This window comes from Rhopalosiphum padi, chromosome 4, assembly GCF_020882245.1.
Source record: "Rhopalosiphum padi isolate XX-2018 chromosome 4, ASM2088224v1, whole genome shotgun sequence".
Lineage (NCBI taxonomy): Eukaryota > Metazoa > Arthropoda > Insecta > Hemiptera > Aphididae > Rhopalosiphum > Rhopalosiphum padi.
This window is the reverse complement of record NC_083600.1, coordinates 46,207,359-46,351,537: the sequence shown is the minus strand read 5'-3', so window position 1 is coordinate 46,351,537 and position 144,179 is coordinate 46,207,359. Positions and strand designations below refer to the sequence as shown.

Here is a 144,179-nt window from a genome sequence, read left to right as displayed (position 1 = left end):
CCGTTAACGAAATTTCTAATAATTACCCTCTACCCCCACAACAACGACACTTAACCACTCGTAGATCCGAAGCGATTCAAGATAGTTGGTCCAATAAACCACAATTCGGCATGATATTAGTTAGACCAAACTTGTATAACACGAAAAAAAGAGGGACATAATTCAGAAATTGGGACACAACTCGTTTGCAGTCATATACAGCTCGATACAACACACTCTATACTTGTAAAATCAGACCATCCAAAGCTTTTTACACCAGGAGTTTAATTAAATTGATTTAAATTAATTGTGTATAAAATACCTATATTCATAGTCAATGAAATTCGTTTACTAATTCAAAAAAATTTAAAAATTATATGCATTTGAATAATTTTAATATATTTCAAACTATTGTAAAGTATAAAATAAAAACTAATGAATAGCAGAATATTTTGATTTGTATAAATAAATCATCATACAAACACTTAAATTTCAATTTCAATTGTTTAATTATATAATAAATATACTCTATGTCGAGTGATTCACAGTAACGGTATAGTGTTAAATATGAATTCAATGATTTGAATGATTTATCAATGTACACGAAAAACTATTTTGAGCTGAGACTATCTGTCGACTGCCAGTCTAGAATCTAATCACTAGGTGTATTGTTTAATATTGCTATTCCAAAATGAATTATACTACAAGTATATTAAATATCAAATAAATACATAAGTTAATTATTAAACGCAAAATAATATTATTATATCATATTAAATAATATGCTGTATTATTATTTTTAAATTGGAAGGAAATTATCAATAATATAAAAACGAACACGTGAAAATAAAATTAACACGAATAATTTGATACAAAATCCAATTTTTGACAAATTAACAAATACCTACAAGATATTGCCGTTAATGTAACGATTATCAACCGCAAAATTGTTTACAAATTGTCGTAATTTTGACTAAATTTCAACTTTGAATAGTTATAAAAATAGATTGTGCCTATTTATTTTAAATATATTTTGATACTTTTATAAAAACAACTTTTGTAGGATTTTGAATTAAATTTTTAAACTATTTTACCATGGGAATTATTTTTATCAATATTTATAGGAATAAATTGAAAAATTCTAATCTCAATAAGAATTAAAATAATTGGAAAAATACCTATGCTATGTACAGGAATTGTTTGTAAAATTATTTTTTGAAAATTTCAAGTCGTCTTTTAAATACTTAAGGTGAAGTAATTAGATCATCATTAATAATAATTGGCATATCATCAATTATTAAAAGTACATTCATGGGTAACTGGGTAAGATTTATGTAGAAGGTTAGGTTTTCTTTCTATGAAATGGGATAATTAATATTTATTAAAATGTATGAATTGTTATATGCGCGTATAATACAGGAATGTAATGGTGTAATTGTGTAAATTTATATTAATACGGACTGAAAATTCAATTTTATAGTAGTATTGGTATAATTGTGAAATGTAGATAAGCTACATTTATATTACCTTATTTTTATCTATATAATAATTTGTTACTGTTATCCCATCTATACATTTACTAGATATTTGTTTAGTGATATAGGTACTCTCATACTAATTATATAAAATAATCATAAAATTAAAGTATAGATAACTATCGCAATGTAGCTTATTCTTAACATACATGGCAGATCATTACAAAGCAAATTACAGATTATTAGTGTAGAAAAACATAATATTTTACATTTTTTTTCTATTTCAGTAAAAAAAGAAATGATAGCTTATCGTAAACTGTGTGTGATTACTATATTATTATTTTGTAGTTATATTATTTATTATTATTATTATTTTTATCATTTATTATTTAGTGATGGGTTTAATATTTGTAATAAATTGAATTGTTTATCATCTATCGTTTATTGCTATTTGATCCTGACAATATTGAAAGTAGTGGTCTAGTGAGACTTCACCACATTTTGTAAATATTGTGTGGGAGGTTTTACATTGCCCTCCAAACCTATCTCTTCATACAAATATACATTTTGTTCATACAGTCTTTCGGGGGGAGGTATTGGTGGGGGAAGTAGTTACGGCAAAATGGCAGACAGAGAAATGTCTTTGAATTACCTAATTTCAAATTTCCAAATTTTCTTTTCAAAAAAAAAGTTTAATTTAAGTGGATTTAACATTTTTATGTTAGATAATTTTTAAAAGGTAGTCTATTATTCATATTATATTACATTGAAAAAAACGGCACTAGAAAATCTGCGTTATTTTCTATGTGTGTGTGTGTGTGTGTGTGTGTGTGTGTGTGTGTGTGTGTGTGTGTGTGTGTGTGTGTGTGTGTGTGTGTGTGTGTGTGTGTGTGTGTGTGTGTGTGGTGTGTGTGTGTGTGTATGTGTGTTTGGTACATTTTAATTCAATTCTATTTCATTTTTTACGAAAAAGGATTATGTCGGGAGACTTTCTAATGGTCTTTATAAACTTAAATCGATATGTATAATTTTAAATGTTATGTTTTTTGTTATTGCTCTTAGGTAAAGTAATTTAATTTATAATTATTAATTCATAGTAGGTTAAATACACTTTATAAAAACACTGCATTAGAATATATCATTGTACAATGTTAAGTTTATGTAAATAATTGATTACATTTAAATATGACGTTATTGAGTGTAAAAATAAAAATGCGTCAGTAAGCAGTCAACGTGAAAACCTAGTTTACAATATTGCTTAGCTAAATATAATCATGTAATAATTGTATACACATTTGTTAAAAAAATATAAGATACATCTGTTTACGTACTATATTTTGGTAACCGATCGAATTACGGGTTTCGCGCTGAGAGCTCAAAATTATACACCGGAATCCGTTAACGAAATTTCTAATAATAACCCTCTACCCCCACAACAACGACACTTAACCACTCGTAGATCCGAAGCGATTCAAGATAGTTGGTCCAATAAACCACAATTCGGCATGATATTAGTTAGACCAAACTTGTATAACACGAAAAAAAGAGGGACATAATTCAGAAATTGGGACACAACTCGTTTGCAGTCATATACAGCTCGATACAACACACTCTATACTTGTAAAATCAGACCATCCAAAGCTTTTTACACCAGGAGTTTAATTAAATTGATTTAAATTAATTGTGTATAAAATACCTATATTCATAGTCAATGAAATTCGTTTACTAATTCAAAAAAATTTAAAAATTATATGCATTTGAATAATTTTAATATATTTCAAACTATTGTAAAGTATAAAATAAAAACTAATGAATAGCAGAATATTTTGATTTGTATAAATAAATCATCATACAAACACTTAAATTTCAATTTCAATTGTTTAATTATATAATAAATATACTCTATGTCGAGTGATTCACAGTAACGGTATAGTGTTAAATATGAATTCAATGATTTGAATGATTTATCAATGTACACGAAAAACTATTTTGAGCTGAGACTATCTGTCGACTGCCAGTCTAGAATCTAATCACTAGGTGTATTGTTTAATATTGCTATTCCAAAATGAATTATACTACAAGTATATTAAATATCAAATAAATACATAAGTTAATTATTAAACGCAAAATAATATTATTATATCATATTAAATAATATGCTGTATTATTATTTTTAAATTGGAAGGAAATTATCAATAATATAAAAACGAACACGTGAAAATAAAATTAACACGAATAATTTGATACAAAATCCAATTTATTTATTAAAATGTATGAATTGTTGTATGTGCGTATAATACAGGCATGTAATGGTGTAATTGTGTAAAATTCAATTTTATAGTAGTATTGGTATAATTGTGAAATGTAGATTAGCTACATTTATGTTACCTTATTTTTATCTATATAATAATTTGTTACTGTTATCCCATCTATACATTTACTAGATATTTGTTTAGTGATATAGGTACTCTCATACTAATTATATAAAATAATCATAAAATTAAAGTATAGATAACTATCACAATGTGGCTTATTCTTAACATATATGGCAGATCATTACAAAGCAAATTACAGATTATTAGTGTAGAAAAACATAATATTTTACATTTTTTTCTATTTCAGTAAAAAAAGAAATGATAGCTTATCGTAAACTGTGTGTGATTACTATATTATTATTTTGTAGTTATATTATTTATTATTAATAATGGGTTGAATATTTGTAATAAATTGAATTGTTTATCATCTATCGTTTATTGCTGTTTGATCCTGACAATATTGAAAGTAGTGGTCTAGTTAGACTTCACCACATTTTGTAAATATTGTGTGGGAGGTTTTACTTCTTCATACAAATATAAATTTTGTTCATATGTATGTTCTTACGGGGCAAGATATTGGTCGGGGAAGTGGTTACAGCAAAATGTCAGACAAAGAGGTGCCTATGAATTGCCTAATTTCAAATTTTCGAATTATTTTTGAAAAAAAAAATCAAAAAAAAAAAATTTCAAGTGAGTTTAACATTTTTATTTTAGTTAAATTTTAAAAGGTAAGCTATTATTCATATATTGAAATATATATTTATTTTTAACATATAATATTTACATTGAAAAAACTGCACTAGAATATCTGCATTATTTATCAAATTACAGCTATTGACTTCACAATTAATTTACATGCTGTGTAATAAAAAATAATCTATAGTCTACACAGTCAAGTTGAAAAGTATTATACAATATACATTTATATATATATAATATATATATATATATGTAAGTGTGTGTGTGTTTGTTACATTTTAATTCAATTCTATTCAAGGGCGGACTGGGAAGGGTCCAGCCCACTATTCCAAGTTTATTAGTGGCCTAATTACTACGGTCTAGGACGTTTTGGCGCCGCCGTTTGGGCGCTGCCATTTTGGCCCTGCCGTTTTGGCACCAACTAACCTAATAGAATTTATATCAAAATTGTACTTAAAAAATTATTACAAGATATAGTCAAAGTATAAACATAAATATATAGTAAAAATAAATAGTTTTCAAAAATTATTACAAGATATAGTCAAATTTAAAGTTAATTAAAAAATTATTACATTAAAATTAGTTTCCCTAATGAAACATTGTTTGCAATGCCTCTTAAAAATAATAAAATTCTATTTTTATCATAATTAGACACTAATATTAAAATTCTTTTGTCATTATCAATGTATTTCTTCTTTTTTTTTGATAACTAATTATTACGGGTATCGCGAAGATATGAACTATTGGACTCTAAAAGTTAAAACCGTATCCGTAATCTGATTAGAAGTTGGGTAATGTGTATCCCTATTTGTTATGATATTATAAAAACGGAAACAAATTATTTATTAAGTTTATTATTATTATACTACTATTTATTATATATCTTAGTAAAATGAATAAGTGCTACTGTAGTATTGTTATTTGACACTGGTTTATTGTTAAATAAATAAATAAAAAAATTATAACAAAATATATTTCTCTGTGATAATATTTATTAAGTGATAAACTGATAACGTATGTCACCCCCACGATTATAAAGAACTTATAAAGTTCTTTATAATCGTGGTAACCCCCGCTGGAGACACCCGATTTGGCCAATATCAGACAGTGTCTTTAGCCTGCTTCTAGTAATACAACAACTTTATTATCATCATTTCCCGCGCAACTGTCGTAACTTGTTTTGTCTATCTATAATGATAACTTGGCATAATATTACGAAAGTAAAAGTATTAAAATTAATATGATTCAGAAGTATCTCTTTTATTTGTGTAAATTGATTATTGTTGTAGTTACTGCATTTTCAACTAGCAGTGTTTTATGATATTGATAATACTGCGTTTTATACATTGTACCAATACATTATGTAATGTGGGTAATGCTAAAGAGAAACGCAGTAACTGTAATATTATACGAAAATTGTCAAAAATAATTTATTAATCACACAAATAATAGCATTTTTGAATTTCTAGCATAAAATTTTTCTTCTATTTCAGTCAAAAAGTGTACGTAAAGTTTTCAATTGATTAAAAAAAATTACAAAAACACCAAAGTTCAATTTTCCGAAAATTTGATTTTTAAAGTTACTGCTTTTCGCAGTAGTAGGGCAGCATATGCGTTTTTGTTTACCGACCTTTTTGGAGTAGAAATCATAAATGTGCGGTTTTTGGATAGGTACTACAAATTGAAAACAAAATCAAAAAAAATTAATACAAGTTATCGAAATCGATAAAAAAAATTATTAAAAAAAAAACAAAATTGGTTTATTTGATATTTCAAATCAAAATCGATATGTACCCATAATTTTAATGATATGTTTTTTAATGTAGCTCTTAGGTAAAGTAATTTAATTCATAATTATTAATAATAATTTTTTTTTTAAACGGTTGCATTTAAACATACCTATCGATGTATAATGTTGGGTTTATGTAAATCATTTTTTATATTTAAATATGACGTTTTACATTGAGTATAAAAATAAATTGCCGTCAGTAAGCAGTCACAAGAAAAGAAAACCTAGTTTGCAATATTGCTTTGCTAAATATAACCATGTAATAATTGTTGACACATTTGTTAAAAAAATATAATATACATCTGTATACCTACGTACCATCACTTTCTGGTAACCGATCGGCTTACAGGTTTCGAGCTGAGAGCTTAAAATTATGCACCGGAATCCGTCAACGAAATTGACTCATATTGAAATATAAGAATAATGAGAATAAATAATTAATTACAATATATAATACATAATAATATATAATACATATACATATGCGTTTTATGTATATCGACCTTTTTGAGGTAGAAATCACAACCGTTCGTTTTTGGATACGACAATTTTTAAAATTTTACGGTTTTAACCTATTAAATGCGTGCGGTTTTAACCTACCAAAAGTTTGGGGTTTTGTCCTGTATTTTATCAAAAGTGTGTGGTTTTTGGAGTCAACGGGATTTTACGGGGACATAATATTGACCAGGGTCTAAGCCCCATCCCCCAGATTGTACATTTATGCCTATGATACCAAGGCACCCATTAAGTTTTTTAAAACTTGGCACCTATGGATTTTTCCCATTAAAAAAAAAAAAAAAACAATATAAAAATGTATGTTTTTTAATAATATTTTTTTCCAACGGTGTTTGCACTTGCCCTCACTTGCCCCCCCACCCCGGATCCGCTCTTGGTTGGGCGGTGTTACAGTTAATGTTTTAATCGTTTCCAATATAAAAGTTTTGTGAATTTAGCATCACAATACTAAACATTACTTAAAATAGAAAACAATCATAACTGGGTTAAATACTATATATTTACTTAAATAGTTTACTCAGTTGCTTATAAAAATATAATGCACATTGATTTGTCAGCGTATTTTATAATAACTTTTATAACCCTTTAAATATCGTTGTTCTACACCATTTTTCATAATTCTTAGTTTATTTTATTGCTCTTTATTAATTTAAAGTTGGTACCTATCTACTAAAATGGTCAAAAATATTAGTATGTTAACTATTATTTTTATGATTTATGTTTTTGGATGTATCAATGCTGTGTGTAAGTAAAATCGTTCATTACACAAAACTAATCACAAATTAATAATAATTTTACGTAGCTAACACTCAATTGTAATTTTAATTCGTAGATTGTTATTATAACAATATACTAATCAAAATGTATTATTTTTTTAAATAAGACTTTTACAATATTAAGTTTTTAAGTTTTAATAGAATAAACCTTCTTTATATACTCACTACACTCTCTGCCGAACCTTTTATAAAGAATAGAAAACATTCTTTAATTCATTTCAAATGTGACTATCTAAAGGCTATATTAATTTTAAATAGCATTTCTAATTTTTTTTATAAAATTATCTAAAAAATAATTTTCAAATCTAATATTTGCAATAGTAACTTTTAGGTAACTTTTATAATATTTTGTTTTTTTTTTTAAATAAAATTAATTCTTTTAACAAATTGTTATTGTTTTTGTTATGCAGTTGTTCGTAAGGATTTTTTAATAAGTTTTATTTTTTTAAGTTTTAACGTTATTATGAACCAAATCTGTTTAATGTTATTTATTATATTAGTGCTGTATTAAAATATTGTATGTTTTTCAAATAAATACATGATTTATGGTATTGTTGAATAACATATGTATAATAATTATAATATTTCATAAAATTTCCCAATACAGTTATAATTATATAATATATTATAACCAGTAGGTAATGTTTTATCAATAAAAGTTGTCAATAAATAAGTTCTTAATTTTCAAACATTTTAATGTATTGATTGTTTATGTTGATGTTGATGGAATTAAATCGAACAAAACTATTTTTATATCAGAAATTAATCAAATTTGAATACAAACAAAGTTGGGACATACCCTAAAATATATAGAGCGTAATTGGTACACTACTCCTAAAATTGTGTGTATTCAGCTATGTTTTACCAGTATTCATACTTTTATACTTTTACTGTAACATATATATATATAATTTATATTCTATATAGGGTGTCTCACGGAGATCTGTCAAATAAAATAATGAAATAACTTTTGTTCTAATCAAAATTTTTATAAAATTTCTTTTAAACATAAGTCATAGGCATTTGCGCTATATTTTTAGTATACATTTTCTATTTTTATTTTTTAATACCGAAAATAAAAAACTTGAAAATTGATTAAAAAAATTTCTAAAATATTCGAAAATAGCCAATTTGTGAATCTAATTTAAAAAAAATTTAGATGGTAAAACGTTTATCTAAGTCCAGTGGCTGATTTTTACAATTTTTTAAATATCAATATTCTCGTTAGGTAAATTACGATCTAGTTTATGTTAGAAACATTATAATTTCAAAAATTATTTTATATAAACATTTTTAAATAGGTGCATGTTAAAATCTAACTATTTTTTTATTGTCTTACATAAACTAGATCGTAATTTACCTAACGAGAATATTTATATTTAAAAAATTGTGAAAAATCAGCCACTAGACTTAAATAAATGTTTTTACCATCTAAATTTTTTTTTTTAAATTAGATTCAAAAATTAGCTATTTTCGAATATTTTCAGTATTAAAAAATAAAAAAATTATACTAAAAATGTAGCGCAAGTGTTTAACGCAAAAGTTATCTCATTTGTCAGATCTTCGTGGTATATATGTATATATTTTACATTTTCAATAAGAAAAGAATGCCATACCAATTTGTTATATTTTAGTGTTATGAGCTTTCAATATAAAGTTTGTGTTCAGTATAATAATTTTAGTGTAATAGTGTGGAAACTTGTATTGATATTATAATTTTATACCAAGATATAAGTTAAAAGTAATAACTTATAACTATGTAAATAAAAAATACTATACAAAATTAATTTTGCTGAAATGCGTATGTTATTTGGTAAATTCAACAATTGATGTGATCTCCTTTAAAATATCATCAAAATTAATAAAATAATATATATTAATTATAAACAATTAACTAATTTAGAAGACAAATATAATGAATGCATATGTGAGTGATTTTACATTTCATATTTACAAAGCATTAATATATTGTGTTAACCCATCGAAATACGTTAATTTTAAAGGCATTTACACGTGTATAATTATAATTTTTATAAAAGTTATATATTCAGTTAGAATTAAATTTTATAGAACCTATCCATATCTTTATTTATTATTTAGTTAGAACATATTAGATACACATTTTTAAATATTTGTGTAACCAGTTTCAAACAAATCCATTCTGTATTTTAATTCGTTTATTATATTTGACTGTTTAATATTAAACTGATGTGAAAATCTTTGTGACAGAATTACACACAAATGAAAAAATATTATAACTTAAAAATTACAAAATTTTATTGGAAGCTAAAAGGAAACCCGGTATGATATTATATGAACAGAAATTTAAAATTTTATAAAATTTCTCACAGTTGAAATATTATTTACATCCCGCACTTTTCACACAATACACTAAAATAAAAAAAATAGTTATACTGTTATTTATGTTTTATACTATTACAGCACAAATGGCTTCAATGGACTTATTGTATTGTATGTTCATCAATTAATTACTTTAGAAAACTTATAATAATACACTAATGCTTAACTTTACTATAGTCGGGGTCAAACGTATGTATAAGGTTGGTGATTCCGCCTCCTATTGCCACCTGCAAATTAAACCCTGATATTTTAGGTAATGTTCATACACCAAAAGAGCGCACTTTTTAAATTTATATTTGTAATGATTAAAAGTAGTACACTATGTTATAATTTAATATGTAATAATTTTTTTTTAAATAAATAAGATTGATATAATATGATCGATAATGAATATAATTGAATAACCTATAGGCTTGTAGATTGATGACGCATATACGTTTGGCCACGACCATGAATTATTAAGTTTATCTTAATTTATTGCCCCAACTATAAAATTGTTATTAAACTGTAAGTTAAGCTTATGAGTAACAGCTAAAAAGTAACAACCGATAATGTATGACGACACAATCCCTCTGTTCATACGACGTAGAGCGCAAAAACTGAGTACTAACCACGAAGGCACAAATGTAGATATGATGTAGAGTATTCAGTAGCGTAGGAATAAGACTCGTTAGCGCATCTGGAAATTTTAGAAAAAGCACTGTTTTAGTTTTATCAATAAAAAATAATGATTAATGTACATATTAATAACAACAATTAATTGAACACTGATAGAACAATTTGGAATATTTCTTATGCTATTTTCATAATTTCGTCATTCAATTCACACGTAGTGAGTATAAATAAATAAAATTATGCATATTTCAAAATATAGAACGAAAAAAATGTCGATTTGAAAATAAAATGAAAATTATAGTATCAAAGCAGAATTTTACACCCCTTCGAGATTTGCACCCCAGATGTTAGCACAGTTCGCCTTACTCTTGCTACGCCACTAGTAGTGTACATTAGTCATCGGAAACAAATGTGGTGACGATTCGGTTGGACCGCTTGAGTACAATCTATATCTATATTCGTCATATAATAAACTACATAAAATGGACAAAGTATCACTCTCGATTCCAGACCGTAGTGTTTTAGTCGGTGGTACAAACTGCCTATCTAATAATTGCTGGTCATGAATACTGTCCAACGCAATGACCTAGTAATGGAAACGCATGACATTTTGATTTATCTTATCATACTGGATAACTCATATATACAAAACTAAATAATATGAAATAATAATATAATCTTCAAAATACTGGAACGCTAATAAGCAAATAGCTACAGATGTATTTCTGATTAATACAGATAATAAAAAAAAAAACTCATCGGTTTTAGGAAACCTAGTGTGATAGTTATATTGATGATAAGTTTACTATTATGTAGTTAATCTCTGCGTACCTTGATTGTCTGTGGAGTTATAGTTTCAACTCCGATGTCTGATGTTTAATTGTTAACTTCCCCCTCAGATTGATAACCATGCATTATTGACACTGATTTAAGCTGCAACACATAATTATAGTTGTGACATAGATGTGCTTGCCGTCTTTTTCATTCCGGTCATTCTATAATCTATATGTATCTCCGGGAAATATACGATCACTTTCAATGGTTCCTGATATTTGAGCTGCAATTTTGACAACAGACATGGTGATAGGTTATTTTTCATTTTTAATATTTTTAAAAACTTTTAGATAATAAATCTGCTACACCATTTTTGAACAAGTACCACACTTAATCATTTCCTAAAACAATGGTTCTAACTATTATTTGTATTAATAATTAAAAAGTTTAAATAAATAATACCAATTAGTAAATATACATACATAATTATTTGTCTATAAAATTTATAAATGTTAATTACTGAATTTTATTTTTTTTAAACTATGTTCATTTTCATATAAGATAATACTCATGACGTGTTGGTCAAACAAGGCTGGCAAAATACTATTAAGAACATGGGTTAGTAAATAAATTTGAATTGTTATTTATATTGTAGTTTATAAATAGTTAAACCGTTGTTTTTTTTTTTTTTTAATAAATTAAGAACAAATAATGGATTTACTGAGTAAGTTATTGCCATAATATTATAAAGCGTTTATAATTCTTTTATAATTATGAATGTGTAAATAAAAAATACATCTTTACTCTTTAGTATAAATTAACTATGATTTGAATAACTTTAAACTAATTTAAATAATTTCAGATCCATCTTTTTCTTATGTACTACAGTGGCTCAGTGTAAATACATTAAGTAATATAGGTAATTATTAATCTGGTTACAACTTAAATACATACATCTGAGATCTGACACGTAATATAATTAGAACCCATTTTATATACATGAACTAAAACTTTGAATCTGTATTTAAGTTCAAGTCAAGTAAAAATATATCAAACTGTTATGTTTTAGTAAAACCGGATCCTTACACAATTCTCACCCCACTACAATATTGTCTTGCCTATGCAAATACATCAAATAATATGGGATTAGGTGAGGAAACATTTTTAACATCACAAATTTAGAAATCAAATAACTGATTCGTTTCTTTTTATTATTTTACAGTGTTGAGCAAGTGATTTTAATTATTTAATTATTTACATAATAACTATAATATAATAATAAATGTAGGAGGGGTTGTAAGAATGTCGATTCTGGGTCCACGATAGGCATGGATAGGGACTTCAGAATCAATGTGGTGGATAATCAACTTTTACGCTCCGCATTCGCATTCTGACGGGTTTCTCATGCTCCATTGAAGCAAAGAATCTCCACATTATCTAATTCTATTAAGCGTGCACAACAGATTAAATTTTAGGTCAAAATAAATCCTGTGGGTATATAACCTGGTGATATGTTACGTAGGGAGCTTGTCGTACTCCACCACAGCTGCCCATGCTTGTTTCCAGTCGATCAACATGTCGAATTTTATGTTTGTTAGGCCCATAGCTGTTTAAGATGGAGAGTATCTAGATTTCATTCATGTTTTGAACGCATATTCAATAACATAATAAGCGAGAAGTTCATGGTTAATGTTTATTTTTGAGAACTCATTAATCAAAGCGTGCACTCTAAGTTGTGGAGGGGCAGGCAATTGCTGTTAATGTCGGAACCCTGTGAATGGGTGTAGATTTTATTTTACCAGCTATTAGTCTCGTGGTAATGTTAAGTTGGGCATCTATTTTTTTCATATGAGTGATATTCTATTTAACCACACAGATGCGCAGTAATGCAATATTCAGCTACCGGATAGACCAAACTTATGGCCCAACATCGCAGTGTCAATAAGCAGATGCTACACCCACACATGATATCCTTGTCTTACAAACGTAGATACGATATCAAATTTGTTTTCACCATAACAAAATTTAATTATACTAATTTGGTAGCTATAATTGACTCGTTATTAAGCTACAACTAAAGATCATAATATTATATATAAGATATCTCATAAATCAAATTAACATAATATTATAATCTAACATAACTACATAACTATGGTCTATGTTAATGATACAAAATTAATTTTGCTGAATTGCGTATTTTATCTGATATTCACTTCAATTCTTGAAGTGATATCCTTTAAAATGTCATAAAATTGGTAAAATAATATATTAATTACGAATAATTGACTAATTTAGAGGAACGATTTAACTTTTGCTGTGGTAAGTGATTTTACTTTACAAAGAACTAACTATTTAGGTTAACACAACGAATTACGTAAGACATTTTCATTGCTGTATAATTATAATTTTCATAATAGTTATATATTCAGTTAAAATTAAAATTTAAAGTACCCACAAATATCTTTATTTCTTATTTAGATGGAACATATTAAATACACCTATTTAAATATTAATATTAACAGTTTCCAACAGATCTACTCTGTATTTTAATTCGTTTATTATATTCGACTGCTGTATTAATTACGGGTGTACTAAAAGTTTAATATCAAACTGATGTGAAAATCTTTTAAGGCAGCAGTCGAATCATCAAGTATTAACTGATAGGTGGGGTGATTCCTGTACTTTTCAATAAAAAATAATTAAGTGACAGAATTACACACAAATGAAAAAATATTATAACTTAAAAATTACAAAATTTTACTGGAAGCTAAAAGGAAACTCGGTATGATATTATATGAACAGAAATTTAAAATTTTATAAAATTTCTCACAGTTAAAATATTATTTACATCCCGCACTTTTCACACAATACACTAAAAAAAAAAATAGTTATACTGTTATTTATGTTTTATACTATTACAGAACAAATGGTTAAAAAGGGATTTATGACTGGTATGTACATTAATTATAATTACTTTAGAAAACTTATAATAATACACTAATGCATAACACTATAGTCGGGGTCAAACGTATGTATACGGTTGGTGATTCCGCCTCCTATTGCCGCCTGCAAATTAAAACCTGATATTTTACGTAACGTTCACACACCAAAGGGGCGCCCTTTTTAAATGTACATTTATTATGATTATAAAAGTAATAATATATGTTATAATTTAATATGTAATAATTATTTTTTTAATGAATAAGATTGATAATTTAATCGATAATGAATAGAATTGAATAACCTATAGGCTTGTAGTTTGGTACCGCACATACGTTTGGACTCGACCATGAATTATTAATAGTTTATCTTAATTTATTGCCCAAACTATAAAATTGTATTAAACTGTAAGATAAAATAAAAATATTAGTATCTAAGCAGAATTTTACATCCTTTCAAGATTTGCACCCCAGGTCTAAGTACACTTCGCCATACCCTTGCTATGCTACTATAGTAGTATACATTAGACACCGAAAACAAATGTGGCGACGATTCGGTTGGGCGGCTTATGAGTGTATATTGTATACAGTATATTCTATGGGGATAATAGTGTGCAAGTAAACGCCGAGTACAATCTATATTCCTCGTATAATAAACTAGATAAAATGGCCCAAATATCACTGTCGGTTCCAGTCTATAGTGTTTTAGTCGATGGTACTAACTGCCTATCTAATAGGTGAAACGCTTGACATTCCGAGATTTTCTAATTAATACAGATTATAAAAAAAAGAAACTCATCGGTTTAAGGAAACCTAGTGTGATAGTTATATTGGTATTTTTTATTAATATTTTTTTAAGTTTACTACTAAGTAGTTCATCACTGCATATCTTAACTGCCTGTGGAGTGATAGTTTCCACTTCGATGTCTGATGTTTGATAACTCCTTCCTCAGAACGATATCCATGTATTATTAATACTGATTTAAGCTGCAACTCATAATTATAGTTGATCTACTCCGTTTCTGAACAAGTATCACACTTAATATTTCCTAAACTCATGTTTCTCTGTAATATTTGTATTAATAATTAAAAAGTTTAAATTAATAATATTAAGTTATTTATATAAGTTGTTTAATTTAAAATATATAAATGTTAATTAACTTTTTTATTCTTTTTTATATAAGCCAATTGTAGAGCATACGTCGATGGATGGAAACAAACTATTATGAAAACAAACAAAAGACGTTAGTAAATAAATAATTTTTTGTTAGGTATTTATATTATTGTTTTTAAATAGTTTATCCATGTTGTTTTTTTTTTATATATAAATTTAGAATTTAAAAAATTGAAAAGTAAGTTATTGCTATCATATTATAAAGCAATTATTTTATATTTATGACTGTATAAATAAAAATGATATCTTTAGTAAATAACGTAACAATGATTTGAATAACTGTAAACAGTATAAACTAATTAAAATAATTTCAGATCCAATTTTTTCTTTTATGAGGCAATGGAAAGCTCCTAATATTCCTAATGTTAATGCCTTTGGTAATTATTAATCTGGTTACAACTTTAAAACATATATCTGATATTTGACACGTAATATAATTAGAACCCATTATATATATATGAACTAAATCCTGAATCTGTACTTCAGTTCTAGTCAAGTAAATAATATAATCTAACTGTTATTTTTTAGCCAAGCTTTGGTTTTTCAACCCAAGAGATTATTGTGTTTACTATGGAAATCCGGATAATCCAATGTATTTTGGTGAGGAAAAATTTATATCATCATAAATGTAGATATCACATGACTGATCCGTTTCTTTTTATTATTTGACAGACGATGGCAAGTGATTTAAATTATTTAATTATTTACACAATAACTATCGTTAAAATAAATCAAATATTTTTAAATTAAAATTCATTAGATTATTAATATACAATAACAGTATAACATATCATATCGGTATACCAAACCTATGGCCTAACATCGTAGTGTGAATATACCCACATAATATGATATCCAAACGTAATTACGATATCAAATTTATTTTCAGCATAACAAAATTTTGTTATACTAATTTGGTAGTTTTGATTGACACATTATTAAACTATGACTAAAGATAATAATGTCATGTATGAGATACCTCATAGCTCAAATGACCATCTAATCTAACATAACTATATTATGGTCTATGTCAGTGGTTCTTAACGGAGGCATTTCGGTCACTCTAAGGGGCGATAGTTTTGAAGGGGGCATTGAGGGGGCGGTGAGCTTTTTCAAACGAAACTAAGAAATCGATTGGACATTTGCAACAAAGGTGATCTACGTTTAGCTTTGACCAATATCGAACCAGACATCGCCACATTAGCAACTACTCGTCAGGCTCAGGGCACTCATTAATAGGTATAATTTTTATATTTTATAATTTTTTTTTTCACAATCAAGTAAATCTTTTTGTATAGTAAAGTAAAATTGTTTTGTTAAGTGGTGTACAATATAACCATTATGTACTATCTAAAAATAAGAGTTTTTACTTTAATTAATAATGTTATAATATACTGATGAATAAATATATATATATAAATATAAAAAGAAAATTTGATTTTGCATGAGGGGGGGGGCGTTAGCAGTTAGTTATTACAATAAAGGGGGCACTAAACTAAAAAAGGTTAAGTACAACTGGACTCTATGTTAATAATACAAAATATGTTCTGCTTAATACAAATTTGGTATTTTGTACACTTAAACGTTAGTAAGCCAGTGTGATATTCTCTAAATAGTTAAGTATGTTGTTCTCTTCAAGTTTAAACACTAATATATTTATTTCCATTTATTAATTTACTTAGATAGTAAAGATTTATTAGGCTTTACTGCAGGTAAGTTATTTTAATTTACACTTCGGTACCTGGCAGTTGTCATAACTGCACACCAACCGTTTATAATCGCGATTTTACACCGTTGAATAACAAAAAAAATTTTAACCATAATCCAGATTGTGAATTTTTATCATTGAAATTTTTTTTTTAATATTGAATATAACTGATTTTTTTATAATCCGAAAGTTTTATTTTTATGATTTTGTGATCTTGATTAAATATGACTGGTACCCGATACTGAACGATAATGTTATTTTAGATAGATGTATACCTTCTTATTAATATATTATATATTAATGTGTGCGGTATTGAACGGTTTGATTTGGGAAAAATATGCGGAATTAGGGTATAAAATTGTGCGGTTTTGAACGACGGTGTGACGTTAAGTATGTTGATCTTTTCAAATCTGAACACTAATACATTTATTTCCATTTGTTAATTTACTTAGAAGTTGGTCAATCATCATCAAGCGCTAACAGTAAGGATTTTTTTATTGTATTAAAACTGAGTATTTTTCTTGTTTTTTACATTTTTTTATAAGTTAAATTTAATTCTTATTATTTCACATGTATAACACATCAATTCTGACACTAATACATTTATTTCCATTTGTTAATTTACTTAGATAGTGGTCAATCATCATCAAGCGCTAACAGTAAGGATTTTTTTATTGTATTAAAACTGAGTATTTTTCTTGTTTTTTACATTTTTTTATAAGTTACATTTAATTTTTATTATTTCACGTGCATATAACCTCAATTGAAATATTTTAGATTCACACACTGACTGTTATTCTAATAAAATAATAATTAAATCACATTTTTCGATAGAATAAAATTACCTACATAATAACATTATTAATATAATATACTTTAAAACTCTATACAGACATGCTAAATATCATAATACTTTTTTTCAGACTAAAATGTCCATATACAGGTAGGTATGGTTAAATCTAAACAACAATATTAAAAATATTCATAATACCTATATGAATGTAATAATTATTGAAACTGGTCACAATGCTTAAAATCAAATAAGTAATATTAAAGAACCTACACTCTGTTCCAAAAATAAAATACCTTCGCTAGGCAGCTACCGATTTCCTTCCGGCGGTGCGCATTTCAAACACAACGTCTTAGGTAATGTCCGGTGGAAGGGAAAAAAAAGTGCGAAGAACTGTTGTATTCTCTTTTAGAATAGAGTATATAAAATAAATGCGCTTAAACTATTAAGAAATAATCTGTATTATAATAGATGTATTAAAAAAATAATAATAAAATTTAATTAAATCAAACTATTATTATTTTTATTTTAGAAGAATTGTCAAGTCAGCTGCATATAGTGTACTTATGCAGTGTACATTGGAATTATATTTAAATTATACACCGATGAAGAGTTGATTTTATTTTGTAATATGCACTTTTATTATGAAGTTTCAATATAAAAAAAAATGTATTTTAATGATATATGTTTTTTATATATTAAAATTTAAAATAAATTAAAATTTGTCTATATTAAACACTATAATAATATGTATACTTATCCTAAATATTGTTAAACAATTGCAAATAATATATGTTATAAAGATTTTTCTTTCTTCAATAAATTAATATTTAAATCCGCCATTATTGTTATTGAATGTGATAAATTTTAAGTCAATGAAAAATCATTAGTAACTGATTCAGTTCTAAACGATTCAGAACACTAAACAGTCTCAGCCTATAGTAATTAGTTATTACGAACTACCTAGTAATACTAAGTATATTTTATGATATATTCATATTGTCATATTACTACATGAATTAATTTATTCATGCTGTAGGATGAATATATAACCTAATCGTTAGAAATACGAAGAAAAAGGCTAGATCTCTGTTTTATTTTTAACCTATTTAAGGGACAAATTTATTGTCCGGAATTATCGTAAAAATTAAACTATTTGGTTCCTAGTCGTGATACTAGACAATATTAAATACCTTTTAATTTGTATGTATCAATCTACAAAGTATGGCCGAAATTCTCCTATAAACAGATGTATGGAATTGGTTAATATATCTGATATTGATTTATTTTCATGTACAACTATTGATATGTTTATTGTATTCTTAAATAATTTAATAATATAATATATATATAGAATCTAGAACCTAAGAATATATGCATCATAATATTTTATTTACATCGTACGCATTATATTGTAATTAGTTAATTATTTACTTTGATATTCAATGTATATTTAAAAATGTGTTAAGTGCCTGATCTAATATGTGTGTAGTAATTAACTTAGAAAATTGTACATTACATTGACTTTTTTATTGGGCATTTTGCCCGTCCTAATAAACAAATAAATAAAAGTAAAATAAATGACTTAAATAGCTATACCACGAAATTTACTTAGTGATATAGAGCAGTAGCAGATTTACGGTAGGGGGGTCCATGGGGTCTGACCCCTCCCCAGACGCTAGTTTAATGTTATATACAATTTATAATAATATACAGTGTACTCTCGATTATCTGCGAGCGGACTATTCCGAGGGTTACCATACGTCCGGATTTCAAACATCTGTCAGGATTGGCGTTTAACATGGTTGAAAAAAACATGATACAAAAAGTTATGTCAGGTGACAGATTTTGTGTACACTCAATATAAATGTATTATATGCAATTTCTATTTTTGTTCATATTTTTTCCCGGGACGTCACGATAAGTGACTATGGTACCTAGTTCTAGTAGGTATCCATTATTATCGCAAAAAAAAAAATCGGTATATGACACATTTTATAACATATATTTAACCAAATAACTCTTATGCAGACATTTAATTCATATACCTAAATAAAATTGTATTAATGAAATAACAATATTGTTTATCATTATCTTCAATTTACCCCCCCCCCCCCTCCCCCTGAAACGGAGCTGATGTCCGGATTTGGTCTAAAAATATTATGGTAACCCTGTCTATTCGCGTTGCGGATTATCCGTTGTCTCGTCTGCGGAATCATTTACATACCTATATGTACCTATACAAAAAAATTTATATACATATATTTACATTATACATAATTATCGGTTGTGATAGCCAATTACTCGATAACGACGTAAAATACAATACACTTGTTTAATACATATTAATACTTTTTGGTAATTGTTGATACATTTAATTTTAATTTGTCGGATTATCCGTGGATGCCCTGCCACCCTCTTCTGCGGATAAACGAGAGTACACTGTATATTATAAAATATCATTTTTACATATTATTTGTCAGGACCCATCCCCCTCTCCTCAAAAAAGCTGTTAAAAATCCGCTACTGATATACGAAAGGTTCGTTTTATAAATCGGTGTTTTATTATTTTTGACCACAGTGACCCCCAGGTTGAGAAACGCTGGCCTATAGGGTTGCCATTGATTAATTCAAATACTTGAAAACACTATTGGTTTTGACAAAAATTTAAGAGTTACCGCAAAAGTTTGTTTGAACCGCGTTCGAAAATATACCAAATAAAATGCTGCATGTATTAACTCAGATACAGACAGTTTCCAATCACAATTTAATTTAGTTCAAAAAGCCGAGTACGCCAATTAAACGTTATAAGCGTACACTTATAATATCTACAGAAAACTTATTTACAGATATTATGGGTATAATAAAATTACATAATACATATTACCTATAGACATACCTTGTACCTACTTCAATACTAAAACGGGAAGATGTGACCTAGTGACATTACTACATCAATACCAGTTCTTATGAAATACTGATGGACTAGGTACCAATTATATGGTAGGTACCTATTTATTAATAATAGGTATGATTCACAATATGTTCTATACATTCGATAACGTTCATTTAATAAAATTATTAATGCTAGTATATTACCTAATAATCGGAACCGTATGAGGACAGACAGGCAGTGGTGTAATTAGGAATTGGTTCTGGGGTGGCATATAAATGTATATATTATTGTTAAAGTGGGTGGCTGTAACCTCCACACCCCCTTTGTTCATTAAGTTATCCATTTATCTAAAACCCTAACAGCATGTTGACCTAATGGCTGATTATTTACATCACCAGACTTTGATATTTATCTTCATCAGCCAAAGCATGTTTATGGGCAAATAAACCTATATCATTTTCATGACATTGAGCATTGTTACTTAAACATTCAATCTTTAAATACAGAAAAAATAAAGCATGTGATTTAGTAAAAGTTATATACCAATAGCCTATATGCAGCATATTTCAAGCATATCATGTGTGTTGATAAGCAAATGCCAATTACTAGGAATAAATAAAATTCTAGCATAATACAATATTAAAAACTATAAAAGCAATGTTCAAATCAAAATATACAAATAAACTTATAAGGAATTAATAATGTTAATTTTTAATCATTAAATTCATTTTATCCTAACTTTGTACTTACAGTTTGACATGGGTATATTATAAAGAATAAATATAAATTAGAAACACAAACATAAATGTATGAAAGTTTTAATTATTTCAGAAAAAAAGTTTAACTTTCTTATTAAAGTCCTTTGCTAAGTTGGTCTTGGTCTGAATGACATTTTTACAAACTGTTTTATGAACGGCTTGATCAGTTTCTTTAACTTCTTTTTGAAAAAAATTAAAGTAAGGCATCTGACTGCCTTTTAATTTTTAATTTAATAAAATATTGTATTAGGACTATTACTTATTAAGTATCGATTACTTAAGACAATAATTATAATAATTGTTTTAACTGTTATTGCTGTTATTAGATAACCGATAATAGTTGGTGTTGCTTAAGGTTAGTAAAAATGTTCAAAAAGGCTCGGGTGGATACATCCCCATAACCTCCCTATAATTACGCCACTGCAGACAGGGCATAAGTATATTTTAGAAAACTAAAGAATACCTTAACCCAGTGGCGTAACTGGGAAAAAATCTAGGGGGGGCAATGTATAATGAATGTAATATATTTATTATTATCAAAACCCTGACACCCCTCCCCCACCGGTTAAAATATATACCTTTAGCTTTCAAAAATTGTCAGGGGGGGCAAGTGCCCCAACTTTCCCCCCCACAATTACGCCACTGCCTTAACCAATGAAAATCAAAACCATTTATATTTATAAGACAAGTAGAAACTAAAATTAATAAACAAGTTTCAGTTCCAAACTAAAATAAACAGATTTCTGAAGTTCTAAATACTTAGCCTTAAATACTTTTTACCAAAAGATATGATTTTTTTTTAATTTATAATTTATTAATAGCCAACAATATTTTATTAGAACCAATTATATTATTATAAAATTGATTACTGTGTTTAATGATAAATAGTTTACTATAAAATATGTAGAAATGCTCTAGTGAAAAGTAATAACATAAAATTAAGAAAAAATTGTCAAAAGTAATTCATTGATCCCCAAATTAACAGTTTTTTTGAATTTCTGCCATAAATACCCAATTCAAAAAAGCAAAATACACATCTACATTTTCCAAATTAATTATTTTTGTAATAGCCTTTACCAATTACAAGGCCGATTGGCGATTACATGATGTGTAAAAACAAAAGTGCATTGTAAATTGAAAATTATTACAATTGGTGAAAAGCAAAAAGTGTTTCAATTATTGATGTAGTGAAAAGTGGAAAAAAGAAATAAGAGTATCGAAGAATTTGGCAAAAATATAATTGATATTAATAATAATAAAAAAAAAGGAAATTATCTTGAACATTTTTCAAGTGATTGCAAGAAGGAGCCTGATTTTTCAGACGAAGAAGAATGCGTGATTAAGTAGTTAAAGCAATGTAGACATGAGAGTCCTGTAGGTAGGGGTTTAGATGTGGCAGTCGCGTAGGTTTTTGATATTATGTGCTAACTTTTTAACGATTCACAAGTTAATAATATTAATAAGTAGTTTTCTTTATCCATTGTTTTTTAAATTATCTTAAAAAATTTTTTGCATACGTCCATGAATGTAGATTTTGATAGTTTTATGTTGCTATAAAAACAACTTAGTTATTGTATATCAGGAAATGTTAAATCATAATGGGTATTTATATAAATAATAATATACAAATTGCAATATTCAAAATAAAATAATTATATTTTGATAAGATTATACACAGAACAATATAGTTTATTATGTTGTTGAACAAATTAATAATAATTATAAATATTATAATAAATATAATATTATATAACAGTATATATATATATATACACTGTTATTATTAGCAAAGTAGCAATCAAACAAACTTAAACACTTAATTATGATATACACTAATTATATATATTTTAATTAAAGTTATGTATAATAATCACCCAAATTAAATTTTAAGTATAATAATTTTAATCACAAACATTTTGGGTAATTTAATTATAACATATTTTTATTTATTAAAAATATATTTTAAAAAGGGCTTTAAATTTGGATTCAAACTTCAGTTGTTATCATTTAATAATTATACATATACTTTAAGAAAAAAACAAGTGTATTTATCCTACTTTAAAAATACTTAAAAAATATTGGAAAATACAATATGCGATATAAATTAGCTATACTCTTTAAACTGCAATCAGATTAAACATATTATATTTCTAAAAATTAAAAGATGAACACAATCATTAGAAATTTGATTTGACAAATTTTAACTCAATTTCAAGAAATATGGGAAATTCAAAAGATAAAGAAAACAATAATAACATATATAATGGTTTCTAAATTAAAGTATTGTTTAAAGCAAAATATAAATATATTTTTTACATAATTATTTATTAAAAATGTTAGGTAATACAAAAAAATTATTACTTTTTTCAAATGATTACATACATATTCAGTAATTCAATTTAGACATACCAAAAATAGAATAACTAATCCAAATTGTATGACAAACAATATGAAAACTATTATTAATTTAAATATATACTATTATCTCAATCTTTTGAATTTATTGATTATAAATAAAAAGAAACCCTGTGAGCACTTTTAAGTATTAAACAATCAAAGACTTGACTTTAATTATAGTTTATATATATATATATTATTATTTTTTAATTATATGGCAATAGACATAAACTATTAGATTTTTTTTATTTAAAATCCAAGATTTGGAACAATAAAATAAAATACAAGATATCTAATCCCATTCCCATAAACTAATATTATAGTTCTTAAATAATGTTATGAAATTTAAATGCTAACATTATCACTAAAATAATAGTATTAACAAAATAATTAAATTAAGCAACACACTTTATACAATACAATTGTTAAAATATTAAAAAACTATCACACTAAATAAACTTTCCATAATATTATTAAAGAAATTATTACATAAAATAAAATTTCTGTCCTTAAATACTTATTTTTCTTTTTTTTAAGTAATTGTTATGTTAGGTATCAAAGACTCATCAAACATTTTTATTTGTTTTACTTGATATTAAACTTAGTAATTAGCAAACCATGTGACTAGTGTTTCACAATAAGCATTAGAGTAAAATAAATAAAATATGGTAGATTAATTTTTGAATGGAAAATGAAGAAATTAATATTGAAATAAAAAGACAAAACACAATGATCAGTCTTCACCAAAATTATTTAATAAGTTGTAAGTAATATATGTAAAGTAAGCATTACAATTACACATTTATAATTAATAACTATTGGTGTCAATATAAGAATTTACTTTTAAAATATAAATGCACTCAGATATGAGCATTATAAATGTATACATATATATATATATATATATATATATATTAAAATGTCTTGGTTTATATGCATACATGAAATAGCTAATCAAGTTTTTTGTTTAAAAATATATATTAAACCCAAGTCAATAATCTTGATAAATAACATAACAAACTAAATTTAAAAATATCTAAAATGTCCAAAATTATTTTTTTTTTGTGTTTTACTATACATTTATTTTATTAATGTTAAAAAAATAACATGATTTTCTTAATGATATTGTAAGGCATTACTTTAATTTTGGCGACTCAGATGAGTTTTCTTCAATTGTTGATGATCCTTTTTTATTTAATTCAAATGTTACCTTTGTGATTCTAGGACCTTTAGAGTCTCCTGATTTCTCACCTAAATGATTAATACATTCATTAATTTATTTAAGCCAACAAAATGCAAATATAATAGTTATAATTTAGTAGAAGCTTACCAACAGATAAATATCTTCTTCTAGGTAATACAGAGTTTTTACGCCAATTTTCATCATTAGTTGATGGAACATTAGAAGTAATATTTAATGGCCTTGTTATAACATCTGTTGCAATTTTCAAAGTATCAAGAGTAGAATTTTCAGAATAACTACGGTGGCGTTTCATGCGTGCCATTTTTCGCATAGATGCATCCAAATAACCTTCACTTTTAGGTAATTGCTAAAATAATGTTAAAATTTAATACAAACTTATAAATTATATATTTATATATATATTTTAAGTCATTACCTCTTCTGCTTTCCGGAAATCTTCAATTGTTTTAAATTTACTTAAAAATTGCTTTAACTTGGAATCTACTTGAAGTGTTTTACTATACTTGTAATACTCCAAAAAAGCCCAGAATTTTTCCAAACCATAAAGTTGGCCTACAGTTTAACCATAAAAAAATCAGTTAACTGTTTTAAATTGTTTTTAAATTAAATATAAAACTTAACAAATTACCATTTTCATGATCTCTTATAGTTTCTGCTTGGAAATCTTTATATAATTCTGGTCGGAATTTCCTTTCAAGGCCATAGCTATAGTAACGAAACAAACATTCCAATCCATACCTATAGAAAAAAAAAATATTTATAAAAATATAACTTACATTAACATAATTCTAACAAACCTGAAACCATTATTTGAATCCTCTACAGCTAAAGTTTGGAACTCTTTATACATGTTCTTATTAAAATTGTCCCGCAAGAAAAATGACCAGAATCTATATAACGTATTCATTTCTTGAGACATTCCTGGCCCAAGTCTAGATCTCTCTAGAGGAAAAAAAATAAGAACATTTATTATTATTTTTATCTTCTGTAAAGTTATTGGATATAATTTTATCAAAGTTAGGCAGCATCAAAGAATATTTTTAAATATAATTAAATATACACACCTTTTAAACAACGTGAATGATATTTATGGTATGCTTGTTGAGTAAAATTATTTTCCATAAGCAATGCGTGAGAAGGATGATGAAAAGTTGGCAATGATTGAGGTGTGCTAGATAGAAAACCATCACTTGGGCTAGGACTAGTGCCTAATGTTCCACTACTGCAAACAAAATAAAGTTTAGCATATAATAAAACAGTTTTTAAAAATATCATCAGGATTAATGCGATATGAAAAGATAGTTAAATAAATTTGTTATTATTTATTTACATTTAAATTTGAACAGTAGAAATGGTACTTAGCACAAAAACAAAATGAATATGCATTTCACAACATTTGTCAAAAATTTGTTAAAAGATTTTCTACTCTTTGGAACATGTGCCATAAATCAAGGGGCCCAAATTGTAGCTTTTGCCATAGTCAGATACAGCTCAATTATATGGAGAGTTAAAATTTACTAATTATTATGAATTTTAAATTTTTTAATATACATTTATAAAAATTTATCAAATTATAAAAAGTATATTTATTAACATTTTTTGGTTCTTGTTATTATTGTACTTAATCGATATTCATATTGGTTACCCCTGCCATATATTAACAAAATTATAATATCCATACAGTAAATCATTAAATTGTTTTTGTCATACATATAAGGGTCTCATTACATCAATGTTTTAATTTTTCATTATGTGTTAATAGCAAACTTAAATTTATATATTTTAAAAACAAGAGACCATTTAAAACTTTAGTTCTGCACTTTAAGGAGCACTATAATAGTTATCAATCCAATACTGATAACTATTATAATATACTATTTATAAGGACATCACAACAATAATTTTTTTTTTAATTTTAATTTTATATGTGTATTAATGTAATCAACACAATGTTTTGGTAAAAATTCTAAATTAAAAAAATGATTATTCAATGAGATAATGAGAGTTAATGAATGACATCATAAAGTCGATAACTGCCGTGTTGTGATTTACAAAATGATTTTTTAATAACTTAAAATAGTATTTCAAAATTTTTTTTTTTCATAATCTCATTTATATTTATGTGCTTAAGACGATGGTATGATTTAAAATTGAATATATCTTGTTTTTGCATACATATTATAAATTATAATTTAGTAAAATTATTAAATCCGCGACTCGCATTGTATTGCCGCACAAACAATTTCATAAAATTGACTATAATAGTTTTATCTACTATAAAAAAAATTGAAAGAATATCAAAATTATAATCATACCAGTGTCATAAATACAAAAAACACTAAAGGTAAAATAAAAAAAAAAATTTAAAAATATTATATTTAATGATTGAAATTGTTGTGTTAACCTAGACACTTGCACGTAAAACATATGCCGCTGTTCCAACTTCAGCTCTATGATGTTAGACGCATATTTTCAAATGCTTGAATCTCATTGAATAATTAGTATGAGACCAACACTATATTTCTTAGATAATGACATACTTTAAATCTAAGCAAACTTGTTTTTAGTGACGTGATCACCTTTAACGTATATATTGAACATAAAATTACTAAAATTATATTACCCAAATGATGTTGTACGAGGTCTAGAATGAGCACGAGAGTCCAACACCCAACCTACATGATGTTCACTATCCGCATTAAAACGACTTCGTTTTCTATTTCCAGATTCATCAATATCTCCATAGAAGTGACGACGATTTGGCTTTTGTAGGTCAAATTTCACTTTAGTTTTAGTCTGTGTTGCAGTATGAGTTTTTACTTGTTTATTTTCAATTTCCTAATTAATAAAAATGTTAAAATAATTCAACTCAAATTAAAAATATATAAAACAATTACTTTTCTTTCAGTAGATTCCATTATTTCAGTTAAATTATCAACATTTAGAGAAGGTGGTGGTGGTGGAGGAATTTGATTGACTTTCTTTGGAGCTTTTGGTACAAGCCTTTCAAAAACCTCTTGTGTAACAACATTTACAGTTTTGTAGGACGATGTTTGGTTCTAAAGAAAAATATATTAATGATAATTGACTGAATATTAATTTGTAATAAATACCGTAGAATTTGTATGCCACAAGTCTTCTTCATACAATCTTAAACCTAAGTCAATAGCATGTTCTAGATCTTGAGTCATTTTTACACGAGTTGTTCTATCATGCGATCGATCTTCAATCTTTTGAGGGCGACTTATCATTTTTTGTGTAATTATCATGAGTTTGTCAATATCTTTATCATCAAAATCATCTTTATCTCCATAATCAGATTCATCACTATCCGAACTTCATAAACAAACCACCAAGAAAATATTAATATAATCTTATTTATTAATTGCAGTACAAAATTGAATATTTAATACAAATTTAAAATTACCCAATTGGATCTTCATTAAATTTATTTATTTTTCCACATGGTACAACAGCAAGATCTTCATCAAACTGAAATCCAAGATCCCATGAACTTGATGTATGAGTATCACTTTGATTCTCAGGAAAATTGCGTTTAGATACATTAGATGCAACATTTTGTGTTTCTGATGTTATGGCAGCATTATGTTTAGGTTTTGAGCGTCTTTTAACCTGCAATATTAATTGATTATTAATTTACCATTGAAAACTATTAATTATAAATAATTATATATTTATTAATATAATATTGACTAAGTCCAATTTAAATATTCAATAAAATTAATTATAGCTAAAAATAAAAACATACTTCTTTCCACGATTCTTTATCATCTAAAACTTCAACAGATTCACTTTTATTATCATTGGATTCTTCTTTGATTGTATCAGACTTTAAATTAGCTGTTTAACAAATGAAATTAATTTATGAATAAATAAATACATTACTTTATCTTAACTTATATAATTATTTTTGCAAATACTGATCAAGAATATTTTTTGATAAATAATATGTCATACTATCATAAATTAATTTAGTCACTAGCCAGTTTATCAAAATAAATAGATTCTTTTTCTTTTTCTTGGATAAAATCTATATCATAACACTGTTTAAGTTAAGAAAGAATCTTGACAAGTGATAGGGGTCAAGCAACATCAGTCTGTATATTTTCTGTAGTAACGTCATTGTAACAATATTGTTAATATTATGGTAATATGATACATTAAATACATATCAAGAATAGTTGATTTTTGAAATGACTTTTCTGAATATACTGTGATATATAGACTTAATTATACTCTTAATATTTAAATTTGAAAAAAAACATAGATACAGTATAGTTCTCAATATTTTTTTGATATTAATTAAATGAATCATATTAATATTAATTATGTATTTACAAAATAATATACAATAGTGAGTAGTTTTAGTGTACTATGTGTAAGAGTATATAAGTATTATGGTATTTTGAATCAATAAAAATTTATATTAAATAATTTCATTTTAATTTTCTATTTAAATTTTATAAAATATTATAATGATAGGAGTATCTGATGTTAAAAATATTATCAAAGTTACATTAAAAATGTATTATTATTAATATTCTTACCAATTTTTGAATGTTGGCCATTAGATTTATTGGGCGTTTCAATAAGTTCACCATCATTGGTAAAAGGAGTATCTTTTAATTTTGTTTGTTCACAGTCATTTGTATCACAGTTCTCTTCAGTCTTCGATTCTATGGGGCCATTCCTTGGAACGAATTCTGGGACATCAGGATTAAGATTCATGGCAGCTTGGGGATCAGAAACTATGTGTATGCTTGGCGGAGGAGGAGGTGCAGGTAGATTTTTCACCATTAAGTCTGGAGAAATAAGTGGAACAATTGTAGGCGGTCCCATGGGATGAGCATATAATGGATGTTGTGCATTTAAATTATTTTTAAATAAAAATTGTTGAGGTATTTCTTTAAGTGGCCACTTAGTTGGATCAGTTCGGCATCTTACCTATTTAAATTAGTTTAGAAACTAAAAGGTTAATAAACTAAATTAGTTTTATGTCCAAATGTTAAATATTTCCATACCATGTGACTATTAAGTTCTAATTCTTCCATATCAATCATAGCTTTCATGACAAGGCTAATATCTTGACTAAGTTCTCTTACACGTTTAAAAGATGCAATGAATGTTACAGGAACATAACCTTGTTCATCCATGTGAAACCTGAAGAATGTATCTTTGCAAAGATTATCTGTTGAAAAATAGTAAGATCTGGAAAAACAAAAATATAAATAAATATATCATAATATCAAACAATTTATAAATATTTATCAACGCACATTTGTTGCTTAAGAAGATTAATCACAGTCTGTTCATTTATCACTGGATAAGTCATAAACGGAACTAATTCACAATAAGGTTGGGTATAATTCAAACGGGATGGACCTGAGTACAAAACATCACTTCCTTTAAAATTATAACTAGCCTGAAAAATAAAAAAGTTTTTAAAGATTAAAAGGGTCTTAAATTATTTGGGTTTTTAGAATTCATTTATGATTTTTAATCAAATTTTCATGCAATATTTTATTAATATGTTATATATAAAAAAATATTCATAAACATTGAAAACTATCATAGATGAGCACAAGGAAAATTTACATTTTTTCCATCTGATAATGGTTTTTGGGAGTTAGTCTTAGGTTCTTCATCTTGCAGTCTATTGCGAGATCGTTGGTGTCGCAGATAGCGAATTGGACCTCCATCACGTTTATCAGAATCAGAAATAGTATTATCTGACAAATCAGAAACCTTGCGACTATTTTTATTTCTAATTTGATTATTACTTTTGTCTCGACCACCTGAGAAAGAATGTAAGAATATTAGTATACTCTATATAAATTACTAATTAAATTTATTCTCACCAGATCGATCTCTACGATATTTTGAAAGTCTGCTCCTATAACTATTTTCTTTAGATATTTCAATATCAAGAGGTGTCCATTTAGAATGTTTCACTGTAATAATATAATATACCCAGATAAAGCAAAGAATGTTTAAACTAAAATATATTGTTGTGTTAATCTATTTTAAAATAAATGCCAAATGGTTGCAAACTAGTTGTGGCTTTTTTTTTTTCTTAAGAGGGTGCCTGTACATGTTCTCTTCATCTTACTAACATACAACATTTACATTTAGCAGTTCCGATTTTATGGTTTAAGCTTAAATATACAAGTGAATTTACCTATCACTCATACTTGAAGGTAAATATATTATCTGTGATTTTTTTAATTGGTATTAAACAATATTTTAATTTTTAAATAATTTTTTATATTTAAATTTATTTTTATTAATATTTTGCATTCTTATAACTAGAGCTCAAATTTTAATGCAGTATATTACGTTTTTTAAGTGCTATAGGACAATGCATTCCAAGTAAATAATTTATTTTATTGTAACTGATACTTTAAAGTGATTCCAAGTGATAAATTTATTTTCCATTTTCTACTATTTTGCATTTTAGAGCATTTTCTGGTCATTTTATTATTTTTTAGCAACATATAGAGAGATATTAAACATACAATATTATTAATATATCATGCAAATTTAAAATTTAAATTAGAGAATTCAAAATATTGTAACAAGAAATATTGTATTCATTATATTTACTTTAATAATGTTCAGGGAATTTTTCATTAGTACTAAATGCCCATTGTTTTTTTTATATATATAAATATGATTATGTCTTTTATTAAATACAGTAATTATCAGATATGATATCTTGTTGAAATTTACTCATACATATAACAACTAATTTATCAATCATTGTTATATTGCAATTGTGTTTATTTTGAGTAAACGGTTTACTTATTGTGGGTGTATATTTAAATTTAGTATTACTTTTAGTTTGGTTAGTTAAGATAAAGAAGTGTTAAAATGCTGAAATTTATATTACTGATTTATTCTTGTTTATGTGACTATCAAAAAGTTTGGATTAGTATTTTTATTAAGTGCATAATTGTATTGAAAAGGCATTTTAAGTTTTTTTTAAATAATTTTTTGAGTTTTTAAGGCACTCAAAATCCGGACCCTATTCATGATTTATATAAAATTAAAATATCCTAAAAACCAAAATGATAGAACATATTTAATGTTCTTACCTTTAAGTTTGAAAATAGGTCCATTAAGTCAAATTTTTAAAATAACAACACAAAATAGGAACTTCTTAACTTAAATGTTGGTATATTATGCATATGAATTAGTAAAATGGATACAACAAACTATGAGGGTAAAACATCCTTTTAATCTAAAAACAAATTTTGTAACTCAATTGTATTACCAAGTTGAGAAATAATATATGTAAATGAAAACCTAAAATAAAATGTAGTTAATAAAACAATTATTTATTAAGTGTTAATACTAACCTTTTTTTCGTTTATCAATATTATTTGATTCATTAGATGATGAATGACCAGAATTTGTACCGTTTTCTTGTTCATTAACATTTGGGGAGTCATTGCTTGTTTCATTTTTTTTAACACCATTTATTTTTTGACAAGACTTTTTAGCTGAAGTTACCTCATTAGTAGAAGTCTGGGCATCTTTCGCAGATGAGGAATTATTAACTTTTGGCAATTGTGACTGAATATTTGGTGAAGTGTTTTCACTTTGTGATATACATTTTTTCTACATGAAAATATAATTACATAAATTACTTTTAATTTGATAAAAATTATTAAATTTCATTTAATTGGTAAAATATATACTTACATCTGGGCCTTGAGCAGTTCCTAAAGAAGGCCAAGCCTCAATACCATTTAATTCTTTGTTCTAAAAATGACAAATATATAAATACAACATAAAATAATATTTCTAAAAATAAACATTTCAAAATATCTTAAAATTTGTTTTATTTGCATGACTCATTAATTAATTTATAAATACATAAAAGAATACTGTAATATCTTTAATTTGAAGGGTTTGGTATTAAAAACAATATTTAAGAAATATGATTATTTATTGACTATAACAAAGATGACACTTTTTCATATGCATAATGTTTCTAATTCTATAATATTAACTTGACATTAAAAATCAAATAGAAAAATAAATTTTTTTAAGTCACAAAATTGCATACATTTATTTTGTCTCTTATTATTATATTGATAGGTATGTATATAATAAAACCGAGTGATCTGTTTTACACGAGACACTAATTATTTAAAAAATTAATACATTTTTTGAATATATTACTGTTACATCATTTTTAGGTATTATAAAACAACATTTTTTTAAACTATTTTTCATCATTATCATTGTTTTAAATTTTTTTACTGTGCATTTTAATTCCTTATTCCAAAATAGGATATTTTTTGTAATACATAAAAATTTAATTTTGGGCTAGTAGTTTATAAATTAACTTTTACTTAAGTATTTAAAGTTTAAATGAGTGGAACAATCGTATACTATAAAATGTTGGTTACTATTTATTACACTGCCTTACCTTTAAATACTTATTACTAAAATCTACTTGTTCAAAATTTAATTTTGATAGATCAAAATACTCAAGAGTAATATTATGATTTGGAATATGAAATTAAAAATCTATGATAAAAAAAAAAGTAAAAAACTTATTAATAAATAAACTATTTTTGCAAAAATGTTTTTTAATGACTACAAATTAACATAAAATAATTTAAAATACACATTTTCAAAAACATAAGTATTTTATAAAAAAATGAGTGTATTGCGTTAATTGGATCACCTCGTATAGACCCTAGTCATTACTCATTAGTTTCATAAAAGGTCTTTAATAGCAAGGATTATAATGGTTTTGATACGTAATGCAGGTAAATGAGAATTTTCAAAAGATTCCTCAATGAAAATCATTCTACATCACGTGTAAAAAAAACTTAAAAAAACAACACAATATATATAATAGAACAAAAGAACAACTTATATAATTAGTTAAACCAGTGTTTCTCAACCTTTGTATTATGGTGACACACTATTAAAAATGTACATACTTTGTGACACACAATAAAAAAAAAAAATAAGAATAATGCATATTAAATTTTGTAAATATAATGTCAACAAGGTTTGTGTATTTAATATAAGTACTTCCCAAGACACGTTTGGACTTACCCGGCGACACACTGGTTGAGAAACACTGAGTTAAACAGTTTTGTTTTTGTTTGTTTAAAATAATCACCGTATATAAAGTATTAGCTAAATTTGCCTTTCACTCGTGCGTAATTTTAAACTCAAATGCAATTATATACTAATTTTTTTATAATTTAATAACTTTGTAAAAAAAGTCGTAAAATTATTCAAATGCCTCACCAAAAAACCTTAATGATTAAATAGGAACTTCTCACCCCCAAACAAAAAATAAAAAAATGAGCAATATAGGGGCACTCAGGAAAGTATTTAAAAAATTATGTAAAAAAAAATAGTAAAATAAGTTCAATAGTTTTGGCAGAAACATGATACTTAAAAAACGCCTATTTAAATATAATAAGGAGATTTTTCTAATAATGAACTATTACTTGGATTAAAATGTATAACATCAAATGATCCAAATAACAAAAATGTACTTACTTTTTTAATCTTATTGAATTTGCTACTTGACATATCACCTGTAAATAAGTATACATTTTAATGATAAATCACCAATCTTAAAAATAGAAATCTAGTTTTGAGCACACATTTACTTGCTTTATTTAAATACATAATATAATTATACTAAAATATATAAAAAAAATAATTACTTTTTAAATAAATATTTGCAGTAGAATACATGTGGCATAATGAAATAAGAAACTAAGCGTATATGTATACTGAAGAATATTTTTAAAGTTACAAATACCTATCGTTACTTTTTAATATTTGTTATAAGTAGATAAAAAAAAATTCTTATTAATATAATAAAAATGTAATTATTATATTCATTAAATACTGAACATAAAAATAAAAGTACTAAATATTATTAGAAATTCAAGCTTTAAAAAGATTAACTATTACACACAATTCATTGATGTACAATTATCCACTGGACAAATCATTGCATGGACAATCCACTCTGCAGACAATTTACCTCAATACAATTATTTTTTTTTTTTTTTTTAATATAGTAAAAATTGAAAATGAGTAGAACACAAATATATTAAAAATAAAATATTAATTGAAAACTATACATTTTAAATTATCTTCAAATAGGTATCTTAATTTCATAAATAATAATCATCATACACATTTTTTAAATTACTCATCATACTTCCTCCTTCTAATTAAACGCCTGAACAAATTTCCAAATAATAAGATGACAGATATTTAATGTAGATTAAAATCCATTATGCCCTCCATTGACATAATTTTTTGTTAGTGGAAAATTTTCTTCAAGACATGAATAATAATCCCATACATAGGAAATGTAAAATCAATTTTTCATGTATTAGAAATTTAATTAATGATTATAACTCTCATCTCCGCACAATCATTAGCTTGGATGTGACCAACTCTCTTTAATTATAATGATAACTTTGTTTTATGTAATATTGTAGAAGTTTGAATTTCATTCAATAAATAAATGTTTGCTTTCGAATGTTTCTACAGTCCAACAATGCAAATAAGTTATTTAAAAATAGTTTTTAAGAAGTGTTAAATGCATTCATTTGTTATTTAATAATTAGTATCAATTAAATCAATAAAAATATATTGAACATTATTTATAGGCACAAAAATAAGAGCAGTCATCATTCAAATTTTAAAAGCGAATTCAAAATCTTCAATGAATCGTTAGTGAAATCAAGGGTGAAATCCATTAAGTTGAATGTGTCAGATTTCTTGTTAATGATTAAATATGATTAATTAATTAAATTAGGTTTTAATTAACCAAACAAGAGTAATATAGGTAATCAATCAGATACAAAAAGTAATGTTTTTAAACTAGATTTTTAACATATCTGATAATTTATACCTACAACAGTTTAATTATAAATTAATATATAAATCAATAGGTACATATAAAAACATAATTTAGATAGGGCATTTAATTTAATAACCATAATAATTGCTATATGACGTTTATCTTGTGTACAACACTAATCAGTATTTGAACATTGAATCATCACACTATAATATCGAACCATTGTAACTAAAACATTATTGGCTTATTTATCATGGCTCGATATTTTTATTTGCACATCATAAATAAGAATTAATGAAACTTACCATGCAACTATGCATGAAATGGTTTTTGCAAGTAACACATATCATAATGTCTACCTAATAATAAACATACTACTAGATTTGATATAAGGAGAATAATAAATTATAAAATGTACAGTATGTTTAAAATAAATTTTCTTTGATATCTATTAATTTCAATAGTTTTACAATGATAATTTTTAAAATTTTAACTGGAAATCAAATTGTAGTCGGTAAATTATCATTGTTTTTATTTCTATAGTGCTTTTCTTGAAGCTAACTAACTACAGTAGAGAATTTGAGAAATTTTAAAAAGAATAGGTACATTTTTTAAATTCCACCAAGTACTAATGATATTAAAAAATCAGTTATAAACATACCTACCTTATTATTTACTTTAATAAAATAATATTATTTTTATAGATACCTAAAGTTTATTATAGAATACTAAAAATAATCCAAAAATTGAAATTAACAACAGTAAAATAATAATATAATAATATGTCATTACCTACCTAAAATCTAACAATAAATTTATCATTTAAATTTTAGACAAATTAAGACTACTATCAAATTCAACTTTTATTTGAATTAAGTTCTGGAGAAATGTTACCAAATCTTTTAATTTGATGTAACAATTATCCTAAAGTAGTTAAATTCATACATTTAATTACAGTAACAATTAAGTGTTAAGAGGACATAGAATGATCTAGTTACCTAATACAAAATATCTGCATGTGTTGTCTCTGTCTATATGTACGGCAATATAGCAAATTTTTGTTCAACAGTTTCAATAGTGTGCTGTTAGTTTGTAGTCTTTTAATGATATTATTATTTTTAAGTAAGTTATGATCTTTTTGAAACTGTACATTTTAAAATATTATAATAGGTCAATTTACTCTAATATCAAAACTAACAGCACACTATTGAAACTTGCTATATTGCATTTGTGTAAGACGGAGACAACACAATCGGTTACTATGTCCTCTTAAGGTATTGCTTTGAGTAGGTACTAGAAAACACATTATAAGATTTTATTGATAAAATAGTAATAAAAATTAGTATTTTCATAGAGCTACCAAACAACTCTAATAGTAGTTGGGTAGTATAATATTAAGGTAAGTACTTCAAATACTTTCTTACTACTACCATTAATCCAAATATATCAACAGAATTATTTCAGTATCACATAAGTATTAGGTACCTAAACAATTAATATGTTTGATCTTTTTTATTAAGTATTTCACACAGATAGAAAGATAAAACTAATACAAAAACATGGGTAGATATTAAAAATATATATCAAATTTATATATTATTACTTAGATAAACATTATTTCCAAATTTTTTAATTAATTGTATAATTGGCATAGAAATTAGGTGCCTAAAATTTTTTTAAATTATAACTAGGGTAAATCTACCTATTTAAATTATTTAATTAATAATATAATACTTACATAATCATAAATCAATGAGGTTTTGCCATAAGCATTAAAATACAATTCAACATTTAAGTAGAATTAAGTTAAAGAGTTGATAAAGATCATTTTCGGACACCTATGTAATATTATCTATTAAAAATAATTTTTTTATGCATAAGCTATAAACTATGTTATTGCTATAAATATTATTTCATAAAAACTATTATGGTTGCAATTATTTTATATTAATATAATTTATTTACAATGGATTAATTTGTTTACCTATCCAAATATTAATAGTACTTACTTACCTATAATATAAAATAGTATAATTTAATGAAATAAGCTTAAAAATGATTGATGTTTTATAATTTATAATAAATACATATTTATAATCACTGTTTTAATATAATATGATAGGTAATATACCTATGTAAATATATATTTTTTCAATATATTCTTTAGTCTATATCAATAATTAAGAAAATATGTACTACCTATAGTTACCTACTTACTTTTAATACCATTGATTTTAACAAACAAAAAATAATAAATAACTTTCCCAACATTAAAACATAATAAGCAATATGTAAGTTGTGTGAAACTACCTAATATTATGTATAAGTCGACTTACCCATTAATTTTCTAAAATTAATAAGTGGAATTATATCACTTATATAAATATCACAAAGTTGAAAGAATATTAGGTTATACTTCACCAGAAACTAATTTAAATCAGCAAATAAATTTTAAATAAATCCATAGAATTTTATATTTGTACTGAATCATAGGTATATAATACATAAGTCTAGTGAATACCAAGGTATTAAGTCAACTCCAATGGGTATAATATTTTTAATAGATAGACCAATAATACACCTGTTGATTGTCTGTTCTATTTCAGAAATTAATTTCTATCTTATTTTAATTACTTATGTATACAGTATAATAATAAGCCATCAAAAACTTAGTATAGTAAGTATTAGTTTGTATCTAGATATATGTAAATAACAATTTTAAAAATGATCACTGATTTATTCTAAGTTTTTAACATAAAATTTATACTCAAGTCCTACAAAATTTTAGATGCCTTCATAAGTTAGATATTAATTTAAAATATTGTTATTTGACTGTTGAAAGGCTACTATCAAACTCAACTCATTCAAGCTAGAAGGCTCTGGGAGTAGTGTTAGCGAAACCATTCAGTTAATTTTGCATAGATCTTAAAGCAGTTAAATATATATACTTAACTATCAAAAAATGTTGATCTTGCTATTTGGTATAAGTACATAATTTACTGTTAAATTAATATCTTTGTACTAGATTAAAATTTTAGTTTGTAATTTCCTACAATTTATATGGATATATTGATATCTACCAATTCATAATTCATGATAAAACAGATACCTACAATGTGTTATTTCAAGATTAATTGCAAAAATATTTAATTAAGTAGTAGGTGTGTATTATAGGTATTATACATTTTCATTAGAAGAACTAAATTTAAAAAAATTACCCTATCTATAAACTCAGTGGAAGTTTTGAATTAGACATAAAATTCAGTACTCAGGATTAATACCTATCAAGCTAATTTAAATATTATTCATAGATAGTAGACATTTATAGATAGTAATACTTACAACTAGTTTGTTGCTGAGGTAACAAGACTCTTTTTTCCCCAACGATTGGGTCCTTTTCTTTGGCTGACTCTTTTGAACGAACATGTGCTACGCTTATATTTGCTGTCCATGGGTTAGTTTTAGGTAATGGAGCTTCCACAAATTTTTTTTTATCATTACTACTAATTTCACTACCCTCGTCACATTTGTTAAGCTCCTGTAGTGGTTTGTCTTCACCAGGCACTGGAGATTGACATTGGATATGTTTGTTTACATCAATATCCTCAGACGTGGGCGCATATTTTTTTGAGCGTATATTTTCCTTATTGCACGCACTTTTAGTAGACATGGCAACTGAAGGCACTGACGATGGTACGATTACTTGACTCATACTGGTAGTCATTTAAAAAACTTGAATTAATCCGTAACGACGGATAAACAGCTTTACTCGGGCATTTTTCAAAATACCATTGCAACAACTTAGTTATGTTGTTGAGCAAATCGTTTAATGTAAAAACGATTGCAAAAATAACATACTTGATTTCCACGAAAACTAATCGTAAATCAAGCTACTAAGCGTTTTAACTTCAGTAGTACTTACTCAAGTTTAATAGGGTCATCAATTTATGTTTCTAACACTTTTATTTGTGGTATATCAACACGTCAAAAAATGTATTACGAGAGTAAATGACAAAATAAAACTAAAACTTGCTTATAAATTAAAAACTAAAATATTATTTTTTTTCAAAAAACCATGTGACTTTGGAAACGCAAAAACTATGAGAACTGCGTGTTCGACGTTCGGTAACCCGGCACGTTTCTGTTTTACTGCGCAACGCAATAATATGGAAGAGAAAATTGTTTATCAGTAAAGTTTTTCAAACACATGTGCTCAAGCCAAAGAAATTAAAAAGCCATAGATATGTAGATAATAATGATTATCTATATTCGTGAAAAAACCAGGGCCCTGGTGATTTTAAGACTCAGTCCCATTAAAAACCATCTTGAATTCTTGAATCAAAGTCAGAGTATGCATTGATGTAATACACAACTATAAAAACAAAATAATAAACCACGAGTCAAGAGTTCACGACGATGAAGCATTCGGTATGATAACACGTGCAACTGTATAAGAGGGCGGAGCTCGTTTCAAGGAACTGTTTTTACTTTTTTTTTTTTTTTTCGCTGTCTTTTGAGTGAGGTAGTGAGGTACTTCTCTCACTCTTATTTTAAACTCAAGCTACCTATCTCTCTTAAGCTGTTTGGCACGACCAGTGACAGACCGAGTAATAATAATAACGGCCACGCCTCCAAAGTCCCAGTCATCAGTGTAAAATAATATTGTGTCTCGTTCACCGTACGTTGTATACATGACAAACTAAATGTTGTCATGGTTGTATAGTCTATGAAAAAGTTGTCGCATAATATGTGATACGACTATGGGTCTTATGCATGACGAAATAACTAATGAATATTGGGTATGATCCATACTTTTTTAATCTACGTCCTATGGGCTATGATACTTGTATTACTCTATGTACAATCACAACTTCCCTGATATCAGCATATTATGCCGTATACGTAAAGCCGGGGAGAAGGGTAGAAGTCTTCTTACCCATGGGCCATGATAGACCTAGATCTACGCTTTTATCGCGTTTTATTGGCTGTTAATAGTTTACTTTGATACTCTTATAATAACAAATAACAATAATATTTTGAATATTTTAAATATAAGCAGGTTGAAAATTTTAAATATGAAATTTACTGAGTCACTGAGTGATATATAGTGGCTGTCACCATTTAGAATCGTGTTTTGTGTAAAATCAAAATGATAACATTATTATGAATTCAAATTCAACACATCTATTACAGTGGCACACTCGACATCCATGTACAACCGAGCAAAGCGGTTCCCACTTGTTAGTTGCTATAATTTTTTTCGGAAATCATATAAATTTATTCTTTAATGCAATAATAGGTACATGCAACCATGTTAACGTATTACAGTTTACAAGTACTGGTAAAAAAATAAATCATGCTAGAATGTTATAAAATTATATTGATAAATGGACAAATTGTTATTGATGAATATTATCATTTTGGTTTTCCCGTATACCGGCCACCGGGAACTTGCCACTTAGCAATACGCATTAAGTGTCATAGTCATACCGTCATCCTGCCACTGTCACTGCCCATTTGCCAGTTGTCAATCTGAATCATAGACATATAAAGATATAAGATCATTTATGATATAGACAATTAAATTAAGAGTCGTTTACTTATTTTATGTTTAGGATGTTACATTAGGTTTCCATGTTTTCCATTGTTCTCAGCCTGTTATTTCTAAAATTAAAGCGCCATCCATGTTTTAAATCTGATATTGTATTATTATTATTTTTTAATTGTCAAATACTTTTTTTGCCGTGTGATCCAACTTTGGATCAAATACCATTTTAATATAAAGAAAACATTTTAGTAATTTCACTATATTCTATTAAATTATATTTTAACTAAAATAAAATTATCGTTAAATCGTGTGATAAATGATAATAATAGGAATCACAAAAACTTATGTTCCCCATAAAGATATAAACTTAAAAATGTAATTCCTAGACGTTTACATTTTAAATCTCAACGCCTACAAACCACAGGTATATAATACTATAAATATAGAGACTTCGAGTTTATTATTGTGGGCTGGTGACGGTTTAAAAATGACCTGCAAGGTTGCAAACTTTTGGCAAACAATTAAAAAAACTTAAAAAACCAAACGAAATATGACGCGCTTGCTGTAGCCAATCGCCATGAAACGTAATCTGTGTCTATACCACGGTTATAGATAATACTATAATAGTGCATTCTATATTATTACTTTTCGGTGCGATATATAATTATAAGATAATGGTAAGGCGGATTATGTAATAATAATATAAAACATTTTAACACGCTTCCAAGTATTATATTATATTGTATTATATTTTAAATAATAATAATAATATAGTGTTATCAATTACTTATCAACATTAATATTACATTATTATCGTTGTTATTATTTATATTCTCGAAAGTGTGACGCTGATGTATTTTTCCTTAGAACAATCAAATAAAGAAGTATAGAGCAAGTTGATTACTTCGGTATAATTCGTTTTTGCGAGTTTGCGACCGTCTTCATTGTATACGCTATAGTCACTATCCGGGAGATCTACGACAGCAACAATGTCCAGCGATTCGATTAAAACAGTAAGTTCAGTCTATTCAGTCACTATTGCTTCGATTTTCAAATGCTAAATAATACATTGAGCGTGTGGTTTGTTTATTAATTTTGTTTCGATTATTCGGTAATCAGTTCAACAATGTGGAGTCACCTGGATTCGTTGGTTTTGCCAATTTGCCGAATCAAGTGCACCGTAAGTCCGTGAAAAAAGGCTTTGAATTCACGCTTATGGTGGTCGGGGAATCAGGTCTTGGAAAGTCTACGCTTGTCAACAGCCTTTTCTTAACAGATTTATATCCTGAACGCACCATTCCAGATGCCATTGGTATGTATCTAATATTTAATTCATATTCCATTGTATTTTGAATATTTATTTTTGGTCAAATTAGCAAAAACCAAGCAGACTGTTAAATTAGACGCATCAACTGTAGAAATTGAAGAGCGTGGTGTGAAGTTACGACTTACTGTAGTCGATACTCCTGGTTTTGGAGATGCCATAGATAATTCTGATAGGTATTTAAAAAATACAATTATTCAACTATTAGTGTCTAATTTTTATAACTTATTTTGAACAATTGTAATTTATAGTTTTCGAGCTATTATTCAATATATTGATGAGCAGTATGAACGATTTTTAAAAGATGAAAGTGGATTAAACAGGCGTCACATTATTGATAATCGTGTTCATTGTTGTTTCTATTTTGTTTCTCCATTTGGTCATGGGTAAGTTAAATAATATTGTCTTAATTAGCCTAATCAAAAAATGATAAAAATACAAGCTTGCTTATTTTTATAATAATAGCATTTTGAATATACACATATTTATTTTATTAGATTAAAGCCATTGGATATTGAACTAATGAAAAAACTGCACAACAAAGTGAATATTGTTCCTGTTATTGCCAAATCAGATGTCCTTACTAAAAAAGAAATACAGAAATTAAAAAAAAGAGTAATTAAAAAATAATATTATTTTTTTAATATCTAAATGTTATTTAAATATTAGTCAATGAAATCTCTATATGATTGAAATTTAATTTCTGTAATACAAATGTTTCTATTATTTAGAAGATTTTTCTGTTAGTATTTTAATGGTGGGTGTGGTCTATCATCTAACGAAGCTTTGGCAGCATATATAGTTACAGCTCGATTTAGATAAAATTTCAACTATTTTTTATTATAATAAGTTATTTGTATACGGAGTAATTCTTTTATCATAAAACACTCATTATTTCAAAATGTATTCATGTTTTTGAAAATATTTTTTTACATAGTTTTAAGTTGTTAAAAAAACAATGTTTTTATTAAAAAATTATAATTTTAAATATTTTTTATTCTTATAATCTTTTAAGTTTTTTACTTTTTTGAATGACAACATAGAGTTTTATTTTCATATTCCAAAGCAGAATAATTTTCTGAGTATTTTGATATATAAAATTCGAATTTAGGGCGAGTAGTTTACGAGTTATACTTATTTAAAGTTTAGACAAGCGGAGTAGTGAACAAACATTTGGCGGGATAGCCCCGTACCACTCCACTCCACGCATCTAAATTTTAAATACTTATAACTCTTAAACTACTCTCCCTAAATTTGAATTTTATGGATCAAAATACTCAGAAAATTATTCTACTTTGGAATATGAAATTAAAACTATATGTTGTCATTCAAAAAAATAAAAAACTTAAAAAAATATAAAGATAAAAAATATTTAAAAATATAATTTTTTAATAAAAACATTGTTTTTTAACGACTTGAAACTATGTAAAAAAATACTTTCAAAAACATGAATACTTTTTGAAATAATGAGTGTTTTATGATAAAAGAATCGCCCTGTATATATATAGAATACTAGAATATATTATATTTGGGATTATATTTACCTATAATTAAACTCTAGCATACAAATTTATTTAAAAGTTATTATTTCTTAATACATAATATTACAAAAGTTTACATAAATCAGCAATTCTATTAGAATATTCTAGTATGCACTCTTAGTCATTTTATGGTTTTAAAATACCAATTGATATTGGTTAAATAATAATTGTTCCATCTTTTGTATTAGTGTTGATAAAAAATATTGATCTACTAATTGTATTTTTTGTCTGCATACAAATCCGGTTTTTATTTAATATTTCGATGTCAATTTTTAACATGGATAAAGTTAGTTTAAAATGTTTAAATTAAATTTGTATATTCTAAAATAGAATACCATTTCCAAGAAATATAATTGATTTTAAACATATTTAAAATTTTAGATATTTAATTCTTTGTTGATACCTAACCAAAATAATGCTAATATTAATTTATTTGCTAAGTCAAACTTATTTTTCTACAAGTATCTGCATTCAATCAAAACATCCAATGATATAACAATTTCATAAATTAAAATATTGTAAATAGGTACCAACAGTGATAATCTTAATATTAATGTTTGATAATAATTTATATTTACTAATTTTGATAATATAGCTTGTACAGTATACTTTTTCATACATCCCAGAAATCGACGGTTATCTCAGAGTTGTTACTAAAATATTTGTTAGATGAGTATCAAAGTTGAGTAAATTCCAATTGGGATAATCAAATGTAAAAATGTTTTACTGATATTATGAGTATTATACATTTAAAAAATATTTTGTGACTTGCTTGTAGAAAATATTTGTAAATAGAGATTTCACTGTAATAACTAATAATGAATGTTCATGCATTTTCATATAAATCTTACCAAGTCTTATTAATTGCTAAGTAATATAGAAATTTGCTTTGAGGTGACTATATACATTTTTTGTCATATTTGCATTTTTTTTTCTAAAATTTTAACACAATGTTTGGAAATCTTAAAAAATATAATCAATGCACAGACACTGAAATTTTTAAAAAATAATGGTGGACTCATAAGTCTAATAAAATAATCTATTCATCTACAATTTTTAGTATGACAATAAGTTTTGTTTATATATTAGTTGAACATTTTTTTTTATACTATTAAATTTAAATTTTATAATTAAATCATTTTTATTACATATTTGAATACATTTTATTATCATGGTTGTATATTATATTTTATTTAACTGTTTTTTACTGCATGAACTTATGATTCTTGCTTATAAATTATAATGTTTGAGATATTTACGTTAATGAAAAAATTTTTGTTAGACTTAATAATATTACAAATATCGAGTATGGATCATACTCAATTAATATCATGTATTTATAGATACTAGAAGAAATTAATGCTAATGGCATAAAGATTTACCCTCTACCCGATTGTGATAGTGATGAAGATGAAGATTATAAAGAACAGGTTTTTAATAAATGTTTAATTATTAAAAAAAAAAACCCCATTAAAATTGTAAATAACTAAACAATTGTGCATATCAAAGGTTAAGCAATTGAAAGAAGCTGTACCATTTGCTGTTTGTGGTGCTAATCAATTATTAGAAGTCCGTGGTAAAAAAGTCAGAGGGCGGTTCTATCCTTGGGGTGTTGTGGAAGTAGAAAATCCTGAACATTGTGACTTCATCAAATTACGCACTATGCTTATGTAAATTAACTGATATAAATCAATAGTGCTTAAATAATAACATGTATAAGCTAATTTAAGTATAATTTCAGCACACACATGCAAGATCTTCAAGAAGTAACACAAGAAGTACATTATGAAAACTACCGATCAGAACGTTTAGCAAAAGGAGTACCTGTGCCAAAAAGAACTACGTAAGTCTATTATTATTACATTGATAACAATGAAAATAAATTAATTGTTATTTCTTAATCATATTAAATTATTCTTAATTTGTATAGATCACTTCCTGAGCATGAGAAAAATTCTGGCTCAGAAAAAGATAGAATTTTACAAGAAAAGGAGGCTGAACTTAAACGTATGCAAGATGTCATTGCCAAAATGCAAGCTCAAATACAACAACAAACGCCTTAATATAATCTCAATATTAACAATTTACAAATTTATCAAATGACTGTTTAGAGAAAAATATCTCTTAATTCCACGATGCCATTATTCAAACTATTTTATTCTTATGATCAGTAAGATTCCAGATTAAATTATAATTTTATATTAAGATATACCTAAACTATAATTATTGTTTAATAAGTATTTTTAAAAATTGATATTTACATTGTATTATTTACAAATTTCCAATATTATCAAAACTGCACAAGTAGATAACATACCAAGCCGTGCCTTTCCAAATTTTGTCCAATTTTGAGCAGTTCAGTATATAAAATTAATTTTTATCATAAAACTGATCTAAGAAACAAATTAATGGCTTATAATTTTAACATAATATTTTATTTGGATAAATTAATCATATTTTACCTAACCCTTAGTTAAGATCTGATACTTATATTTTTATACTTTTCATTTATAATTAAAAATAAATTCAGGATTTAATTTATAATTATTAAAAATATATATTTTGTTTTGGTAGTTCTCATTTATAATACAAAAAAGTACCTCAAGATTATTTAGATAACTATGATTGAATATTCTGAGGTTCAACAAAAACAATTAATTCAATTTTGGACGTACTTAATTATTATTATATATTTTTTTAAATATTCCTTAACACTTATGACGTGTACTTACAGTAATATAATACATATTGTACATATTATAATATTATACTATATTCTTTATACAATATATATTATTTATATAATATTTATATGTTGGTGTTAACACTGTTATAATATTAATGTATTTATATTTATTATGCTTTTGTTAATTTGCCAAATTGAAACCATAGTATGATCACTGGACAAAAACATGTACAAAAATGCTAAAACTCTGTAAATTTCATTATAAATTATTATGCCACCATACAACTTCCTGCAAAGGTTTAAGTCACCGTGTAAAATATTATGTGAATGGTTCATCCAAGTTACCTACTCTTCACAAAAATATTACAAACCTAACACCTAATTAGAACCTCTATCAAAACTGTAGGTACCTAAATTTTGTTCGCGGCATGGGTTTTATACTTGTATTACCTACTGTATTTAATTTTAATTATAATTCTATTTTTGTAAGTCTACATCGAAAATCAAAATTTTTAGATATAGTATTAATTTATCGTTAAAGAAATCTGTATTTATTATAATAAGTAATAAGTACGTAGGTAATAATATGTAGAGGAAATATTAATCTCCTCTACTCACCCGTTTAATGATATTGATGGCTAAAACATCACAATGTATATTGCTAATACTTAAAAATTGTGGGTTTTTAACCCACAGCTATCTTATAAAAAAAGAAGATACACCATTAGTTCATCATGTGGAGTCAAACTGAGTTCTAACATATACGGAATGCCATACCCACGAAGAATTCAAGAAAAAAGCCAATCTATTAGAACACATATATCTGCAACGTTTAGCATCTCCCGAGATTCAACAAAATCAATAGTCAAATCATCATCGTTTCAAAATTAATCATTACATAAATTTAATTATCTCTTCTTGTATACCTGTATAATATAAATACAACTTTGTAAATCCCAATAATCTATGCTATTGAGGATTATTGATTAATATTAACAATAATAAGAAATAAAATATTGTAGCCCTTTAAATTAAATTAAAAATACTGTATAGATATTAATTTATATATTTTTTTAAATTCCCACTCATAATCATTACATTTTTACAGTATCATTAGGTAATTCACTTGGTACCTACGAAATTAGGTTTATTAAATATTTAATTTGATATTTACTAGAAACAGTTGGTCTAAGCCTCTAAACTTTTTTTTTTGAGATTTTTTCGTCTACCATATTATTTATTATTACCTACTTAATTTATATTGTACATTTGTATTATGTTTTATTTAAATTTAAATTATATCTCTGAATCTGAAATATTAATAGAACTCTATAGATACTACAAGTTTTAGATACCTACCAGGCTACCTACATAGGCACGTATTATGTGCGTCCATAATCATTAGGTTGGATAATCATTTTTTTAATAGGTAGTTAATAATATCAAAACACAACCTATATACTGTGGAATTTCCCTTTTGTTTTTAACTAATCAATCCGTTCATTAACAAATTCACTAGTTGCGTAGCATTTTGATAGTTTTTTAAAAATTTCAGTTCGGCAATTAAATTTTCCTCTGAAACCTTGGAAAATGTTGACGAGATTTTTGTAGTATTTTGAGTTATAGCATCAATCAAGTCAAATTTATTCTGCTTAAATCTTAAATTATTCAATTTTTTTTCAAATTCGCTTTAAAAAAATGATCTAAAATTAAATGAATTTAATTATTTAGGTAGATTGAGCATAGGGCCCTGTCTGCACGCCAATAAGGTAATGGTATTTTAGCTTTAATGTGTTATCATCAATATTCTCAAAACAATTCAGAAGTTTTCAACTTTTTAATTTTTAATATAATAATATATAATTTAGAATTCAGATGGGTATGTGGCATGTCTTAATTTGGTCCACGCAACATTATCACTGTTCAGCGTTATCTAGTAAACAATTATCATTTAAAAGTTTAATAAAATATAGTTTTAATTTCCTTAAATTAAACACATATTATTCGTCAAAGATATTTGTTCTTGATTCTCTCGTGGGGTAATGAACATTAAACCTTTTCCCGAGGTCATAATTGAATGCAATATCCGCTACTTTGGACACAATGTCAATAATGATCGTTTCATCTGGAGATGGGAAGTCAAAATTTGGTTTCCATTCACCGTTTTCCATGCAAACTGGCTGAGATATAAATGTACCAAATGGTAGGCCAAACGTTCCTATAAAAATGATCAAACATTTAGATTGTGAGCGGTATAGTTCACCAAACCTAATATCTATATGGCAAATAAGCAAATTGGCTAATAGGTACCTATAGTTTTAAAATGATGAATTATAATACCATATACTTGGGCAGGGGCCGCAGCTCGCAGGCTACGTCACGCTGAGCTTAGGGCTCGATACTCAATATATTTAAAACTCAATAGTATACCTTTATAGTGGTTAGGAGTTTAGGACAAGGACAGTTGAAACTTAGTTATTCTAATCAATAATAGTCAGTACCATTAATGAGTTTACTGTCACCGTTGTTTATTGTATGCGCCTTCACACGCCAAAAAGCCTTTTGATTACCACCTATTGATTAACACCAATCATTAAACTGACTAAAAAAAACCATTACCCGCTTCCGGCTCCCACCTTTCGCTTATAAAAGTGTTGTTTACAAATTATTAACCATATTTAGCTAAATCAATATGGAAATCTATAATTCTAATTTTATTAATCAAAGGCGACGTGTAAAATGATTTCCTTTGTTTTGTGCGTTACTTATAAGACGGATAAAACGCCCTCTAGAGAATCGCGAGAGCATGTAGGTTATATAATTATTAATTAATGACAATAAACAACAACTGTAGACATAATTAAAGAGAAAATAATACGATATTTGATCAGCCCTATACATTATCTAAATGTTCATAATGAGTATCATACTATAACTATATTATTATATCAATTTACAATAAAATAAACATTATCATTGGTAAACATGATGCTCCGGTTAGTTAATACTGCACAACTAACGGATTTAAAAATAAAGTTTGCAACCCAACCAATAAATATATTATAATATTAAGAAAAATACCGTCTGAAAAAACTGCAGCGCTGATGGTTACACGGCTGTCGTTTTTGAACCATTCCGAAATCATTCGCACGGCCACGCGTATTTCGGGCAAGCTACACAGATGATACACTACGTTGGTATTTGATTCTGAGAGAAGAACAAAGTGAAACGCGATTGACATAAAATATTTAGCACGCGACACTTCATGTTTTTCGTTTCGTTATTATAGTATAATATATTTAATATAGTCGTATCGATACCTATTAAAATTATTATGTCGAGAGCGTTCACGGTCGATTACTGCAAGTCATTATAACTTATACAAATAAGATGTACGTTTCTAGTTTAAGATAAGGTTAACTTGATTTATGTGAAACGAACAGCTTTACTATCAAGAAACACTGAACATTTTTTGAAAATGTTTATTTTACAGGTATAGTTTTAAATCATTATAAAAATCATTTTTTTAAAAAATAATATAATTTTACCATTTTTTATCATTATATTTAAAATTGTATTAAGTTTTTAATGATGAAAACACGAATTTTCAATTCCTTATTCTAAAATACGTACAATTTTTTTGAAGTACTTACATCGATACATCATAAAAGTCTAATTTTGGACGAGTATAGTTTATGAGTTATAAGTATTGAAAGTTTGGCGGCGCCGCGGAAGCAATGCGAAAGCAGATCCCGCGGCGTCGTCGGTTAAAACAGAAAAAAAAAAAAAAAGTATTGAAAGTTTATAGATGAGTGGGGCGGGGTATGGTACCCTACAAAATGTTGCTCCACTACTCCGTTAGTCAAAACTTTAAATACTTGTAATCAATTAAGTACATGTTTCATACTTGTCCAACATTTTATTTTGAGAAATCTAAATGCTTAGAATAATATTCTGCTTTGGAATATGAAATCGTAAAAAAGTATGTTTTCATTCAAAAGAATAAAAACTTAAAAAATAGTAAAAATGTTATATATTTTTATCGAAAATGTTTTTTAACGACTTGAAGATTAATGATATAAGAGAAATATTTTCAAAAATATCAGTGTTTTGTGAAATAACGAGCGTTTTACGTTAAATTAATTACCCTGTATATTAACATAAATGTAGCTATAGATACCAATGGTTGTGTTCACAACACCGTGTTTGCCGTCGCCTCCCGTTTGCAAACTCTCTGACTGCATTAATACGTTCTGCAAGTATTTGTGCTTGTTTCGGTCTGCCGAATAATTGTGCACAACCGTGGCCGCGTCTTCGCAATCGTAGTTATCCGGTTTTCCGAGGTCCACCCCCGATCTACCGCAATGGTAGATCACGTGATTGAAATCAATATATTGCGCCGAACCGTCAAAACCCCAAACTGGCGGACAGTGGAGGTCTGGGATTGGGATGCTCGTCACCTATATAGGTAGTGTAATTTCATAATATCATTGTAAAATCAATTCTTTCCTAAAATTAAAGTAAAAAATAATATTTTAGGTGAGACTAAATCTCTCCTTATAGACTGAAGTCATTATAATATATAGTTACGAGTTACGAATATGATTATAAAAATTATTAGTTACATACTAACTATAAAAAAATTGAGGAAGTCACTATGTTGTATAATAAGTGTTGAGTTTACTGAGCTATTGTAATTAAAACACATTTAATTATTGATAATAATTAAAAATTAATTTAGGAGCTATCTATGTATATGACTTAGTTGTGTAGTGATAGACTTTTGGTATTCACCCATTCTAATAGAGCACCCATGAAAGGTAATAAATGGGCATATATTTTATTATTTTATTATACGTTATACGAGTACGACAAGCTGATTTGACTATAATATAGATCGCTGCCTGAAACAACAATTATTCATAATATATATATATATATATATATTATATAAACGAATAAAACAAATACATACGCCTAATGTCTAAATATGTTTAAGTGAAAAAAATTTAATGTGAAACTTAAATAGATATCGAATTAAAACATTTGTAGCGTTAAAATATCTATGGATAAAACATTAAATACAATTATTCAAAATTTTAAAACTGCAAACAACCTAACCTGCAGTGACCGCGAATAATAATATTATGGATACGTGCACGGCATCTTGGATAGATTAATTAGCTACATCACTGCCGTGGTTTTATTTTCCCAATATAATATATTTTTATGTATACCGTATACCATTTTATACAATAATGATATGTGTTAATTAATAACATAATATAGTAAATGAGCCAATTTATTAAACGATTCAAACAAGTTTATCACTTATCTATAGTATACTTCCAAACTATAAACTTGTAATCCAATTAGATTAATACAATCATGAATCAGATTAAGTTTAATGAAATACTTAATGAATTGGCGTAACTACTATCAGTATTACTATTATGAAGTCACTCTTGTGGGATAAAGGTTGAATGTTTGTGCAAAATCGTTTTTCACGTAAAAGATTATACATTTTAAAATTGGATTTGAAAACATGTATTCGATGTTACAATCCAATAGGGGATGATGGGGGTATTTATTTAAGGGATTTAATCTGATCGGGTTCTACGTCCGTGGTGAACTTTATTTATTCTTTTAAAAATAATCGATGACACAAGGAATATTGATGATATACCATTACAAAACATAATACCATCAATTTTTCTCATTGCAACTTGTGAAATTATTGCATAAGAGATTTAAAAACAAAATCCTAATAATTTTTAACCATCGTATATTATTTATTACCTATTTATGATGGTCAAAAAAAAAAATGGACGAATGGACCTAACGGAATTAAAGAAATAATTCTGCTAGATAAGGTATTTAGGGAGTTAGTTAAAATGTATAGTGATATTTGCGTGTGTAAGTGGCATATACTCATGTGGCCACATTAAGTGTAGGTATAGGTACTTACCCGTGAAATGGTTGGTAACGTCACCATACCGTGATGACCGGTCACACCAACAATATTGTATAAATAAACTTTTTCAGCGTTCTCAGCCAAAACGCTTAGGTTAAAACACAATAGATCCATGCTCATCAGCAGTACTTTGCAGCGTTCGGGACAGTGGCGGTTGAGAATTGACGCCAAACTCTTCATGGCGATGAAATTCCGGTTTGTCCAAATGGCTTGGTCTTCATTTTCTCCCCTACATAGATCAGAATAGAGGACAAAGAAAACCATTAGCTACATTATTATATCGTATTGTTAAAAGTTTGTATTTGTGTATTAATCTGTTCCTTATTTAAAAAAAAAATACCTAATTTATTATTTAATTATATTTACTATGATAAAAATTATTTTAATATAGTATTTTTAAGTATTGAGCTATCGGGTTTATTTAAATTCGAGTATTACGCTTATTAATATAACATGCTGATTTCATACATTTATCTTACTGATTAAAAATAGTTATTATCAATTGCGTTTATTAAATTGTATATGGACAATATTATAGTTTAAGTGCGACTTTTGAAAACGCTGTTTTAATAATAGAAATTACATATTTTTGGTTTCTTTATTTTACTATCAAGTTTCATTATTATTCTTATTAAAGGCATAATGATTTTTAGGGATACGTTCGCTTTAGATCGTCGACTCGCGTGTGCAATAAGGACTTGCCTTTTCATGCTGCCTATCACAATTAATAAATCGCAATTTAACAACCCTTCTTCGACACTATTGACCACCGTGACTATGCTACAACCACGAACATTAAATTCGGCATCACAAATTTCGTTTTTAATCCTTATCAGATCTGTAACGAAAAATACATATAATATAAGTAAATTATATATATTATACATATTTGCATATGAGTATAGTACAATCAGTACTTTGAAATTTACGTGTAGATACCTACTTATATTTATTACAATTTTAATTTATAAACACACAAAGTCTAGTGTGTGCGATTACTGCGATAGTATAGTTATGTACCTCCGTAATTGTTCGAGTTCTTATGGTGCAACGATATGCTTACACCACCACCGCCTTCAGCTTGGAGTTGTTTCAACTGCAATAGTTCAGAAACCAAGTAACAAGTAGACGGATAAGCTGCTCCGGTTATGCACACATTTCTCGCCACGGGTCGATACACGGGTTTTTGCTCGGTCAACATAAACGGCAGTCTCTGCGGGACCAACAAGACAATATCATGCAATAGATAATAATAAAAAAACGGAACGGGAAGTGAGGTGTTGATTAAACGATACAAACAATGAAGGCTAAATAATTCAAAAAATTAAAATACTCTAAAAATAAAAATAATAAGCGCATACTGGTACATAGATCTGAGGACTTATAGATGTAAAAAGAAAACACACATACAAAAACCATAGAAAGTTTAAAAACTAATGCATGAACAATTTTAAAGTGGAGGAATACCTATAAAAGTACAGAGAAATTTTAAATTATCCTTAGGAGGACATCAACATTAAAAAATAAAAGCAATCGGGTTGTGTTTTTAGAAAACCCATTTAATGTACCGTACTTATATTGATATAATAATTAATGATCAACAATTATTAAATTGTCAATAATTATTAATTTATCATATTTCAAGGTTGGAACAGTATGAAGAATTTAGAATGTAAGCGAAACTAACTGAGCAATAAATGTGTTGATCTTACTATGACGTGTGTTTTTAATTTTTTTACCTGTCACCATTGTTTGGATCAGTAAAAATATTTTGACTTTTAATTTTTAGAATAAAATCTAGTTGACATTTTGGGAATCAATAATGAAAAACTTCACAATACTTTTTAGTATAATCGGGGGAATAAATGATAAGCAAGATTGTTCTATGCAAAAATAGATTTAATAAAATCGATTGTGTTGTTGTTGTTGTTTTAATTCAAAACTAATAACCTAATAATATTCTAATATATGTATATTAACATTTTATAAATATGAAATAACAATCGTAAAATGTTAACTCTTTTTATGCTATCTATATATATATATATTGAATTTTATATATTTTTTAAATATATTTTAGATTTATGCAAGATTTTAGTTTGGTAGTAAAAAATCTTGAACATTATTACAAGATAATAATAAACTATAACTTATTATAAGTTCTAACCGTCTTCCGTCATAATATTAAATCAATAAATCATATTGAATTCAAATTGAACACATCCATTATAGGTGACCTATTCAATGATGAAGTATACTTGACATCTACTTTATTATTATCTATCGATTTTCATTAACAACATACCTCTTCGTTATCCAGCGCTATTTGTTTTTTTATTCGTTTGTCCAAACGTGTGTCGACATTATAATATTCTATGAGATGGTCAAAAAATTCGTTAATTCCACCGATCAAATGACAGGAGCCGCTTGAGTTGGGTACACGTTTCCAGACTAACGGATTTTTATTGATCTTCCATTTTTGTTCGAGGCAAAATTTATTCATCCAATCCTAATAGTTTTAAAGGTTATTGGACTTAAAATAATTATTTACCGTCAATAAAATAATTTTATTGTACATATTGTATGACGTGCTCATGTACTTGTGTCGTCAATTTGACGCGTAATAATAGTACACTGGCCATTGTAATGACTAATGTACCGTACACGCCTTGATACATATTACGCTGATAATATTATATTATGTATTTAATGAAATATTGTGAACGGTTTAACTTGAAAACGTTGTATCAGATGTAATGGAATGTACAATTAGTCGTTGTCATTATACATTTGTATTGTGACCGGAATATAGTGGGTTGGTGTAATTAATCGTCAATCATAATTCATTACATTAAATTACAGTTTACCACCCATCTGGAAATGGTGGTGAATTCATATTTTGCACGTAAGTTATGCAATGGTTAGATTTATCGTGATTTTATTTCGAATATAAATAATAATTTTATATATAACGTAGGTATACCTATATTATAATGGCTTGACGATAATATTGTACCGTCGCTGTTATTTATTCAGCCCAAAAATTACTTGATACTCGCCATATACGTGTAATTACCTACTTGATATTCTTCTTCAGTTTTTACTATGATTTTATACGAGAAGCTGGGAAGAGAGAGTCTTAATTTTTCAGCGACGAGTTTGGCGTGACCGAAGTCTTGGCATTTCGGCACGCCAGCAATGAAGTATGTAAACATTGAACGGATAAGCGGTACTATACAAAACGAAATACTACAGGGTTGTAGCGTCAAAGATGTATTCTTTTTTAATGATTTTTTTTTTTTAGTTGACGTTGTTATGGATGAATGTTAAGTAATGATTGTTTATCTTCCATAGATACGATATTTTTTATAGTCCATTACATTCTTAGATTATATATTACTAGAGAGGTATAAATAATACAAATATAATGCTAAAGGTAAATCAAAATTATCATTATTATTTATAAATATTTTATCATTTATACACGAATTATAATGAATAATGAATTAAATGCAAAAAATTATATAATATTTTGCTCGAAAAAATGTCATTGTATAAATGATATGTATTTGAGCGCAGTCGATTTCATTACTTATTCAGCCATTTAATATTATTTATATTTATTTATTTTATTTATTATTTATAAGGTCAAATTTAAATTTATTTCACAGTATTATGTGTATTTAACTTATTAGTTTATTACATGTACCAATGTACCATTATATTAAATAAAAAATATCAGTTATTATAAATATAGAAAACTACAATAATTATTGATAACAATATTTTAGAGGAGCGACCACAACAGTTTTAAATTTAAATTTTAAATGAATTGTCCTACAATAATAAGAGTATAAGATTGACAATTGAGTCGAGTCCATTTTTCTCCACTATCCATCCCCCTCAAGGATTTCATTAGACTAAAATAACGACCATTTTCTTCAAAATATTAAAATATTTAGTTGATTTTTCAGCTTACAACAGTGTTGAAGTGTTGTATACCAAATTATAAAGGAGGAGTATGACCCTTTATTATATTATGTGATTTATCGGTAACGATTTCATTTTGGTCGCGGATTTATGGTTAAACAATGAAATAGGAATTTACAAATTGTAAAATAATTATTCATCTGTCTAACATGTAGTTTCTTTAAAATTATGTTTGTTACTATTTTGCTAAAATATCCTGTGATTTTAAAACATATAATTGTTAATAATTCATAGGTAATCATTTTTTATTATAATTTATTATTGTTATTTATTTTTTTTTTTTTTTTGATACAATATGACTTAAAAATAGATTTATTATATTCTTAATTCCGTATTGGAGGAAAATGTTATTATCGGAGGAAATTGCTTAATACCTACGTAATGTATCTACGATATATACCTGAAAAGCGCGTTAATATTTCGGTATTATACTGTTATAGTGTTAGAAAGTTAAAAATGTGTAATTATTGTTGAATTTCATGTATAGAGATATAGCGATATACGTTGTATGCGCAGTGTACGTTAATACGCATAAGTATAACCATTGATTATATTATTTATGTTTCATAATCAATACTATAAAGTATAAGGTAATTATTACTAGGTATTATACCAAAATGAATCATACGACAAAGGTGTATCAAAATTGCCTATTCTTAATGCCGTGTAAAGTTAAAAAAAATATTTATATATAATCTCTAACATACATATACATTGTAATAATAAGCATTATAGTAGTTGTATTTGTTGTAGTTCTAAAAAATATTGTATATTATTATTTATAATAAATTAAGACTTGAGTACTTGAAGTGTATGGCAGATTTCAAGTGTTAATGATCTCTACATAATGCAACATTAATAAGTCAACGATTGTATTAAATAATGTAACATTTAAGCCCGAGCTTAATTCATCAAAGATAAGACTGATTGCAAAAGGATGTTACCGCATATCATTAAATAATTCAATTGTTTTATCGACAATCTCTTGCCCCGACTATTGAGGCTACATTAAATACGATTACAAATGACGTAGAAAAGCTTACCTTATTCCAATGATGATGTCCTTGTAAAGACTTCAAAAACAAGATAATGGCAGGATAATGCTTCAAAGTTCAAGTATAGTCCGATATTATATTATTTAGTCCGATCAGTAATGACTGTAGGTCATTGTGGTCTTTGATCGATGACGTACGGACAACGACTAGAAACATTTTCCACTGGCATTATCATAAAACAGTAGGTACACCGACAGTTGAGCGGATCATTTGTGTAAGCTGATACGATTGAAAATGAATGCATTGCTCTGATGGTTTATTCACGGTGAACCAACAATACAATTATTCTACGCTAATTACACGATATTATTGTTTATTCTTATTTCTATAGTACAATATTAGTTATAAAAGCGTCAGAAGCATAAAAGCATCTCCGCTCGTCAGATATTATTAAATATTAACTTTTCATAATCGACTTTAACCACGACGATTATAATTTAGCTATTGATATATAGGTCATGCGTTACTCTAATAATTAGTAAAAAAAAAAAAAAAAAATCCATTAAGTTATTATTATTATTTTCAGTAAATTTAAGTAATTAAGCTATATCTCATGTTGTTTCATGGCCAAACGATTTTTAAGCATCTCCACTCGTCGCTATAGTACACATTGAGTACGATTTATTAAACTATTTTAAGTTTAACGAAAGCGATTTTTATATCATATACATTTATCATCGTATATCATAGAATTATTGTCTCAGCGTGTACATTGTACACAATATTATATACTTTTTTGTTAGTATTTGTTTTAAAATATCAATATTTCATTTGTTTTTAAAACGGTTTATAAATTATAATTAATATTTACACTTTTTTTTTACTAAATATGATTTAATAATTGCTATTTATTGGTACACAAATAGTAAAAATGTTTGCAATGAGATACAATGATTTTAATTTTAAATTAAAGTTTGAATTCATATAATATTTTTGTTTCAATAAAAATATTTGATTATAATTTACAATTTACAGTTTTCACTGCTTTGAATCATTAACAAACCGTTAAAAATAAAACGACGTAGCTATTGACATTTCACAAACATTTTTATTTAATTTGAACCTCTGTATCTTGGCCATTTGCTGAGTTGACATACACTTTTTTTAAGCAAAACTAAAAAGCTCGTAATAACAGAATTTATTATTTTACATTTTTATGAACTTTTTAGTTGTATTAACAATTACGAAACAAAAAACGCTACATTCACAGAATGTTTCATTTTTTTTGTACAAGTAGAAGTTTAATAATGGACAAAAGGTCATACTTACAAAATACTTTATCAATAGTTTATTGTCTTATTCTCGTTTTATAAAAAAATAATCGTTAAAAGTGTTTACTTACCTATATTTCAATGGTAAATATTTTAATTTTGCAGCTTACGCGCCCACAACATTTTGTAACAATATTAAATATTACAGTTTTTAATTTATATAGACGCTATATTAATATGATTAATTATATACTTTATATTCATTGAAAACTCATAAATTAAATAAAAATTGATGATAATAGTATTTATTACTTCAACATTATAATGACTATCTACAAAAGCGATATTAAACATAAAATAAAATATATGCATTATATCGTGTTACAAGATATTATTTTTTCCCCGCATTTAATGACTCGGATCGTTATGGACTATAATTATAATACCATTTATAGAAAGTGAAAGAATAATATAATATATATGCGTGTGAGTATTTTTTTCCAGAAAAAATATGATAAAAAAATCAGTTAATATTAATTAAACATATTTTATGCTGCTAATAAAAATTACACACATACATTTTATTACAACTGCGTTTTCTATTATACGCACATCGTACCAAAGTGTTTTAAAAATTATTACTTATTTAGGTCTTTCTTTCAATACAATATGAGAACAGCGTTTTTGCATAATATTGTTGTTTAATTACATTTATCAGCTTTTTCCATTACACTCTGTATAGTATTATAATAATAACGTTGTCGAAAAATTGTTCGTCGACTTATCATAATGTAATGTCACGACATAAAACGTCAAATTTGTTCAACGGTTCTCTTAGAAGTTGACTGACGAGTTAACAAATCGCACAACGTATAACACGGTTGACAGTTTCTCAATTTCACTACACAAAACCCAAAGATTACACGTAAATCAAATTCGATCCATTAAAAGTCAGTTTAAACCATTATTTTGAATACGGCAAACATCTAAGTTTATAAACTAAATGAGCACTGTACCAAAAGTTTTGATAGGTATTTTATTCAGTTAATATTTTATAACGAGAGTTCTTTCGGATATTAGACTTTATATTATAATTTCAAGACTGAAAAGAAACGAAAGTAATTTTATTTATAAAATAAAAAAAATGTTTGTCTGTTAGTGCATAATACCTGTTTCTTTAATTTAATTTTTCGTGTCTTCTGTCCGTTATTATAGTCAGTACATTGCTTCAAACAAAGTATGTTAATGTGATTTTACAAGTAGGTAGAAAAAAAATATTAAATTCGTTTTGTTTTCTTCTCAAGTTGTGATAAGTTTTGTTATAATTGTGTTTTTTGTTTAAATATAATGTCCGTTGTTGCGGTAGGAATAGGAAATCTTATCAGTATATAATATACAAGAAAGGAGCTTTTTTCAAAAATGAATTAATTTTTAAAAATATTGTTATACAAACTTGATTTTTGTTGTTATAATATTCCACTACATTTATTCATTTAAACTAATTTTAACGTTTCAAACACTCAATGTCTATCTTCAGCTCTCTGTGAAAATAGAACTTGTGTTAATATATACACTTATTATTATACGTTGAACAATTGCATTACACTGTACATATATATACATAGTGTTATTATATACTATTTAGTTATTTATAATATAACTTTAAACAAACACGCGCACCTACAGGAAACTTGATAATGTTTGTAATATTTATTACACTAATTATCAGCTCGGTAGTTATAACTCGTAATAATTAACCCACACCTAAGTTAATTAGAAAAGTAAAAACCATTATTGTTACTACCGCCCTGTGTTTGCATGAATTCGTTTCCCATTTTATTATCAACGTCTAAAGCACGCACGAACACGAAATACTGTTGGAACTTGGAAGTACACCCAACCTGCAGTAGTATAGGCACTGCCTATAATACATATATATAACAAAGCCATTAAAATTTAATCAAGTTTAAAATCACTATTTCATAGTATACTCATTGAATTAGTACACAAGCGTTACCTAATAAAAATATAACACACATTTAGGTAAGTATATAATCCATTTAATGGTCATAAAAAATACTTGGTTGGACTTGGACATACAATTAAGTAGGGTATCACATTTTGTTTAGTATGAAATCTTAAAATAATATTAAATGAAATAAAAAATAATAATAAACAACTTAACAAATCACAATACTGCACAATCGGTACATTGTTAAAATATAATACAATTAGTTCGTAAGTGTAAAAAAAAAATCTAAAAACTAAACTCACATGGTTACAGGTTACGCATAATATATCACAATTAAGCATAATCAGTAATTCACATAAAATTAAAAAATAATAATGATAAATTAATATAATAAGTATTACACATTTCGAAGCTTAATATGCAGAAACAAATACAACATAATATTATACATCTTGAAGATTACATACGACAACATCTTACAATAAGTTTTAAGACAACACAATAATGTTAATATTATTTTTGTCGTCCAAAATCGTTTTTTTATCTTATCTACATGCTTGTTTTTAATAATAATAAGGAAAAAATAACACATAAATAACTCTCACACGCACACAAAAATGTTACCAAGTATAAATTTTGGCACTGAAGAATATATTTAGCAAAGTTAAGAAAAAAATAGCGTGGTCATTGTAGGAATAATAAAATCTTATGTATATCAATGTTAAGTTTTATTTTCAAATTATTACTAATAAAAAGGTGTTAGCGTACTTTTTTTTCTAAGGTAGTAAATAAAAAATAGTGAAATGATTTTCTTAACACGTGTTAATTAGCTATTCAAAAATTATACGACTACACTAAAATACATTTTTTTTTAAATCCAAGAATTATAATTTATTTTATTATGTACAGTTTTACAATAGTTGTCAATTGAATACGAATGACAGACATTTAAATTATTAATAGGTACGCCATATAATTTATAATTTGTATTTTTTATGTACAAATATTATTTTTAAATAAAACAAAATTTATAATTAATGTACAAACGACATTGCAGTAGGAATAAGTATGTATAACATTGAGCTATTTATTGAAATGCAAGAAACTAATACATGATTATCATTCTGATTGATATACATACATTATTTTCTATAATAGTACAGTAAAAATATCAGTACAACACAGCCATTGTTTTGTAAATTTTACGTTTTGCTGAACAAATTGAATAAAAAATACTTTTACGTGTCGGTTAGTCAAAAAATATAAACAAAATATGTAAAAAATATCTGAGGAAAGTTCGGAATCATATCGATGAAAGAGTAAAATTTGTTTATCCACAATATTCATTAAAATGTAATATTATTCTTCAATTAAGAATATCATGGTAACGTTTATATAAATTAATTAATTTAACAAATTTAAAAAAAAAAACATTAAAAAATTAATTTGGCAAATATTTTAATTGATTAAAATAACATTATTACTTTAGCAAATAATAGATATTCGGCACAGCGAATTTAATTTTAAATCAACAAATAAAATCTAATTTTGTTCAATACAATAATTTATTAATACTGTTTGTAATTTATTTTATCTTATTAGCTTAATATATATGAGTGTAGTTTTTTTTTATTTATTAAGTTAAATACTTATTAAATGGAAAACATACAATTAAGTAAGTAGCAGCAAACAATAAACAAAGTAAAGATTTGTTTATGTTAACCATATCATATCAAATATGCATGTAATATGTAATGTGAGGAAAACGATTGAAATGGAAGACTCCTTATTATGTCATAACAGAATCAGAACGAATAACCTAACTGACAGCATACAAGTTGAAAGATATTTATATTAGTAGTTCATTGTTTTTTTCCTTATAATATTGCAAAGATTTTTATTGAATACTATAAAATAAAATTTAAAAAAGGCGAGGTTTGTTCCTATTACATGAGGCAATAATTTTGTATTAAAACATGCATTGTTGCCATCATATAGTTAAAAATAAACTTAAAACATAACAAGAGATCTTCTATAAATAATAAATAATATACATCCGTACGACAAAATAATCATACACAATTTCATATTCTTAAAATATTATACGACATGAATATTACATAATACTGACGATTTGAATATTTGATCATAACGTTATTGCACCGAGGAGAATGAATTGATGTGTTGCCAAACTCGATAAATTAATCACGACAACAAGGTTTTTATTATATTGTTATTGGGGTTAGTTTATGTAGAAATAAAAAGGTCTGTAGATTTTTCAAACCCATTGTCCGAAACCAACTACTGTTAGCAAAGAAAGGAAATAAAACGGAGATAAACTCATTTATTTTATTATAAAAATGACTACAATTTCGTTTATTACCTACAACAGTGTTGTATAATATAATATTTGTGATGGATGTGTTTTCGTGTTTTTATATTTCAAAATCTCTGGGTTTTATATTATATAATAATAATATAATATGTATATAAATGGAATGGGAAAACTCATAAAAAATTAATACTCGATAAAGACCGTTTGGAATATCGTTCGAAATGTATATTTTGTGTTTTTTTCTTTTTTTCTCGTATTTAAGTCGTTTAACGATTTAGTAGATTTACGCGAAAATTGAAATTTACCGTCCAACACTGCAATGGAATAATATTATACGTCTACCACTGATTGGCGAAGGCGGATTGACCTGTTGACGATAATCACGAACGAGACGTACAAAAACGGAAGTTGATGCGTGTGGCGGGTTGAGGTGAGTGGGGAAAAAGGGCTTCGGGGCTGAGATCACAAGCGCCGCAGTAGGCACGTGCAGTTGTCCGCGGTTCCGATCGGAATTCGATTGACGAAATTAAAACGTGAATTAACGACGTAGTCGGTCATAACGATAGAGGAAAGAAAGTATCGTACATTCGTACATAGTCGATATAATAATAATAATAATAATGATGATGATGATGGTGAACAAAAAAAATTCGTAAAATTACCTCGTCGCGCGACTATCACGTTTTTTCGTCGGATTTACTCGCGTTAGTGGCGGCCGCGGGACCGCTGTTGTTGTCGTTGTTGGCCTGCTTGTTCTCGGTGGACGGGAATCGTATCAGATTGCTGTTACCCGACGTGCTCGGCTGTTGTTGTTGCTGTGGAACGCTGTTCCGCTTGGGCCGGGGCGCCTCGTCGGCTTTCACGTCCACGCCGGCGAACGACTTCCTCTGTTTGTTCGGCGGCGACGCGGCCACCGGAAATATCGGCTGGTGGCCGTCGTGCTCCGTGGACGACATGCGCAGCAAGTCGATGGCCGCGTTGTTCTCATATATGGGCTCGGGCGGTTGCAGTCTGCCCGCGGAGGCCGCAGCCGACACGTTCTTCGGCTCCTGCTTGGCGGCCCTGCCACTGTTGGCCTGCTGCTGTTGCTGCTTCTTCGCTTGTTGCTTGACAGCGCCGCCGCCGGCACCGCCACCGCCGCGCACACGGTTGGCCCGAATCAACAGAGCCGCGCGCTGCTTGGTCCGGTCCGGCCGCTTGTCTTTCGTCAGATCCGGCTTGGACTTGCTGAGCTTGACGCTAAACTTGAACGGGGGCTTATACACTACCTGCAAACTAACTTGATTGTCTTTGGTTTTTTGTTGAGCTTTGGGCACTGGTCTGGCAGGTTCGGGGGGGTTCACGAAGCCGGCCGGCGACGACTTTGACTTCCTCAGCGTGCCGCCAAGAGCCTCTATGTGATGCGAGTTCAACAGCCAATTGCGGACCTTACCCAGCGAATCGTCTTCGGGTGTTTTTTTGTTCGCCACGAGCACTTTGTTCTGGGCGACGCTGTAGTCGATGACGCCTTTCGATTTTTTTCGCCTCGTCTTCCGTTCTTTCTTCTGAGCTAGGCCAACCTTTTTGGGTGAAGACGTCTCTGTCGTCGATTCCTCCTCGGCTGCAACATTCTTGCGACTCTTTTTCGCGGGACTGTTGTTGTTGTTGTTTACGTTACGTTTTTCACGTACGCGTTTTTTCAATGGAAGTTTTGAACGCACGGCAGCTGGATGAACAGTAACGTTTTGATTGTCGCCATCAGCTGGCAACCGGACAGTTTCTGTGGTCGAACTGTGGATGATCGTCACCGATTTCAATTTTGGATCGGATCGCTTTCCAAACAACCGCGTACTTAGAACCTAGAAATATTTATAATTGCAATATTAGACGCTGTTTATAATTATTATAATTGATAATAATATAGGTATGGTTCAAACATCATAATAATAATAAAGCCTACGATGCCGAGAATCTTATAATGTATTGAATAATTAATACTATTGTGGTGTAAGCCTTAAGATGTCTGTGTCTATTGTCTATGGATTATGATATTGTACTCTACATTGCGTAATTAACTGAATAAGGAAAATACTGTATAAGTAAATACTGGATTTTAGGATCTGTAATTTCATACGCAGAATGACTTACAATGTGAATTCCGAATAACCTGAACACATTTATGCACAATAGTGTTTATGAAAAAAATCAAGTATACAGAAAAATCAATATGAAAATCAATATACATTAAACATTAAATATTATATTGTATGTATTATATTATTTAAATTATTCAGTAAGTGTAAAAAAAAATGTTAAACATACTAGCATCAGTAGGAAAGAAGCCACAATTAGACCAGAATAATACCAATGATCTACAGCCCATTTTTTAAATGAGGCAATACTTTCTTCGGATAACAACAACTTTCGAAGCGTTGCTAAAGGTCCTGATGGATCAACCTAAATAAAACAAATATTCAATAGAATTTTTTTATATAGTTTTGATTTTTACATTTTACTATACCAAATTGTTTATTATAAAAATTAATTTTTATAAATTAATAATAATTTTAATATACATACCTCTCTACATCTTTGAAATACATCACAATACCCATTGTAGTCGTTACACGGGGTACCTGGCTTAGAATACATATCTGGTATGTCGTATGGCACGTTATTCCAAGAATATGATGACCTAATTAAATATACAGTTAATTATTATAAAGTAGTTACTAGAATTTTTTTTATACCATTTCACTCCCTTCACTTAAATCGTCATATCTTTTTATCTTTTATATTGTGTAACTCGTTTTATTAATTTTAACCCCCCCCCTCCCCTCAAAAAAGTATTACTCACAAACAAGGTTGATTTTCACCGGGTAGCTTACAACACAATTCGCACGCTTTAGTAGGAGAGTCCTGAGGGGTAGGTAAACATTGGCAGGATTCGAGTCCATATGCAAGACATATAGATCCAGTACATTCCTGAAAAATAATAAATGATCAAGTAAAAATAGAACATAGTAAAATGTAAAAAAATAATGTTAAAAATATATCATAATACTCACTCCCATGTAGCACACAAACTCTTCATTGCATACAGTCTTATTTGGCTTGTTAATGGAAGCAGGACAGGTAGGAGTCATCCCATTGCAGTAACTAGCATCTCGGCAACCGTTGTCATTACGACAAAGATCTCCTATTTTCAAATTGCAATCATTCGTGCAACATGGTCCCTAAAATTTAAATATAAATATTTACTATAAACGAATTGAAAACAACAGTACAGATGAAATAATTGGGTACCTGTGAAGGGCTGCAAACACTATTTGCTGTCAATCTACACGGTGGTTCTTCGGGTCGTGAATATCTCCTTTGTGGGAAACAACACGCGTCTTTGCAGTCCTCTTCCCATCCACAATCGCACTCTTCACCGGGTTCAACAACGCCGTTACCACAAATCGATGCTTGGGGTTCTGCGAGAATAGAAACAAACCGTCAATTAAATATTATATTGTTCACATCCAGTGATGTAAAAAGCAAAATAATGATACTAAATAAATAACAAAATCTTATTTGATATATGATTATATTATGTACCGGTGAAACATCCTCTAGTGCTTCTGGCTTTGACGTTTAGTACAGGATTTATAGCAGACAAGCTACACGGCGAAAACCTATTATTATTTTTCTTGTCGCCTGAAGTTGCTCGAGCGAACATAATATAGTTACCGTCGTCACCGCCGGGTGTACATGTTTCGGGGTCGTGCTGTAAGCAAATCCAGTTAAATTAATGGAAACATAAAAACTAATGACGAATAAATATCATTTATTAAATTTATATACTAACCGGCGAACCAAAGTTATGGCCAATTTCGTGTGCTAATGTAACATGAGACACAGCGGAAGGTACATGTTTTCCGTAATTCAATAGCGTCACTATACCGGTGTTCAAACTTTTTAAACTACCCCGGTAATGCTAAAAGAAGTTAAATTATAATTACTATTAAATAAGGGTTTTTGTTTTAAACGTTAAACCGTCAAAGAAATTGTAGATACTCACTCCATTTTTTTCACATACACCGCCGGCGTTCTTCAAATCTCCGGTCCACGCTAAACCTAGAGTACCCATTTCGAAATCTCTATACGTAAACATGTAAGCCAAACAAAAAGCATCGTAATCTTCCTCTGAAAACAAAAATAAAACTTGTTAAGGTTTGAGCTGTTTAGGATATAGTTTATTGTTGTATAAATGTATAATAAAGAAATATAAATATACATTTTTGGAAAAAAATAATTTAATAACATAGTATCTTTAATCTTGATACTATTTTAAAAATAAATATGTGTATCTACTATGCATACTTTATATGTGTTTATAGCTTACACTTTACTTTTTTAAGTGGATTTAAAATGTCAAATAATTTTTTATCATCGGTAAACACAATCGTACCTCTATAGATACCTCTATCTGCTGGTAACTGTATAGTGAACTGATAAAAAAATTACTTGTTTTTCAAATATTATAAAAGTATGACTTTAAAAGATGGTAAAAATAAATTAATTTACAGGCTAATTTAAAAAAAAAATGTTGATATAGGTGTTAATTATAGATTTAAGTTACAGAACACGGTTATGTTCAATTTGGGTTGTGATATTAAATTATTAAGCAATCGTTATGTTTGGATAATGATTCTGAGTGAAGATCAGATAATATCACGCACGTCTTGCTTTAATTTCATTTTTTATTTGAAACTTATACATCTGGGTTTTTCGTTTTGCTTTTAGAAATTATCGAGAAAATCGTAAAATGGTGCACCTCTTTATATAAATAAAATTACCAACTAGACTCAATTCCAATCAATGCATAGCACTAATAGAAACTTTTAATGTAACACTTTTTCCGAAAGTTTTCACAGAAAAAAATAGTAATACAAATATATATCCCATTGTAAATTTAATACCGTTTTTGACCCATAATATCATAATTTATATTTATCGTTATAAAACCAATATAATCCATACTTCTGAATTTCTTTTTGATTATACGAGATTACGAGCATTATTTAAAATTAATTTTTAAGTTTATTGGTTTAGAAAATATTCAATACTAATAACTTGAATAATTTAAACAACATAATCGATACCAATTTATTTAAATGTGTAATAAATTAAATTAACACAGACTACGAGTTTTGATGAATCGTATGTGCACTGTCGTATTATTTTTAAGTGTGGTATTTAGTTAGTCATATTTGTGCGGTTATGGTAAACGTCTTAAAAAATATAGTAAATAAAAATGAGGGGCGTGTTTATAGAATAGGCCGAGTAGGCCCAGGCCTACTCAAATTTTATTTGACTGTTTGGTTCCATGTAATAGGAAAAATCTTCCCTAATAGTTATAAGCACTCTTACACACTACAGAACAAAACTGGGCTACCCAATTATGTTGTGCTGGACACACCACTGTAAAAATGTAAATATGTATGTAAAAATAAAATAATATTATTAATTAAAACTAAAACCACAGTTATATTATATAGTAATTGTAAAATATAGAAATTGTATATCTATTATAACAAATTATTTATAAGTAGTTCTTATTAATTTTATTGTAAGTGAATTCCTAAAAATCTTAAAACATTTTTTAATGATAAAATTGTACTAATCATTAAATAACTATATTCTGATTATAGTCGGTTTATTACAATATAATGTCAGTAACCAAACACTCATAGATGCATAGTCATTATTTAATAGCGTGATGAAACGTGAGAATATTTTTTTCCTGTTATTGTAGTACATTTTTTTGCAATCATACCGCATTCACAAAGAAATATTTTCAAGTAAAATATATTAAAATTCGTATTATTAAGTTACTGCACGTTATACGCGATTCATATAGAATCAATAATTTTTACAGAGATTTAAAATATTTATAATTGAAAATACTCTTAAGTATTATTATTTTATTAATTTTGGCTATTCTTTAGATTTAATAAATATATAGATTTAGCGTAAAACAAATGAAAACCAGCAAAAAAATTTGAAATTTATAAATTCCCCAAAAATAAAAACTAAAATAAAACTTACTTTAAAGTACACTAAAATTACAAAAATTATTTCATTAGTTTCCGTAAATTACTAATAATTTATTAGGTAGTTAATTATACGAATAGATTACAAAGCCAGAAATCAAATAATTCAAGTAATTCCAATAATGTTTTATAATGTTATAATCTCCAATATCATTAAATGTTTTATTATTTTTTTTATTTGTATTTTTAAATTGGTAAATAATCTCCAAAATATTAAGACAAGTACGTTTCACTTATGTAAAAGTTATAGCTAATAAATATTTAAATATTATTAAACAGCCAAAGTTGTTTTGTTTGTAATTAATATAATATTTTAATACAGTTTGAGAAAATAACGGAAACCTTAGATATGGGACAGGTAGGTACTATTATAGATCTAGAATACTCATCTCATTTCAATAATTTCAACATTCAACACAAGACATTTGAAAACTAGACGATGGTACGTAATTTTTTATACATATAAATGATAAAATAATTTCATCTAAGAAATAATAAATATTAAATATTTAAATTTCAAATAAATTATACCTTTATAAAAAGATTCATATTACAAATAATAAATAATATGAAATATAAGACTATACAAACGTCGTGATATTCTAAATCCATAATAAATCGAATTTCCCATGTTTTATTATATATCATGATTAGAATATGTTACATAATTATTTATAATATTTTTATAAAATTAATTTTTTTAATATACTAATTTTAAAATACTTAAAATATTTTTACTATAAGCTGCAATAGTATAATATAATATAAATACATATGATTCTTGATAACATTATAATATTATATAATAATAAAAATATTTTATTGTCAGTTTCCTTATATTATATATCTCATAAAAATAATTAGAATTTAGTAGTTTTATATAATTGAATTATTTCTATACTTGAGATATTCTATTACTAAGAATAAGTATTTTTAATTATCAATTTATTTTTATTTTATTCATATTCTTAGAGGAACTAAATAGATATGTGTTTAGTTTCTCTCTAATAAATAATACATATTATGTACGGTATAATTTATTTATATACAGAATAAAAGAGCAGTTTTTAGTTATTAGACTTTGTGTAATATGGATAATAGGTCCATTATATAGATTTTGGAACGTATAAGGGCTATGGCCACTTAAAAATGTTAGAAATTATTATTAATCTATCAATATTTATAATTTGTAAAAATGGTTCAAGTTTAACAGATTCAATATTACATGTAATTGATATTTTTAAAAAACATTCTTAAGATTTTTTATCGTTAGAAAGCTTAGTATAAACATTTAAAAACTGAAAAACTAATAGCTTAAATTTTGGTTTTAGAATTTCAACATTTGAAGAATTTGTTCGTTAAATAATTTACAGTAAAAAAAGTAATTTTCATTTGAAAAACAGAAGCTTGTATAAACACAAGACACAATAATACCAAACATATTGAGGATTTAAAATATGGTCGTCAAATATACTTAATAATTCCAATAATCAAACTTTGAATAAATTCATTACTAAAGCGAAATGTCAATGAGCATGCTTGGTGAATCGTATAATATATAATATTGAAATGACTGCGTTTATAACGGGTTGACTTTAAAACTACTGACTCGATTTACATGGTGTTTTTGGTAAACTATAGATAATTTTTCAAAAAACAGCATTAGGCAGCGATTTACGATCAACCCAACTTCCCCCCCCCCAGAAAACGGAGCAGTGAAAAAGTATACTTATGGCGCCCATCTGCTCAGTTTTAATTTTATTAAACAAAAGGATAGATTCACCCGTATGGAGACAGGTAATTTATAAATCTAATACATAATAATACATTATGTAATATAAATGTATGTAAAATGTAAACAGTTTACCCAAAGAATACAAACATATTTTTTATTTTCAAGGTTTTTATAATTATTAGATATGCTGTACGTTTAGGCGTTCATAAAATATATACATTTCATTTTATTAGGTACAGTTTTACCAACTTGAAATTGCCTTTTACACTTAACTAAACATTTACTCGAAACAGTTTTATCATTTAACTAAGTAGGTATACAAACTATTTGATATGTCTTTTTTTTAATTGATCTTTATTTTACTTTGAAGACTTAACTATTTTTGTCATGTAAATTTACATTATAAATTATCTTCATAATACACACATATGCACATTACCTCAGATTATATATACTCATTACTCGTAAGATACAAATATATAGAATAATATAATTAATGAAAAAAATTTGAATTTAAAATTCTTGAATTTATCTCAAATATTAGTTACCTACATACATTATTAAGGTTTAATAATATATCTAAAGATAACTCATTTTTTGGATACATTAATTAGATTTCAAATGTATACATACTTTTTATCGATTTTTAATGCAACTTTAATATTTAACGAAACAATTTGTTTTTAATGTAAGAAAAGCAAATTTAACAATTAATATGCGTATACATTATTGTTTTACTATTAACAATATTTAATTTATTTAATAATCTTAGAATTATAAAGTATATTTTTGCAAAACACGTTTACCTTGGAGTCTCGAATTATTACCATTAACATATAAATGTGTGATCGTTTCCTAAACGATTTTACCTTTTTAACGTTTGCATTTTTATGTTTCAAATCAATAAAATTAAACTATACCCACGCCTACTTACTAGTCGCTAATATCTATGTTCTATGTATTAATATATTCGTTCTAGTTGGGAATTAACAGCAACTTACCACCAAGATTTGTTTCTTTTTATTTCGTCATTATTCTACTCTGAAAATATTAGTGATGGAGATGGAACTTTTTTACTCTACTAAAGTCATTAAGTAACGTTTGTGGTACTCTTTGAAGCAGCTGTTATAAATGGAATTTTAAATGAGAAAAAAAGATAAAACAAAAAACAAAAGCCCATCAGTTTAGACGTAAAAATAAATGCATAAAAAATGGCACCGGTGGTGTTAAAGGGTCTTTTGTGTTGACCTTTTAGAGCGTAAAAATACCAATTGAGTAGTAAAATCATTTTATATCCTGGAAGAATGTTTTCTTTACCGAATATGGTTAAAATTCACAGAGTATGAACTTTGCGTGTGTCTATATTTAGTTAATTTCGACTTACCCGAAAATATTTCTAAAAACTTCTCTACTCCGTAATTCCCCAGGAATTTGTAGGTAGGGTCTGGGTTAGAATGCACTTTCACCCTCTTAATCATGAAGCTTATATTGTCTGGTTTGCCGTCTTGATTAAAGTCTGAAAAAAGAAACAAACAAAATTAATAACATTGTTCTTATAAATTTTCCTCATTCTCTATAGTTATAGATTTTTATATTTTTTCATATAATGAGATATTTTTGTAACAATAAAATAAGTTATTGATCAATTTAAACTATATTATTGCTAAAATAAAATATACGACTTATAGGCAAAAATAAATTTCAATATTATTATTCCACATATCCAAAACTATAAAAAGTTATAATAATGGTTAAATAGTAAATAGTGTATCATGTTAATTTTGTAATTTGGAAATTATTTTTAATATTTCATATCTTATATATTCATAATATTATATTATTTTTACATATTTTATGTACATCGTACTTGTGATGACATAATATTTTACGAAATACCAGATTGTAACCTGATAATTTAGACGTATACATTTTAATAATTCAATAATACCAGAAAATATAATGTTATGCTAAATTATGCAGGTGCTCGTGCTACCTATTTCAAAACCACGTATTTTTATTTTTTATAAGAAATTTATAGTTAGTAATGAAGCAAAAAACCAAAAAATTATACATGCAAATATGAAACCAAAGAAGAAATAAAATTATTATTACTTGCGAATAAAGCGTAGCATTTATAGTATCTGGTCAACTAATATAGTTTATAATAATAATATTATATTAAGAAGAATAATAAGAGGATGTTATATCAGCTATTGTCGTTGAACCAATAATTACAATTTTATAAAAAAATATAAATAAAAATGAAACTTTGCTTCACATATCTAATACCATAGGGCGTATAGGCTTTAATTAACATTTTAAATAACTTATGTAATCAGAGTATTGTAGAAACCTTTATTTACTATAGTATTTTACAGTACTTGGACCTTAGAAAAACTTAAACTAACATCATATATTTATAAAAAAAAAAATGTATTATATTGCAAAATATTCTTTATGTTTTAAAATTAAAATATAAAAAAACTAACTACATTATGTGATTTTACAAAAAAAATAAAACATACTAAAATTACTAGTGATCGAATTACAGAAGTTTTTTATATATTGCCCATTGGAGAGTTGGAAAATATTAATACTAAAACACATCTTCTTATAAAAAAAACTAAATTAAATTATACCTAAGTTATTATAAATTATCCGAAAAAAATATTATAGTTTTAATCACAACACCAAAGGCAGTACATATCTACTCCCTATGTTAGAATATTATGTGATATTTTATTTCTTTTTTAACTTTTTGATAAGTCGTAACTCAGATTATAAACTCTTAAGAAAATATACTATGAACCATTGTTGCCTTAGTTTAAACAATTCGAGGTATCCTTTATTTTTTTACTATGGTTAATATATACATTTATACGCTGAAAACCGAACAACTGAATCTAAATTCTTAGTAATATACAATAATAAAATTGAATAAATATAATAATATATACATTTTATTATTTTAATCATCGTTATAATTTATTAGTACGTCTTATAATAGTTTTTAAGTTTTATAACATATTATAGACAGTAGGTAATTACGTAGTAATACTAATAATACAATATATCTACTGATATTAATTTTAAATTCCTTGATTAAAATAATATATCTCAACTTACTATCCTTCGATAGTTTGGTATATTGATAAAAAAAATAGAGAGACAAAGGTTAGATTTATTCAGAATTTGCCCCAGAAAACACTCAATGGTTTAATGGAAATTTTGAGTGGTACTCGTTTCAATAGAACAAATATAATAAAAAGTCAAACGAAATTCTCTATATAGTAAAAAGAAAAAAAATCTATAAATTCTCGTTCTAAAAGTATTTGCGGAAACAGTAGTCTAAATAAAGAATCTTTAAAAAATTGTTTAATTAACAAAAAAAAAACAACTAAAGAATATAAAGTAGATCCGTGACCAACCTGAAAAGTACCTCTGCTGTTTAAATAAAAATTCCTAAAATTGGAATAAAGTCAGAAATTATATATTTGAATTTCTTTGTAAATAAAAACAAAAATAATACTTTTATAGTTATAGTTATAGTTATCTATAATGAATTTTGGTTAGTAAATTATTACGCAATGCATATATTCCCATCATACACAATTTATGATCTTTCAAATTTGACAATAGCTATATCATAACAATATAAATTTACTAAAAGTTAATACATTTACCTAATTATTAAAAATATATACTTAATGTGTCTTATAGTTTCGTTAAAAATGAGATTAAGTGTGAAAAACATTCACTAATTAGAAGAGGATTAAAGGAAATCTTAATGGAAAGCCTTTAAAAAGGAGTTTACCCTAGGGGCGAGAAATAGTTTCAGCACGTTTACAGATTATACGATGTAATATATGACGTTCATTATCTTAATTCAGTGTACGGACGACCAGGATTTTTGTAAAAATTCCAATTCCAATCTAATGGAAGCTCCTGCTTAATATTTATAACTCGGGTCCGGGTTTTGACTGCTTATAAAAACAAAGGCGGGGTAAAAATAAAATATTCATATGGTCTTATAAATACAGGCGTGAAATGATTACTTAACTTTGGTTTCCATTTTAGAAAACTGCATAAAATATATTAGCAAAAGACAGAACTAATAAAATGTTTTCCAAGACTTTGTTACTTATTCAAAAATAAATATTTATATATACATTTATGAATTTTTAAGGTTACCTATTCAAGTGTCATTTTTGTTGTAGTTTTTTTTTTTATCAATGATTTCTGTGTTTAATTGCCTGACGGAGCCCTATCCATCGATTGGATTCAGCAAATGTAAATAGAAGTATAATAATAGTATTTGCTTAATTCATTCATTAATTTAAAACTGTTCTTAATAATTCCCGTCGGTTATCATTATTTTTTTAAATTATTACTATTAAAAATATTTACATGTAGTTTACACAATATTGAGATAATACTATTTATAAAACCAATAAATAATATATTAAAATACAGGGACGAGCCTAGTGGTGGGGGGGTGTCCCTCCACCCGAAAAATAAAATAATTATTAATATATAAATTAAATGTCACATTAGGTTGTATAATAGAAATTTTGTATTTTGTAAACAATAAATTGTAATCATAATAATTATTAAGCCACGTTAGAGATTAGTATAGAAGATCAGATTAATTCACTATTATAAGAATATTTATTTTATTTTTTGCAGAAAGCTTACACTTATATATAATTTACTAATTCAAATTCAAATTGTAAGTTGACTTACAATATACAAAAAATAATATTAAAAATTATTTTAGACGTAAGAAGGAAACTCCAATGGATTAACTTAAAACATGGACTACATATTTTAAGAACTAAAAATACGAGGACTTACATTTTAATGATCAATTTTATGTGCAACCACATATTTTGATGTATATAGTATATATGTATAAAAACAATGATACTATTTATATAATTATTATGTTTTGTATTAACTTTTTTATGAGGAAATTAGTATAATAAGTAATAGAAATAGAAATGTTGTAAATATAATTAAAAACTAAAAAACAGCCGAAAACTAATAAATTTCATTATACTCGTAATATTCACACTGTCGGTACCTTGAATAAAAAAAAAAATGACGCATATTTTAATGTTTTAGTCACGGTTTTCTCTTACAGGCTCTATAGTTAACTATAATGTATATTGTATACAATTATAACATCAACATTCATTGGTATATCATACACTAGAGTTCTTTATTTTAGATATACAGCGGAGCTATTAATGTATTAGTTCCAAAATAATGTGTGTACTTCTTTTATATCTTTCATTACCTTTTGGAATAGTAGGAATGCTTATATTTTAAACTTTAAGAGTGACTCATGGAATGAAATTTAATCTAGTAAGTAGTTTAAGGAAGTCAAAACTTAAAATTTGAAAAAATTCATCAAAATCACAAAAATTGGAAAATATTAAGATATTTACTTTAAAACTCATAGAAATTCTTTAGATCAATTTAGAACAAATTATTTTTTCACAATGGTACAAAAAATATATATCTCATTCATTTTCAATCTCGTGTCATAGCATGTGAAAAAAATTAATATTTTTATAATAAATATTACACTTTTTAAGGAAAATAACAAAGAAATATTCGAAATTAATAATAAAAAAATTCGCAAATGAAGGTTATTGGTGTTAATTATTATTTGTATGTACTGATTTTAAATGTAAACTAATACATTTAAAGATTTGATTAAGTAGAAGATCATGTAGATCTTTATGTTTTTCTTTTGACGTTTGGCGGATTTGGTTCTTCAAGTATTCAATATTATTGTAAACTATTGAATAGTATTTCTATGTAGTTAAAAATACAGTTTAAAAATATAATACTATACAATAATAATAATCAAACTGCAAGAAACTGATAAAGTAAAAGCGGTTCATTCTCTTGTGTTAAATTAAGATTGGCAAACATATATAATTATTATTAAGAAAACTTCAAAATATATATTTTTTTTAATAGTGTGTGAATTTAATGGTTTTATAAAGTTTGCAGAATATTGTATTGTAAATGCATTTATGTGAATGAAATATATATATTTGAAGAAAGTTATATTACTACATCAACCATTGTCATAATGGTTCTTCGTTCACATTGAAATCGTCAGCGATATTTTAGTGATACGAAAAACAATAGTTAAAACAGTAAAATAAATGATAAATAGGTACTGTTTGATGAATATTTATTAATATTTTAACATGGTATAATGTTCAAAGTATCCATCCAGACTAAAAACTATTACTGTAGAATGCAATTATTGGTTAATATATATTATTAAATATAACATTTTCAATAATATAATTGCGAATCTAAGGTAACCTTAAGTATTTAGATAAATAAATTTCGTAAAATAAAACGATTATTGGATTACTTACATAATATTATTATATTAAGAATATAAAAATTAAAATGGATGTTCCTGTTTTGTATGCCTCCTAAAATATTAATTTAATAAACTAACTAGATTGAGATAGTAATTGACTATTTTTTATTGGGTATCATTAAAAATATATACTATAAGTATAAAGTGCAATAATATAATATTGTAATTATTGTATAGATATATGAATAGTTTTCAATGCTATATATTTTTTTGGGTTAAAAAGTATATGTCAATCAAACAACTTATTGTGAAAAAAAACGATTAACTAAAAATATTATTTTTAAATTATGTTAAGTTATAATAATAAGTAGTCTAAAAATCTATAGATATCTACCACATATAGTCCAATCATATTAATTATATAATATACACGTTATAAAAATAGAAAAAAATCTCATGATAGCCGATAGATTATAACTTATAATATATGGCGTTGTATACATGATTATTGCCAAACTAATAGAAATTACTTTTTGACAATTAATATATTATCTACATAATTAAATTTTTTTAACAATAAAGTTCCATTAAAAACTTAGGTACAATACACATAATGCACTATCGTTAAAGATTTTCGAGTTACAAAAGCGGTCGTCAATTTCAAGAAATTTGGCGAACGCAGATGAAAATTTAAAATGTTTAATCATACAATTCAATGGGAATAGCTGCAGATACACTCGAAACTTAATCTTTATAAAGACGTCCTATTATATATACAGTATACACATACCTTATACATATATAATACCTGCGTATATTACATAGCTATATAAATATATATATATGTGTACGCTTATATACATAAAAACGTTGAAAAACCTTTTATCCGTTGCTTTTTTTATTCAATTAATAACGGCAACAATACATCGGTGTTCTCAGAGAGAGTCTTCTTATAAAAAGACATGCGCGCCGAGTGTTTTCCATCGTTTTCATTTTAGAAATAAATAATTCTCGAAACCGAGTACCGCATCACCAACATTCATCCACATCTACACTTAGTGCTCACTCGATCAAAGCGAGTGGATATTACACGTATACGAACACACGCACACACATACGAAACATATATGAATGTATTTACCAGCTACGGTAATATCGCACGATGGTTGGATGGTTATAATGAAGATGATGATGATGATGATGATGATAATGATGAAAAAACGTGATGCTGCCGGGTACATACGTGTATTATTGATGCATACATAGTTACGATTAAGGAAAATAAAATATAAGAAGTCTTAAACTTTTGCAATACGTAGTGTTCCAAAATCTTAAATACCTGGTAAAATCTAATGTGTATACATTTTTATAATAAATAAAATATTTATTAATTATTAAGCGATGATATTTTTTTATAGATAAGCTGTGTATAAATTTATTTTATTTAATTATAGTAAATTTTAAATCAATTGAATTTATTATAATAAATTAATCTATTAAGATATTATTTAGTATTTAAACATTGATAATTATTACCTAATGAATTTTCACTAAAGTTTGTTAGGATAGAACTGCTGTGGGTAATGGTTATATGGTACAAACGGTTCATTTTTAATTTTAATTATTTGGTATTGATAAATTATGTATTCAAAACTAAACTATCTTGCTTAAAAATTATGCAAAATGTACTTTGTAATAAATGTTTTTGGCTTCAATATACATTGCGATAAAAATAATTTTTATTTATATTGTAAGATCCTTAGAATCAATTAATTAATATACATTTTAGTTGTAATTACGTATACAATTAAAAAATAGTTACAATTAAAAATGATGGTAATAACAAAAATACATTTCATTACGTTTAAAATTAATAATTTTTGTGGTCGATTGATTCAATATTATTTTATTTTACTATTAAAATTATTTGAAAAGATGGCACGCATAATTTAGAATAATTTACGTTCGTAGGTCTTCGTTGTAAGAAACATAATATACTGCAGTGTGTACACACATATACCTATATATTACTTTAAGGTAAACGTATAGGTATATTGACACGCAAGACCGATCGGTGGTGTACGTTTAAAAAGTTTGTTTCATCGCAGGCGATAGTGGAAGTGGTGTCCGGTAGTATTAATGAAATAACACAATCTCAACGCGCGTCTCCATCGTTATCGAACGGAAGTCGCCGGAAAATGCAGCAAGGTTTAGGTCACGCGAACGGCGTCGACGGTGGCTTGGCGTGAAAACGACATTAATCAAAGAGCACCCACACAATCATATATACACACACATATACACACACACACTATATATGTAGGTGAAAATTTCCCCAAAATACCTCCACCTATAATAACCTACTCTTTGCTACCGTCTTACTGCTTAAGCATCGTCTTCATACACGCACACCACACTAAAACGTATATTCTTACATATACTCGTACACATCAGCATTGCCAGCAGCGGCAACTTTCGTTTCGCAGGCAGCCACCCCTCGATGTATATTGCACAAGATCAGAACGATCAAGCACCCAAAACGCGACTCCTTGGAAGGGCTGCTCTATATAAATGCGATTATATATAGAAAGTTTGAATTGCTATTTAGAGATCGGTGGCGACGTTCCCTACCAGCAGTTCCCAACGCTACACTTTTCCTCCTCCACCTTCTCATTCCTAACAAAGATTAGTTGGTCTTTCTCCTACCACACGTCTATTTGATTATGCTCTCGTTCTCTTGAACAATATTATTTTTATTATTATACCAACCAATCTTATTCAATTGCCACTAATGCTTTAGCTGTAAGATGCATACTCACACGTACGACTAGAAATTGAATTTATTTTATAAAGTTTATTAAGGTTTAAAAAAATTCACACATGTGCGACGATAAATAGGATAAGATAAATTGAATGACTCGACGTAAAAATATATTTTTTAAATGCAATAAGATAAGGTAAATACACGTTTTTATAAATTAAAGAACGTTCATCTCTTTTAATTAATTTTTAGTCATAATAAAATGTTATTAAAAACCTCAGATAAGTAAGTAAACAAATTTTATCTAAACATTTTTTTAATGTATAGATTTTTCCTTCAATGAACATTAAAATATATTTTTATAAAAATTTTATAAAGTTAAAGATTTAAAAATTTTAATATTATTGTAATATATAGGTTATAGTTTAAAGGAATATATTATAATTTAAAAGTATTAATTTACGAAAAAAGTTCTCAAGTTCGTAAAAAAAATAAGGAAATATTATAAAATAAAAACATTTTTAAGATGGATGGCTTAAAAGTGAAATAGGGCCATGGTCATTTGAGGAAAAGTGTTCACGATATATTTGTTTTACAAAGATAGCTTCTTTATAAATAAAAATCAATGAGGCGAAGTATAAAGTCTCTCCATATCTTGTTTATGTTCCAAATCCTTAGACAAGTTTGACATAATCTGTTTGGTTTAAGCTTCCAAAATCGCGAAAATGCAGAGAGGTCAGGGGTTAAGATGTTGATATGTAACGTAAATGATGGTGTGTATATATATATTATATATTTACATACCAAACTGATTTAATACCTGTTATTTCCTTTGAGAGTTAAGTCCAGAACTGCATAATAAGCTTTTGAGTTTAAGTATAAGAAATTATTCTCAGTAATATTCTCTTTCGAATTGGTTGGACTTAAGTTACTTTCTATAACAATATTATTAATTACAACTTTACAGAACTATCTATTTTTGTTTATTTTTCAAGAAGATAGACTAGTCTTATTAAACAAACTTATGATGAATAAATTTATGAATTACAATCGATATGAATATAATAAAAGGTAGGTGCATAAAATTTTAAATTATATAGGATCTTACCTTGTAAATAGTAAATAAATATTACGTGTAATATATACTAAGTTATGTTAATTTTAATATTATTATAATATATCTATTCATATAGATAAATAATAATAATCTGATTATTATGAGTTTAAGTAGAAGTTTTTATTAATGTAAATTCAAATATTAAAATAAAAATGACTATGTAAGACATAAATACATATTTTATTATAATTTCTAATAAAGCATTATATAAAATATATATTTTAATTCTTCGTAATGTGTTATTACTTATTATTAGTTATTATAGTATTTTTTTTTATTTGAAAAATAATAATAATAGATATCTACTTACCATACTATATTATATAAATACCTACATATTCTAGTTATTGCATAATGTATCAAAAAGATAATTGTTACTTGTAAGGGACAATAAATAAATATAATACATAACATAATATGAAATAGTTTATCCAGTCTAATATGCTTCACTAATACATCTCAGTTTAATGACCTTAGAAATACGGTTTACAGTGATTGATAGGAAAACTTAAGTCTTAGGTCTTAGATTTTAAAAATTAAAAAAATAAATTATTTGTCAAATTTTAAATAATTATAACTCAATATATTTTTGGTTTAGAACTATGATCGATGAATAAAAAAATCTTTGATACAATTAGTTGGTATCTATATAAAATAATAAAAATAATAATTGAAATTTAAAATAAGCAAAATTATATGCACAATAACAATTAAAAGTGTAAAATTTTTATATTTAATTAATATTTATTAATCCAAATTCGGTACCCCTGGTTTTCATATTAAGCCATATTTTAATCTTAGGTTATCTGGCTCATTTGAGATATTTAGAAGTAGGTACTTGTGTAATGAAAAGGGTCATATATGTATTAAAAATTTTAAAGTCAATGGTTTGTTGACAGCATGTTTAATCAAAGCGTATACAAATATAATTTTTGCATACCAAATACGTAAGAATTCATTACCTCATCTCATTAAAAAATCAACAAGATTATTTTAAGATGGATAGCAATGGATATTTTAATTATTATTAATTTAGTCTCGTAATACGCAATACCATTTAGTCCATTTAAATTAAATATATTTTCATTAATTTGAAAATTTAAATCGTAAATTAATTAAATACTTAAAAAACGTTAACATAAATTATTTAACATGAAATTATTATTTAAATTTAAAATATATATACTATAAATATAATTAACGTTATTTATTTACTTTTGAGCATATCAGAGAGAAATTATTTGTTAAAATGTTACATACATATTTTATGTACTTTAAATTTATATTTTAATTTACAAGTTGATGTAGAGGTAGTAATGCACATAAAAACCTTACATTTATGTACTTATAAATCGATATCAGTAATCGTTTCATAACGTTATTATATAGTCGTTATAAAAACAAATTTATATGCATACACTAGGAAAACTTCAAAAGACCTTATTAGTATACGTATTTGTTTACAAGAATGAACAACTAGCGGACTAAACCAAACTACTTTTTGGTTATTGTACACCTACGTGTGCGTCACAATCCTGGGCATATTTAAACGTAAATATCAAAGAAAAGAGAAAAATACAAGTAGTTTTAACAGATTTATTTGCAACGAATAATCAAATAAATTACATAAATATACAAGTACCTATTTACAAACGACAACAACAACGACGAAGATGAACGAACGAATTAAATACTCGAGTTTACATTTTGTCGACTAACTATAAATATATGCGTCACGATTGTTTGGATAAAATAAACTGTAAACGACGAGGTAACATTCGTTTATGAAAATTTAATTTCGTTAACAATATTATATATTTATTTAGATGATATATGTAAACCTTCTGTGGAATTTCAAGAAACTTGGTAGGTACCTACGTTTCATTATTAATTTTGGTGATAGATCCTTTCATTGGAAACTCGCAACGTTCGGAATTCTCAAATTATATTAATAATAATATATAGGTATAATTTATATTTCATATACATAAAAATTCATCGCTTACGATTAAAATTACATATTTGGTTGATGATATTTGTTTAGAATTTTGTATTATTTACATGAAATTTTTATAAAGCGCATAACCAACAACACTAGTGGGTTATATCGATATATCAAGTTATAACTACAAGGTCTTATGTTTAAGCCCGTCAAGACATAAATATATGCAATAATGTATATACTAATAATTATATAATATGAATTTAAATATTGTATTTAAGATACCTAATTTTCAGATAATTTGTACTACGAAATCATGAATTATTATTTATTTTATCAAATACTTAAATGTCATAAGTTAAACACATCTTATATATTACGTTAAATTATAATATTTGATCAAATACCATTGACCATATTATTTTATTTTTTTTTTTTTTTATTGTTTGTCAATTTATCCATATATCAACTTTTGATTTTTAAATCACATCTTCTACATTTATAATTTCATATGCTGGATAAGAGAATTTTTTGAAAAATATTAATATATAAACTATATTAAATATTTAACTTACAGTTATTTAAATATTTAAATTTTCTTTCGTGCTTAAAAACCCTTGTTATTTTTAGAAAATCTGCGCTCATATATACACTAAAAGTCTAAAATATTATCCACTACATTTCATTTATCAAGATAGAAAAATAAACTTATTCATATATATAATAAAAGAATGTGATGTACTATAGTAAAACATGAGAGAAGGGAACATCCAGTGACACTACTTCAAAGATTCGAATTCGGTGCATGATATAACATACGACTGCTATCGAGCGTTTATTATTAATCGAAGATTTATTGAAAAAATTGAAATGATTTAAATTTAAATTTTTTGGTGTTTTTTTGTCGTGACTATAGGCTGACGAAGCACTAATTTTTATTTTTTTTATAACATCTAGAAAGCACTAATATGTGATCACTATAACATTTGACCGATAAAGCGGGAATTACGTAATGATTTTCTTGTTCACATTATAGGTCATTTCACCGAATTTAGAAATGCTATCCTGCAGAATATTATATCCTAGTGCAAAACACACATTTTATTTTTAAATTCAACGTAACTCACCGGTGTTTCTATAAATGGCATTCACCCTCTGCACGTGTCTAGTCATAACTTCGATGCACGTCTCTTCCCTGCCGTACTTCTCGTAGAACAGGTGGTCGGCCTGCAGGTAGAGCATACACGTGGTCTTCCGGTTGTCGACAAACCCACCCAGCCCCTTCTTGCGGCTCTCGAACGGATCGTAACTGCCGCTGTCGTCTACCACCAGGTTGCTGCTGGCCTCGTCACCGGCTCCGGTCATCTTGCGCTGGTCGTTTGGGTCGTACCAGTTGGGCTTTGGCACAGACGTCTTGCTGGTGGCCGACTGCCTGCTTCGGTTCACGATGGTGCCGTTCGGCGATCGCACCAGTATCACGCCCTCCGTGTCGTACGTCTGGTTCACCAGCCTCTCCGCGTCGGCGTGTCCATTGTCGGCCGACCGTCGTCCGCGCAGCGCCTCCGACCGGCAACCACCGCCGGCTGCCTTTGGGCTGTCCACATCCGACAACCGGTACACGACGCTGTGGTATGGCAGCGACGACCCATCGCCGTACCGCGACGAAGGTTCCACGAAGAATTCCTCAGCGGCCGTGCTGATAGTACCGTCGAAAAGTCCGTCGGATGTCACGATGCCACGCACGGTCACCGTCTCCTCGTCTGCAAAATCCAATCACCGAATTGTTATAAACATTATAATATACTATATTATTATACATTTAATACGACGCCCACAAACCATCCCAAACTTGGTAGCGTTGTTTCGGGTTTTTATTTCTGTGAGGAGTAGAAGGAGGAAAGTCGTAATCGGTTATTGAAGAAAAAAAATTGAAGTTTGCGGTTTTTTAGTTAGTTAAAACGCAAGGACGTTCTCGTCGTATAAATAATAGTGTTTTCAATGTTCGGGTACGACATAATATAACGAAAGCAGTGTGTTGTTTTTTTGTTAAAATCCACCATGTTTAACATCAATTTGTAATTACGGTCTAACACAAAAATAAAAAATATCAGATACGGTATTGGTTTATGGCGAGTGTGAGTAACGCGTGCGTCGTACATAGACTAAGTTATTTCTAACACGTGGATAAGTGTTAATAAACACAACTCCTTAATGGCATGTCGTGTGTGAAAAACGGCCTGTGCGTATACTGCTAACAAGCGTTTAAGCTACAATAAACGCATTAATTATAAGCTGCCATTGATTATACATTTTACCTAATTTAAAAGATTTAAATTAAGATACAGATAACGTGTTATGTGTGTAACGGCACCTACGTTTAAACCACAGTTATTTATATAAACTATAGTAGCAATATTTTATGTTTTTGGTGTGACAGTTACACATAAAGACAATTATTTAGACATGTACCTATTTAAAAAAGGTTTTTTGATATGAAATTACGTTATTTTAAATTATTACGTTAATTTTCATGATGTATGAATTAAATTAAATATTCGCCAGTATTCAAAAATCGAATATTTTTTTATTTAAAATATTATATCAATAGTATGATGTAGGTATTTCAAAAATTTCTGTTGATAATTTTAATTTACATAGATAAAATAACTTCCTGATTGCACAAATAATCACTAAACATTTTTTAAAGAATTAATGGCCCATAATATTATTAGTTCACTAAATTTTAGTAATACATTAAATTAATATGTTCTTTATACAAGTATTTATTTGTAAAAGTTTTTTTAAAATAGTAAAAGCTATAATTTCAACAAGAAAAGATGTTATTTAAGTTATAATATAATTGCATCATAATAATTAGATTAGATTTAAATAAAATCATATAAATAATAGATATATTTTATATATGAAAAGGTATAAAATATAATAAAAGGTAACTTTATTGTATTTTAGATTCTGAGCTGAGGCAATGAATGTATTGATTCTATCAATAATATGCTTTGTGTGTGTGTGTGTGTGTGTGTGTGTGTGTGTGTGTGTGTGTGTGTGTGTGATAAATAACTAACAAAATACTTCATTTTTCAACTTTGAAAGTGGTTTCTTATAGAAAATTGAATCTAGTTTGTACTTTGAAGAAGGGTAAATTTAAAATTTCTTAGTTTCTTTTAAAATAATTTTTATCGTTAAGTATCTAAAACCATTTTCCGATAAAATGTGTTAATTTTTTTTTTATATATAGTTCAAAAATGAATATCAAAAAATGCTTGAAATAATTCTTACACAGTATAATTTTCAAAATATTTTGACTCTTTTTGAGATATAGGTATTGACACTTTAAATTTGAATTAGTTTTATAAATATCAATTACAAAAATTTAATGATTAAAAACACTTGAAAATTTGATACAAGATAAATTAAATTAAATTAAACATCCATTATAATGACTCACTCGACACTTGTCTTATTCTGAAGCAGAGCAGTACTCACTTACCTAACTTTTTTATAATTATTTTCATGAATATTTTTTTAATGAAATTGGATATTTATAGTTTATGAGATATTATTCGAACTTTTAAAGAAGGGAAATATTTTAATAATTTTTATATTGTAATTGCAATATACTACTATACAAAGTTAAATATTTATTATTAAATTTCAAACTTCTATTTATTGAAAACCACGAATAAACAAAATAATTTCCAATTATAAACTTTAAAATAATCTGAAAAAAATAGAACTATGGAATATACAACATAAATAATATAGGTAATACAATGTGTGCAAATTCATATTGTTAATTTTTATTTATAAGTACTTGTTTGAAGATCGACGATCGATTACTTTACAAAAAATATCAAATGAAAATAAAAACAAAACTAAAATAAAACCATACAATTACAAAAATAAATTTAAAATATTCATATTTCTTTTTTACACGTTTGAAAATTTGTGAATTATTTATCATCACAGAATAATAAAAGACCGATATATTGACACTTATAGAAACAATACTCAATGCCGTTAGTTAATAGATACTAAGACACGTTTGAACCGGGTTCTATTGCTTACTACATATTATTGAATCGAGGATACTTTACAACTTACAAGATTTGGACAATCTACGCTCACCCTACAATCCGTTGACCCATCAGTAACCAATCATTTATCATGGTCCATGCGGTCCAATAAACATAATTTATTTTAAAAATGAACCATTGTTTGTTGATTAATTAAACGTAGAGACTTAAAACAACATAAAAAATGATTTGTAATAAAATCTCCTATCACCTCCCATCAAATAAGTTACTGACTAAGGTTAACACTATAGTAATTCTGAGATTCAGATACTGATTGTTCCACTTCACGTATTTCATATTACTATATAATGCACTAAGATTGTTTTACTCATCTACGAGATATTACTTATTGTTTATGTTTGACATAATTAAATAAAATATTTGAGATAAAACTAAAAATAAAACAATACATAATATATACCAAACAAATTGGTTGTTATTTAAATGTTGAATAATTGTCACATAACGCACTACAGACAAAACACATAATATACTAATATATACTAAAAAATATAACTCTTAAAGGATAAATTATATGCATATTATATGATACACTATCATGTCTGTGGTAAACAGTAATATGAAAGTGTATTTGAGTAATTCCTGTGTATCAAAAAAATTCTAAAAGATTTGTTGAAATTCAAAACGCAAAAACTGAAATAATGATAATTTTTTATTATTTAATCTTAAACTCATTATCTTATGAAATTGAACAAGTAAATAAAGAAAACATTCAATCTGTTTTTAATAATTTTGTCTTCGTTGAGTATAAAAATCGAATAGACATTTTCAAGTAACCCAATTTATTTTTGCGCATCATAAGCTCTCGTCGACGTAATCAGGTTATTGTTTGGTTCACTTTTTATCCAATCGATAGTGAATTTTATTTTATGCAAGAACAGACATTTGAATAAAAAATTACCTTTTCCGTAAATTATTTATTTTGCAAACGGTGTTTTAAGGGAACACCAACTACCCTCAAACTTAATTTGCATACGTCAATTTCACGAGGTATATAATTAAAAAATATCTTTCTTATTTAATGTCATTGCGAATGGCAGACGAAATAATAGTACTCTATGAACCTATGACGATTTATTGTTCAATTTGTAATACAATAATTTAAATTTTCCCCCAGCGACAATATTTTAAAGAAAAAATATGTGGATTTCCGATTTCAACATTTAATTTAATTTAAATAAATCTAGGGTTATAAATTATTAGTCTAATATTAACAATGATGTTTTTGTAGAGTAGACTACTCTTTAAAAATGTCAATCTTCACAAAACCCAAAATGTTCTAATTATTTATATACTATTGTATTCTTATATTAAAGAATTTTATAGCAATTGTAAGAATTAATTTATATACACAGTACACTGTGTTCATACAAGGTTAGTGAGTAAAAAATACTAAATACTAGTATTTACTAATAAGAAAATGTGGATTTATTTTTTTACTAATTAAAGGAATAAAAATAAATATAGATTCAAGTTATGTAATTTATGATGAATAAAGTATGCATGTAACATTATTAAATCATTGTGGAATTACCACCAAAATTTAATTTATAAAAATTATAGCTTACACTAGGATAACTCATAATCTAATGAACTTACCACCCTTTATTAATAAAAAAAGTATTACTGACTTATGTATAAATACATCAGCAAATCGATTTTATATGTATATAATACGTACAGTTAGATTCAGCGTGCATATTCATTCCCATTTTTATATAATGATAAATTTATCCAAATCCTGTATATTAGAATTTTTAAATAAAAATATAGACCATATTTTCTTAATGAGTGTCCTCTGTTGATACAAACTTTCGTGTTACAATTAATGATAACCTATTTTTTACTATTAATTATTTAGTGAATATTTTTTATACATATTAAAGATAAAAGTCCTTTAAAATGGTATTATAAATATAAAAACAAATATAATATCAGATCTATTATAGACTATACTCGCATATTTTTTATAAATAATAAGTTAATAAATATTAATAGATTAATATAAATTAGTAACATTTTTAGTCACCATTATAGGCCCATGTCCCTACATCTTCTAAACTCATTATTATGTACCTATTATTCTTAATATACAAAGTTTAATAACTCAAAAACTACTAGTTCAAATTTTGACTTTATTTTAATCTATCAACATTTTTAAATAAATTATCTATTAAATAATATACAATAGAAAAGGGAGAGAGGGTTTTCATATGAAAAACAGAAGTTGGGTATCTCTACAAAATACTCCTAAGTTGGTAAAAAATCTCAAGAATTTTAAAACATGGTCTTAAGGGGAATTTAAAAATTCCAAAAAATCAGATTTTGAATAACTGAATTATTGAAGACTTAAATAAGTAAGTGTGCTAGGTATATTATAAATATATTTAAGTATTTGACATCAAACTTAAGATATGGAAACAGTGACTTTTATGCAGGTGAAAAAATCATAGCAATGGCAATGTAGCCTATTGCAACAGTAGGGCATATCGCATGTTTATTCTAGTTACCACAAATTATATGGGTAATTATTAAGTACAATCGCTGCAGTCTAGTTGCGGACTATGTATTATATAGTAGGTATCTGTAGGTAAACCATGGTTATCGATACCGAAAAACATTACGGTAAATGTAATTTAAAATTGTCCACCATGTATATGACCACACAGGTAGGTATAACACAAATACACCAGATTATGATAAATAATTTTCGAAAGTAAATATGTATAAAAAAAAAAAACCGGGAACATGCTCTGCTGTATAATAGTAGGTGTCGAGTGTTCTTGTCATTGAAAAGGTCATTGTAATGGATGTGATAATTTTAATTTAATAATAAATAATTGTATACAATGAAAAACGATTCTGAACAGAGATAGAACTGAGTTTATATTTCTAAGGATGTTTTGTTATATATTTAAATTTATACAAGTATACAATTTTCAATTAGTAATCCAATAGAGGTTTAGGTTAAACTAATTTTTGTCAAAAACAAATCGTAATCTATTATTGTGAATATTATTATAATAATGTCTAAAATGTTTCTATAATATATGAATTACGAACAGATTAGGACAACAATCTAAATTATGTATGCAAACGCCTTATTAATTGAATGAATACATTACCGAAAATACTGAAAATATTAGATTGTGTATTAGTTTTAAAATTAAATTTTAAACGATATTTAAATTATGCTATATATATATACGCATAATAAATATAATATTTAATTAGTATATTTTTGGTATGCCAACAATAGCGTTACGTAGGTGAAAGACGATCAATTTTAAAACGCTATCACATATTTTGTCTGTATCTTGATGTAAGAAATGAATTAAAAATAAAGTGAAAAAAGTAATACATGCTGCTACTGTCAAACCAGCATGTGTGAACTACGCTATGTTGCGTTTTGTGGATGAAGATAAGAAAAAAGATCCAAACAGAATCCAACTAACTAAAAAACAAGTTAAAAAGTTTTAAACCGTTTTTCTGTTATGTGGAGTAAAAAAACAAAAGTTGTTAATCCTATACTAGAAACTAAAATCAATACAGTATTACGCAGTCCTTTAAAAATGTGAATATTATTGTTATATTATTTACACTTCATATTACAGTGAAACTTCCATATAACGAAGTCGAATAAGCAAATAAAAAATTCGTAATATGGAGGAATTCGTTAAATTAAATTACATTTTATTTAAAAATGAAGGTCATAGTTCTTAAAAATATTTCGTTAGACAGAAAATTTCGTAAAATGGAAGTTTGTTGTATTGAAGTTTCACTGTATTATAATATAGTGTGATATTTAGGAAATGATCAAATATATACATTACACGTCGTGGATTATTGTCAATAAATAAAAACGGGCCAGAAAAATACAATTATATTGTTTTATGTTTTTATGTTCTTTAATTACATTATTGTGTATGTCTGTACTATATAAATATAATAACAATATATAATAATATAAGTATTAAAGTTGATATTTTTATGATATATTAATGTTATATTATGAATATCTTCTAAAAGAAAATATTTTTTTCTGTCCAAATTTCAGTCACAAGATATACACAATTTTTAACTGTTATACAAACCAAGTAAATTATTTATAGCAATACAATTTCGGTTGAACTTAAAAATATGACTATGTATTTGATAGAATTTTGAATAATTATATATATCAAAGATAATATTAGGAATATGTATCAATCATTTTAAAAAAAAGTTCAAAAAAGTTTTAAACGTTTAAAAAATAATAAAAATAAATAAACGTTTATTAATGAATAATTAGTAAAAAGTAAACTTTTAAAAAGTTTAAATTTTAATATACTGATTCAATTTATTTTTGTAAAGGTAATAAGTAAAATAATAAATTCGGTATATTATATTTTAGTTGATTTAAAAAGTAAAAAATATTTTAGATAATTCATAAAATAATACTCTGACGATACGTAAAATTATTAAATTTTTAAATATTAATTTATAATATACTATTTTATAACAATTTACTTAATTACTCGTAAATTACATTATTTGTAAACAGCTATTACGCGTTTTATAACATTAATATTGAAATTTGATGTAAATGAAAGTGATAAAAAAAGGCTAAATTAAGCATTTCTCATTCTATTACTTATGAAAAATGTTTGTTTGAAAATTATTAACTTCAATATCTAAAATACAAATTATCAATTCCATAAAATGAGTCAATGTAATATGTGAATAATTTTAATTTTAATTTTAGTTTCTTGTACAACTAAAAGTACATATTTTAGCTAAGTATTAATATTTACTTGAAATATTGTTTTTATTGTTTTATAGATACTTAATTGATTAATACACTTTAATTAACTGAGATCCTCCTTTTATAAATTGTAAAATCAAATGTATTTAATTATTGTGTCATATAATGTTTTTATTAATAAAGAAACAAAATTTGAGCTTTAATCATAACCGTTATTGAATGTATTATTTATCATTGTTCTCGAGTTTAAAATAATTTAAACACGTGTATATTACACTATAATATCCATCACTTACATAGTTATAACAATACGAATACATCTAGTACCAATGGCCCATGCGGTAAAAACATAGGTTTTATTATACAAAGGTATAATATAACTATAGTTTTATAGCAATAAATACATTTTAAAAGAAAATGACTATCCGATTTCATCTATCAAATTATGCAAATCTATAAGACTGTAATGTGTTTGTCTGTTTTTTTAGTATAATATAAAAACTAACCAATAATCGATAAGTATAACGGGGTTCAAAATAAATTAATAAAAATTTATACGTAATACTATGATATAAAATAAATAAAAATTATAACTTATTACCGACCAATACAATTATGTAATTATATAACAACCTTTCTTATTATATTAATAATGACTCTTTTTGTGTATTAAAATATGTGTGTTAGACCATATAATTAAGTATAAATTAATGAATATTACTAATATTTGTATTTAGTATAAGAATTTTGTATACTATTATTTGTTTTCTTTACTCCTTATAAGTTTAAATACAAACAATTTAATGTTTTAAATTATAATATTTTTTAATCAACAATAATATGAAAAATATATAGTTTAACATTGTTATAAACACTCAATGTTTTGAAAGGTGTAAATAATAAATAAATATGAAATTTTTGAAAAACCAACGTTTCTTTTTTTTGCTTGTGTAATATTCTCGAGTGATGTGGTTAAACAAATTAAAAACAAAGTTTTCTGCAGCCGAGGTTCACGTTCGATTTACATCATTAGCCCCCTGATATTGTGATTGATGGGTTTCACTTGAATGGATTATACGAGATTATACGAAAACCGAAAAAAAAGTATCGATTAAACTAAACTCCATTAAGATTAGTTCACATTTTGTTGATTCATTAATGTGACTACAATCTACACTACAATACTAAATTAAGTTTAAGCCATTCTCTCTCAAAGAAAATATAATTATTTACACACGAACTAGGACCTGAGTTAATGGATTTGATTGACAAAAAATAAGCTATTTTTTTAGCTGAAATCCATACTGGTTATACAATTTATCTACTCATGTAATGATTAACTACTGATGAATTAACAAATCTCATTTAAAAGTTAAAACTATAAAATGGAACAGATAATTTTTTAACGTCAGAATTGTGCGAATGATCATATTAACCTACTTTCTTTTGTCATAATTCGATAGATATGTATTTATAAATTATAATATTAATTTAACTACTATAACCTAGTTTGTTCATCTATTAATCCTTGAAAAAATATGTAATTTATTTTTTATATAATTGTATTATTTCAGCAATGATGACAAACTTATAGTTTTTAATTTTTTTATTACTTCATAGTTTGATGTTGATACGTTTGACTTAACGACAATAATAATATAATATAGTAATATCATATTAAAAAAAATTGTATTTATGAGAATAATAATGCTGTAATGGTCATTCAGATTTTCAGAAGACATCTTTAAATTAATTTAAAATATTATTTAAAGTTACGTAATTTAATTAAAATCAAATAAGTACTTAACATTACTATTTAAATAGCTGTAACAAAGAACACAACTTGTTTTTGTAGAATGAACTTTATAAAAATCAAATATTGAATCGAGCTTCTAAAAATATAAATTTTAGAACTTAAAGAATATTTTATTAAATCAACAAAGGTCTAGCACACAAATAAAAAAAAAAAAGACAATTTACCAATTATCAGTAAAAAATTTGCCCATAAAGTGCAATAGCGTTTAATGACTGCAAATTTTAAACAAAGATTAGCTTTTACGGGACAAGATAATATCATATACTACAGAGAAGGGATATAAAACTCGGAGCGTTTATACGATAAATAAACATATTACTATATACGTTGTGCAAAACATTTTAATAATGCACTAGGATACAAACATATTCTCCATTCCTCTCGTATACATTCGCTAACATAAGTAAACACACACACATTCATACATATTATAAGTTATATACATAATATAATATGCAAGTAAACAACAAGCAGAGCACGCGTGGCCGTCTGCAGCTGTTAATAATATTTTGTTTAAATAGCTCGACGCGTTAATAATAATAATATCACAATAGCGATTATTTCATGGTCCACAGTTCAACCATTAATTATGAAGTTTCGTCGTACGTAACGGACACAGAAGTGTTTGTTATAATGGAATACTGGGCACAACGTTTGGGTTTAAGCGATTCCGCATGAAACACACGGTCGCACATATATGGACACGTAATATTTTTAACTATAAAGAACAATGCATGATAAACGACTCGTCGGCAAAACGATTCAGCTGTTCGCAATGAAAACCCTGGCTAAAGAAAAATAAATAAATCGTAAAACGGCCACGGTACACTGCCATGGGTAATAATAATAATAATAATATATAAATACTATATCGTACAGAAAGAATGAGCCGCGGTGGTGGTGGCAATGGCCTGCACACGAACTGCAAATTGATTTACCGGCACATAAATTTACGAATAAGTTCACCGCCAATATGTAAGCCGCAGAGAAATACTTCTTTGTATACGTACGCCTGTCGCCATCGCCGCCATTGCAGCGATTGTATATTGAGCTAACGATTCGTGTGGAACCCAATAAGAGTTACGTTTTTCGTTTATTTGATAAAGTATAATTCATACATAAATAAATATTTATATAAGTTCTGAGCACAAATATAATGCCATAAACACAAAACACTTTTTTGGAAATTAAATATAAATTCACATTTATTCATCAACTTAAATATTTAAACTATGATCTAAAATGTAAGATATATCTATACAAAAATATGGTGTACCTGACATTGTCAGGTTGACAAAATGTCCATTCAAAAATAATAGATTATTTTTAGAATAAATTAAGTTGAAGTGGAAACTAATTAAATGTGTATCACCAAGCGTTACTAAGGGAGTCATTTCAGAATTTTGAATAAAATGTATATCAATTTACAAATAGCTAACATGTCAACCATGATCAAAGCTACTCGAAAAATTGATAAAGGTACTAATCATTTTGTACAAAAAACTATTCCGAGAGTCAAGACGTTAGTGATACACCATCTATATTTCTTAGAATATTTTATAATTTATTCATAATAACCTAAGAAATTTATTTTTCTATTAGTAGTTTATGGTATGTCGCACTCACTTCAATAATATATATATCATACATTATTGTTATAAACTTATAAGTTAATAAAATGTAACGTATAATGGTGTGAATTAGTTGTTCTGGTTTTGGTATAAATCTATTATTATTATAGAAACAATACAATAAATTATTTTTGAAATTAAGTACAGCGCACTATTTTTGCTTATTTATTGAGTAATTTAAAAACTTTCAGTGTTATAAATATAACATTATCTCTATCTAAAATAAAAATATTGACATAAAAATTGAAATTTTTAACTTAATAATATCAAAGTTAAAATGATTAGGAACACGTAAACTAAACTTTAATTAAGAATAAGATTAAGAATACATTCATTAAAAAAACTTAACTTATTGTAATTTCGTTAATCATTAAGACTATTTGTATATTTTTGAGTATATTCGTTGAAAATATTTTAGTAATAATACGTATTTGTACCTATATTATACCATAGATATTTAAAGCTTTTATAATATTTAATGTTTGTGTTACAATAATATTAAATTATTTTTGATTTTTATTGTAGAGATAACATTCATCAGCAGTCTTAGACATGTTTAAATCATTTTTTTCTCATTTTTAATTAGTAATGTGCGTTTTTAATAAAATAAAAAATCCCAGGAAAGGGAAAATAAAAAACAAAAAAACTCAATTACACGGGTTTATTAATAATTAAATTAATTTTGAACGACATTTGAAATTATTATACTATGATATTTATAACAATTAAAACTTTATAGAACGTAAAACGAATGATACCTAATTTGTAAAGCTCTGTCATATGGTTTTAATGTTCTCCCTCTTCCTACTGTTTGCCTCATCGTAACTCTAGTGTTCCAATACACTTTTTAAGCTTTTTTAGACAAAAGTGTATGAAGAAGACTCTCACTTTCAACCGAATTAAAACTTCAAAACAGAGACCTTGAGAAAGTTTATCATACATTGTCTGACAGTAACGAAATTGGAAAGTTAAATATTACTAGTGTAGTAGGTACTAAAATTTACTGAACTAGAAATAACCAACAATAAAATAAATTTTACAATGGAATTAAGAATGATAAGCATATAATGCATCATATATTATTTAAATATTAGATGTTAATCCTATCCAATAATTAATTAATGCAACCATTTTATTTAAAAAAATATATAACTGCATAAGTGTTCTTAACCATTCGTTAAGAATCAAAAACCTTTAAAAATATTTCTGTGTATGACAGCATTACTTTTGGTAGAATATTTTGTTTTTAATATTTTTAAAAGAGTATCAGTTATTCCCTTTTATAGTATATGTAGTATTATAACTATTCTCGCCCTAGTATATAGATATTATAAATCTATCTATATCAAGTAAATTGTCCGAATCAAAATAGATTAAATTTATTAGAATTTGTGGAGTACTTATTTTTAAGACAAACCTATTTTCTAGTTATATTAATTTTTTTAATGAAAAAGTATAGAAGTTTGCTAAAAATTAAAATCGTAGATAAATTGTTTATATTACCTAATTTTAATGCCAGTTTATGTGTATAAAAGTTATATATGAAGACCAGGCGGCATAATATAAATTTTATATCAGACCATAAATGATTATTGCAACGATGAGTTTAACCCAACAAATATTGGTTAATTGAAATACTATGAACAAATGAGTACGTACGGTCAAAATTCAGAGTATGTATGTGTATTTGTCATTATTTATTTATTCGAAAAATAAACACAGGATCTTCCATATAGATTTTTCGCATATGTACACCAATACAGACGTGATAAACCACCACCGCAATCATTCAATACAGATGAGCTTTATTCAAATAAAATACACACATATATATATACCGAACGGTTTTAATCTTATTTACCTTCCAATGTGCCGACGTAAGCTTTGCCTGGATCAAACGGTATTGGACGATCACTCGAGCCCTCGAACACCACGTCATCAGCGAATAGTTTCTGGTCTGGCATCAGCAACATTTTGAACGTCCTTTAGAAACAAAAAAATCACACCTTCAATTTAATTTGACACAAAATGTACCGAGTAATATTTAACGTACAATAATATTATGATGTGATGTTGCACATTATGAAGGTCATCATCATAGCGTGTGTCAGATAAAATAAATATATAGGGAAAATATTACGAACACACACAAACAGACAAACATTGATTGATTGAACGATATGTAAAGATCATCACGGAGTTATAGAAATCCATCAACAACACAACATGCGCGGAAACGTCGTTAAATGCTATTTTTCACGAATTCCTCGTAAGGTAAATGCGGAAAAAAATACACACAAGAATTTATCTTTTTATATATTTTATAATATATGGTCATACTACCATTACAGTATGAGTTCAAAAAGATCGAATAACATTTTTTTTTTGTTATTTATGAGTTTGAAATAATACACGTAAAAAATAAAGCGCTCTTTTAAAAATACGCTTAAAAATAGTATATAGTTTGATACCTACTCAGTAAAAGAGGTAAACAACTTTACAGCGTTTTTCACTACACAATGCAGTATGGTGAGTATTTATCTTTTTTTGTAGTTATTGCTTTGTTTTTGTACGAAGCTCAAAGAGCAATAAAATTACAAGTTATGTGTTTGTTCAATTTTCTCGATGGGTTATATATATGGGTAAAGGCATTTAGAAATATACACAGAGAATAGGGGTGGGTATGTAAACACGATAGTAGTCTGATGGAAAATATTGAGTTGTATAATGTGTTTATATGTGTATAGATGGGAACTATTTTTCCAATTTAATACTTAGGATAAATATTCAACCATATAAACGCATTTTCTATACTCTTTTATGCTCTAGAGTCTAGGTAGACTTTTTGAAACTTCAAAGCAATTTAATTTTGTTGAACATTGAACAAATATAATATAGAACATATAGACACAATATTAGTGCATTTTTATGTATAGATTTAATTTTATTTGAACGTTCTACTTCAGAATTCTACATGAATTAACATGATACATTGATACAATATTATGTATGAATTAAACAATTATTTTATTAAACTATTACAATAATTAAAACATAAATATACCAATTTATTTATTTTAGTTGATATGAAATATTAAGTTTTTCTATTTATAAAATATGAAAATGCTACCTAATATATAATATAGATTATATTAAATAATACACTATGATTGTAAACTTAACGTATGACTTTAATATTTTCTATAACTTAATAAAATCTCATATGATGTTTTTTTGCCTTAACAAATTCAATTTATTCAGGATCTCAATTCCAATCACGGCTATGTCAGCGAATATTATATACGCGTGTGTATCATATACGTTATTAGGTATATCAAATAATATTATACTGACATAATATTGTGACGTAAAATATTATAATTGAGTAATTGTAGATACATAATAACATTGTAGGTATATATATTGAATCACGTTAAAAATAAGATATTAATTTTCATATTATTTCACTCTTTTATCTACGTACTTAACATACTCACATATATTATCATAAGTGAACAAATAATTTTATTAATTATTACCCCGCTATGGCATGTTATTAATAATTTATAGACAATAACCGGGAACAAAGCTAAATGTAAGGTTATAGTATATTTGATACAAAAAAAAAAATTAAAAGCAACCGTCTTGCCATAAACGGCGGCAAATTTAGTATTTAATAAACACTTCTAACATTAAAACGATCTAAGACTATTGGTAACTATGAGTAAGCTGTAATTGTTTTATAAATTACCTGTTTGCCATAGCGATTTTTTTAGTATTTATTTAATAGTTACAACTACACTATAATAACTGGTTAGTTGATTCAAGTATCGAAATTAAATCTAAGATGTATGAGTAATAGTACAAAATTACGTTTACAGCGTTAATCAGCGATAAAAACAAGGTTTATTATTCATAAATAATACACGTATACCTAATAACCAATAGGTACTGGTAAAACTATTTTAGTAGAATCTATAATAATTGTGATAAATAGGTTTGCGCAAAACTCGGTAGTTGATATTATATCATAAATATTTGACGCTTGACCTATAAACCAGAAAATACAAAAATTGAATGGCTTCGGAAGCCAAATAACTAGTGTAGTGTTAAAGTGAATTTGAATATGGGGCACACATCATAATCTATAATATACCCCTATAATTACGTAGGTATATTATCATTATTATCATTAACATTAAAGCGTACAACCGCGCATATTTTAATCGTCAACGCAACAATAAAAGGAAATAATTAGAAAAATTAAAAAAGTAATAATACGTGGTCCACGCACATCGCTCGAGCATATTTGTATCACTAACACAACAACAAAAGGAAATAATTAGAAAAAAATATAAAATAATAATCTGCTCTTCTAAACAATATTATATAGGTTTTCTCGAACGATTGGACAAAGAGATCGGTGAACGACCTTCCAGTTTTGAAACAATGAAATATAGTCGTGACGTCATTAGCATGGTATTATTTTTATATGAAACCTTCAATGCCTATATCCACGTTTTATTATATTGTTCTGGTTTTCGCGAGAACTGCAGTATGAATAGGACATCATGAAATGAGAACGAACCGTATAGGTTTAGCCGGTATAGGTAATGTTGTCATCGGTATTATATTTGTGTTGTATTCGTTTTCATTTGTTGCCGACGTTATGGAAAGAAAATAATAATACACAGTTGAGACCTATACTACAATTTACTACAGCACAAGACCAGTGGCATTCACTTCCTTATTGGAAAACTGTTGGTCGTATTTATTTTGGTTTTTGTTTATCGCACATGAGTCTATTATTGCGCGAGTCGAATAATGCATTGTGTAATATTGTTTATACGAACCTATATGTATATTTATAATATATGGTATGGTGTACCTATACAAGAAATAACCGGATACTATCATTTTGTACCAATTTTAAGTTTATGTAATTATTATTATATAATGAATGTTCATCGTCCTACTATTATCATACTATTAAATCATTTAATACAATGGTACTATTAATTTACATACGCGTCATAAAAAAAAATATTATATTTAGTATATATACGGTAGTAGGAAGTTTAAGTATTCTCTTGCACTACAGGAACATGTACATTGAGATTTACAATTTACCCACCCAAAACAAGAAATGGTGATTATAGTATAGACTAAAGAATTATAGAATACGAAGACAAATAACGAAAAACATTTTGAATAATATAATTATTGAAACACGTCTAAAACGAAAGGAAATTCACACTTAATTACTGCAGATTTATGTTTTATAAATTACAGTCCTTCGACTCTTTCGGAATCATATAGAAATTAATATATTCTTAAGAAAAAATGTATAGAAGTGTGTAGTTAAAATAAGCACATATTTTATAATTACCTACTTTTTTTCGAGGACACGTCGAATGAATGAAAATATCTTAAAATGTGAAACTACGTACTATACCCATTTAATTAGTGGATAAACATTGTTATTGTATTGAATAATGAATTATTAACGTGAAAATAAAATATAAAATCGAGAATCGATTGTTAGATTATGACAGTGGCTCTAAACATTTTTTGATTCATGTCACCTTTAGTCACTAGAATCAAACACTGCATCACCCTAACATCAAAATAATAAACAAACGAAACAATCTAAACTGTATATTTTAAAATTATTTTTTTATTAAAAAAATAAAATAATAAGTATACACTTTTTTGAATTGTCGGGTTCAATATACATTGACACTTTTAACTTTAAATCGATTAGGTTTTTATTTTGATTTGAGTTTTTACCTAAGAGTAATCACGAACTTGCCGTGGGATTTACACCCCTATTCCACTTTCCAAGCTCGACTAATAAATAGTACCAATTTTAAAATTCAATAATTATTTCAAATCCATATTCTTATGTTTAACTTCCTCTAATATTTTGCACTGAATCTAGAAAAATAACATTCTAAAAGTAATAATTACAAGTTATAACATAATCAATGTTGAATTTTAAAATAATTGATATAGCCAATATAGGCCATACAATTCAATAGATTATAGTTGGTTCAAACGTTCAATAAAGTTCAAACTAAAACAATTCTTCACTTGTACTTAAATTATTTTTTACTAAATAATTGTATATTTTTAGTTAATATAAATTAGGGAGTTAGTCTTGAATTTAGTCTACGATTAAAGTGTATTCACCTAGAGCGGCTAAAGCTTCTTCGGACTATAATAAACGTGGTAATAATAATTGATAAAACGATTACTGCAGATATTTATCAATATAATTTTATCAGCCAAAAAAATGACTGGGTTATATAATTTACCTAATACCTATGTATGTAGGCAACCTATACCTATACGTAAAGACGCAACTGTAAATAATATAAATATTATATTATAATATTTCTAATAAAATATAAAACCATAATATACACACGTTAAAGAAATTAACATATTATTGTATTTTATCACTATTTTAACATCAATGATAGTTATACTCTTGACATTTAAACTATAAGATGACCTTTGACAAAAATCCATTTTAAGCGACATTTAAAGAAAACAAAAACCCTTTTTTAGACTTAATAATATTTTATGTAAGCACAATACATAAATTCTACAAAAAATAAATTTATTAATGTGAATTTTATATATTTTTTTCTGTTTATATAAGGAATCTATCCATATTTTTTTATAAATATGTGTAGGTAGAAAATATATATAATAAGGAACAGTTGGAGAAACTTGATGACATTGGAAAAACTAAATGGTGTGTTGTGTGTTATGTGTATTTGTATGATGATACTCGGTCATAACATGTGTATATAGTATGTGGTTTGATTATTTAATTATATTATTATATATTTTTTTTAAACACGTGTTTCTACAATATAATACAAGAATAATAAACTAATACCATACGGTATAGTCATCTATTTTTTAATCCATGTACAAGACATACATTTTTATTCGTCATCGGCACATTTTATAGCATATTTAATTTGTTTACTTGAAATAGTGAGTGCAAAATTTAATAATACATAAGTTTAAGTATTAATTATTTAAATGTGCAGTGATATTATTAATAACACATAAAACACACGACTATGAAATATGAATATTTGAAATACGTTTTATTGATCGATAGTGCAGCTATATAAAATGGAATGATATATTGATGTTTAATGTTTATACTCAGTTTCTATATTTAAAATACAAGCTTGAGAGCTCCAAACAATAATGTTTGTTATCATCCTTAAAATCATAATAGATGCCTACAAAAATGCAGGCAGGATTAACCTTCCAGACGACGTAGGATCAATCAATTACGACCCTGGGGCTACATTTCTTATTAATTTTCTTTTCATCCATAGACAATGAATCACGAAGAATATACTATTATTAGAGTAGGTGTTTAAATCATACAAATTTAAAAACAAAAATATGATTAATAATTGCATAATGTGTAATATTATTATAGAATATGAATACTATAATATAAATATACACACATTTTTCAAGGCATTATTTTGTGATAAAATTATTTTTATATTTAGTTATATATTACTCTTGAACGTATGAAGAGAGGTTGACTGAAGTATGGTCCTAAAAGGGTTAAATTGGGTCAACAAGAATGCGGGTAGATAAAACATTCGTGAGGGTTATCCAAAATTTTATGAAATTAATGGAATGAAAAATAAAGTGTACAGCGTTAACAATATTATAATCTTGTTCAAAGTTAACATAAAAAAATAATTCATTATATATATATAATATATATATATATTTTTTTTAATTTTTAATTTTAAACGAATCAATAAATCTATATAGGATACGAGGTACTTAATTAAATATGGTTTGTATGAAATCGAATACCAAACCCCATTTCAATTTTTACTTACCGACATTTTTTTTAACTGTATATTCTTTAACCAATCACAATACCTACTAAAATTTTAGAATATATACGAAATGATCTAATTAAGTGTGTATATTCATTATTTTGGGGTCTTTAATTTTTGAAAATATAATTTTCATACAATTTCTTATTATTCCTATACGACGTGTTTTAAAAAATTATACAAGATTTATATAATTTGACATCAAATGATATTAAAAAAATATTTTGAAAAAAGTTGGAGCTTTTCAAAATAATGAGTGTAAACATAAATGGATCACGTCGTATATAATTATAATATTAATAATATTATGCTAAAAAGATGTATAAACACTATAAAATAATGATTTTATTTATTTCAAATTGTGAACTCACGAGCCTCAACGCGAACATTTTCATTATTATACTATATTATATTATACTTTAATAAAATAATAAACATAAATGTTCGTTTATATTGAGTACCAATGTACTTGATATAAATTACATCAAAATTTCTACAAGTAATCCTTATTGGTAATAATAAAATCTATATGCATCACTATTTTCTTGGTTCATAATATTTAATTATTTCTTGTAGTTAAGTTACCTAACTACAATAATATTTATCATTTAATTTAGTCACAAAATAATATTTTTACACGATTTTTTAAGAGAATACGTAAACACTCTTTGATTCAACATAAATTAAACTTTAATTCTTCTACATGTATGTACAATACCGTCGCTATAGACATTTTATTATATAAAAAAAAAAACGTGAAGCGGTATTAATAACGACATCAGAGGGAAAATGAAGGGGTATTTATTTTAATGGCACCTGTCATGGCAACGATGGCAGTAGGGTCGACGAAAAGACAACATCCGAAAGACAAATAAAATTTGCAAGTATAATCATTATTTGCTAACGACGTAGTGCTAAAAAGTTGCCTGGAAAATTGTATACTCCTCTCGCAATAACCCAAGGGCTTAGATACTTTTCTTTGAGTTCTTTAGAGATTTAATCGTTTCCTACCGTAACGATCAACCACAGCATCGCCAGCATCACCACTCAGTATGAATCACCCAGCGTAATTAAAAGGTAACCTTTCAACTTTTCTGTATTCCAATTACAGCATTCATGTTTCAACCTGGAATCGTTCATCTTCAACCAACCTACACTTTGATGATATCCCGCAGACTTCCTATCGACTTCGATCAAAAACCCAACAATCTACATACAATTATTATGGTTCGTGTGAAAAATTATACTCGTACGTTTAGAATTTACAAAAAAAGAATTATAGTATATATTAAGTATTATAAATATAGAGAGTGTGAGAAAGAAAAAAGTTTATATACCTTTCAAAACTTAATGTAATATTATAAAAATATATATACATGTATCAAATAATATAAAATAATTAAATTATTTATAATTTCTAAATATGGACTTAAATAAGTCAAAAATTAAAATGTATTCCTATGTGATGTTAATTTACAATTAACAAATAAATATAAGAAACAAAACTTGTCTGAGTACTTCGATCCAGAAATTTGTAATCGATGTAAAGCCATTATAATTAAAAAAACAATAATGGCAACATTGGATGAATTGCTGAAAACAATTCATAATTTTATACTTCCATTCATTTTTAAAATTTGCACACAACAGTATTTCAAGAATTAATTTATACACATAATTCTAAAAATTTTCAACAAATAATTATGAAAACAAATGTTACAGAAATAATATTTTCAGAGTGTCTACAATGTGAGGTACAATAATGTCTGTAGTCCTATAAGTACAATGTATATTACAGTTTCGCCTACGCGCACTATTCAAAATATAATAAAAATACATTAGACTAATGCTTTGTTATTGTAAGAACCCTGTTTTTGTGATAATTTTATGATATTGACGAATGAATAAGACAATTATATGATATGTACATATGTTGTTATTTTGTTAAATAATATATAATATAGTGTGTCATATTTTGTTCCAGTGGATGAACATTGAATACGAAATGAAAAGTAAATTTATTATTTTCATACATTTATCGTGTCAACGCTTCAAAACATAGTATTTGTTTACTTACATAATTGAATACAGAATAAATATCGTAAGACAGTAAGTTAAATTTTAAGTATCATCAACTGTGTCAGATAAATTATTGAAAATCAGACAAAACTTTGAATTCAAATGCATTTATCGTGGAATAAAAGTTGAAAAATAAATTATTACCATTACATATTTTCAACTAAAAATTATTAATGGTTTTGTACACTACTATAATTTCTGAAAAATATTTAATTGATATACTATAATTGATAGTTATTTGAAAACAAAATAATTATGAATTCTAGTATTACTTAGCAGTCAACAATATTGATAGTTGATCATCGTAATGTAAATTGAAAAAAATATGTATTTGAAAGAATATGAATATTTTAATCATTAAATTATATTTTTGAAAATGATGATTATTTTAAAATTGTGCATCTATTCTCTTTGATCATATCATAAACTTAAAACTTATTAATTTAATATAATAAACTTTAATTACATAATAACTACAATAGCTTCAAGCTTTCAACGAACAGTAAAAAATCAAAAATAAACGTAATTTATGTTAGGTTTCACTGAATAGCATAGCCGCATAAGTATTCAAATTATTCAATAACATTTATTTTAAAATAAACGAAATTTATAATACGTTATCTTTTTTTGTAAAATGTATGACATAAAACAAAAAAATTTACATAATATATAAATTATATCATATTACAAAACAAAATTAAACCAACATTTAATTTTTGATCTTCAATTACAAAACTATGCTTATGTTATAAATTTAAATAATATTTACGAATAATATATTATTTAGAACAGAAAAAAACTGTTGAAAGTATAGGTTCTTAGTAAATTACCATACAACTTTTTCAATTTTCTAATAATTTTATTTTTCCTGCCAAGTTAAAGGTTAACTGTTAAAATTCAGAATAACGGGTTACGCTTATTAACGTCGAATTACTTAGACCATATAATATGTATTATGTTTATATTTATTTATTACATTATTAAATTTTATATTTTACCTATTTTTTGTTTGGAATAAATTAATAATTATAGGTACTACTATAATAAATATTTTTTTTCCAAAACTAAAAACTTTACATTTTTTATTAAAAAAACACACATAACACAGCCACATTGGTTTAGTTTCATAAAAGTAAAGTATATTGCAATTTTCAATTTAGAAAATCTATCATAAATAGTTTGGTACCTAACTTAAATAATTAGAAGAATAATGAACTATTGTTTACAATAATGATTATAAAATTAAATAATATTGTCAGTATTTATCACAAAAACTTGTTCCACTCTACAAATTTTTGGTGATAAATAGGTACGTTCATAGTAAAATTGTTGAGGACGAATAAACATGTATAATATACATCTTACATTTCGACGGCCTGTAGTTTTTAAATACCGCAATACTATGCCTATGATTATTAAAAATAACATGACACAAAATAATCAGAACAAAACTGTCGTGGGTGACCTAGTAACAGTTTTGATGAACTGTTTCCGTCACGGTAATAGGATACTGTTTATGTCTTCCTTGTATTTAGTGGTTTATTGGAATATTCTATTTTCCTATTATTTAAGTTGGTCGTAAAAAAAATACTACCGTTTTAATTTTGGTTAAAACTGCTGTAAAAATATTTTGCGGCTTCTAAGCTGCGAGTTTTAAATTATTTGTAACATTGTAGAACTTGATTTATAACCCCTATAATGGAATTCAACCTACAATATAATTGATTTGAGTTAATAAAGTACATATAACAAGTTATCAAAACATATCAAAATTAAATATTTAAGTTATTTATATATATATTAAAAGTAATTTAATGTATTATAAAAAAATGTATTTTTGATTTTACGGAATACACACTCCAAGCCTCCAAATCATGATTTAATTTAATTTTAAATTTTAAATATAGACTTAACCTTGGTAAAAAAAAATATTCAAACGTACGGCAAATAATTTGTTTTGTTATTAAATTAATAAAAAAGTTTGGTTAATATTTAAAACTTAAATCAACTATACAAAATAACTTTGTTTAAAATTATAAACTAGATATTTAAAACAGATTTTCATCATTATAATTTTATTTTTTTCAATAATATTTACTATAATAGTTTATAATCTAAAATTAAATTAAAAAAAAAATATTTATTATAATTATTTAAAAATTATAAATGTATTCTATATTTTTAATTAATCGCAGTCTTATAATTATTATTTTGTAAAATTTCCAATTTTAATTTATGTGTGTTTTATCTATATTATAATTATGTAAACAGTGTTGAAAATTAATATAAGTACTAATTATCAATATTTAATTGTCCGGTATGGTTTTAGAATAATTATGGTTCGTTTAAGGCTATCGATTTTACTGAATATTGCTCGTTGAGAACTAATTTCACAGAAAGGAAGATGACTAATAACAATCCAGTACCTCGAAAAGTTGGAAGCGGCGTCCCTTTAACGCGTACACACGCCTAAGGCTATACCGGAGGGAACGATAAGGAGGAGTGTAAGACAAGGAATACGAGGAGAAAGAGAATAATAATCAGTATGCGGACGCTATAACAACCAGCGTTGCGACGGAGATGCGGGGAAATTTCTACGAGGGTGCGGATGAAAAAGCCTTGATTATCAGCAGGAATAATACAACCGCTATGTTGTTAAAGAAAAAGAAGGAAACAAAATAATAACTGCCAAGACTTGGAGAGCCAACTGAGTTTTATTAGTATTATAATCCACATGAACCTTTTATTTATTTTTAATTTGTATGTAATTTACACCGTCGTTACTATTAAGGTGTAAGGTATATAGTTTATAGTATATAGTGGCTAGTTCATTAGTACCCCTCGAAAAGTAGCTGAATGTTTTATTTAAAGTTACCAATTTTTTGAACCATTGGCTTAACCGTGTCCGAAAACCTGGTAATGCGTCCACAAATGGCTATATTGTATATGATACACCTAAATTACGTAAGTATATATATAAATAAGTATGTAATTTATTTCAATTTTGAAATTTCCCAACGGATAAAAGCCGTCAAATATTTTAAATATTCACGCTACTCTGAATTTACAAGATAATTTTTAATCAAGAAAATGTGCAAATACAAGTCCTGGTAAGACTAAATTACATTTAATTAATTAAAACGATGACTGGGTAACTAAATCAGGAGATATATTAACAGATAAATATTCAAACATGAATTAGAGAGATCTATAGACATTCCCATACAAGTATTTTTGCATATAATAATGCTTATTTATAATATATAATGAAAACATTTCTGTTAAAATGTCATTAAAAACTTAACTAAAAATAGATAATATATAATATTATGTTTTATGTAGACATCATTAAATAGTTGTTCTAAAAATTATAAGCGATTGACAAAAAAAAATCTGCAAATTTTTGAGTAGATACAGTTATTATATTCGTACAAAAATATAGAATCTAACCTAACCTTAGATATATAGATATATATGAAAAATGTTATATTTCATTGGGAACATGTTCTTTTGTCATGTCAATAGATATATCCTTAACTGATGTTAGTAAAAAGCGATAGCTTTGAAAATGACATAGAATAAAACAATAGAAATTATAATGCATAATGGGTGAAGAAATAAGTAATATAGGTACCTTAGTAATAATATTACAAACATAAATGGAATTGACATGGAACAATAATAAAGGTTATTAATGAATAGTTCCATCACTTGGGACTTAGGTAAAAGTAATTTTACAAAATAGCAAATTTTAACAAAATTCTCGTGGAGTAATTGAAGAATAAGATAATGGATTTGTAAACAATTATTGCTGTATCGTGTATAAATCAACATTTCAATTGTAAATTAAATTTTGCGCGAGGATATCGTTTAATTAATATAGTAAGTACAACCATATTTTTCAAAAGATTAGAGTGAATTTTACCTTTAGATAAATATGTAAGTAAATATAAGCCTTAACTTATATTTAAAATATTTAAATATTATTAAGAAAATTATTTGAATGTATAAGTGCATAAAAAAAAAATACCGACATACAATGTTTGTATATGTACAAATGATGTGAAACGATAAATCATTTGTCTCCGGTCCCATGTGGCAGGAATGAGACATTATCAGTTTTCCCAGGAAACACCTTTTTGATGCTTTTCGCATGGCCGATTCGTTCTGTGTGACGTCCGTGTTTTCATTATATATATAAAAATGTCATAAACTCTTTTGCTGTCGTGTTACTATCCGATGGGACTAAAGGCCTAATACACGACTGACCAAGTTGTTTTAGTTTTACGAGTAAATCTAAACCTAACATATTTAACATTTTGTTACAAAGGTAATATCAACTTATAGTAAAAAATAAAACAAAACAAATTCTTCGAGATACACACTATTTTACTCAAAACCTAAAAGTCTTTACAAATATAATTGTATGAAAATTCAAATTTGTATTATACCTAAATATATTTTTTGCATTAAAACGTTAATTATAAGTATACGTATCTATTTGATCTTATTGTAGATTTAAAAAGAAAAATTACTTTTTTATATTGTAATATTTATATTTAATAATTTTTATGTAATTTTTCATAAATACTAATAAAATATTGCAAGTACACATTGCAAAACTAATATATCTTGCATCACATTAAGAATTGAAAAATTGTAGTTTACAATTTCAAAAGCTTATGATGCTCATTATAAACATTAAGAACGATTATTTCATTATAATTATAACTTAACTTTTGACACGGGAAATTTGAATTTAAAACAAAGTTTTAAACAGAAATTAACATGAATGAGCGACAGCTATTTGAATACATGTTAAAATATTTATCAACGAGAACTGACAACAGGACAAATAATAATTAATAGAGCGATTTTAATACGGATATATTAAACATACAGTTTACCAAATTATAATAAAACTTTTATTTTGAAATTAATAAATAAATCTTCAGGCTTTATACTATAGATTTTGAGGATATAAAAGCATAAGCAAATATTATATATCTTCTATTGACTTTAAAATATTTTTCTAAACATAGACAAATCGAAGAGCAATTTAAGATACATTGAAATCTATAGAAATGTAAGTATACTGTAAACTGAATGATCTACAAATTCAATATATATATATATTGTGTAAGCGTGTATAATGTATATGTGTGTTTTTAGTTGTATGTGCGTGTCCAAGTGCTAAGATTACTATAGCGTCGTAATATTGCAAGTTCGAAATACATACTGTGGAACTATCATAATACTGATTTATGAAGAAGGAAGGTCCACGGAGATCCTTTTTTTTAGTGTTTAACAATTTTTCTTCTTTTTATGAAAACCATTCACCAACTACTCACTTCTTGTCCACGGATAAAATATATTTATAAATCTACAGTAAGGAACGATATACCTAAATAACGAATATTAAAATGTGGAGTTGTATTCACGTAGATTGGACTCAAAATATTAAAAGAATTTTTAAAAGTTATGTGATTTAAATCGTGAATAATTTGAGTAATAATAAAATTAAAATAACTGAAATCCAGACAAGATACTGCAGTGTAGAGACTTGAAATCGTTTCATGTGGTTCATCGCAATTCTGAATAAAATGTGATACCTAGAACATTTCTACATAATTTAGAGTTCAGTAAAATACTTAAATCTACACTTTTCAACAATTTTATTAAAAAGCTTTTCGAACTTCGTACGAAATGAATAGAACATATCTTTCGATACTACCCCTTCTCACTCAAATAGTGTTCACAAAAAAAATGAGTAATAAAATTAAAAATTATAATTTGTTTTAAAAAAAAAACAAAAACTTTCAAATGCAAACGGAAAATTCTTTACTCCACACTATTTCCACTTTGACCTCAACAAATGTTTTACTGAGATATACTGAGTAATGCACGTAATATATGCGTCGTACTCACAGTGTCAGATTTTTTCAGACCGACCCTTAAGGGGAACGTCGAACCCGATGAAACAACGGTAAACGCGGTTCGTGTGCGTAAATATAATGTTGTGTTAGTTGGTGATCCCACGCGCACGCACACACACGCAAACCGCTGGTAGTCCTATGGTCGCACGTTAATCAATCCGTTACTAAACCCGATGGACATGTCGAGGTTAATCCTCTCGGTCAGACGTACACACACCATGGACTATCGCGCAGCACTATGCCGCGACACTGTCCTCCCGAGTACCATATATACACATAGGGCATAAGCACATGAGTTACATACGATAACGGGAATAATGATGATAATAATAATAATAATGTGATGTGTTCGGTATAAATGCACATACACACACACACATAATGCAATGAACGCGATTTCTTTGTGCTCGGCGATCTCGTGGACAAGAGTAATATAATACTGTGTATAGTTGAATACTGGACGATTTTTTTAACGACAACGAACGCTAGTTATTTCGTAAAGTACCTTTTTACTATTATACTTTCTTTCTATTTTACTTTCTTCGATAATGGCAATATTCTAAGTAGGTAATACGCGTAATTCTATTTTTTCCATACTTTTTTCAACCCCCTGTTTGTCGATGGTGAAATCACCACTGTCTGTACCAGCTGCACTATCTGAATAATTTAATCAACATTTCAACGTAAATTTAAATTTAAATATAAACTATCTATTGTAAAAATAAAGTCATTATTTATAGTAATTTTATCGTTTACATTTTAAATAAGAGGAAAGAGATATAGCAATGCGTAGAAATCTGTGATGTACTAATTCTCTGCCAATCTCAACTTAAAATTCTTGTTAATAAAAATACTATTCACGTTCCATACTCGATATCTATATAAAATCATCTTATTATTTTAGATTATAAAATTAAGAATATCGATTAATTGATAGTGGTAAAACTTATAACTTTAAAGGTGGTAAAAAAGTAAAACAAAGAGGCATTGAAGATTTATACATAGTAATATTTTAAAATAATAAGTGTACACTATAAGCACTCTGTATACGTGTATACTGTATAGGTTATATATCGTGTATATGCCTATGCCTACAATATCAACCAGCATGTAAATCGATATAGGTGCTTAACGGTACACCCACACTTGCACACATACATACATACATACACACGAGTGTATACAATATCGCATATATTTTAAAAGTGGCTATTATAAGATTTTTTAAAAAACTTACAAAAAATAATATGAAAATAAAAATAAATGTACTCATTCACTATTTTTTTTTTAATTTTAAATTTTATTATACTAATTGAGAAAAACAGTAATTTAATAAAACTTTAATTTTAGTTATTGTAGTGAATTATTTATGTATATTTAAAACAATAAAAATAAAATAAGTTATATGTATTTGAAAAATGTACCAAGCTGTTAGAAAACAAATACTGTTGGTTTTATTTCCAACCAAATTATATGACAAAGTTTTTAGTTGTTAACTTTATTTTACACTAAAACATTTCTTATGACTATTCTCAGTAGTTACTAATAATGTAATATGTACATTTATTAATTGTTTGATCGTAAACAAATTATTGTTTATGAAACATACCTACTTTAAAATCACAAACAAAAATGTTATTATTGAAACATATGTACTTAATCCAACTTCTAGACATCCACACGAGAACCAAATTTTACGAAAAATCAAATACCCCTAACTAAACTTTAGATCTAAAAATAATTAATATATGAAAGAATTGTTTAACCTATAACCACGAAAAAATCTTTCAATTTTAAATTTTATGTAAGAAAATAATAACCAAAATGTATGAATCGTTTGTACAAATGCACTTCTTTCATAGAGATAAACACTTTTAAGATAAATTAATACCTTAAAATGCTCTATATTATCTGACTTTGCAAAACAAAAGATAAAAACTGTTCATCATTCTTCCCCGGGATAAACCACGACTCTAGTTATACAGCCTTGTCCATTCCATTATTTTATGTTATACAAAAGATACGCTCATTGAATACTGTTAACTGAATAGTTATTACTTATTAGGTGCGCAATTATAAATCTAATGTATATTTTTACTAATATCAGTATATTTAACTTGCAACATTTAATTTGCAATTTTGTGTATTATAATTTGAACTACAAATTTGATTTAATGTGATATTTCCGTACAATTTGTTATATTATATTAATTTAGTCATAGGTACTTTCATATTCGTAAAAATTATATTTTCTATCAATTGAATAATTTTTATCAATAATTTAAAAGACATATCTATCATATTTTTGAAAAACATGATATTGTTCTTTCATACAAACTATGTTATATTATATTGTCTGAAAGATTTTTTAAAATTATAAATTACAAATTAAACTCAAATATTTACACTTAATTTTTACATCCATTTCCCCAGTGTAAAAAATAATTTATTTCTCATTCTAGACCGTGAACTTCTAATTGAGTAAGATACCTTTATGATATTGTTTGTTTTTTCTAATAAGTAACTACAGCTTTTTAAAGTTTTTTAAAACAAAACATCTATTTTTTCATTTTTTAGTAGCATATACAGTATACATTGCACATATTACATCGTTCTAAAAAAAGTTTCTCAGTTTATTTGTATTGTAGATTTTTATAATTAATTAAAAACAAATGTAATATAGTAAAAGCAAAAGACATAATTTTGATAAGTATTTAATATATAAGGGATATGAGGATGTTTTTAATATGAATATTTCATTTAAAAATTAATAAACTGAATAAATGTATACAATTATAACTATAATAATTTTTTCAAAAGAAATAGGTAAGTATTTAACTATTTTAAAATAAATATATTCTATTATTTTTTATCAGAACTGAGACATTTATATTGATGTTTTTTCTATTTTTAACACCACTCGCCAGTTACTTTATTGTTTGAATATCTAATAGCGATTAAGTTATAAAAGTATTGATACAATTATATAATAAACAAACAGAAAATAGCTATTTGATTATACTTCTACTTTAAATAATTTAACGTAAAAAATGTATCCATTAATGACGTTAAACTTTTAATAAATAACAGGCTTTATAATCTTTTCATATTTTACAAATTTTACATAAAAATTCAAAGTTCTATAGTTCCTATACAATTATAAGATTAATTGATAAAGTTCTTAAATGAAACTATAAATATTAAAAATATAAAACTTTAATTTTATGTATAAAAAATATACTATGGTTTAATGTGAATCTAATAAAAAAAGAAAAAGCAATATAGGAACCTCTATAGTCTATACTTAATACCTGACTATTTTATTCGATTAGTTTTAAAATAACACGAGAGTAAAATAATATTGTTATATAGAAATTCAACATTACATATTAATATGTTGTATGATAATATGGCGTCGAAAATTAAATATTAAAACTATTATAAACAAAAATAACACACATTGTTCAATAAACTTATGTTTTTAAACTATAAAAAACTTTACGAGTGCAAATTCGTGTTCTCAACAAAAATTTCACAGTTTAAATTATTTTGTAAAATCCAACCAATGAAGACTAAACCTATTTATAGATTCTTAGTAAAACATGTTAGTATTTAGAACAAAATACGTATAATATATTATATACTGTATAGTATTATTATCTGTACTTATTAGGTCATTTTGTTCCAAAATATTAAATGTATCTAATTAAATTAAAACATTGGGATATCAGTATTCTAAACAAATCCGAAAAAAATTAAATAAATAATTTTAATGATTTTAATTAAAAGTTGGTTGACTTTTAATCCTATTATTTCTAGTAAGAATCAATATGTATGACGCACTCGAATTACTAATATGTTTCAGTGGTTACGAGAAAATTACATTAACAGAACATAGTTAAATGCAAGTCTCTGGATACACTACTCCTTTAAAACGTTTACAATATAAATGAGCCTCGTCAATCCCAAAAGAATTTTTCTAGTATAAAATCTAATTTCGGAATCGGGAACAGAGCTGTTAGCTTTAGAAACCATATCATAGCAAGTGAATTAATTATTTCTATTCAGTTGTAGGCCCCACAGCTGTTCCATTTTTAATCTCATATCCCACAGGAAAAACAGGAATCTACAAGAAAGAAATTTTTGAAATAATTGAGCTCAAGTTTTAGTTTAATTTACCGTAAACATAAATTGTACGTGGTTAATTTTCGCAGATCCGCACTCGTGAGTCAAGTCCTGCTCGGAAAAATGTACTCTGATTAATGTATTTTTAAATTATAAATATATGTATATGTATATATAAGCAGTATTATACGCAATTTTATGCGTGTCTCTCTTAGCACTCAAGTAAACTATGCATATGTATTATAAATAATATTATTAATATGTTTTAAACACCTAATAAAACAATGCGATAAAACAACTAAATATACTTAAGACCAGAGTTTTATCACAATATAATGAAACAACCCAACGACATCGATGATGTATCTTGAACAGTATATTATAATATTGACTCCAGTCTACTTGGTGGGAAAATTTAGAAGATAATATATATAATATATACAATTTATTATTTGATAGTTTTATATACAATGTCTACTGCCCCGTTAGGCCGATCCAATTTTTACAGCAGCCGATAACTACTATTACGGTAATAAATTGAATGAGCAAAGTTATCGAGGAGAAAATATTTAGCTATACTCTAACATTAGTATAGTATTTTATAGTGAATATTCAATATTATGACATTATGCAACTCTAACCTGTGTGGCGTGGCGATGGTGAGTCGTAATGGCGATTGCAGTTGTTGATTACTAGCGCCGGCGTCCCTGCGCATCCTCCGGTGCTGTTCTAACAAGCCATTCCGGTCATATTCCGCAGGCGTATAGTGCTTTATGAAATGGTTGAGCGACGGCAATTTTCCTAAGAAAATAATAGAATACGTAAATTACATAATGCAATATCAACATATTTTAAGATAAAAATGTATTTGATTTTTGACGATAATATTACAATATCAACCTTTGAATTCACATTACGATTAACAAAACACCATGACAATAAAATATTTCAATACATATCGTAATATACCTAACTATAAGCATAACATATCATTCTCGCACACACTATACTCACATAAAAAATGTATGATTGTATGAATATTAAAAGAAATTATTTTGTTATCACATTGAAAATGTTGATTACAATTCATCTATCTTATTTTTTGTTAAAATAAGTTTTGATTATCTGCAAAACTTTTGTCCAAGTTTAATTCTTATGCTTGTAAAAAACTTGTTAAAAAAAATTAGTTTGTTTTTGACATTTAGATAATATAAATTCTTATAAAGGTATTGAGTTATATGTAACTATATATAGTCAAACTATTTACGAGTATAAACAGATTTTTTTTTAAACAGTAAATTGTTTCTGCTGGAAAATTACCATTTTACACATTAAGGGTATTTTAAGTGAAGTGACGTGGGATTAATACTATAATAATCGTAGAATAATTTAAAAAGTTATTATTCAAAAACATTTTGAAATACCTTATACCTTTTGACTAACGATAAATGAATCACGTTATAATCCGTGTGTATTTAATATTATTATATACGCCACTGATCAGTGTATCGAATAGAAGCAATAATACAGTAACAGCAGCAGCAGTGGCAATGAGAAGAATCGTATGTATATATACAGCAGCGAGCATGCTATTATCGGGTGATTCACATTGTGGTAGTAGTTGTGGCGGTGGCAGTGATGGTGGTGGTGGTGAATGTGGATGGTTGTTAGAGCAGAGGAATAGTGGCCGGGTGGAAAAATAATGACCAAACACCAACACCCGCCGCGGCGCCCCGGATGCACGCCAAGGGGAGGGCAAGAAATAATACCTTCATAAATCTGACTGGTTGTATAATTGAAAACGACTCACACACCTATCTCGGTTGTGCTCACCCTTCTTCTTCACCCCCCCCCCCCCAACCACTTCCCCCACTCATCGATCTCTCTCTCTCACACACACACACACACACACACACACACACACACACACACACACCATAAATAAATATACATATAATTTATAATATATACACTATATGCAAAACGCGAATATTGCCGAGGAATGTGCCCCACACTTTCGCTTCCCACTGCATCGTGTTGTACATAGCGAACACCTAAATCGATATTTTGATAGCCCTTATTCGCACAGCCTATATAAAATGTAATATGTATTAGATTATACATACATGTTTATATGCATACATGCACACACATCGCTGTGCACGTTATTACTCTATAACACAAATGTCCAGTTGTAAATAGTTAGCCGTTGCTGTGATGTGTGTATTATACTCGTATATTTGTGCGTACGGTTCTTGAATTGCACATTGCATATATTATATTAAATTATTAACGATATAATAATAACATGCAATTCAATGATTTTAATATTGGGTATAATGAAGTAAAGAGACTGCAATTGTTTTTAAAAAATCACAAACGCGTTGAAAATACTAATGAAATTTATACGAAAAAATATATATGTACCTAAGCACAGATAATATCGTGTTAGAATATTTAAAATCATAAACGAACCCGTACATTCAAAAGAATTGACCCATTTTAAATAAACAGATATATCCTGATTATAGGTAGGTAAGTGTCTAAAATTTTGCTCCGTGACGTTATAGCATCCACATATATATATTTAAGAAATATTTATTGTGAAAATGAAATAACCACAATAGAAATAATTTAACTAACCTGTAATTTAGTCTACCACAATATGGTTAAAGCTTATATGAATTATATTTTCATCGTTTACAGATTCTAAAATACAGTTAGAAATAAGAAAAAATTATTAGCCATAGATTTCTACACACGAAATTAACCTAAAAATCACTTATATTATTTATAGTTTACTATAAAAATACTTAAATAATGAATTGTCCTAGGCCATACTTTATTTTGTTTGAATCATTATCCTTTTAGGTAGTTATATTTAAAATAAATATGATAATGTTTCATTTTTATTAATTAAATTTATTATTTAAAATAACTCAATAAAAATAAAAATACCTAATACGAATAATAAAATTATATATATATATATTATAACTGATAATATATAATAACTTGTGAATACAAATATTTTACTGCTAACTCTTTAAATTTTTTCACGTAATTGTTATATTTCAATAACGATTGTTTTTTTTTTATTAAATCACAAGTAGCCATCACATAATGAGATTCATTATCATAATAAAATAACGAACATTACATTTTACATCCATTATAAATATTATAAAGTTATTTTTTTTATCATCCTACATCATTAATAACTGTAATCATCAAAGTTTTTTCAAAAATTATTATAATACGTATGTATCATGAAATTTAAAAAAAACGTGAAATATTATTATTCATAAATGTATAAAATTTCAATACTGGTGTTTATATAATTATTTTAACATTTTACAATATACAAGCCTATATTAAGCGTTAATTTATTTATGGTTACATTTAATCCTATTAAAAGCGATTCTAAACAATGGATCCATTATTTATAGTTGTTAACAGATTTGTTAATTTTAATTAATCTGTTACACTATAATGTGTTTTATAAGTGCACTTATTAGGTACTTTTCTTTAATTTGTACATATGTTTAAGTTATATTTAAAATAACAAAGGTAATGACTATAAAGCAAATATATTTGGTTAATTTATTAATTTGCTTAATTATTTATTTATTAATATCAAATAATTTAACATACAAATCAATGATTTCAAATTAAATGTTTAGATCGCATTAAAAAGTTTCCTACGTAAAACCTGCATCAATCTGATAATTCTGATAGAATATCTTTCTCAACTGCCACCAAAACTTTATTTTAAATTGTCTTAAACTCGTAACAAATTGTTATTTTTACTATAATAGTTATTGCAGATTGCAGAAGTTTTGAAACAAAAATATCAACCCAATTTGGAGTTTTGATTTCCACTTGATTTCTCATGATAATATTAAAACAATATGCATGCACATTGCACATATTATTATAAAGGTACTACATTTATATTTAGATAATATTTAACAATACTAGCTTATACATAATGAAGTGTTATTTTATTATTATATAATATTTTATATTTGTTAATTGTATCGTAACAAACCGAAATCGGTCTTATCTCATAAATATTCAATGCATTCTACCATTATTTTAGATGATATTTATTAAGTTATCTCTTATCTATTTAATCAATTGAAATTCGGACTGCATTCATTAAAAAAAAACATCAAAATTCATCAAAATAAAAAATAAAACAACGAATTAAATTGAAAATACTAAAACTATGGAAATGTATGATTAGACTTTTCAATAATTAACATCTGAAATATCTATAAAATCTTGTGTATAAATACACACACACACACATAACGAATAAACATTTTGAAGACTATACAATTCAATAAAAAAAAATACGAATATTATATATAAAAATTAGATCGTAAATTATTAATAATTTTGAATATTTATTTCGTAATTATATTGTAGGTAGTATTTATTGGATACTCCAATTACATTTCTTATAAGAGTGGCTCCAGGGGCCATAGATACCACCCCCTCTAGTAATTCTAAAAAACTATAAATTGTTGAAAACAAAATTACAAAAAAAATAAAGTATAAATTAATATAATAATATAATTATATAAAATACAATATGGTATGATATTATTATGACTCAACCAAGACTCTGGACTCAGTCTGGAGCCCCTGATTTCTTATGAATAATCAATTATCATTTATCTACCTATGGTAACTACAATGGATTCAGCAATAGCACCTGTACATAATATATGTAGGTACCTACATGTGGACCACATCACCAACATTGCCATACAACCCTCTGGGGATTTATTTTAATTAATACCGACGGCGGCCATTAGTTAAATTGAATTGCCACATTCAGAATTCCACAAAGCCTTTACATGGCAAAATAACGAAAGCCCAGTTTTGAAATCACGAAGCCTCCCTACCCCCCTATCCCCCCATTACATGCCACTAATACCATTCACTGTCACTCGAACACTATCACGACCCTCCACTTCGACTCATTTAACTTGCTGTCACACAATTATTGTCATACTGTTACAGTATCCTAGGGCGATTATATATATATATAAGCGACAGTAAAATGGACCGTGCTCAATATATATGCCAAGGCAACGGTTTGAAATCTGGAGTTTAACTTGCGACCAAATGCCTCTCCGAAATGGGACCCTCCTTTTTGAGCGCACTAACAGAATGTCAAGAGGGACGCCTAATTTTTATCCCGAAAAACATTCACGGACTTTTCGTTTATTGATCCACAAAGTAGCAGTAAAAACACGAAAAACCAAAACAGTACGCAGTGCTCTTCTTCACTTCACGCGTCTGCCCAAGTAAATTATATTATTTTTTTTCATTCAGTAAGTATTTTATTTTAATTTAATAGCACATATATTGATAAATGGTGTTGTGAATAATATATAGCAATTCATTAATAAAAAAAATAATCAATTAATTCTTATAATTATATTTTTAATTTATACGTTTGCAATGCACACTCGATAAAAAATACTACATTTTAATTTTATCAAAAGGTACCTATTCACATTTCAAAAGTTATTCTAGTAAAACAGAATAATTTAAACAAGCGCGTTTCCTATATAGATACTAAATTCTTTCAGGTATACAGTTGTTTGTGTATTATATATATTATAAATAATACAACCGTCATTTATTCGTAAATTCTCATTTAATTGTTTTCAAACGTACAACATACTGTTATAATTTTTTTTTTCATACTTAAAAAATAATATTTTACCATATTAACCTCATTTTAAAAATAATAAACTTTTTTATTCTAAGCCTGAACGTTTCTATGATAAAAGGCGTACCTACCCCAATGACAAATTTTCTTGAAACTTTAAAGACATAGTAGCTACGATTTTATAGATTATTACATACACGCTAGTAATCAATATTAGAATAATTTATACAAAATATATATCTCTACCCCTAAAAATATTTAAACATTGCATAGAAATACTGACATGTCTATAATAATTTACTAAAACGGTTATACTGTATGGTAATTAGTGAAAATAGAGTATAATAATCATAAAATATAACTACTGAGACAAAGTTGTAATTAAAAGCATAATATAATCCTATTAATGGTATTAACAAAATGATACCAAAACAATATTTTTATAATTTACATTTTTAGGCATAATACCAAACAAAATTTTGATGGTTAATATAAAAGCTTATAAGCTCAAAATCAAAAATTTATATTTATTATTAAATGTGAATAATCAATAATAATAAATGTTGATAGGTATTTATATATTTTTAAGTTTTCACAACGTACCTAATTTTCTTTTTTAGAAATATTATCACGCAAAATATTACTGGAATAAGTATGTTAATCAGATCAGATTTAATACGTAAAAAAAAAATTTAGATAAAATATATTTATTATATACCTATGTAAATTCATTGTAAATACATATTAAACATAAGAAATGTTTACTGATATATAGTTTATATAGATATTATAGAGACACTATAATATATTTATCCAATATGTAATTATATAAGTAATTACGTTTTAAAAAAAGTTTTGATTGAATTTTTCATTAATAGTTTTTATAAATAAATTAACCGTTTTTAAGTTAAACTGACTATAAAAATATACAATATGTGTAAAAAAAGAATAATACAAACTGTAGTTAAAAGGATTGGAAACAGTGATTTTTTGATTTTAACTTTACCAAAAATTTAAATATGTCAATTTTTAATAAAATGTTTTTAAGATTTTTAGGAAGATAAAATCAAATATGTGGGAAAGTCAATCTCAAGGATACTTGATGACAAATTCAAATCTGTGTTCAGAATTCTTGTTGCTTCATTATATCAATCGGTAAATTGAAAATAGAACATGTCTATAATCTTATGTTGCGTTTGTGTTAGACAAAGGCAGAAAATCACCGCTTTCAATCCGACAATCCCCTTAAATTCAAAATAGGTATTACATATCTATTCATTTGAATGAAAGATTAAATATCTGACTAACTATCTATACCTACATCATTGGATAAATAAAAAAATTCGACAACATTCCTATAAGTAATATTTTTAAACAATTGTCAACTATGGACCACATAGGTAAATTTTGGTAAGTCGTAGACATTTTCAAAATTAACTAAGGAAAAACTTTTTTTTTAATTTTAAGCGGAATGATAAACATATTGGTATGAGTATATGTTAATTTATATTTTTTTTTATATTTTTCACAATATATTTACAAAATTCGTTAAAGTCGTGAAAATTGAAAAATATTTTTTTTCTCTTTTCATCTATTTTTATTTAAAAAATGAAAAATAATTATCATTAAAGTTAAATGTTAAAATAATATTCATCAAGACTTATTGTACCTACATCATTTTTTTTTTTTTTTTTGTTATAATACGCTTATAGTTGACGATAAAATATTTTGGTGACTGATAAGAACCATCTCCTTATAATATACTAACTATTTACCAAAGTAAATCTATTGTTTTTACTCGAAACTCTGAAATTTGTAAAAAAAAGTATAGAAGTCTACTACTTTTTTAGTTGATCACTATAATGGATGTGTTAAATTTAAATTCAGTGATAGATTATTATGGTTCTTATATATAAAAAAAAGACTGTGAGCAATTAGGTTAGACTAATGATAAAATAAATACCAAATAGCTTAAAATAAATCTAAATATTTTGATAATTTAATTATGTAATAATAGCATATGCATTGTGTGCACACATTGACAAAAGTTTCAAGTCCTTAAACATTTTTGAATTATTATAAAATAAGTAAAATCGTTGATTTTTGTTTAATTATTGAATTTTCTATAAATTTGAATTTGTTATGTCTATATAACAAAATGATGCATACTTATTATAGTAGTTATTATATTGCTGTAAAAATTTTTAGAGAAAATATCGTATCAAATTGTCAATCTAATGTGTTTAAATTAAAAAAATGTATGCATTTTCAACTAAAATATAATTTACATCCATGACAACCTCCTATGACAAGCCTAACACCAAAAAACTAAATAGAACATAATATATTCATAGCTGTGCTTTTATAAAAATATTATGGTATCTGCTACCTAATACATATTAATCAAACCTATATTCAGTAAAAAAAGAGCTAGGTATTTTTAAATTATAGTAGATTAAATATAGTATTTAATATAGTATATATTTTATACAATTATGAAAAATCATTGATATTCTGATTTTTTACAATCTTGTTTCAAAATAACACAATTGTATAATGTTGTTAAGACGGGATTTTATTTTAATTAGGACTACTTCACAACGATCACGATTATTATTGTTTTAAAAACAATATAAAAATTAATTTATCAATAAACTACAGCTACCACCACTTCTACCGCCTCGTATTACCACGAATTTTCTAAAAAATATTTTCGCTATACCATTCAATAATAAAAATGGACAACTTTTCATACCGACATACTTTAAGCCACGTATATGACATCAATGAACTAAAATAACAGAATTATATTGTTATTGTATTGAACATCGATTGTAGTGAAAAAATAAAATTACGTTAATCGAGAATCATATGTATAAATAAGTAAAAAATAAATATAATGTTAGCCAGTATAAGTATAAGTGCTTAAAGTGCCTAAAACTTGAACGTAATATTGTAAATGCTTAAATCCACAATTTTTACCATATAAATACTACCGTCGCGCTGGATTAATATGAGGTATATCAAGTTCCCTAAAATGATTAATTTTACGGTAATTTTATTATATTAAAAAATTATTAATATTTCTATGATAACATTAATGATACCAACAAAAATTACGTATATGTATATGTTAACTAAAAGCATGTTTATAGAAAAAAAAATTAAATTAAATCCTTAACTATACAAAGTATTATATTGTGCTAAGGAGTTGGTAATTTGTATTCAATGAAATTAATTATAAAAACACTATTATACTTTATATTACACATTCATTCATATTCTAAACAGTAAAACATTATATCAGTTAAATTCATAATACGAGTACACCCTTTAATATATAACATCAATTTACTCGAGTTCTTAGTCGTTTTTTTTGTTCCTAGGCTATTCATCCACCCAGAGTTTGTAAAAAATATAATAGATATCCAGAATATGAATATATAGCTTAACTTTAACATAAATACATGTATTTACTATTAAATCATACAAATAAACATTTAGTTTTAAATCATTATTTATATATATCTACTTTTGTAGCTTATTTATATTATTTTTGTACTATTAAAATATAATGTACCTAGCAAAACACATTTATTTATAACATGGAAAATTAATTTATTAATTCATTTAAAAATAAAATGATAAAAATAAAAAAAAAAATATTACATGAATTCGACCCACTTATTTGTGTAAAATATATTTCTAATATAAGGAAATGCATAGCAATAAAATCTATACATTACATAACGATATCTTATTTAAGTGGAAAACTTCGAAGATTCCATTCGCATTGTTCTCATTTTAACAAAACAAAACGTGTAATTCTGGATAAAACAAGAGGATTAGTATTATTGTGACTCACAGCAAGTTACTCTAGGTGTCTCCGTGCTGCAAAATTCCATTATCCAGAACAACTGAATAATTCAAAGTGACATTACTGATGGTAAAACAGAGATTGTTAGATCTATAAAGTGAATTCAGCTATTTGTTCAATTGATATTTATTTCTTGAAATATTTCATCTGAAATGATCTAAATTAAATGCTACAAAAATTATGTATAATATATATATATTGCCCAATAATCTGTAATTATCAATTAAATACATATCAGTTTATTTGCTTTGGATATAATTTCAACTAAATCAATCTATATTTAACTAATCGAATTAAAAATTAAAATTAAAACAACCATATAAGTACTACAGTGTAATATTAATGAATTATTAAGATTAATAAGTATTAATCATACAAACGGTACAAATAATTAATCACACAGAATATTTTAAATTAAAAGAAATAAAACATAAGTAAATATTAAAACCAAACATGTTAAATGTCTATAAATATTTTTACAAAATCCAAAATATTATAAAAATTATAAAAATTCTATAAAATACTAATCTACATATTTTATGAAAATGTCAAGTCCCTATGATTTTTATTTTCTTAATCATAATGAAAAAACAAAATTATTTTGAAAACTTTTATTACATAAATATTCTAGTTTTTCTGAGGTTTATTTTTATTTTTTCCTAATTATTAAAAATAAATATAATCCTATTTCTGATCTATCAAAGTAATACTTTGTAAATACTTAATTACTAACTAGATTAAATTTGCTTCCAGAAATAATCCTCAATGTTAAAAACCGAAAAAAATTTTACTCCAAAATGGCAAAATGTAATGATTTAAAAAAATTAATTTAAAATAACACATCATTGTAAAACCAATTCATAATTTCCTCTTGGAATTTAAAATAAAACAGTATTTTAAAAGATGAATAAAAATAACTCAAATAAGTACTTATTTATAGTGAAATAATTTTGTTTTTTTACTCTTTATGAAGGACGATTAAAGATAGTATAATCCAACTGTTAGATTCTAACATAGTGCTATTTGTACGATAGTATCATTAATCGCACTGCAGAATTATAACACCGGAATGATTGTAAAAATTTATTTTTATGATTTATTTAAGGTAGTAAGACGCATAGTAAATAACAAAAATTGAAGTCATTATATACTTATACATTTGGTTAATTTAACACTCATAATAATTTTTTTAATAAAATTCTACAGGTAGTATATTGACCAAATACTTTATTTATTATAATATTATGCAAAACTGTTTAAAAGTAAACTATATATATTTTTTTTTATCTTCACTATTTATAATTTAACAGAAAACATCTGGAATTTCTAGAAGTAGGTATTGGTATAATATGTAATATATATACATTTTATTATTTTATAAACACGTGCTATTTTGATAAAAAAAAAAAAAAAGCTAAAATGTATGGTATCTCTCTTTTATTTACCTTTTGAATTACAATATTAAATTATGGATTTTTAATTTTATTTTATAAAATGATTAGGTGTGAATTAAGCAAAACGTTGATGCTATTGGTAAAATTTAATTGGATTATATTTTTATACTCGCCAAAATACATTTAAAAACACATATTGGTGTCTTAATAGTTTATTAGGCTAACTATACTATTTAAATTTTATTAGATAACCTATGCTAAATTAAGTTAGACTATAGTAAAATAAATTGTTTTGGTTAAGTATACAGAAAATTAATTTATTATATCACACTATTAAATAATCTTAACTTAAATTGAAAAACGTCCAAACATTATTTTAACTTTTGAATGGACTTTAAAGAGTTACAAATTAAGAATTTAATATCAGCTTAAAATTATTCGAATAAGAACTTATTTAAACTGCCAATATAATTTATATAAATAAATAACTAATCATAATATTTTACAAAACTAAATAAATTAAGTGTAATTATCAATTATTTATTTTAATAACCACGCGAATGCAACTAACACAACTGCATAAGTATAACGCGATATATAACATGTAACAAATCAGTTTAGTATTAGTCACAGGTATGACTATGACACAAATACACAATGGACAAACAAAAAGTGACAAAAATAATGATATAATAAATGTGACAAGTTTGAAAACTATATTAAATTATCAATAGGTCATTGAGATAATAACAATGGACGAAATTTAAAAAACCATTATTATGAATGTTATAAGTACATTTGCATTGGCCATTGACACTATTTTTTTATTTGAACTTCATCACTATAGCTTTTAATACACTACCATTGTGTATCATTTGCTAAAATTATATACGTACCTACCTACTACAATACAAATGTATAGTGTACTATGGTGTAATGTATAAAAAGATAATAGAAGATATAGCTTGGCCTTAAAGTCACCATTGATCAATTTATTCTCTAATATAATGTATATCACTACATCTATAATGTGTATTTTAGAAGACAGCATTAATGATAAATATAAATAGTATTTATACACATATATATTTGTTAGATTATACTTAAAATTTAAAAAAAATCATAAATAATGAATTATAACAGTTATTTATGATTATGAACATAATTTACAAAGCTCTAGTTTGTAGTATGTAGCACACAAAACACAATACAATGCATATCAACAAATCGCAATATTACCTAGTACCTAAGTCATATATTATGGTTTTTCCTTAAATTAATCATTTTCTAAAAAAATTGTTAAGGTTTTATGGAATTTGAAAAAAAACAAATAAAATAATCATAAAATCATATGATATTATGAAAAATATGAATCACAGATAAAAGATGCCACTACCCCGTGATGATACTTTTTAAACAGTTATAATTTTTGATATTATAAATTTAAAAAATATAACACACTCTTTCATTCTAACTATTAAAAAATAATTGAAATTTAACTACTATGCTATTATTAAACTGTATTAAAATTTGTAAAATACTTAATAACATCAATAAATTAAGAGATAACATATTCAAATAATTAATATATTTTATAAGAATACTTAGAAAAAGAAACCAAAAAAGTGGAATTTGTAATATGAATCTATAAGAGTTATTTTATAATTTAAGTAAATGAAATATTGAAATGTAAATTATAATAAAATGAGATGTTCCATATTCGTTATCCACTAATAATTTAAAATAGCTAGTGCTATACTATACGAGTATTTAAGAGGAGACCACCCACATATTATGTAGTAACCATCTTACAAACAACCAATCAAATTAATGTTCAACAAAACCAATTTTATGTTGTTGGATAATATTACAATTAGAGTGATCCAACCTAATATTAATTTTAAGAACATTATCGTGTCGTGTTTTGGCTATCATAGTATCTTAAAATATTTAAATTTTTCTGCGATTTATTAACATTTATACATTTTTATATTTTACACATAATCGTATAAAAATTTTAATATCGTAAAATAGTCAACACACGATACAAATATGTTCTTAAAATGTATACTAGGTTGAATTACTCTAATTTTAATATTAACCTAACCAGCGATACAATATTAGTTCTGCTGGACACACATTTCTTATGTTGTATGTTTGTAAGACGGCAACAACACATACGTTCCATTGCTAAAATTACTAATTATTTAAAAATTAAATAAATAAGTGAATACCTATATTATTTATTTATAGGTAATTATATTGGACCAAATATTATATACGATAACATGAAATTATTAAATAAACCTATCAGTGTTGGCATTTTCAAGGTTATATTATTTATACGTATTATTAAAAATAAATTAATAGACGAGTCCTACCTATGGAAAAAAAATATTCAAATAGTCTCGTTGGTGTATGAGTAAGGTTTTTTCTAGTGTTTAGCATTTAGCATGGAAGGGGCAGTCAACTCAGAGTACGTACACACGCATACACTTGCATATTTTACACACTCACTCACACGCAACAAGTCATCCAACGCACCAGACAAGAGAGGTGACTAACCTCGTGGGGGCCCTCGCTCTTCTATCGTTGTCGTCGATGGTGGCGGCATTGGCATCAGTCGCGGCACAAGCCACATCTGCCATCACATGTAGGTTCTCTCGCAACGGTTACACAATTTGTTTATTTTACTTTTGTGTTCATATAATAAATATTAACTATTATTATTTATATTTATCCCTGGTATTGAATAACGAATGTTGTCGATTATAACTCATAAATCTAGATATTTTCCTGATTTTCAAAAACAGTTTTAAAAAAATAAAATAAAATTTCAAATTCGTAAAAAAAAAATTAACTTGTACAATACTTCATACAATTTATTGTAAAAATATAAAATATTAGATTTATTTTAACCTTAATTATTTTGATAAAAAAATAAGACGTATATAATTCTTAAAGTAGAAACAATTGGTAATATATTATTATAATTATTATTAATTTTAGTTTTACTCAAATTAGAAATCTCAAATTGCATGTAACATGATCATTTACTTATTATCGAAGACAAAAACGTAATTTAAGGTTTGCGATTGACAAGGTTGAAATGTGCCCTTTTAATCGGTGACTTATGGCCAAGAACCAAAAATCATTGGGAAACTCAATTATTGTAGGATTCGACTCTTTTTATAATTAAAACTGACTGTGGAACGAACTTATACAATATCCTTTTATATAGAGTTAATTAAATAATAATATGAAGGTTGACCAAAATATTAACCCTTAACTAATACTATATAGTATGAGTTTATGACACTATACTATAATGAGATAGGATTATTATTTACTTGACAGTTACAATAGTATTCATAACAAAATAATATTCTACATCTAGTCATCAAAATCACTAAATAGAGAGCGATTTCGCGGGACATTCCGCAGTTTAAGTCATATAGATATTAATTTTTTAACAAATAAAGTTTTGTTATGTTTAAATAATTTAGAAAAATGAATATGTATTAACTGAGTAAACAATTTAAATAATTTCCTTGTAATTAAATATAAAATCAAATATTAGAAAAATTATTGGATTTTAAATATTCAATAAATATGATAACTTTGTTAAGATGTTTATGTTATACATGATAATATCTTGAAAAATGAAAATAACAATAATTAAGTAAGACAATTTATTGTAAAATTAAAATTAAAACAAACATTTTCTCTTATCATTAACTTCGATGAATTTAATGATTTTCCTTTACAACATATAATATTAAATACTTACATAACATAGGTCATGCCTTTCTATAACAAATTAAAAATGATTAATTTACAAATTGCCTACTAAATAAATATTCGTAAATGAATTTATATTAAATAAAAAAAACTATAAATAACTATTAAATATTATATAAAACGAGCTACTAAAATATAACAATAGAAGATTATTTCCAACTTGAATTATAAGATAAATAAATAATTTTATTGTATGTAAAAATTAAAAAGTAGACGATAAACTATACGTCGATTTTGACGAAATAATAATTACGAATTAGAGCATGTCTAAACGACCACTCACTTTCGACTAAAAAAAACCACTTGAGAAACGTTTGTTAAAATATAAATTTAAAGAGAGGAAGATTCGAATATTTTTTGTATAATAAATCTTCTATAGAAGTCAAAAAGTTACATATGAAATAATAAAGAAAATGTAATAAAAAAAAAAGTTAAAAATGTAAAAATAAATACTTATAAGTTTTACGTATAGGTAGTAATTATAAAGTACAGCAAAATTTATTTTAAATTTTCCATTATATAAAAAAAAATGTAATAAATAAATCATATAACTTATAGTTTTATTTAAAGTACTTGTTGTATTTAGACAATTTTTGTTTATTAATGTAAAATTATTTAATACAATCAAATAAAAATTATGTTTATGATAGATATTTATCATGCAAATAAGTAAATTAAGTAACTAACAAACAAATTTAGGATTATTTTTGATTTTTTTAAATTAAATTAAATTAGTTCTTTATATTTTAAGATGATGAATTACCGATGATGATTATTTTATATTTTTTTTATTCGACATCATAATAAATTCAATTTTTTTATTTTATTCACAAATTCATAATTTAAAAATTGTTATCAAAAAATAAGGATATGGCATTGTCGCTGTGAGTATAATATAATAATTCTAAACAACGCAAAATCATACAACCCTAGTTTTTTGGAAATGTACATGGTTAGAGCCAATATTTTAATGTATTACCCATTGTTTGAAAGAAGGACGTTGTTAATCTAGGTGTACAGACACACCAACCATATAAAGGTAAATTACACTACGCTCGGTTGATCTTGAACGCTTTAATAAAATGTAAGGGAAAAAAACCATGTTATATCACAAGAACCATTTCCAGCGGATTTAATCTCCGTGCACACGTGGTATGTGTTAGTGGGTTTAATCTTACGGAAGTCCACCGATAATTTTTCACACAAAAATTAATTGTTCAACTTTCATAAAAGGCACCTAGATGGTAACGTTCCAATAAAGTTATGGTATATCTGAGCATTCAAAATTCAACATATTTAAATTATATCTAACATCCACTGATATTACATGTTAATAAAAAAACATTATCTTTAATGTTTTTGAACTATACTAGGTTATCGTTGGTATTCGATTATTATAAAATGTATAATAAGTATTTTTTTAAAACGACTGATATTTTTCGGGATGTATACCATTATTTATGATGCATAAAAGTACGATACAAAAAACCATGAATAATACAAGAAACAACATGGCGAAATTCCAGAATAAACTTATGTCGTCTATGGGCTATGAATCTCTTTAACAACAGCAAGAATACAGACTAAAATCCTAAATACTATAGAATCTACAGTATAGATACTAAATAACATATTCTCAATATACTTCAATGTCTCAATTGATTTAAAGATCATTTATAATTTTTAATCAACATTTTTTATAATTTTTTTTATACTATTATATTTAAAATATAAACTAATCTTACATTTTTAAACAATTATCCCTCAAACGTTTTAGATTTGCATAAAACATAATTTGATCACAGATCAACATAAATATATTGTAAAATTACACTTAGAAGATTTTAATAAAAATATGTTTTATATGGTATTGCAGTAAATATGAAAAATAACAACTAAAATAGGATTGTATAAATACAATAAACTATAGTAATATTAGTATAGTAGTATGTACCATAGCCAAATTAAAATCATAATATATTAATTAATTATTGTAATAAAAAATGTAATCTACAAAATTAGTTAAAAAATTCTAAGACGTTTATAAGTTTATGGTGTTTATACTTAACATACAGCTTAAGATATTTGCCATACAATAATCTTCACGAATAATGAAAAATAATATAACATTTTTACAGTTTATCCAGAACAGTATCAATAATTTAAATAATTTTTCAATTAGCTAACTATGCATAATACATATGATAATCTTTATTTTTAAACAATCTTTGAGTTGAAATTTCCCATATACTAGTTCACTTTATACTTCTACTACATGTACGTACATATTTTATAGAATTAAGAGCGAATTATAATTTTTTAACAAATAAATCTAATATCAAATTTACATGACATTTTATTTAAGAAGCAAGACATCATCTATAAATATAAGTTTATAGTATAACACGAACTTTAAAAACGAGTCGTGTTCTTTATAAATAGTATAGTTTAAATAGAAATTCCTTAAATAATACGTTAAGTTTAAATAAACTTTTCAAACTGCTAGGTTAAAAAAATAAAATAAATACCCAATTGTAAAAGAATGACAATTTTTGATTCGTATGTACTCGTAATTTATATACGTTTATTAACTTTTAGAATGTTTCCATGTTCAAGACTTTTTTCCACTTTCCACTAACCAAAAAATAGGGAGTCTGATTGATACAAACGACGACGACGAAAACGACGATATAGTAACTTGTGTGGGGGCACACATTATCTATACGGCTTAGCATCATTTTATTTATTGATCTCTTGAAATATAACTATTTATCTCGTTCCGAAGGTCAAATGAAAATGGTCTATTCGCTGTTCAGGTTGAACGCGTGTTATTTCTCATTTTACCAGCAGACACATATTTGGTGCCTACCGATACAATCGCTTTATTTCAAAAAATATTATATACACCACCTTCGCTGAAATCTTGTCCAAACTACACAACGAAACACAGCAATAGCAAGTTATTACTATTCTCTCATATTTTCTTTTTATCTTACACAATAACGAAATATTTTATTACACTAACTATTGTTATCATTATTTTTTTGCAATAGGCAATTATAGGCTAAAAACCTAAATAAGTCTTAAACCACCGCCTAATTTATAGTTAAATTGTTTAAAAGAAAAAATTGACATTTTTTTGTATCAATACTATTGATTATTTGTATGTAAAATATAAAAAATATATGTACGCATAACACTTCTACAACCAATCATTATCTATAAGATCAGAAACAATTAATTTATTTTTCAGTAAATTTAGTAAACATTTCATTGTCAAATAATTGTAGTAATGATAAGGACGTTTAATAATAGTCGTGTATGTATATACCTAATTGTTTATTTTATAAAATAATCAATTTTATAGCACATTCAAATTTCCAAAAGCTAAATAAATATCTCTCGACTATGATTATTATTAAAAAATTAATTAGTAGTCAGCTTTTGCAATTTAAACAAATTGTTTACTATGTAAGCCATTATTAGCATAAAGTTTATAAATAAGGTCATATTTTTTTAATTTATGTAGTTCCAACTGTCAAAAGTGAATTTAACAAGCTAAAATAGAATGTTAATATGACATTTTTTAATTATAAAAGTTAAATCATATGCCTAGAAAAATTAAGGAAACAATTGATTTTTCTTATTAATGAAGGTGTACCACCTAATAATGGGCGATAGAACTAAAATAATAAAAACTCGTATAATTAAATTAAAATACACAACAATATAAAAATTAAGGTGTAAAATATTTCAAGATATAAAGACAAGGTACCAAGAACTCTGACTAGGTTCGCTCACCTCAGTACAGTCTAACCTTGAATCATAGTTTGAAATCTGATCGCAATAATTGTATTAAAAAAAAATAATTAAACTATTGTTTATAGCTAGTTCATTTTATCAAATTAAAAATGGTCACTAAAACAAATCATAAGACCTTTTGGAGTATATTAAATACTAGGTATATGTTATATTCATAATCCAACATAATATACTGGTATACTACTATTAATGTATTTAAAACTACAAATTTTATTAACAGAAATATTTAAATAGGTATTTGTAAAAATATACTTTATCCTAAAACAGAACTTAAGGCAAATCGATTACATTTTGTGATTTTGTGAAAAGTTGAAATTATCTTAAACCAAATAACACACTTATTATTTTATTTTTTAATTGTTTAAGTTTCATAATTTTAAAACCCAAAATTACTCGTTTTGTTAAAAATAATAAAATAATTATTTATACACATCAGTACATTATCATAATTTGTAAAATTGAAAATATCTACGTTATTCAAACCTTAAATGTTCATAAAAACTAACTCATAGTTTTTTTGTTTAATAAAAAAATGATTAAGTAAATACATTTTACTATCAGATTCCTATCAAATGTTACTATAACACATGGATATTATACATCATACGAAATTTAATTAATCTTCTTTAAAATAAATAACTATAAACGTTAACGATTTTACCGTAAATATACAGCATTTTCACAGTTTTTCACAAAAATTATCTTTAAAGATTAGAAGTAACGCCAGATTTCAATTTCTAATTTAAATATGAATCGAGAAAGATTTATTTATTATTTTTTTATTACTTTTGGTTAAATAATTCAATTTATTTAATTTAATCCAGTGACCCAAAATATTTATGAAATTTTACGAAACACACAGATTATTTTATTTTTGTCGATTATAAAAATAAGCTTATTTCTTATCACTTTAAAATTTTTCGATGATAATATATTATTTTGAAATTTTTAATTTGTTTTCTCACAAAATATATTAAAAAGTAGTTAGATAAACACATTAGATATTTCAATCGGTAACCAGATAAACATCAGATGATCGATTAATGGTTATATATTATAAATACTCGAATATTCTATTATTTCTTATATATGTATTATATTATTATAAATTATAATGAACTTTCCGTAGTAAAATAGGTAAAATTTAAATCACATATTGCATTATTGCTGCTTACGTGGTATTATACCTATTATACTATAAATACTAATTTTTTTTTTTAATTACAAAATTATTAAGATCTTAAACTTACATTTTTTAATTCTTCTATGACAAAAATAAAAGCTTTTAAGGAAAATTTAAAGAAATATATGTATACATATAGCATAATAATCAAAAATTAACTAAAATAATATCATAACACTGATTAATATATAGCAATAGCCAATAGATATTCACCATTTATTATAGTGTAATATATTATATGATCGATTGGAAAGCTCCAAACGCAAAACCATGCAGACTGATGTAATATACGTGAGAAATAATACTTTTTCATCAAACATAAATACGCGTAATATTATTACAGTACATAAGTACTATAATATAGGTATCGATGACATTGAATGTACAATGTAGTACTACATAAAATACCAAGCACTACATATTGTACACAAGACTTGAACGTCGAACACCGATAAACCCAACGCTTTTCGCAGACGGCATTCTTCGGTCGAATCGCTTGTACGAACGAACGGCTTAGCGTAGGCGGCCCCGACTGCAAGAACACAAGAGAAAGCTACGATGGCCGTTCATCCCACGGGCAATTAGATACGTTTATGTATCGCATTGTATATGTGTATTATACCATTATGCGTGTATTATTAAGACGAGGTCGTACGGAGATAATGGAATTATGTATTGACACAAGACACGAGTATACAGCATAGATATTATAATAAAATACTTAAAACAAATTTTAATATTTAATACCTATACACATTATAATTTATATATAATATATAATATATAGGTATAGATGAAGCTATGAGTAGGCGGTAACTGGCCACTGCCTATTTTGTACACTCTATAACGTGTCAACACTCTATGTATAATAATATAATAGGGAAACTGCGGGATACTTAAGCAAAGGGTTATTTTTGCCGTGTCGTGTGTATTGTGTTTTTTTCGAGTACCTAAATCCTATATATGAGCTAGTATATAAGGGTAACACGTTATCTACAAGTTTAATGTATTTCAACTGAAACCAGTTGGAAGCGGCCCCCTGGGGGGAGGAGTCCAAACTTTATCATCTCTTGATCCAGTTTTTCGATTGATATTTTTAAACGCTGATCTGTGCCACCAGTCTCGCCGCACGATCGCTTACACGAAATCCCGAGGCACACTATTGGACATATTATATAACTATACACCCGCATAACATGGCTAAGAACAATGCGTCGGGCGACGTACCTGGTTGTTGGACGGGGGTAGAGCTTATCCGTCCAAACTTTCCGACGACCACCGTCAGGAATACGGCCACGGTGGTCGCGGTGGCGAGCGCCGTCGGCGAACCTGCGGGCCACATGTCGTCGCGCGGCTTAAGCGCCCCGTGCTCGGCGGCGGCGGCGGCGTTTCACGTGCCCTTCATCGTCGTCACACTGCGGCGGGTCCGCCGATTTTTTTTTCGCGGACGCATGTTTTCGCAATGCACCGCACCGCCGAGGGCCAACGAACGTTTCATGCCGTCGACCGCCGCCGTGACCGTCGCAACGGCGACGACACTCTCCGTGCCATTCGCGTGAGGATAATGAGTATATATTATACAAAGAGAAAGAAATACGACGGTAAACGCACGCACGACCGGCAAACGGCAACGACACAGGTGGTGACCGGAGGTTTGACGCGGTACCGCGTTATTGTCTTCGGCGGTATCTTAAATTATAATTTATTAGCGCCGGATTGAGCTGCGACTGCGGGACGAAACGCGGAACACGCGCGCGACACAACGTGCGACACGGAAAGTGAACGACTGACTGGCGAGCGGTGACTACTGACTGTAGTGACTGGCGGTCGGCGAACGGACGGTGGCGGCGGCAACGACGACGACGACTACGACGACGACAAAGAACAGCGTCGGTGGTAGTGATGGTGGCGACGGTGGTGGTGGTGGTAGTGGTATGGCAGCGGTGATGGTGGAAGTGGCGGCCGTCGCTCTCGCAACAGCTGAGGGAACCGCAGTTTGGTCGGTTCCCGGGCATCAGAGCGCAGCACACGCAACACGTGCACCGTATGAATTTCCCCGTCGACCGCGTCCGCGTTTTTTCTCCTCAAGCGAGCCTCCTCCTCCTCCCCCCACACAATCGCACCCCTACCAAAGGACGAGTGCCGGTTAGATACGTTCGTCCCGACGTCCCGTTTTGTTCGTTACGCCGAAATAACGATAATTCCCCTGGCCCCGCAACCGTGCTCACAGGGCGACCCTCTCCGCGATCCGACCTGATGCCCATCTACACCGTTGGGGTGACCCAGCGAGGTCGTAGGGTCCCTGCAGCGGCGCTCGAGTATCGTAGTACATTATAATATATTTAGGACAAAGTGTGTTTTAAGGTATTGAATGCACCACCATCTCCACTTATGACCACCGGTCGTGTCTAATATGCCACTTGACATGTTTTTATTTATTTTGTTTCCCGAAAACACTCGCAAACGGGGGAGTGGACAATTAAGACATAGGCACATGCAGAACTTCTCCTGGAGCAATCGGTCGTGATCTGAATGTAAGAGGATGTTAGAAGCGCCATATCCATTATTAAAAAATAAATATTTCAAATTAGATATTACCATATTAGGTATTAGATACGTTTTAAGTTTTAAAATAGTAAAAGCAAGAAGCACCAGTGAATTTAGTTTAGTAAAATAAAGACGGTTGATAGTTGATACTATTGTAATATAAAGTATTAACAGGTCAGATTTTACCTGGATTAACAAACCTAAATATACTTCACACTTATAACATGTAACACAATAACTTCTAAAAAAAACTGCAGTTGTACTCTCGTATATATATACCATATAATATCGGGGCGTATTCGCGTATTAAACAATCTATTTTCACAAAGAATGCCTAATAATTTTAAATATATAAATAATATTATAGCCCATACCTGATATGCATCTTATCGTGAGTTGTTGGAATAAGATTGTTAAGTAATAAGGTTGTTCCGAACAAAATCCTCGGAAAATTAGATGTTGATGTCCACTAGTAGTGACTGATGAGTTGGTTAGTAGTGATGCGTTTCGTCATTGATCAGTTGATGGTTGATGCGATCTCGCGTACAATAACTGTTTTGCCGAAATATTATCACACTGCACATAATTAAAAAAGATATGACTACTTAATATAGGTAGTGCTTTCTATAAGTACATATTATTTATTTATATATATATATATCAACGCCTCAAGGGCATATTACAGTACAGGTTACTGATAAAAGAGACGGTGTTACAAATTTAACAATTCGCTTGGTTAGAATTTAAAATAATTGCCGTTTCACTATAAACTTTAATAATATGTAATAGTTATAATAATATTAATCAATCGTAAACCACGATACGAAATTGGTTTGATCGATAATTGGACGGACGTAGAGAAAACAGCTGACGAAGGATCTTACGATTACAAGTTTAACAATTCAATATGACGTACCTAATATACTATATTAAATATAGATACTAGACTACTAGAGCAATACATTTTGGTTTGCGGTCACGATTAGATGTATACTGTCCTAAACTGAAACCGTATTTAGGATCATAGTTTGAAATTTCATTAAATTTCGTTGGTGGACGTCGGACGTTTCGCCGAAAATAATATAAATATTGCAATTCATTAAAATTTGGCACTTCAATAAAAGTACATAAAAGGTTAATAACGATAAAGTATACTTGTATAATAGATATACTATACTATACTACATTATTAAATTTGTTTCCTCTAGAAATGTGTCTTAACTCTAGAGTCTGTTAGGTATATGTATATTGTATATAGACATAAGGTTAATATGTCAACTTCTCAGCTAAGACTTAAAAATAAGCTTCAAAACATAGAATATGTATGTTTATCATGTGATGTAACTCCACAAGTTGTCATGATACTATTCTGTTAAACTTATTAATTACTACTATCAAATATCAACAATATAAGATCATAATATGATTCAAACAAAAATTAATTATATTTTTAGTTATTTAATTATTACTTTTTAAATAGTGAATCTAGTAAATCTTGTCATTTGATGTAGGCATACTATGTTGTATACTGGTATGAACTTGTATTATATGTAGGTACTTTGGTTAAGGGCTGTGTTCTTGAAAATTGTTTGTAAATGTAATGTACAAATAATTTATACAAAAGTTCTTATTCAAATATAGTTACCTACGCAAACATATATAACATTATTTGTTTACTAATTATTTTACCCGTGCTTTGCACTAATATCTATACAATATAGTACTTACCTTAACTTATAGCAATTTGTAATTGTGCATTTGTTTTCATCTATCTTTTTTAAATCCAAATATCTGACAGCATAATTTTGATACTTAACACTATTTTTATTATATGTAATATGCATAATATTTAATTTTTTGTTTATTTAATTATTTAGCTCAATATACGAGTATAGAACATGTTTTTACGCCAATTTATAACAATTTACATAATAACATCGACACAATTGTCACAATTATTGGGATAGTTAGAGAGATTAAAACCCTTAAAATATATTAAAAGCCATCCCAAATAATGTTAAAAGTATAAATTCAATATTTCCTTTGTTTTACAATATTACGGGAAATTGTATAGGTATTATTTTTAACAATTTATTTAAAATTCGTATACATATTTTTTTCGGTAGTAATTGGGCTGTGCTATTGAGATATTAAAATCTCGTGACGATCAACGTAATAGATTAATTGTAAATTATAATCTGTAAATATTAATTTTACAACCTAAGTAAAAAAAATGATTATTATAATAGAATGTTTGGACCAAGTATACAATGCCAGCAATATTTGGGAAAAGACTATGACTAAACACAGTAATACAATGCGTGGTCATTGAATACAATGGTAAATGTATTCGGACAATGTGAAAGTGAACTATAGACCTGTTATATATATTAATATAATATCTAGAACTATGATAAGCCATTTGTCGCCAGGAGTAAACATTTTCAAGAGCCTCTCTCCACCCTTTTTATGTAATTGGTAACTCCCCTCTCCCTAATTCAGAAGAGATGGCTTTATGTAGTGTATAAAAATAATAATAAGTGTATTTGTATCAATAAATTGAATAGTTACTAACAATATCTCAAATAAGTAATAACCGTGTTCTTAATTTAGAACCATTGCTGTCAGAGCTGAGTAATCGTTACTTGAAACTACATAAAATTATTATAGCAATATTGTTATTATGTCATATGTTCATATTTTTCTACTTAATTAATATGTAAGAGCCTTGTAATTTAAGTCCCTCCCCTTTACCGTCCCCTTAAAACAGCATTGTGCGTTACCAAAGATAAATTACGACATTATTAAATTATAAATCAGTAAACAATGTTCAATGAAGATTTTTATAGCGTTGTATAAGTAATTGACATTCAGATTAGTTACCAATAAGAGAAGTCGAAGCTAGACTATACCTTCAACCTTGTATCCAAAAATTCGAAACAAAATATTGCAAGTATAAAGTGGTTGGAATCGTATGCTCTTTTATAAATGTTGTAATAATAACATCTATAAAATAAATAGGTTAATTTTATTACAATAATTTTTAACATTATTATAATATTATTAAATTAAATTTTTTTTTAATTAACTAATATAATTATAAAAGTGTATTTTAATAATCGATAACTCCGAGAAAAAAAAACTAAGCATATTTATATATTATATATTTTCTTCACTTAGTATTTAAGTAGTTTAGTACTAATAATACTAGTATACTTGTATATATCTATGGTCTATGTGTATAATTATTCAAGTAGCTAGAAACAGTATGGGGACAAATTTACTATTTACATTTACTATGTTTCCAAATCAATATTAATTAATTAATTCTTGATTAGGTTTTTTAACCTCCTATTGGATCAAAACATATGTACAGGTTGATTATTTTAAAGGTAAGCACTCATTTTCTCGAAATTTACAAAAGTTTTTGGAAATATTTTTTTTTCATAATTTAATGGCACTAGTCATTACATAACAACAAATTTAAAAAAGATTATGTTTCCTAATATTTTTTTATCATAAACATTTTTAAATTTTTTACCTTTATGAAACAGCAAACATTTTTGATTTTATATATTTCATTTTCTGAAGCAGAATATTTGTTTTAAATAAATAAATAATTAAATATATTAAATTAAGAGTATTAGATACTATATATACATGTATTTAAAATTTAGATAAACGGATTATTGGTTCAACATTATGCGGAATTTTCTATGCCACTCAATTCAACTTATTAGTATAATTTTGATCGGAGTGATGAATATATTAGTAAATAGTATTTTTTAATTTAATTTTTTTTTTTAGTTTATATTTGCAGGCACTTGTTATACAGAAACAAAAATACTTTGACCTTTAACTTCAAGGGCGGTCTCTAATAGAAAATTGGATCTAGTTGTAACTTTATAGTCAAAAAGTTAAAATTATCGATAATTTTCAAAATAATAGAAAATCAAAAAAAAAAATAGGAGGAACTGTAATTTTTACCAAAAACTTGTTTTTGATTATAGTTCAAAAATAAATAAACAAAAAGTTTTAAAAAATTAATATTAGTATTTTCTAGACAAAATAAGATATAATTTACAAAATATTTAAAGAAATTTGATATTTTTCAACATTTTGTTCATTTTTAATTGATGTATGTTAATTAATAATTGTTGTTAATAAAAAAGTTATAAAATTATAATAAGTAGATGTCTAAAAATGTTTTCCAAGAAACATGTGCTAATTAATAAAATATGTATAAGTACTTAATACATATATACATATAATTATAATGTGATGTTAAATTTTAAATTGTCTAGAAGAATTATCTAATAATACAAAAATGTCTATACATTAGTAAGAAATATGTACCATATAGAAAAAAGGAGATAAATTTTTTAATTGTGTTTTAAATAATTTCATAATAGGTATCTATAAAAAAAAATGATGTTAAAATATATATTTCAATAAGTAAAATTATTATTATGAATTATAATTTAATATACTTTTTGTAGATAAAAACAAGAATACAAATTTTATTTTTGTAATAACTAATAAACCTATGAACAGTCTAAAGAGTATATCCTTTTCAAAAAGTTGAGCATGCCGATGACACCAATAGTTAAAAAGGTTATAATAGACGTTAAATTAGTTATGATACACTATAAGAATTATTTTGAATAAAATACTATAAAGATATTAAATTTTAAAATATGCTTTACAAATAATGTACTGAAGTAGGTATATTCTTAAAAAATCAATCAGAATTATTAATTTGTTTGGTTTGAAATATATTATACTCTCAGAATGTATAATATATTATATAATAGTATCTTATAGTTATACTATTAATTACTTTATTAATGTATATCTATATTTTATAAGACTAAAAATGTACCACAAATTGAATTAAAATACTAAATTGTCAAATCTCTTGTACTTTTATTTGCATGTTATATCAAACTACCACAGTAGATATAAGAACCTACTTAACAGTATTTTTAGTCGTAATACTCGTAATACTGGATTAAAATGTATAATTAAGTTTTCAGTTTATATATTTTTACAATCAAAGGTTACTGGGATAAAGTACCAATAAAAATATAGCAAACAACACTGCAAATTATAAACCCTACAACAACAACAACATTATTTTTTAAAGGTGTAGTATACTAAAAACTTAAAAAATAATCATATTAAACAACAAAAAGTCTTAAGTTACATTCTAAAATCTACATAGCCCAAAAAATATAGACTTAATTAATACGTTGTACTCATTATAATAAATTAATATTAAAAATGAAGTGTTGATACTATTAAGAAAATTACTTTAAATTTAAATTCCATAAAAAAGTATTTTTATCTTTGATATTAAATATGTATAATTTTTTCATATAAAATGTTATTATTAATAAATTTTACTTAAAACTAACTATCTGCCATGAAAAATTCAATCAAATAATAAAATCATGGTTCTCACGGACCATGGATATTTGAGACCAAAAGATCCAACAAGAAATCAAAAACCCAATAAAAATATATGCATGGTATATTGTAGACATATTTTGTTGCTTTTGAATAACAATAGGTATTATGTAAAAACATGCTATAAAAATAAATAAATTATAAGATTAACCCTCAAGGCCTAAACAAGTCTTGTATTTACTTACTTAAAAAAATTGTTTTTTTGGTGTTCCGTAGCAATATTCAAATATCTTAAATTATTATCAGGCTTTATGATCACGTCGTTGATATCCTATTCGTATACATACTTGTATTATAGACGACTATTATTTATAGTTTTTCTTTTTCTTCTTTCTTTCCTTTCTTCCACCTTACAATAAAATTGCTTTAAAATTTCTATTACT

At 26.2% G+C, this 144,179-nt stretch overlaps 4 protein-coding genes and 1 long non-coding RNA gene across 7 annotated transcripts; 2 read left to right on the top strand and 3 right to left on the bottom strand.

Annotated features, from left to right (window-relative positions):
• Positions 1 to 17,573: 17,573 nt before the first annotated feature.
• LOC132928365 (uncharacterized) lies at positions 17,574 to 18,634 on the top strand. Its single transcript, XR_009662019.1, has 4 exons — positions 17,574 to 17,605; positions 17,753 to 17,782; positions 18,047 to 18,066; positions 18,446 to 18,634. It is a non-coding gene; the product is annotated as an uncharacterized LOC132928365 (long non-coding RNA).
• Positions 18,635 to 23,202: 4,568 nt separating this feature from the next.
• Positions 23,203 to 40,422, bottom strand: LOC132930771 (la-related protein 1B). The gene is made up of 20 exons (XM_060996817.1): positions 39,393 to 40,422; positions 34,724 to 34,761; positions 32,894 to 32,953; positions 32,548 to 32,809; positions 31,048 to 31,140; positions 30,785 to 30,984; positions 30,466 to 30,611; positions 30,211 to 30,397; positions 29,737 to 30,133; positions 28,938 to 29,029; positions 28,596 to 28,801; positions 28,282 to 28,504; positions 28,066 to 28,227; positions 27,792 to 28,006; positions 26,233 to 26,390; positions 25,966 to 26,110; positions 25,797 to 25,906; positions 25,584 to 25,720; positions 25,295 to 25,514; positions 23,203 to 25,215 (listed from the first exon to the last, which is right to left on the bottom strand). Exons 1-20 carry the CDS (start codon positions 39,772 to 39,774, stop codon positions 25,100 to 25,102), a joined length of 3,549 nt encoding a protein of 1,182 aa, XP_060852800.1. The 5' UTR covers positions 39,775 to 40,422; the 3' UTR covers positions 23,203 to 25,099.
• Positions 40,423 to 42,408: 1,986 nt separating this feature from the next.
• Positions 42,409 to 47,007, top strand: LOC132930773 (septin-1). The gene is made up of 9 exons (XM_060996822.1): positions 42,409 to 42,611; positions 42,718 to 42,910; positions 42,975 to 43,098; positions 43,174 to 43,308; positions 43,420 to 43,537; positions 45,807 to 45,893; positions 45,973 to 46,133; positions 46,205 to 46,306; positions 46,394 to 47,007. Exons 1-9 carry the CDS (start codon positions 42,588 to 42,590, stop codon positions 46,524 to 46,526), a joined length of 1,077 nt encoding a protein of 358 aa, XP_060852805.1. The 5' UTR covers positions 42,409 to 42,587; the 3' UTR covers positions 46,527 to 47,007.
• A 980-nt stretch (positions 47,008 to 47,987) lies between these two features.
• On the bottom strand, positions 47,988 to 58,901 carry LOC132930772 (putative malate dehydrogenase 1B). 3 transcript variants are annotated; one of them, XM_060996821.1, is made up of 8 exons: positions 56,204 to 56,454; positions 55,429 to 55,632; positions 54,144 to 54,336; positions 53,826 to 53,961; positions 53,118 to 53,352; positions 51,330 to 51,609; positions 50,231 to 50,356; positions 47,988 to 49,367 (listed from the first exon to the last, which is right to left on the bottom strand). In XM_060996821.1, exons 1-8 carry the CDS (start codon positions 56,336 to 56,338, stop codon positions 49,150 to 49,152), a joined length of 1,527 nt encoding a protein of 508 aa, XP_060852804.1. In that variant the 5' UTR covers positions 56,339 to 56,454; the 3' UTR covers positions 47,988 to 49,149. The 3 variants fall into 3 exon arrangements, with proteins under 3 accessions (XP_060852804.1, XP_060852801.1, XP_060852802.1); XM_060996818.1 differs by lacking the exons at positions 50,231 to 50,356; positions 56,204 to 56,454 and adding an exon at positions 58,157 to 58,901 and having other exon boundaries at positions 51,297 to 51,609; XM_060996819.1 differs by lacking the exons at positions 50,231 to 50,356; positions 56,204 to 56,454 and adding an exon at positions 58,157 to 58,898.
• Positions 58,902 to 61,417: 2,516 nt separating this feature from the next.
• Positions 61,418 to 137,665, bottom strand: LOC132928378 (disintegrin and metalloproteinase domain-containing protein 10). The gene is made up of 14 exons (XM_060992996.1): positions 137,008 to 137,665; positions 116,653 to 116,812; positions 97,838 to 97,959; positions 84,798 to 85,430; positions 72,883 to 73,014; positions 67,729 to 67,853; positions 67,516 to 67,644; positions 67,266 to 67,434; positions 66,972 to 67,141; positions 66,734 to 66,901; positions 66,523 to 66,650; positions 66,246 to 66,360; positions 65,988 to 66,122; positions 61,418 to 65,524 (listed from the first exon to the last, which is right to left on the bottom strand). The coding sequence occupies exons 1-14, from the start codon at positions 137,120 to 137,122 to the stop codon at positions 64,364 to 64,366; spliced, it is 3,462 nt and encodes a 1,153-aa protein (XP_060848979.1). The 5' UTR covers positions 137,123 to 137,665; the 3' UTR covers positions 61,418 to 64,363.
• Positions 137,666 to 144,179: the final 6,514 nt, after the last annotated feature.

Bases quoted from the DNA above. Each gene is read 5' to 3' on its own strand.
- LOC132930771 (XM_060996817.1), bottom strand. From the start codon at position 39,774: ATGACTACCAGTATGAGTCAAGTAATCGTACCATCGTCAGTGCCTTCA. The intron at 32,810-32,893 runs GTAAGTATATAT...ATTTTCATGTAG, and splicing joins GAACTGCTCAAGGCCCAGAT to AAAAAATGTATATCACAAAG. The intron at 30,612-30,784 runs GTAAATTTTCCT...TTTATTTTTCAG, and splicing joins CATTATCAGATGGAAAAAAT to GCTAGTTATAATTTTAAAGG.
- LOC132930772 (XM_060996821.1), bottom strand. From the start codon at position 56,338: ATGTTTACATACTTCATTGCTGGCGTGCCGAAATGCCAAGACTTCGGT. The intron at 50,357-51,329 runs GTATCTATAGCT...TTCTTCTCTCAG, and splicing joins TGTTGTGAACACAACCATTG to AATCAAATACCAACGTAGTG. The intron at 49,368-50,230 runs GTATTTTTCTTA...TCATTTTTATAG, and splicing joins CGCTGCAGTTTTTTCAGACG to GAACGTTTGGCCTACCATTT.
- LOC132930773 (XM_060996822.1), top strand. From the start codon at position 42,588: ATGTCCAGCGATTCGATTAAAACA. The intron at 42,911-42,974 runs GTATGTATCTAA...TGGTCAAATTAG, and splicing joins CACCATTCCAGATGCCATTG to CAAAAACCAAGCAGACTGTT. The intron at 45,894-45,972 runs GTTTTTAATAAA...TGCATATCAAAG, and splicing joins ATGAAGATTATAAAGAACAG to GTTAAGCAATTGAAAGAAGC.
- LOC132928378 (XM_060992996.1), bottom strand. From the start codon at position 137,122: ATGTGGCCCGCAGGTTCGCCGACGGCGCTCGCCACCGCGACCACCGTG. The intron at 67,854-72,882 runs GTAAGTCGAAAT...TTTTGTTTTCAG, and splicing joins GTTTTTAGAAATATTTTCGG to AGGAAGATTACGATGCTTTT. The intron at 67,645-67,728 runs GTGAGTATCTAC...AACTTCTTTTAG, and splicing joins GTGTATGTGAAAAAAATGGA to CATTACCGGGGTAGTTTAAA.